This window comes from Bos taurus, chromosome Y (assembly GCF_002263795.3).
Source record: "Bos taurus isolate L1 Dominette 01449 registration number 42190680 breed Hereford chromosome Y, ARS-UCD2.0, whole genome shotgun sequence".
NCBI classification, from domain to species: Eukaryota; Metazoa; Chordata; class Mammalia; order Artiodactyla; family Bovidae; genus Bos; species Bos taurus.
Window position 1 is genome coordinate 54,727,905 of NC_082638.1, and position 144,179 is coordinate 54,872,083.

Genomic DNA, 144,179 nt, shown 5'->3' on the forward strand with positions numbered 1-144,179 from the left:
TGTTTCATGTGAAGAGCCATCAGAGGAGGACTTGGCTCAGAGGAGCGCCACCATCCAGGGCATCCCTGGCTTCTGGGACAAAGTGGTATCCTTTCTGCTGCTCCTTGGGGTCTACTTAGGAGGAGGAGAAGGAGGTGCAGAGGCAGGAGCAGGAGGAGGGGTGGGGGCGAGTGCTGGTGGACCCTGAAGGAAGTGTGGTACTGGGCAATTCGCAGGCTTCAAAGGCACAGCTGAATAGAGTCCTGGCAGGGCCACACCTGTGAGTGTCGAAGCCATGACATTGTGTGTCTACTTCAGGCCTGCATCTGAGGAGGAACAGCTCCGAGGCCTCTAAGTCAGGAATGACCAGAGACAGTACACCAGAGCAGTCTCAGCAGACAGTTATTGTTGTAAATGTGGATGATCCTGAAAATAACTGAGACATGGGAGTCACACATACACACACACAGACACACATACACATACGCAAACACACACCAACACCTTTGCTTTCAGACACGATGTGTTACAACGACTGCTTGTCTAACCATGTAAGCAGTGACATACCACTACCCAGCATACACAGGTCTAGAGAAGAGTAACAATCAGAAACAGTCTCTGCTTGGGGAATGCAGACCACCTCAGATGCAGTACACCAAAAGGAACCCAGAGCCATGAGCGTGTCTGATGGTATGGCAGGGCCTGAGGACATCAGTAGTGGCTGGGCAAGCAGAAGTGCCCAGCATCCTTGACGATGCCTGTTCCAGTGTCCTTCTTCCACCCCAGACTAGGACTGTTGTTCCTGGATCTTCTTGGCCTAGTATGTGGCCTAAATGGCTCCTTGACCTAAAGCAGATTATGAACCACCCTCAAGTTTCTGTCATCATCAGCGACCAAGATAAAGACTTTCTCAGCTACATGATCGACTTGAAGGTCAATGAGGGAGACTGAGGACAGGTGGGTATGGGACTTGGTGGAGAGTGGGAGGATCATGTTTTCCATGTTCCTACACTGGGAGAGTTTGGAGAGGCTTCATGGAAGCTGTTAATGGGAGGCAAGCTGAGGCCCCTAGAAGCTTGCACCTTTTCCCTTCTCCCTATCCTAGCAGGTACAGGTGCGAGCCATCTCTGGTCCCACAGCAAGCTGATATTTCCTTTTTGGGACCACCCTTACTTCTTGAACAACAGTGATCATTAAAGAGTATTATCTTGACATCACTGGTAAAACGTGGCTCCTTGGGTGATGACTGTCAGTATGAAAGGGTGTGGATGATTCACCTGCGGGATTCGCACCCTTCTCCCCTATCTTTCTGCAGGGTAAAGGGCACATTGTTCCACACCAGTCCATTGGTTCTGGGACTTTGAACAGGGAGGAGCCAGCCACAGGCTGGTCACCAGGAGCCTAAACTTTCTCAACTGGTTGTCAGGCCACAACTGCCCAGAATCAACAGGATTGCTCAGGTGGAGTTGTTTTGGTCCTGCATACAGTTGATGATTGATGTTGGAGTTCTTGGCTGCTCATGGGAAGGTTCGGGTCCTGGTCAGCCCAGAGGTGACATTCCTCGTGTTGCCACCAGATCATCAGCTAAGACGAGTGGGACGATCCCCTGAAGTGCTACCCCAGGAGGGAAGATTCTTCCATGAGTGGTAACTGACAGAAACACATGTGGTAAAGGGTCTGGAGGTGGGCTGTGAAGGGACAACTGTGTTGGAGCCGTGACACTGTCCTTTCGCAAATGGGGATGATCAGGCTCATGCAAGCTGGCTGAGGAGCATGGATTTGAGCTATGCATGTAGCAGGTGGCCTGCTGAGACTTGGGTCTGGGCATTCAATGTGTCCGTGAGTGAAACAAGTCTCCCTCAAATCAGCTGTGGTTGCAGCATGAGACTCCTAGGTGGTACTACTAGAGGCAGGGTGAATTAAGTATCTTTTTCAGAATAATCCTGCTGTGGGTCCTGCCATCACCCGGCCTCCTGTTGCTCACTGAGTTTGACATTGCCTGGGGCCTTCATTCCCGCCCCTTAACTTGGGAAGGTCTATCATTGAAAGGGCATCCTCTCTGGGATCCCAGTGCACCTGTGTGCTGACTTTGGGATCTTCTGTGAATTTCCACATGCACCACTTGGTGGCTCACAAGCATCACACATGCTGCGCTGGAAGTAGCTTCAGGCTACCTTGGGAAAATATGGAAGAGCTCGTGGAGGAGGTGAACAGGGAAGAGCTCGTGGAGGAGGTAAACAGGGAAGAGCTCGTGGAGGAGGTGAACAGGGAGCCACAAGGGCAGGGCATGGTGCATACCGACTACATCTCTGACATTGCAGAGACCACCCACCCTTAGACTGGGGACACCTCATGCCTCCACTTATGGTAACTAGGCTCCTCCTCTCCTGTCACCTTCATCTCTGTGTCTTCCCTGGGCTACACACACAAACACACACACTCACAAACACAGCCGACATAGGCACATGCGTGTATACACACACATGCTCGGCACGGAGACACAAACACAATCAGGGAACACGGGCTTCTGAAACACATGAGTTTCCTGTTTGCATTTGTGTTCCTGTGCCGAGCATTTGTGTGTATACATGTGTGTGCTTGTGTCGGCTGTGTTTATGTGTGTGTGTGTGTGTGTGTGTGTGTGTGTGTCTGGCCCAGGGCAGACACAGAGATGAAGGAGACAGGAGAGGAGGTGCCAAGCAACCAAAAGAGGAGGCACGAGGCGTCCCCAGTCTAAGGGTGGTTGGTCGCCGTATCTCTGCAGTACCCTGTACAGGATGGGAACGGGGAAAGGATGGCCAGTGATAACGCCAGACCATGGCTCCAGAAATCTGCAATTAAACGAAACACAAAAACAAGCTCATCATTTCTACCATGTTGCTGTGTGTGTTTGGACCGGGAAGAGGGGGTGCATGGTCTGAGGATTCACCCAGGACAAATCAGGTGGGGTAGGGCTTTGAGACCACTGGCTTTGGAGCCCTCAGCCTGTGGTCACATGGGCCGGCCTTTGGAAATGGTGGATGTGGCTATGGCAGGACTGGGATGGTGAGGAGGCTAAGGTCCTGCAGAAAAGGGCGGAGACCTGAAGGAGAAAGAGCCACAGATTGTCTGCTGCACTGGAGACTTGTTCCACACACGTAAGGAGAACTGGAAAGGTCCTGGGCTGTACTGCCCAGGATCAGCCCAAAAGCCAGCATGCTATGTCCATGAGAGTGGCACACACTGACACAATGTGACACAAAATGGAAGATAAGGTAAGGCAGGCTGTCTGTGCAAAATGACAGGCCTCCTAGGAGAGACAGGATGTGAGCGTGGCATGCCTCCAGGCACTTCCAGCCTCCCTGGCAGTGCAGGTAGGCAAAGAAAGTGCAGGGCCTAGTGTACGTGTGTGGCCCTCCGCTGGGTTGTGCCTGTGAGGGAGGGAACAGGGAGGAAGCAAGGGTGGTGGGCTTATTGCATGTCCCAAGGGAACTCGGGGGAGGGGAGATGGGGAAGCCCCTGGGGGTAATTTGAAGCCTGCTGGTTTTCAGGGTCCAGGGTCTAGGCAATAGCGGTCCTGCCAAAGATACCCCATGGTGTGTGCTGAAAGTCCTGACGTGAATTCCTTCTTTCCTCTGGGGTCATGCCCCTGGCCCTGGGGTCTAGAGGGGTAAAGGTGTGCATCTGCATCTGAGAGAAGATTGTGGCTCTCTCTCTCTGGAGCAGATTCTCTGATTTTGTCATAGGGGATTTGCACCAGGTGACACTCAGTGGGACCCTGCCTTCCAGGTGACTGTCTTGGATGTCTTTGGGCCCAACCAGGGACAGGCTTCTTTGGCACTTTGGCTGTTAGGAAAGCAGATATACCTGATTGTATGAAGACCTACCTGGGCCTAATGAGAGCAACTGAAAGGGAGTCTTGGCATTTAGTCAATCAGTGATGTCTGGGTGGTTCTAACACAGTTGGTGCTAAGTTACAGAGTCAGAAGTGCAACCTGAGATGAGCAAGTGAAAGAAAATAACCAGGACAAAGAAAGTTGGGTGCTTACCAAAGTTCATGTTCCTGGAGAAGAAAGCATGTACTTCTGCATATGTGCAAGTTTCCTCTCAGGGATGTTACTGTGTACATGCACATGCACACAAAGAACCACCTGCCAGTACGCTTATGAGTATGAGCTGTCGGAAGTGACCTAACCAGGTAATGGGAGTTGAATAGCAAAGCATGAACGTCATAGGGAAAGACTCCACCTAGACTCCAGCCAGCAGAAGCACTGATAACAGTTCCTGTTATCTCACCAAGATAGCAAGTTCTAAGTGGAGTCAGAATGGTGCACCAAGGATGCCCGTCAGAAAGGAGAGGCAGGAGGAAAGTGCCTGTGGGCGACCAGTGAGAGTTCAGAGGTTCCAAGACACAGAACAGGCAGCAACCCCAGACACAGAAACCAAAGTGGGTGACCACACAACCCCTTGACCACCCGGCTACAAGGGTCTTTCTGTCCTTCTGAAGTGCCAGGCATACTTTCCCTGACCTTGCCAAGAGCATGGGCAAGGTTTGCCTTTTTCCTGTGTTTTCAGTGATGGACCAGAACTGTAGCATAAGGACCTGCTACCTGCAGAGTCTTCCAGTTTGAAATATTACTAATTGTACTCTTTGCAGAACACATATATTGGGTATCAGGACTATAGGATGGATGGCTTAGCTTGATCCTCTTATTGCTTCCCTCCCCACAGCCTTGGGCGACAAGGCAGGCTTGGGTGTGTTCTCACATGGAGAACAGAATCGCATTTGCTGGGAGCCACCACGGGAGACCCCATGCATGACAAAAGTCATGCAGAGAATATCTGACAGGCAAAGGCGGATCAGGACTCGAGGGATTCCCTGGACCTGCTCAAGCATCTGCCCCCAAACCAAAATCTGTCTGTCTACTGTTTACTATAGTATGCCTTTCATCAGTTCTTCTGACATTAACAGGGTGCTCTCCCTGACAATCATTCTCTGAAGAAATTCAACTTAAGGCTCTAGTTAATAAGTCTCCTGGGCTTGAAAGGAGCATTTTAATTCTAACCCCTCTGTTACTATTTTAGCTTGCTTGGCAGGTCTATTCATACTCTTGTATTTAACGCACATGATTGTTCACAACAAAACCCAAGTATAACCTTTGAGTGATAAAACAGCATTATTAGAATAATACTGCATTGTTGAGCCAATGTTTCCTTCTGAGTTTCCTTGTCCTTTACCCAATTTGCACCTGGGAGTGCATTAGCTAGTATATTGGAATGCAAGAAAAACAAGCGGTAGCCTTGGTATTAGCAACATAAGACTCTTGAGTTAATAAGTTTGTTCTTTCTTGTAACCCACTGCACCTTTGCTCCATAAGAATGTAACTCTGTTTCCTGACGGGGAAAGAATGTAACTCTGTTTCCTGAGGGGGACTGCAGACTGGAAAGATAAAGGGAAAGCAGGTTTTGAGGTTGACCAACATTTATCAAGAAAGAGTTGCAAAATGTTAACAGGCCACAGAGCCAGAAGATAGTGTACATAACATAAGACCCTTGTTTGTGAAAAGCTTTGCAAAAAATGTCCTGGTTTCGATAAAGGTAAAACTGATGGAATGTTGAGCTTATTCTGCATGACTTTGTATCTTTCACTTCTGGAAATGTGTAACTCAGGGTATAAAAGCCCCTTTTGAAAATAAAGCTGCAGACCCATTTCACCTAAGCTGGGTCTCCCCGTGTCATTCTCTCTCTCTCTCTCTCTCTCTCTCTCTCTTTCTCTCTATCAGCCAGATTCCCTAGAGCACAACGGCTCTCTGTGTTAACTTTTTTGCCCGGGCTTCTAAGACCCAATCTAGAAGGTGCTCTGCGTCTTCGCTCCATCGGGAGTGCGCCTGTGGCCTCCATGAACAGAGCGAGTGCTGTGTTAGGGGCTTTATTGGCTTTCTGTGTAAACTAAGGAATATCAGCCTCTTTTGCTCTCCTTTACTTTCCCTCTTGCCAATGCCGTTCATCCTGAGAGTATCCCTAAATCCTGCTGGGGCTGGACCCTGGCAAATGGCACCCAGAACAGGAACCTGAAGGTAAGTCTCCCCATTGTCCAGTTTTTGGAACGGCCAGGGTCCCACTTAGGGTGCTGCAAACCCCCTTGCATACGATAGGTAGTGTGAGGAAGAGTGGGTAGTGTTGAATCTTTCCTTGAAGACAGAAATCACTGACACGGGGAACAACGAATCAAAAGAACGACAGCTCTTTATAGGAGTAATCTTGCAATTGTTAAATAAAAGAGGAATTAAAGTTAAGGTTAGTATTCAATCATTTTTTACGTTTGTACAAGAGCAATGTGTTTGGTTTCCAGAAGAGGGCACTGGTAACCTAGATACTTGGGAAAATGTAGGGAAACAGGTAAAATCTTATTACACTTTTGCATTACCCAGAAAAAGTAACCACTGACACCCTTTCTCTTTGGAATATGATTAAGGATGCTTTAGATCCTGCTCATAAATCTGAAGGGTAAATAATTTGAGACCGTAATGTGGGGCGGTTAGGATTGTACCTGCCTAACTGCCAGCAGGGTGAAGAGGGTACAGAATGAATAAGAATATTCTCTAGAAAAATAGGTTTCTCTGCATCTAAGAATAGACAAATGTTTATTGAAGTACTACTTCACATGTTAGCCCATAGAGACATTAAAAAAAGCACAGGAAAACTGTCTAAATTTCTACATTGTTTTATACTTTTCATGGGCCAGAAAATGTTCCTGTAGATGCTTTGCTCTGTGAAATATGATTAGAAATGTCCTGAACCCTTGTCATGAAGCTGTTAGACAGCCTATGGGCGAGGCTATAGTGGTCGGTGGTGGGTCTCCACTTTTGTGCAGATCATATTTTCTGCCGTTGAAGAACAAAAAGGAGACAGACTGTGCTCTACCTCCCGAGGAAGGAGGGGGCTTACAGGATCCTATGGTCAGGCGCCCTGGTGAGCCCCCTCCCCCTCTGCACAAACCTTTAAAAACTTATCCACCACTTTCTGATTTAAGGTGACTGCCGCCACTTCCATTTGTGCCTCCCAAAGCCTCCGAAGGTGTTGCCTAAGGCTGAAGAAGATAAAAAGTTTTTTGCACAACAGAACTTTTAAAGCAGACACATACACAATATGCAGAGCATGCTCCTTGGAGAAAACCCTCAGGGGGGCCTCACGCAGGCTAGGAGAGAAGTGGAATGGTAAGGGGATTTAACAACAATATTAACTCCGGACATGCCTGTTACTCCAATTCCAATGGGAGTGGCTGTCCCCCTACCTGAGGGTATTATAGGATTAGTGTTTGGGCGTAGCTTGCTTTCTTTTCGAGGAATTTCACTGGTGCCTGTTGTAGTAGATTCTGATTATATTGGGGAAATTTAAGTTTTGATCTTGCCACTTGCCAAAACTGTGCAAATTAATAAAGGTCAAAGAATAGCACAGCTTTTGCTTTTAAGTTATTATCAGAAAGGAAAAAAAAAAAAAAAAAAACTTGACTTCTCAAGCTAGGGGCCACAGAGTATTTGGATCTAGTAATCTAGCTTTTTGGGTTCAGGAAATTACAGCTTCTCGGCCTTCAAAAGACCTTTTAATTCAAGGAAATGAAATAGGGCTGTTAGATACTGGAGCAGACGTCTCTTGCATTGCTGGACTTCCACCTTTAGAAGGGACAATTTTAGTTTTCACAGATGATTCCTCTAATGTTAAAGCAGTCACAATTATTGATAAAATATCCCATGTTCAGGTAACTGAAGTGACATCTGCCCAGAGAGCTGAGTTATGAACAGTTATTTGGGCTCTTCAACATTTAAGAGACCACACCTTCAATTTTTTGACTGACTCCCGATATACTGTAGGGTTGATTCCTCATATAGAGACCGCTAATATCCCCCCAAAATAAAACTACTATATTCTCCTTGTTATCTGGTTTACAGAAAGAGATTAAACACAGAGATAAGAAATACTTTGTGGGACATATTAGAGCCCATTCTGGCTTGTCTGGCCCTTTACATGAAGGAAATGCTTTGGCAGATGCATTGACTAAAGTAACTGCTTTAAACTTACAGAAAAAGATGGACAAAGCCAAAACTTCTCACAAAAGTCACCATCAAAATGCAACTGGTTTAAGGTATGAATTTCATATCCCTAAAAGAAACAGCTAGACAAATGGTAAAGTTATGTCCAAATTTCCCAATATTTAATCCATCTCCACTGTTAGGAGTAAATCTCCAAGGCCTTAAGCCTAATGCTCTCTGGCAAATTGACGTAACCCTATCCCGACCAAAAAATGAGTCTACTTATTTTATTTTAGCTTGCCTACCCTCTCCCTATGTTTTTCTCTTCACTAATGACTCCAAAGGACTTAATATACAAATAAATTATTCAGGTGGACCTAACATAGTATCTTGTGAACAATGTACTCTCTCATCTTGTGTGAACCCTCAATATAACGTTTGTTCCTTTGCAGTGTTGCGAAGTCCACCCTATCTTATGGTGCCTGTGACTGCACTCACTTATTGGTATGATAACTGTGGTCTTGCTGTGCTGCAACAATTACAAGATTTGATGTGATCATGACTGTTTGTGAGCTTGCCTTTCTTGAGAATATCAGCTTTAATAACTGCAATTACCTCTGTCACTGTGGCGGCAATATCATTGACTCAAAAAGTGCATACTGCTCAATATGTTAATACTATGTCTAAAATTGCCTGGAAAATCCCATGGACAGAGGAGCCCGGTAGGCTACAGTCCATGGGGTCGCAAAGAGTCGGACACGACTGTGTGACTTCACGTTCACGTTCTCGTTCACGTTCATGTCTAAAAATGGCTCTTTAGCTTTGGCAGGAAGTTATAGATAGGAAACTAGAAATGGAGGTAGATGCCCTGGAGGAAGCAGTAATGCATATTGGGACTGAATTACAGGCATTAAAAGTAAACCTGTCACTGTCCTGTCATGCCGACTACTGGTGGATTTGTGTAACACCCATGAAAGTAAACGAGACAGATTATAACTGGGAGAAAATTAGAAATCATATTTCGGGGGTATGGAATAGCTCCAGCATTAGTTTAGATTTAGGCAAACTTCACACTCAGATAAAGACCATGGAACATTCCCATTGGATTTTTCCACCTCAGGAGCAGCAAATGACCTTTTTTCTTATATTTTTGAACCTTATTTCAGGAAAAAAACATTCTGTCTACTATTTTTAGCTATGCTGCCGTGGCCACTCTAATTCTGCTTCTCATAATTATTCTTCCTTGTATTGTCAGAACTCTTGGACAGAGCACTCAGAAGCTCGTGACTGAATTACATCTGGCTGTTTTAAAAAAATAAAAAAAGGAAAGATGCCAGGATCCAGGAGAAGATCTGACAGGCAAAGGCGGATCAGAAGTCAAGGGATTCCCTGGACCTGCTCGAGCATCTGCTCCAAAACCAAAATCTGTCTCTCTACTGTTTACTATATTATGCCTTTCACCAATTCTTCTGACATTAACAGGGGGTTCTCTCCAACCACCTTTCTCTGAAGAAAACCAACTTAGGGCTCTAGTTAATAAGTCTCCTGGGATTGAAAGGAACATTTTAAATCTAACCCCTCTGTTACTATTTTAGCTTGCTTGGCAGTTTTATCCACACTCTTGTAACTAATGCACATGATTGTTCACAACACCCCAAGCATAACCATCGAGTGATAAAAAAGAAAAGCTTTATTAGAATAACACTGCATTGTTGAGGCAATGTTTGCTATCGAGTTTCCTTGTCCTTTACCCAATGTGCACCTGTAAGTGCATTAGCTAGTATAGTTGGTATGCAAGAAAAACAAGCAGTAGACTTGGTATTAGCAACATAAGCCTCTTGAGTTAATAAGTACTTTCTTTGTTGTAATCCACTGCACCTTTGCTCCATGAGAATGTAACTCTGTTTCCTGAGGGGGACTGCAGACTGGAAAGATAAAGGGAAAGCAGGTTTTCAGGTTGACCAACCTTTATCAAGAAAGAGTCACAAAATGTTAACAGGTCACAGGGCCAGAAGATAATGTACATAACATAAGACCCTCTTTGGGGGAAAGTTATGCAGAAAATGTCCTGGTTTCGATAAAGGTAAAACTGATGGAGTGTTGAGCTGATTCTGCATGACTTTGTATCTTTCACTCCTGGAAATGTGTAACTCAGGGTATAAAAGCCCCTTTTCAAAATAAAGCTGCAGACCCGTTTCACCTAAGCTGGGTCTCCCGGTGACATTGTTTCTTTCTATTTCTCTCTTTTTCTCAGGCAGATTCACTTGAGCCCAGAGGCTCTCTGAGTTCACTTTTTTTGCCAGGGCTTCTAAAACCCAATCGAGAAGGCACTTTGCATCTTCGCTCCATTCAGAGGGCGCCTGTGGCCTCTGTGAACAGAGCAAGTCCCGTGTCAGGGGCTTCATTGGCTTTCTGCGTAAACCAGGGAATATCAGCCTCTTTTTCTCTCCTTTACTTTTCTCTTGCTGGCACCGTTTTTCCTGAGGGTATCCCTGGATGGTGCTGGGGCTGGACCCTGGCACACGTTGAAAGGGCCTCAATAGCGTACATGGGCAGACGTGCATGTCTCTGGCACCGGTGGGTCGTGGAAGTCATAGGGGAGCTGTCCTTACTGTCTCCCTGGCAGGTATTCGAGTAATGTTCAGGGAGTTCCCTTATGCCAGGAGGGCATGCCTCATTTCTCCATCTGTGCAAAGTGTGGCCAAGCCACTTCAGGCCTGTGCAGCATTCATATCTGTCCAGCAATGGAAGGAGGGTCGCCAGGCCCCTTCTGCAGTTCAGCAGTGACCACCCACTGTTAGCTTTCAAGTTTGAGAAAGAACTATCTGAACGCGTGGACTAAAAAAATCGGATCTCCCATTGGTGCAACTCACTAAGGAGGAGAAGGGCTTGCCTTCACGCCATGGATAAGCTTCTCATATGAGCACTGGTATCCAGAGTGTGCCAGACAGCAACAGCGCCACGTGGAGAGATGCAGACACACAGACACCAGCCCTTGGTACACACATAGAAGGATTGCCCAAAATAGTGCTATGCCAGAAGCAGAGATAAAGAGACACAGATTAAGCTCTGTACCCTAAGGCTCTGGTGTCCCTGAACAGTGGAGATCAACTGTAGCAAACAGTGGGGTTTTTCCCTACTTCCCTAGCATCCAGACAGGAACAGGTTCTCTATCCCATGGATTAAAGTATCCAGGCACGTGGTGCCCCTGCTTATCCTTTGATACTCAGGGAGAGTTCCCAGTTATTGATGGGCCCGAGGGACACAGGAGTTTGGTGTTTGGACTGTGAAGCAGGAACCTGTGGTTGGAATTTCCAGAGCCTGGTCAATGACTGTGCCTGGGCTAGCAGCAGATGCAAAACCCACTACCTCCCTGGAGCAGAATATGCCTCGTGGGTGGGCTGCAGACCAGGAACCGTCAAAGATGCCATCTGGTCTAGGGATGTGTCCGTAAGGGTGCCACCCACCACGCTCTCAGGCTTTGCACTAATTTTTGGCCAGCAGCTCGAGAGTGGCTCACCACCTAGGGCCCCGCCTATTTGGCTGATATCCCCAGAGCCTGTCCACCATGTCCTGTGCTGTCTTCCAACCCATTCTTCAGCCTAAGGCCACCCCACACACACGAGCTCCCATCTCCCTACCATCCCCCTCACTCCCTGCCCCCAAAGAGCTAGTGGGTCCCACAGGATTACTGCAGCCTGAGCCACATTTGTGCACCACTTGTTGTGCTATTATGACCCATCCCTTCGTATCTGCCCCAGCCTGGGCTTGCGACCAGGGCCAAGAGGAGTGTGGGAGGCGGTCAGAAGAATGCAGGAGTGTCCTGGGACCCCAGACCATCTTAGTTGTAAGCCCTGGTGTTCGGGTTGCTGGGGCCTGTGGCCTGCCATCCTGATGCTTTGCGCGGCTGGGACCTTGGAGCCACTAGTTGTAATGCCAGGCAAAGAGACCACCCTCTTCAGGTTGGAGGCAGTGGACGACAGTGAGCCCCTGGTGGACGGAGATGCGGCAGGGATCGGGCGGGGGTTCCAGCTGCCTGCAGAAGACATCATGGAGGAGGTGGAGGTTGTGGCAGATGAAGAGCAGCAATAGGGGTCCTCCCAGGAGCTGAAGAGAAGATGATGGAGGAGCAGGGCCAGGAAAGGCCCAGGAGATCAACTGAGCTTCTGGGGCAAGATGCACTGCAGGAACTGGCCGCCATGAAGGTGGAACTGAGGTCTGAGCATGAGAAAAACTGCAGGGCCTACTTTCAGTTCATGCGCAAGAACCATCAGAGGAGGAAGCCTGACTTGGCTCGGAGGAGTGCCATCATCCAGGGCATCCCTTGCTTGTGGGCCATAGCTTTATCCTTTCTGCTGCCCTTGGAGTCCGCTGCTCAGGAGGAGGAGGAGGTGCAGAAAACTTTTCCCTCCTCCCTACCCTGGCAGGTGCAGTTGCAGAGCCATCCATGTTCCCCCTGCAAGGTGATCTTCTCCATTCAGGACCAACCCTACTTCTTGAGCACAGTGATCACTAAGTATAGTTACCTTGACATCGTTGGTAAAACATGGCTCCCAGGGTGAAGAGTGTGGGTATGCAAGGGTGTGAGATCCGCACCCATCTCCCCTGTCTTCTGCAGGGTATAGGGCACATCATTCCACTCCTGTCGACTGATTCTGGGGCTTCGAATGGGGAGCACCCAGCCACAGGCTGGACACCAGGAGCCTTAATTTTCTGAGCTGGTTGTCAGGCCAAAACTGCTTAGAATCGAACAGGATTGCTGAGGTGTGGTGGTTTGAGACCTGCACAGTTAACGATTGATTATGGAATTCTTGGTTGCTGGCTCACCTTACTCATTTTGCCAGCAGATCATCAGCAAAGATGTGTGGGATGATCCCCTGAAGTAGTACCCTGGGGAGGAAGGTTCTTCCATGAGCGTAAGTGACAGAAACATATGTGGAGAGGAAGTGTGGAGGTGGGCCCTGAAGGGACAGTCGTGTAGTATCTAGGACACTGTCCTTTCCCAAATGGGGATGCTCAGACTCATGCAAGCTGGCTTTGGAGCCTGAATTTGAGTCGTGCATGTGCAAGTGACCCCCTGAGACTGTGGATTTGGGGATTCGGTGTGTCCATGAGTGAAGCAAGTGTACCTCAAATCAGCTGTGGTTGCAGTGCCAAAGTCCAGGTGATACTATTAGAGGGAGGGTGAATTAAGGGTTTTGTTTTGTTTTTTTTTTTCAGAATCATTCTTCCATGGGTCCTGCCATCCCCTGGCTCCTGTTACTGTTACTCCTGTTACTCCAGGGTCCCAGTGCACCTGTGTGCTGACTTTGGGATCTTCTGTGAATTTCCACATTCACCACTCGGCATCTCACCACCACCACACATGCTGCGCTGGAAGCAGCTTCAAGCTGCCTTGGGAAAATACAGAAGAGTTCGGGGAAGGTGGACAGGGAGCTCCAAGGGCAGGACATGGTGCCTACTGTCACCATCTTCGACATTGCAGGACTCAGTTGTGTTAACCTTCTGAAACACCTGTGTACCTTGTTTGTGTTTGTGTCCCATGCTGAGCATGTGTGTGTACACATGCATGTGCTTGTGTCGGCTGTGTTTATATGTGTGTGTATGTGTGTGTGTGTGTGTGTGTGTGTGTGTGTGTGTGTGTGTGTGGCCCAGAGCAGATGCAGAGATGAAGGCTACAGGAGACAAGGTGCTGAACAACCATAAGAGGAGGCAGGAGCGTCCCCAGTCTGAAGGTGGTTTGTCACTGGATCTCTGCAGTGACCCTGTCCAGGGTGGGAACAAGAAAAGGATGGCTAGTGATAACTCCAGACCGTGGCTCCAGATATCTGCAATTAGGCCAATTACAAAACACACTCACCATTACTACTATGTTGTTGGGTGTGTTTGGACTAGGAAGAGGGGGTGCATGGTCTGAGGATTCACAAAGGGCCAATCAGGTGGGGTGGGGCTTTGAAACCCCTGCCTGTGGGGCCTTCAGTCTAGGGGGCCATGGCCGGCCTATTGAAATGGTGGACGTGGTTATGGCAAGACCCAGGATGGCGAGGAGGCTAAGGTCCTGCCGAGTTGAGCAGATACCTGAAGAAGAAGGGCATAGATTGCCTGCTGCACTGGAGACTTGTTCCACACATGTGAGAAGGAGAACTGGGAAGGTCCTGGGCCAGTGCTGCCCAGGAGCAGCCCATCAGCCAGCACACTCCCTCCCTGAGAGTGGCACAAACTGCGACACAAAACGCGAGACATGCTAAAGTAAGCTGTACCTGCAAAACCACAGGCATCCTAGGAGAGACAGGGTGTGTGTGTGGCATGCCTACAGGCACTTCTAGCCTGCCTCCCTGGCAGTGCAGAAAGGCAAGGAAAGCGAAAGGGGGTGTAAGTGTCTGACCCTCTGCCCGGATGAGCCTGTGAGGGAGGAAACGGGGAGGGAGCAAGGAAGGTGAGCTAATTGCATGTCCCAAGGGACCTCAGGAGAGTGGGATACAGGGAAGCCCCTGGGGGCAGTTAGAGGCCTGCTGCCCTCCAGGGTCCAGGGTCTAGGCAATAGCTGTCCTACCAAAGATACACCATGGTGTGTACTATAAGTCCTGACGTGAACTCCTTCTTTCCTCTGGGGTCTTGCCTCTGACTCTGGGGGCCTGAGAGGCAATAGTGTGTGTCTGCATCTGAGAGAGGATTCTGGAAGTCTTGCTGGAGCAAAAGCTCTGATTTTGTCGTAGGGGATCTGCACCCGGTGACACTCAGAAGGAAGCTGCCTTCCAGGTGACCATCTTGGATGCCCCCGGGCCTAACTGGGGACTGGCTTCTTTGGCACGTGGGCTGTGTAGGCAATCAGAGATGCATGCCTGTAGGGAGTCCTACCTGGGCCTGAGAGCAACTGAGAGTTTTGGCATTTAGCAAATCACTGTGGCTTGGGTGTTTCAAGCCCTCTTGGTGCATTTGAGATAGAAAGCTTCTTTCTTCCCAAGGGAGGCATTAGCTGTGGTCCCAGAAAGGGAAGGTTTTCCAGGGCATCATCTGTTCGGGGACTCCGTGTGCATGGGAAGTGTTAAACAGAAGGGAAGACGTGTAGCGAGACCACCTTACCTTTATGGCCTCAGGTTCCATTCTTTGTATTGGAAGAGACCCTGTATCCATGAGCATCTTCACAACATTGGCTCAGACCCAGGCCTATCACAGTCTCTTGGGGCTCTTGGAGGCTCAGGCGTCTCTTTGGCCTTTTTCTGCTATATGGACATAGCACTTGGTGGCACAGGTATATAGGTGCACATAGAAAGTTACACTGATAGGAAGAACAGAGAGCCTCACTCACAATGTTGTGGGCCATAGCGGGTGGTAAGCTAGCAAGAGGGCCACAACATTGACAAGGAATGACCTAGATAGGTGCACACCGAGAAAGCGATTCTCCAAGTCAGCTGAGCCCAGAGGTCCTTGTTTTCTGGTCCCCTGAAGGAATGCACAGGCAATGGATCAGGCCAACGTAGAGACTGGTACTGTGAAGCTGTTCAAGGTGATGGGAGAATGCAGAACACACACTCATGTCATACAGCTGTTCATGGCGAGCGCTGCAGGTCGATCCCTGTCATAAGCAAATGTCAAGATTTTGAAACCTTTGAGGATAAGTCACAGAGTTAGATGGAGAAGGCAATGGCACCCTACTCCAGTACTCTTGGCTGGGAATTCCCATGGACGCAGGAGCCTGTTAGGCTGAAGTCCTTGGGGTCGAGAAGAGTCGGACATGACTGAGCAACTTCTCTTTCAATTTTCATTTTCATGCATTGGAGAAGGAAATGGCAACCCACTCTAGTGTTCTTGCCTGGAGAATCCCAGGAACTGGGGAGCCTGGTGGGCTGCCATCTATGGGGTCACACAGAGTTGGACATGACTGAAGTGACTTACCAGCAGTAGCAGCACATAGTTAGAAGTGCAAAGTGACATGATTAATGAGCAAGTGAAAGAAAACAACGAGGACAAAGAAAGTTGGGTGCTTACCAAAATTCATGTTCCTGGAGAAGAAAGCTTGTATTTCTGCATATGTGCAAGTTTCCTCTCAGGGTTGTTACTGTGTACACACACATGTGTGCACATAGAGTTCCCTGCCAGTACATTTGTGAGTATGAGCTGTCGGAATTGATCTAGCCAGGTGATGGAAGTTGGATAGCGAAAACATGAAGGTCTTAGGGGAAGGTACATAGACTCTGGCCAGCAGAAGGACTGAAGCCAGGGAATCAATCCCCGTTATCTCACTGAGCAAACAAGTTCTAAGTGGAATCACAGTGGTGCACCCTGGATGCCTGGCAGAAAAGAGAGGCAGGGGAAAGAGCCTGGAGAGTGGGCAGAGGAAAGGCCACTACACCTGCAGTTTATGAAAAGTAGAAAATGTACCTAATGACCTGGAAGGAGAAACTGTATCTTATTTATTGAGATATCTAGCCAAGGAGAATTCCAGCCAAACAGCCAAAAGTGCTTCCTGGTTTCTTCTTGCTGCCTATAGTAAAATATGAAGGGAAATTAAATGAATAAATAAATAAATATGAGAAAGACTATTTAAAAATAAGACAGAACTTGCTGATTTGGAAATTTTCCAGTCTTTTAAGATGTCAGAAGATGCGAAAATTAATGGCTCTGAAGCAAGGTCATATACAAGGCATTGATATAAGATGGTCTAAATATAACATTTACATCACGTATAGGTCATTCTTCTTATTATTTTTTTTAAATAAAGGTTGTCTAAAGATGAGTGTGACTGTAAAATTCTTTGTTAAGCCTCAGAAAGCTGGAAGGGGATGCTTCATGGCATTATTTAGGCAGGCCAATGCCCTCCAAAGAGTTTAGGGGTGTCACTCAGAGATCATTTCAGTCAAACAATAAGATTTCTACCAAGTTTCAGGGTGTTATCCCTCAGCTATCTCAGCAGAAAACCAAGACAGAGAAGGACTTTTTATGAAAACATGTGTGATTGTGGCTTTCGGGTGGAGTGCTTTACCATGAAAACCAGTAAGATTATCAGGAGACATACCAAGATTTTAAGATAACATATTTAAGTTCAGCTTGGACTGAAAGGACCAGCAATAGTACAAAATAAGAGAGCTCTGGACTTCTACCTTTGACAAGCAGGAAGCAGGCTAGGGAGACTGTTTCACTGTAACCATATACTACCCACCTTTCCTGCAATGGAATCATGTCAGAGGGCAGAATTAAAAATTCAGAAACTGAAGCCTAGGAAGTTTCCAGGCCTTAAATGCTCATCAAAGGACTGCCAAAAAGAACCCGTGGGATTTCAGAACTGCTACTATTGACTCCCACTCCCCTCCCCTTTCTGGAACAGGAGTGTCTATAAAGGTTATCTATGCCTGACCCAGCACTGTATGTTGGCTGTGAAAGTGAGCAGAATAATTCATCTCTTTTGTTTACAGATCATCAGGTCTAGAGGAACTACACTTGTATAATTTGATCTGATGTGTTGGAGAAGACTTGAGAGTCTAGTGGACTACAAGGAGATGAAACCAGGCAATCCTAAAGTAAATCAGTCGTGCATATTCATTGGAAGGACTGATGCTGAAGCTGCAGTTCCAATACTTTGGCTACCTGATGTGAAGAACTGACCCATTGGAAAAGAGCCTAATGGGGGAAATATTGAAGGCAGGAGAAGGGGACGGCAGAGGATGAGATGGTTGGATGGCATCACCAACTCAATGGACTTGAGTTTGAGCAAGCTCCTGGAGTTAATGGTGGACAGGGAAGCCTGGCATGCTGCAGTCCATCGGGTCGCAAAGATTAGAAAACAACTGAACGACTGAACACTTGAGATATTGCACAAGTAGACCCTGATCCATATCTGAAACTGACTTAGATGACAAGGCCCTGAACTACAAGTTAATGCTATAATGGATAAATTATTTGAAAGCATTGGCAGGAAAATGCATTTTGGACATACAAGTATGTAAACAATTTTGTGGCCATGTGTGTACCACGTGGTTTTAAAGGATGTCCGCAAGTCCTTTCTTTCAAGGGTGGATGTTTATACTCCCCTTCACATGTGGGCTGGACTTAGTGGCTCACTTCTAATGTTAGAATATTGTAGAAATGAAAATGAAGTGTCTGAGACTAGGTCATAAAAGACACTGCAGCCTCCTTGCTCATCCTCTTGGATCACTCTAGAAGCCAGCTTAGTAGTATCTTGACAACACTCATGTAACCCAGTAGAGGGGCCCATGGGAAAGAACTGAGGCTTCCTCCCAACAGCCAGCAAAGAAACTGGTTTCAACAGCTATGTGAGTAAGCCATCTTGGAAGGAAATCCACCAGCCCGTGTCAAGGCTTCAGATGACGACAATCTCATGAAACCCTGAACCAGAACACTCAACTGAATTACTCCTGGATTCCTTTCAGCAGCAGTATGAGATAATATTGTTTTAAGCTGTTAGTTTGGGTAATTTGTCATGTACCAGTAGTTCATTAATGCACTGCCAACTTTGTGCCATGTCTTTATCCCGGGGCGCCTGCCCATTTAGTCCAATCTAAGCTGTTAGTTTGGGGTAATTTGTTATGCAGCAGTAGTTCATTAATGCACTGCCAACTTTGGGCCATGTATTTATCCCGGGGCACCTGCCCATTTAGTCCAATCTAAGCCAGAATCTGCTAGTTCAGTTTAGAAAACATACCTCACCCTTGATCTGACCACCCTCAGTATCAGATCAAATTCCTTATCACTTGCCTCAATATCTTATCAGCCTTGCCTAGCCTCAGCAATGATCCTCTCAGTTGAGCCAGAATCCACCCTCACCCTTATGGCCCTCTTAATAAGTTTCCATTCACTGACACCCACTCTGTTGTTGTTGTTCATTGCAGTCTCCTAGTCTCTATTTGCAATCCCATGGACCCATCCTGTTCCATAGCTATAAATCCTAGTTGTGTCCCTACTGGAGTCAGACTTAAAGCTCAATCTCTCCCGTATTATAAGACCCAGCTCTAGTACTCTTACTTTGAATAAAGTTTTTCTTACCACTTTTAGTAAGTGTTATGCATAATTTTTTAACATTTCCAAGTTCTGTTAGTAGGGATTATTCTCAAAGGAATAGTTTTGTACCTTTACTTTTTATACTGTATTCATTTGGGGAAACAAATTTTTAGAATTAAAACATTTCATGTTTTTACCATACAAACAGAAAATAGCTTTAAAATACATTTATATATACTAAAAAAAATGTAGTAATCTGAAAAGGATGTGTATATAGACATGTCAGTGTATATAAACACATACCCTCAGAGCTCCAAGGAAAACTTAATTCTCAGTAAACTATAAATTAAAACATTCAGCCTGCAAAGAGTGAAATCTTTGGAATTAACTTGCCAAAAAATTGTAGAGAATGAAATATTAGTTAAAAAATGTATACATAAAAATATTTGGGATTTAGACAAAATTTGCTATTTAAATAAAGTTAGGTCAAGCCCTAAACAATCTATTTAAAAAAAGAAAGAAAGAAAGACTCTGCATCACGTAATAACCTATATTGGAAAAGAACCTAAAAAAGAATAGATATGTATCTGTATAATTAAATCACGGTGGTATACATCTGAAACACAACATTGTAAATCAAATATATTTCCATTAAAATTTGTAAAGAAAGCCTTTAAAAGACAAGGTTATAAGGAAAAAGTCGTAAGGAAAGTAGAAGGTATATATGAATTGAAACAAAAATAGAAAACAACAAAAATAAAACTTGTTGGGATAAGAAAACAAGAGCTGCTTCTTGGAAAAACAAAATTAGAAACACTGATACAACTGTGGCAATCTAATAAGGGGAAGAGGAGGTTAATTCCAGTACTAGAAATGAGAAATGGAATGTGGTTCTGAAACTATAATGTTCAAATCTGAGTGGAACTACTTTTGTTTCAGGAAAGATCCAGTCAAGCAAAACCCTGGGGAAAGAAAGGGAAGGAAAGAAAGAGGAAGAGAGTCAGGGAAAGAAAGGAAAAAAAGGAAAGGAAGGGAGAAAGATAGAAAAGGAAATGTCTCAACAGATATTGTAAACTTTCCAATAAAACAATTCTCTTTAAAATCTAAAAACAGAAATAGAAATTCATTAAGCCATATCCTCATTGCCTTTGATGGTACTAAGAACAAGAAAACCCATTTACACATCAGTGTTTAGAATTTGTGGCAAACACAATAAGATTATGAAAAAAAATAGAAATATGCCGTTATTTGTAAAAATATGGACAGCAGAAATATTTTTGTAAAAAACATTTTATTTCTATAAATAGTAATTTTACTTAGAATGTTTTGGCAACATTAATAAAACAATAAATTTTACCTGAAAGAACAAGCAAAGTAGACAAGGAATTCACAAAGAGCAATAACAAAATAGTGATCTTGACAGATATTCAATACATTTGTAAACAAAACAAAGTGTCATTGCCTGAAAAAAATACAGAGGTATCAACAGAAAAACAGAGGAAGCTCCTGAAATAACTCAACTATTAACTATATTTTATTTGCAGGCACAGAAACTGACTCAAGCTAATTCTAAGACGCAAAGCCCTGATGTTATTATCTCTTCTCAGTTTGTGTGTGTGTGTGTGTGTGTGTGTGTGTGTGTGTGTGTAAAGTAGGAAATTTAGGCTGGAGAGGTAAGAAGAGGGTAGAGACTTAAAGTGCCTTTAAGGAGGAGGAGGAAATGGAGGGGGTTGAGGATTTCATTGTGTGATTTGAACAGCACTGGTGAAGCTCAAACAAGGGAGGTAGCAAGCCATGCAGGCCTAGGGGAAGAGCATTTCCAGAAGAACAGCAGTTGCAAAGTTTTTGGATTGGGAAGAAATGTATTTGCTTAAGGAAAAGCAAGGCCAGTGTTGTCAAAAAACAGGGCACCAGTGGGGAAAATAGTAGAGTAGAATGACAGAGAATGGAAGAGAGGAAGTAGTCAAGGACCATATCCCTGGGACCTTTTTATTTGGCAATAAATACAACTTGTACTCCTGATGAGCATACTTCAGAGCAAACAACAGTAACTGTGTTCAAAATACTAAGCAACAATAAAAACATATAAATAAAACATTTCGTATTTTTACTACAGAAATAGAATAAAGGAGATAAGAATGCAATAGTCTGTACATTTATTTATACATAGATTTCTCACATAAGATCAGAACACACACACACACACATTTTATACAACTAAAAGTGGTTTAAGCTGACACTTTGCAAAGTGCTTTGGCCCAAGAAAATTAACTGGAAAGGCCTAGTAATATATTCAAAGTGCAAACCAATCAATCAAGCATTGAATAAATAAATACAACCTACTTGTATTTGAATTTACACTCAAGAAATTATCTAAAATGGAGATAATAGGCTTACTATAGCTTAGTCATCTGTACTCCTTCCTCTTCCGTTCTGAGATGGATGCTAATACCTTGGTGATTACCACTTCCCAGGGTTTTGTGAAAGCTTAGAGCATTTAAATAAATTGTGGAAGGGGAAAAAATAGTGGGGAGAGACAAAGAGGAGGAGAAAGGAAGAGGAAATGGAGAGATTTCTCCTGGCATAGGTATACAGCCAGGATCCCAGGTTCCTTGAATGGTGCACAGAGATTGCTAGGTAACTGTGCCAGAAGTGGAGAAAGTATGGCATTCAACTCCAGGAGGAGACTCAACTCCAGGAACACACAGAGGAAGCCAAGTGTGCTGATGTTCAGGAACCAATATTTAGAGGGTACCCTGCAGGTCTGTGAAAGAGCTCTTGGAGACCGCAAGAAAAAAGGTTTCCACAAGTATAATCACAGACTAGATAGCTGGATAGAGTAGAGGAAGGATAATTATTCTATGACCTGATAATTACTGAAATAAATGAGACAATTCCTGCACATTAGACGGTGTCAAGTAAGACTGAAAATCAGTATTAGTTTGATAAAATGGGAAATTACCCACACAAAGAATTAGCTGTTAACTGCAATACATTCATATTCAAGGCAAGATAAGATACAAAACTGAAATCTTCACATGTTCAACTAGGGTAAGATACATGTAACTGGAAAAGGTAAGGAAAAGTTCTATAGAGGGTTTAATCACCCTGGACCCTTCGTATCCACTACATTTACTATTCTCAGACAACTCCATTGTAGCTTAAGGGTAAGAGAACTAAATTTAGCCCAATTCATAAACTGAACAGATTCCCTGTGTTTGATCCTTTTCAGTTAAAACTATGGGTCCAGTACAAATCAAACTGGATGTCAAGGCTTTTTTACTTGGGAATCTTAACTTGCTTTACTTTTGTACTTTTACTTTTGTGACTGAGACAGATATGGCTACTTCACTGTGACTAAAGGCTACCCAAATGGGAAAGGGGATGGAATGAATCAAAATTCCCCTTTTGATCACTCAACAGGAGGTCCACAGGAACCATGCCTCATTCTATTAACTATTTCTGCTTCCCCAGCTGCAGTCAATGATAACACAGGGCCTGCTTGATGCTTGCAGGGGCCTCTCACCAAACACAGGCATTTAAATGGTTGGCTTCCTTGAGATGTCCCTGGGCTAGGTAAAGATACTCTGAGACAGTGTTCCTTCTGCCTTGGCTCCATGCCTGGAGGGAATGCATACCTCTTCCTCCAATGGGACAAGAAGCCACAGCTCTCCACTGACTAAATCCCATGTCTGGTCCCAACTCACATCATAGCTTCTCCATCAACTTCTCCACACCAGGCTTTTGGAGCCAGGTTATCGTAGATCAGCACAACAGAGGCACTTCGGAGAGTTCAGCAGCACAAGGGAACATACAATAACAAAGCCATTCCAATCTGGCTATATAGTTAATATTGAGATAGTCAAGGCATGAAAACAGTTGAAAATTATGTTGCTAAAACACTCTACAGATTATATGTATAGCAGAGCTTTCGAACTTACAAATAACATGAAATACCAAAATAGGCTGTTACTTTTCCTTTCGCCACCTCTCTCGTTCTCTCTCTCTCACACACACACGCACACATACTTTTTAGTGCTAAGACAACTGTATGAAAAACAGGTAATATATTTTTAAATAACATCTCAATATTCAAACGAAACTATGTTTCATGTATTTAAAACAAAAACACATAAATTACACATTGGTTTCTCTGTATTTATTATTGAATCATGCTATAGTTGATTTTTTTGTTTTTAATGGAGTTTATAACTTTGAAATACTTGCTTCAGACTTACTTAAAGTAGAATTAACTGGGTTTTTTTGACCTCCTACTTTTAGATTTGGGGGGTGATGGTTCAGAATCAGATGCGTTCACAGTAATGGATGCTACTTCCACCAATCCTGGTTGAAGGGGTTCCAGTGATACCTGAATAACAACTTTTCTTTCAGGAGGTAATCCTTCTAGCTGCTTAGGCTTCTTAAACATTTGATGACACTGGGTCTTGTGCTCCCTTTTCTCTTTACAAGTTAAAAATTGTAGCCGACATTTGGAACACTGGTGAAAACGCTTTGCCCAGTGCTGTCTATAATGACATATGTATAGTGCTTCAGTTTTAAAAATTTGGAGACAAAAGGGGCAAAGTAAATTCTTAGTGTTACCATGGTATGCTCTGAAATGTGCATCCACATCTGCAAAGAATGATGATCTGTAACTGCAAACCTGGCATACATAGGGCATTTCACCAGGCTTATGATTATCTTTCATGTGCTGTAAGAGAATCTGATCTGCCTCAAAGGACAATTCACAGATTTTACAGACTGTGCAGGGCTCCTGGGAAGTGTGGACACTTTCAATGTGACACTGCAGCTGGAAGGGCGTAGGAAACTGGCGGTGGCAGTGCTGGCAGGTGGTGTGGTATTTCCAGCTGTCACATCTCAGCCTCTCAAGTTCCAAATGGTGCTTCATGTGATTCATAAACTCAACATTTTTTAGAACCTTCAAGCAGCTGTGGCATTTAAAGACTGTGTGAGTTTTCGGTTCTGGCTGCCCATCTCCTATATGCTGTCCATAGTAGAAGTCACGAAGTAACACAATCAGATTGCCTTCTGTGGGATCAGCAAACTTATTTTGACTTGATACACTTGGAAAGTCAGTTTTTGTCAATACATTTCCCCCTACAGGACTTACAGGCTTGCAATGAACATTGTCCTTTGGAAAAGCTGTTGGACAAGGTTCTCCACTCTGAACATGGCTTAATGAGTTATGAACACTGTCTGGTGTGCTTTGCTGAGTAGTCACTGTATGAAAAGTACCTGAAAGGGACAAAGCTAAAGAATGTTCTCCTATAATTCCATCACTGAGTGTAGGCCTTTTGGGACTTGTGCTATTTGTTTCAGAAGTGGAAAGTCGCTTTGATACACGAGGACTTTTATCCATATCTCCTGCAGAAACTGCTGTTTCTACTGGATGCTGCAATGAACTTGTGAAGGTAATCAAAGGAGAACATAACTCTGAAAAGCTATTAGGCACTATTTGTGGTGAAATATTTTTAGAATCCGCTTTGGACAAAGGCTCAATAATAATAGGACTATCTGTTGATCTTGATTCAGAGACAGAAAGTGGCAAGACAGTCTTTGCTTCTGATGTAGGAGTCACATGACTAACAGGCTGTAATTTCTGAGCATTATCTTTCCTGAAGTGACCATACCTATTTCTCCTTGAACAAGAACCTGGGGTAACTCTGTTCAGTACGTTTGAAATGACTGGTTTTGAATTTGAGGTCATCCCAACAAAGATCACATCATCATCCTCATGTACATGTTCCACTCCCACCAAGATGAGTTCAGCATCTTCATCACTTACTAGTTTGGTTTCTCCCTCACTTTTCTGTGGTTCTGGCTCTTGTTCTTCTTCACATGACATCCATGGTGGTTCCATATTTTAAATACTTTTTTGTTCTTGGAGGGTGTGACCACAAGTCCCAGTGCTTCCTTTAAATAAACTGCCACCTAGGTATAAATATACTACATATTAGTTAAGTACAGAAAAATGTGCTATTTGGTTATCTCCAAAACTCTATGGTAGTTATAAACACCCTTATCTTACAAATAAAGATACAGAGCATCAAAGAGACTAAATGAAAGATGAATAACCTATGACTACAAGTCTACATGACTCAAGAATAATAGCTTTGTTCCATGTTGATTTTAATCTCTTCTAAGTAAAAAAAAAAGAAAGAAAAAGAAAAAACAGAATACCACCACTGATCATTAGGAGAAATCACATGTAAAGCACGAGTATTTTTACAACTGCACTATTGTACAGTGTTTAGAAACATGGACTTTGGAGTCAAAGAAGATTAAGCTGGAATTCTAAGTTAATCACACACCAGCTGCATCTTTTTGGGCAAATTTATAACTTTTAAATGTGTTTCCGCACCTTAAAGACAAACATGCTTATTTCTTAGACTTAAGGTTAAGCTCTTTTTAAAAAGCGTCAGCTATTTAATGGCATCTTGTTTTGTAGTAAAATTGGAAAAAAAGTTATCTTAAATGCACATTACAACTGATTCACACATACTAATTTCATAAATGTTAATACAGAAAATAGGTAGCAAATTCAAATATAAAGTATCTATACACAGTTAACAAACAGCATAATTCAATGTCAAGCACTTAACACAGGCCTAGAAAATTGAGAATGAACTCTCTTGATAATCTCACCCCCAAAGCCACACTTATACATCCTAAATTTCTCCCTCTAATCCTGACTAAACTTAAATCCAACAATGCTTCATCCTTCATTCCACATTTCTCTTCCCCACATATCAGGCAAAGTCATGACAGTATTTCTCTAATACCAATATCAGACAGAGACATCAAACACACACACACACACACACACACACACACACACACACACACACAACGGATATTCTGTATGAATACAGATGCAAGAGTCCTCAACAAAATACTTGCAAACAAAACCTAACAACATATAAAAAAGATTATATACCATGATCATGTGGGATTTATGGAGGTATGCAAAGTTGGTTCATTATATGAAAGTCAATCGACATTATGCCATTTTAACACAATAAAGGACAAAAAACACATCTGCCTGCAGAAAAAGCATTTCCCTGAATCTAGCACCTTTTCATAATAGGGGTTAAAGTAAACCACTTAATAACTAAGAACAGAAGAGAACTTTCTCAAAGGGTACCTATAAACGACCCACAGCTAAATCATACTTAATAATGAAACACTGAAAGCTTTCCCTATAAGATTGGGAACAACATAAGGAAGCCTATTCCACACTTTGGTTCAATATTATACTGGCAGTTCTATAACCAGAGCAATCAGGTAAGAAAAAGGAATTGTTGTTGTTGCTTAAAACAAACAAAAAAACAGCCTTCAGAATGGAAAGGAAAAAGTCAAAGTATATTGGAGATACCATACTTTTATATATAGAAAATCCCAAAGAAACCACAGGTATTAGAATTAATAAAAAGCTTGAAGAATATAAGATAAATATTTTAAAAGTCAATCACATTTCTATACAGTAGCAACAAATGTTCTGAAAATGAAGTCAAGTAAACACTTGACTCTACATTAGCATTAAAAATAATACTTAGGATGTCAGAAAGAGAAAGACAAATATCATATGGTATCACTTACATGTGGACTATAAACTATAACACAAATGAACTTATCTGTGAAACAGAAACAGACTCACAGACATAGTGAGCAGACTATGTGATTACCAAGAGAGGAAGGGTGGGGGAGGCATAGATTGGGAGCTGGTGACTAGCAGATGCAAACTATAATGTTAATATATAGAATAGATAAAAAAAGATCCTACTGTGTAGCACAAGGAACTATATTCATAATTTGTGATAAACAGTAATGGGAAAGGATATGAAAAAAATTGTTCGTGCATGTGTGTGTGTTTACATATGAAGGAAAGGAAAGGTAAAAGGAAGGAAAGGAAAGGAAAACTCTTGGCAAGTATGTACAGAAACTGGACCTTGTGTGTTATGGATAGATTTTAAAATGGTGCAACTGCTACAGAAAACAGTCTAAAGCCTCCTCAAAAAATTAAAAATAGAACTACCACATGATTCATCAATTCCACTTCTGAATATAAATTCAAAAGAAGTTAACATGGGGTCTTGAGATATTTGCATAGCCATGCTCAAAGCAGCACTAATCACAACAACTAAGAGGTGGAAGCATCTAAACATCTATCAAATGTGATCATACATATAATGGAACATTATTAAGCCATATAAAGGAAATTCTGCCCCAAGCTACAACTTCATGATCACTTAAGACATCAAGCCAAAGGAAATAAGCCAGTCATTAAAAAAGACAAAATGTATGTTTCCACTTATACGAAATATCTAATATAGTCAAGCAATAGAAAGGAACAAAGTGGAATGATGGAGTCCAGGGTCCATGGAAACAGGGAAGAAAAGAGGAGTTGTTGTTTAATGGGACAGGTGATGGGTACAGAGTTTCAATTTTGCAAGATGAAAAGGTGTAGAGATCTATTTCATAGCAATGTGATAAGGAATTCCATGATATTTCAGAGGTTAGGACTCCAAACTTTCCTATCAGGGGCCTGGGTATGATTCTCAACCAGGAAACTGTCATTTAAGCTGCATAGAACAGCTAAAAAAATGACAGCAACAAAAACAAAACAACACTGTGACTCTGTGTGTGTGTGTGTGTGTGTGTGTGTGTACTTGTGTGAGTTGCTCAGTCGTGTATGACTCATTGTGTCCCCATGGACTGTAGCCCACCAGGCTCCTTTGTCGATGGGATTCTCCAGGCAAGAATACTGGAGTGGGCTGCCATTTCTTTCTCCAAAAAGGCTGATGAAATTGTGTGAAATACTTAGCACGTAAAAATGGTTAAACTGGTAAAAATTTAAGTTAGATGTTTGGTTTTTTTACAACAATTAAAAAAAAGAATCTAACAACCAGGAAAATAATTTGAATGGACTTTTCACCAAATATGATATGCAAATGGCCAACAATCACAAAAAATACTGCTTAACATGATTGAAAGTGAAAGAAAGTGAAGTCACTCAGTCATGTCCGACTCTTTGCGACCCCATGGATGGTAGCCTATAACGCTCCTCCATCCATGGGATTTTCCAGGCAAGAATGCTGGAGTGGATTGTCATTTCCTTCTCCAGAGGATCTTCCCAACCCAGGAATCGAACCCAGGTCTCCTGCATTGCAGGCAGACATCTTACCTTCTGAGCCACCAAGGAAGCCCGTAACAAAATGTAAATCAGTCTCAGTGAGATACTACTTCACACCTATTAGGTTGCTGCTGCTGCTAAGTCGCTTCAGTCCTGTCTGACTCTGTGCGACCCCATAGACGGCAGCCCACCAGGCTCCCCTGTCCCTGGGATTCTCCAGGTAAGAACACTTGAGTGGGTTGTCATTTCCTTCTCCGATGCATGAAAGTGAAAAGTGAAAGTGAAGTCGCTCAGCCGTGTCTGACTCTTAGTGACCCCATGGACTGTAGCCCACCAGGCTACTCCATCCATGGGATTTTCCAGGCAAGAGTACTGGAGTGGGGTGCCATTGCCTTCTCCTACCATTAGGTTGGCTGTAATAAAAAAGAGGAATAATAACAAGTGCTGCAGAGGATGTGGAGAAAAGGAATCTTCATATATTGTTGATGTAATTGCTGTAAAATAGTACAATCACTTTGGAAAAGTGGTTTGTCAGTACCTCAAAAATTAATATAGAGTAGCCATATGATCCAGAAATTTCACTCTTTTGTATATATCCATAAAAAATGAAAATGTTGAGTCCATGCAAAAACAGTGTTCACAGCAACATTATTCACAATAGCCACAAAGAATACACCATCCAAATATTATCTATTAGTTGATGAATGGATAAATAAATGGTGGTATATGCTCACAATGGACTACAGGTAAGCCACATACCATATTGATATACCATATTCAGCCATAAAAAAAAATGTGCTGCTATACAGCCAAGATATGGATGAATCTTGAAAATACACAAACTAGGGGACTTTCCTGGAGATACAGTGTTTAAGACTCTGCACAGGTTCCATCCCTGGGCTAGGAACTAAGATCCCACATGCCACATAGCTAGATAAATAAATATTTGAAAAGAAAACATGGCATCTGAATAAAGCCAGACACAAAGGTCACACATTGTATCTGGAAGAACTGTACATAGAAGAGAAGCAGGAAAGACAAGCATTCTATAATCCAAATGAAACATTTTTTTTTTCAGGGAGGAGGAAATGAACTGCTCTAATAAAGGCTGCCAATAAATTAAATAAAATAACAACCTCAGGCTCTACTACAAAGCCACAATCATCAAGACAATATGGTACTGGCACAGAGACAGAAATATAGATCAATGGAAAAAAAACCAGAAAGCCCAGAGGTAAACCCACACACCTATGGACACCTTATCTTTGACAAAGGAGGCAAGAATATACAATGGAGAAAAGACGATCTCTTTAACAAGTGGTGCTGGAAAACTTGTCAATCACTTGTAAAAGAATGAAAGCAGAACACTTTTTGGAGAAGGCAATGGCACCTGACTCCAGTACTCTTGCCTGGAAAATACCATGGACAGAGGAGCCTGGAAGGCTGCAGTTCATGGGGTCGCTAAGGGTCAGCCATGACTGAGTGATTTCACTTTCACTTTTCACTTTCATGCACTGGAGAAGAAAATGGCAACCAACTCCAGTGTTCTTGCCTGGAGAATCCCAGGGCCTGTGGAGCTTGGTGGGCTGCCGTCTATGGGGTTGCACAGAGTCGGACACGACTGAAGTGACTTAGCAGCAGTAGCAGAACACTTTTTAACACCATACACAAAAATAAACTCAAAATGGATTAAAGATCTAAACATAAGACCAGAAATGATAAAACTCCTAGAGGAGAACATAGGCAAAACACTCTCCGACATACATCATAGCAGGATCCTCTATGACCCACCTCCCAGAGTATTGGAAATAACAGCAAAAATAAACAAATGGGACCTAATTAAACGTAAAAGCTTCTGCACCACAAAGGAACTATTAGGAAGGTGAAAAGACAGGCTTCAGAATGGGAGAAAATAATAGCAAATGTAGCAACTGAAAAACAGCTAATCTCAAAAATATACAAGCAACTCCTGCAGCTCAATTCCAGAAAAATAAATAACCCAATCAAAAAATGGGCCAAAGAACTAAATATACATTTCTCCAAAGAAGACATACAGATGGCTAACAAACACATGAAAAAATGCTCAACAATCACTCATTATCAGACAAATGCAAATCAAAATCCACAATGAGGTACCATGTTACGCCAGTCAGAATGACTGCAATTCAAAAGTCTACAAGCAATACATGCTGGAGAGGGTGTGGAGAAAAGGGAACCCTCCTACACTATTGATGGGAATGCAAATTAATACAGCCACTATGGAGAACAGTGTGGAGATTCCTTAAAAAAAATAAGAAAAAAAAAAAAAAAACCTGGAAATAGAACTGCCATACAACCCAGTGATCCCACTGCTGGGCACACACACTGAGGAAACCAGAATTGAAAGAGACATGTGTATCCCAATGTTCATCAAAGCACTGTTTATAATAGCCAGGACATGGAAGCAACCTAGATGACCATCAGCAGATGAATGGATCAGAAAGCTATGGTATGTATAAACAATGGAGTATTACTCAGCCATTTAAAAGAATATATTTGAATCAGTTCTAATGAGGTGAATTAAACTGGAGCCTATTATAAAGACTGAAGTAAGCCAAAAAGAAAAACACCAATACAGTATACTAACACATATATATGGAATTTAGAATGATGGTAACAACAACACTGTATGCAAGACAGCAAAAGAGACACAGATGTATAGAGTAGTGTTTTGGATTCTGTGGGAGAGGGAGGGGAGAATGATTTGGGAGAATGGCATTAAAGCATGTATAATATCATATTCGAAATGAATCGCCAGTCCAGGTTGAATGCAGGATACAGGAGGCTTGGGGCTGCTGCACTGGGATGACCCAGAGGAATGGTATGGGGTGGGAGGTGGGAGGAGGGTTCAGGATGGGGAATACGTGTACACCCATGATGGGTTCATGTTGATATGGCAAAACCAATACAATATTGTAAATTTAAAATAATAATAATAATAATAAAATTTTTTAAAAATAAAAAAAAAATAAAAATTGACCACTGAGTTAAACATTTGGAATTCACTGGTGACCTTGACAAGAGTGGATTTAAAGGAAAATGAGAGAAATGGAGATAAAAAATTCTACAAACAACTCTGCAGAAGTCCATAATAAAAAACATAAAATAAAAACAAGCAGAAGCAGGATGTGTCACAAAAGACAAATTTTTAACGAGAGGTGACATTATAGTCAGTCTGTTTGCTGATGGGAACCGTCCAGAGAAACAGAAAACTTAATCCAGGACAAAGAAGAGACTTGCTAGAATATCACTGAATAAACAAGAATTGAGTAGAAAATGGCAACCCACACCAGTACTCTTGCCTGGAAAATCCCATGGACGGAGGAGCCTGGTAGGCCACAGTCCTGGGGTTTTCGAAGAGTCAGACAGGGCTAAGAGACTTCACTTTCACTTTTCACTCTCAGGAATTGGAGAAGGAAATGCCAACCCACTCCAGTGTTCTTGCCTGGAGAATCCCAGGGCTGGGGGACCCTGGTGGGCTGCTGTCTATGGGATTGCACAGAGTCAGACATGACTGAAGTGACTTAGCAGCAGAAGCAGCAGCACACAAGAAGTGAACACAAGCCAAATAATTTGCTCACAGTAACAAGACTGAGATCATATGCAGAAAGGCTGTCATGGTGGATTACTGGGTATGGTCGCCAGCCTTCAAGATGACCCTGTGAATCACATCTCCTGATATTCCCACCCCTATGTAGTTCTCTCTCAAACTATCACAGGGTTGACCTGTGAGACTAAGCAAATACAGAAGTGAAGATGTGTAACGTCTGAAAAAGACCGCACTTTATCCTGGGTGCAAGTTCTTTCCTGAGTCACTCATTCTGGGAAAAGACAGCAGCCTCCACACGAGCAGCCCCTTGGAGAGGCCCACAGAAGGAGGAACTGAGGCCTCATGAGTACAGCCAAGTGAGAGAACTTACATTCAATAAGCCAAGTTTTCAGAGGTTGCCAAACCAGATAAAAGCTTGACTACCACCTCAGGAGGGACCCTGAGGCTAAACTACCCAACTGGATTCTAGACCAATAGATATCAAGTGTAAGTTTTTTCAAACTATTCAATTTTGAGATAATATGTACAACACAAACAGTTCGAGGTATAATATCATTCACATCATACTTACACACAGAAGAGTTCTCCTATAAATATGGTAAAACTTAAAAAACACAAAAAAAACCAAAACACCTAAAAACAGGAGTTGCCTGGCAGTCCAGTGGTTTGATTAGGACTCAGCTCTCTCACTGCCAGGATCCTGTGTTCGATCCCTGGTTGGGGAACTAATATCCTATGAAGCCACATGTTGTGACCAAAACCAAACATGCTGTCAAGTTCAAAGCTGTACCAGCAATAGATAACTATGCAACAGAGCTGTAGGCACAAGTTGATGGGCATAAAGCTACCTATCATCTTGTTTACTGGCATGAAATGAACTCAGATGCTCCCCCACCCCCATCCAGTGGAGTTCAATTACTTAATGAAATAAAGCTCTTACAGGTGCAAAAATGAGCAAGTAATCCCATGTAAACATGTTAAATCACAACACATTTTCTCTGAATGAACCACTTTATTCATTTGGCCACGCTGCTTGGCTTGTGGGGTCCCAGTTCCCTGACCAGAAATTAAATCCAGACCACTGCAGTGAAAGCCAAGAATCCTAATCTCCAGGCCACAAGGGAATTCCCATACCTTCATTACTTTGCTTTTGTAGCTAAAACCTTAGGATATGTGCATTGCCCCATTTTAGCCTCACCAAGTGGTAGGAGTCAGCTCTACACAGCTTAAAACCCATGGTGCTCTTACTTTTTTTTTCTTTCAAGAATGCAGGAGAAAGCAAGCCAGTAGCCTCCCTGCCTGCTTTTAATGTTTCAACTCAGAGAGCTTCAGAGTGACCTGAAACCATGATTGCCCTGAAGTCACCACCCGCAATCAGGGTCAGCTAATCCCCAGGAGAACTCTCTCTCCACAGCAACATGTCAGCCCATGAATGAAAGGAGAAAAACGGAAGGCAAGAAAGACACAACTTTGTTCCTTATTGTAAAAATGTCTGTCACCTTACCTCAGGGGCACACTGAAAACCTGAGTGCCCTTCCCAGGCAAGAGAAGGTCACATCCTGGGGTTGGGCAGAGGGAAAGGTCAGGGTGAGTCACGTCTTCCTGAAACATTCTATCCCCCAGGCCCTACCTGGTCCTATCCTACAGATGCTGACCAGGTGTCTCACACTCAACCAGAGCAAGTGATTGAACTCCTCTTCCCTGAGCTTCTTCCTCCCACCTCCCTTCTCTCAGTAACAAACAAACAGACAAACAAATACCTCATCTGCCACCTTTTCAAACCAAAGGCCTGAATCTCGGGGCCCCCAGGGACAGGGGCAGCCCTGGAGTCCGAGGAGAGGCAGAGCAAACAGGAAAACGACCAAAGCGCCGCGGCAGTGGAGAGGCCACTAGATTGATTTTTTTTTTTTTTTTTTTTTTGCTGTGCCCGCCTGACTGTGTCTGGTTGCAGAACCGGGTTGGGCCCGAGTCATAAACCCGCGTGAAGATTTGTGTATGTGTGTGTGTTTAAATATATTAAGTTCCACAGGAGACCTGGGAGGGGCGGGGGGCTGGGGGCATGACAGGCCCTTTCCGCGAGCTGGCTCGTCCCACCCCTAGGACAGGAAGGCTGCTGGAGAGCTGCTCACACCCAGACTAGAGAGGGGAGAGGGCGAAAGGGGCCTGGGGCCTGTAGGCCCGGCCTCAAACTCCCTCCTGGGCCCTCAGAGGCCGTCCCGCCGAGCAAGGCCCCGCCAGATTGGGGATCTGAGAAACCTTTCCCTGGGCACTCCGGCACTGCTTTGGCCGCACCAGGCCCCAGTCCTTACCGGTCCCCGTGGGCGGCGATGCCAGAACTGCCGGCAGCTCACCTGCACCTAAACAGTCCCTGGGTTAAGTCTGAGGAGGCAGGCCCGAGGGAACAACGCCTCCTCAGGCCTGGGACTCCGCTTCAACTGCCGGCGTGTCCACTGCCAAGGACGATTGGTTGCCAGGTGTTGACGCCTGCAATCGGATTGGCCGCTAGGCCGAGTTACGCGCATGCGCGCGCGGTGGCCCCCTCTGGAGGCAACTGCTGGGGGTGTAGTCAGGCTGAACCTGAATCTGAAGTGTCTTGGGTCTGTCAAGATTGCGCAGCTCACCAAAGGGGAAAAAAGAAAAACAATAGATTGCACAGTCGCCAGGGCACAGGGCTGAGAACGACCTCCGAGTCTACCAGGGGACTTCAATGATGGTGTCTAGCACTCACAGCCCTCAGGGGTGACTTGCCCCTTGCTTAAGAAACTTGACCGTACACCTGGATCTTGAAGCCCCTTCTCTTGGAATTCCATTTTGCTCAATGCAGGGCAGCCTGCCCCCGATTTTGCACAGCTAGAGTGAGCTGAGCCGAGAAGACAACGGCAACCCACTCCAGTACTCTTGCCTGGAAAATCCCATGGACGGAGGAGCCTGGTAGGCTGCAGCGCATGCGGTCGCTACGAGTCGGGCACGACTGAGCGATTTCACTTTCACTTTTCATTTTCATGCATTGGAGAAGGGAAGGGCAACCCACTCCAGTATTCCTGCCTAGAGAATCCCAGGGACAGAGGAGCCTAGTGGGCTGCTGTCTATGGGGTCGCACAGAGTCAGACGGGACTGAAGCGACTTAGCAGCAGCCTAGTGAGCTGAGAATGAGCTTTAATTCTTTTTCTTTTTTTTTTAATTTTAGAGCCTACACTTTTTAATGGCTGAGGAAAACCGAAAAGCATATTATTTTCTGACGTGAAAATTGTGTGAAGTTCAATTTTTGGTGTCCTTAAAGTTGAAACAGGGACTTGCCAGTTCCTTTGGTTATTGTCTATGACTGAAAACTTGATCAATCGTCAAAAATCGTATTCGCAAAGCCTAAAATAGTTCTTTTTGGGCCCTTTACAGAGTCTTTTTAAAATGCTCTGTTCTGCTGGAAGTCTCCTAGCAGTCATATGGGGGAATAAAGTCTTGGTTTTGTTACAGTATTTTCTTCTCTATTATATTCATATTTCATTCTTTATTAATTGCATTCCTTCTTATCGCTATAAGTTTGTTCTGTTGCGCATCTTTACAACTTTTTGAGATAGTTATTTGTAACTCTCATTTCTCTTATATGTAATACTATAAGTTTACTTTAATTTGTTGTCGTTGTTGTTCAGTCCGTCAATCATGTAGGACTCTTTGCAACCCCATGCACTGCACGCAGCACACCAGGCTTCGCTGTCCTTCACTATCTCCTGGAGTTTGCTCAGACTCATGTCCATTTAGTTGGTGATACTATCCAACCATCTCATCCTTTGCTGCCCACTTCTTCCTGCCCTCAGTCTTTCCCAGCATCAAGGTCTTTTCCAATGAGTTGGCTTTTCACATCAGGTGGCCAAACTATTGGATCTTCAGCTTCAGCATCAGTCCTTCCAGTGAATATTCAGAGTTGATTTCCTTTACGATTGACTGCTGAATCTTGCTGTCCAAGGGACTCTCAAGAGTCTTCGCCAACACCACAGATCAAGAGCATCAATTCTTTGGCACTCAGCCTTCTTTATGATCCAACTGTCACATCCATACATGACTGCTGGAAAAACCATAGCTGTGACCAGATGGACTTTGTCAGCAAAGTAATGTCTCTGTGTTTTAATATGCTGTCCAGGTTTGTCATAGCTTTTCTTCCAAGGGGCAAATATCTTTTAATTCCGTGGCTGCAGTCACCACCCACAATCATTTTGGACCCCAGGAAAATAAAGTCTGTCACTGTTTCCATCGTTTCTCCATACAACTTTAACTGTGTCTCACAATTTTTGCTGCATAGTTTGTTCATTATCATTCACTTCAAGTATATCCTAATATTCTCTTCTTAAGACAAAGATTATATATTGTATGGGCTTCCCTGGTACCTCAACTGATAAAGAACTTTCCAGCCAATGCTGGAGACACAAGAGGCCTGGGTTTGATCCTGGGTCAGGAAGATTCCCCTGGAGAAAATAATGGCAATCTGCTCCAGTAGTCTTGCCTGAAAATTCCATGGAGATATATATTATGGATTAATGTAGTTAGTGATATTTTCCAAATGAATGGCATTTTAAAAGATGTTTCTTTGTCAATTTCTCATGATTGCATATGGTCAGATCACACAATATAAATATTATTGATCCTTTGTATTTGAAGATTTCAATTCAGTTAAGTGTACCATACTTTAGATTTCCATTCCAGTGAAGTCAAAATGAAGAGGGTGTGATGTAGACAAAATACTTGCAATGTCTAAAATATATATCTGTGAAATGACCTCCATTAAGCCTCACAATTATTCCAGCATCTTTCAGTAGGGTACCTTTAACTAAGTTCCAGGTTTTATGCAAATTTTACCAGCTTTTCCAAAAATGTTCTTTTCCAGTTTCATATTCCCATACAGGATACTGAACTGCATGAGGATATATAGCCAAAAGCTACAGATACCTCCCTTAGTTTACTCTGGTCTATAGCAGTTTCCTAAACTTTCCTTGCTTTACATGACTTTTGACAATTCTCAGGAGTCCTTCAGGGACAGGCATTTTGCACAATGACTCTCAATATGGGTTTGATATGTTTCTCCTGGTTGCACTGGGGTTTATATATTTTTAGAACTATACCTCCAAGGCAAAATATCTTTCTTATCACTTCCCATCAAGGATTCATACTATCAATATGACTTACCACTAGTTCCTCTGCTATAAAGTTATCTCCTTCCCTCTGACATATTCTGTTCTTTAGAAACAAGTCACTAAACCCAGCCTACACTTGGGGAGGGGCATGGACTCTCATCTTGAGGAAAATATCTAAGAGAAACACAAGTTACTGAGTATACAAATTAATTGAAACTCATTTATAAGGAAGATCTGGTTCTTCTAGCCATATCTTTTCATTTTAAATTAATTTAATTAAAGTAAAGTAAAGATTTAAGAGGTTTCCCAGGTGGTGCTAGTGGTAAAGAACTTGCCTCCCAATGCAGGAGATGTAAAAGACACCCAGGTTCAGGAAGATCCCCTGGAAAGGGAAATGGCGACCCCTGCCCATATTATTGCCTCGATAATCCCATGGAGAGAGGAGCCTGGCAGGCTGCACTGATGAGGTCACAAAGAGTCAGACAGGACTGAAGCTGCTGAACACACACAAAGATTTAATACCTCAGTCACACTAGCTACATTTTAACATCTCCAAAGTGGCATATTAGACAAGGACATAGAAAACATATTCATTGAGAATTCCCTAGTGATCTGGTTGTTAGGGCTTTGTGCTTCCACTGCAGGGGGCAGAGATTCCATCCCTGGTTGAAGATCTAAATCCCTTAATCCTCACAGCAAAGCCAAAAAAAAAAAAAATCCTACCAGATGAACACTCCATCTGAAAATTCAGATAAAGGATATAAACAGGTAACCTCAGAGAAGAGAAACATACACATTTATATATGTGAAAAGCTGGTTGTCCTTATTAGGGCATACATGTAAGAATTATTTAAAAGTTTTCTATTGCTGCAGAAACTTCTGGGAATAGCACTGACTTAGATCATTGTTTTGCCAACCTTTCTTCTTTTCAAATGTAATGCACATTAACACATGAAACTGCTTTATCTCCATCTCACAATTTTTCTGTTTTCAATATCATTCAGCTTAAATATTTTATTTTTCCCATAACAATTTCTCTCAGGACCAGTAAGTTATTCAGGTTCAGAAGCAGGAGTAGGAGGAGCCTAAACCACAATATTAAAGAAGCTTGTGAGTTACAGATGGAGATGGTAATGGCACCCCACTCCAGTACTCTTGCCTGGAAAACCCCATGGACAGAGGAGCCTGGTAGGCTGCAGTCCATGGGATCCCTAAGAATCTGACATGACTGAGCGACTTCACTTTCACTTTTCTCTTTCATGCATTGGAGAAGGAAATGGCAACCCACTCCAGTGTTCCCAGGGATGGGGGAACCTGGTGGGCTGTGCGACCTATGGGGTTGCACAGAGTCAAACACGACTGAAGTGACTTAGAAGCAGTAGTGAATTACAGAGGTGCCACTTTCACACTTTGGGTTCCTGGCAATCCTTAATCTATCCTCAGCCTGGGTGAAGTTATATTGCTTCATTTTCAAACTTTGGGAGTTATTTCCTCCGTATTTATCTTTCTAGGTTTTTGTTTGGCCATGCCACGGAACCTGTGGGATCTTAGTTCCATAACCAGGGTGTTGAACCCTGGCCATTGGCAGTGAAAGCATCAAGTCCTAACCACTGAACCACCAGGGAATTCTCATATCTTTTTCTTTCTTTCTTTCAAATATTTATTCATTTACTTGGCTGTGCTTGGTTTTAGTTCCAGCACAAGGACTCTTCAGTCTTCACTGTAGCATGTGGGAGGCAGGATTTTTAACTCTCACATGCAGTATTTTTAGTAGCAGTATGTGGGATCTAATGCCCTGACCAGGGAATGAATTTGGACTCCCTAATTGGGGAGCACTGAGTCTTACTACTGGACTACAGAGATGTCCTTCCCATGGTCAAACCCAGGTCTCCCACATTACAAGTGAATTCCTTACTGTCTGAGCCACTGTGGCTTTGACTATAACAACTTTGGTCAGCAGAGTGATGCCTTTGCTTTTTTTTTAATGCTATCTATGTTTGTCATAGCTTTTCTTCCAAGAAGCTAGCTACTTTTAATTTTGTGGTTACATTCACCATCCACAGTGATTTTGGAGTTCAAGAAAATAAGATCTGCTGTTATTTTCACTTTTTCTCCATTTGTTTGCCATGAAGTGATGGGACCAGATGTCACAATGTTCATTTTTTGAATATTGAGTTTTAAGCCTGCCTTTTCACTCTCCTCTTTCCCTGTCATCAAGAGGATCTTCATTTTCTGTTATTAGTGTGGCAGCATCTGCATGTCTGAGATTGTCGCTATTTCTCCTAGAAATCTTGATTCCAGATTGTGCTTCATCCAGCCCAGCATTTTTAATGATGTACTCTGCATATAAGTTAAATAAGTAGGGCAACAGTACACAATCTTGACATACTCCTTTCCCTATTCAGAACCAGTCTCTTGTTCCATGTCCAGTTCTAACTGTTGCTTCTTGACCTGCATACAGATTTCTCAAAAGGCATGTCAGATGGTCTGGTATTCCCATCTCTTTAAGAATTTTCCAGAGTTTGTTGTGGTCCACACAGTCAAAGGTCTCATCACTTCATGGCAAATAGACGAGGAAACAAAGAATCAGTGACAGACTTTATTTTCTTGAGCTCCAAAATCACTGCAGACGTTGACTGCAGCCACGAATTTAAAAGATGCTTGCTCCTTGGAATAAAAGCTGTGACAAACCTAGATGGCATATTAAAAAGCAGAGACATTACTTTGCCAACAAAGGTCAGTGGAGTCAAGGCTATGGTTCTTCCAGTAGTCATGTATGGATGTGAGAGTTGGACCATAAAGAAGCCTGAGCACAAAAGACTGGACACTTTTGAACTGTGATGTTGGACAAGACTCTTGAGAGTCCCTTGGACTGCAAGGAGATCCAACCAGTCAATCCTAAGGGAAATCAACCCTGAATATTCAGTGGAAGAACTGATGCTGAAAGTCCAATACTTTGGCCTCCTGATGGGAAGAGTCAACTCATTGGGAAAAAAAACAAACAAACAAACCTGATACTGGGAACTATTGAAGGCAGGAGCAGAAGGTGTGACAGAGGACACGATGGTTGGATGGCATCAGCAACCCAACGGAACGAGTTTGAGCAAGCTTCGGGGAAATGGTGATGGACAGGGAAGCCTGGCATACTGAAGTTCATAGGGTCACAGGGAGTCAGACACGACTGAGAAACTGAACAACAAAAGCCAGGCAGGGTCTCTATGTACAGCTGGCTGAACCTCAATAGGGCTTTTTTGAATTTCTGGAGGTGGGTAGAACTTAATTTTTAGCCAGATCCCTTGCTGCAACACGTCTGGAATATTTTGTGTTTGTAGTCAATCTTCTTTGTAGTTTTTCTGGGTGACACTTGGGAGTCAGTGTTCCTCACAATGATGGATGCTGTCTCTCTCAGTCCCAGCTGAACTGAAGTTTGGATCATGACCTCTGTTTCAGGAGGCAACCCTCACAATTGCTCTGGCTTTTTGAAAGACTGATGATTCTTTGTTTGGTGCTCTGTCTTTTCCTTCATTTTCAAACACTGTAGCCAGCACTTGGAATATGGAAAGACCCTCTTATTTCAGTGCCTCCAAGTGTGATTTATGAAGGATGTCACCAGTTTGAAAATTTCGAAGCAAAACAGACAAAGCAAATTGTTCATGTTTCCATGCCATATTCTAAAACGTACCTCTACATTGGCCAAGGCTGACAGTCTGTAATTGCAAACACGGCACACATAGGGCATTTTGCCAGGTTTGTGACTGTCCTTCATGTGCTATAAGAGAACCTGATCTGTTTTGAAGGACAATTCACAGATATAACAGACCGTGGAGGGCTCCCGGGAAGCATGGACACTTTCAATGTGACACTGCAACTGGAACAGGGTGGGAAACTGGTGGTGGCAGTGCTGGCAGGTAGTGTGGATTTCCCAGCTGTCACCCTTCTGCCTCTCCAGGTCCAGATGGTTCCTCACATGGGTCATAAACTTGACATTTTTTAGAACTCTCAAGCAACTGAGGCATTTAAAGACTGTGTGAGTCTTCTGTTCTGACTGCCCATCTCTTGTATGCTGTCCATAGTAAAAGTCATCAAGTAACATGATCAGATTTCCTTTCATGGGATCAACAGTCTTGCTCTGACTTGCAAGAGTCAAAAAGTCCGTTTTCTCCAGCCCCTCCAACTACATGTTCTGTCTGGATCCATAAGACTGAAGCATGCCTGGTCATTTGTGTGAGTCTGTGAAAATGATGCCCCGCGGTGAACATGGCTCGGTGAGGTCAGGAGACCTTCCAAGGTCATAATCGTGTCCTTTGTAGGAGAAATACCTACAGGGGCCATGGTGGAGGCAGGTCCCCCTGGGATTCCATTGCTGAGTTTGGGTCTTTTGGGATTCCCACTGTTACATTTTACATCTGAAGTGGGACATTGCTTTGAATTAAGAGGACTTTCATCCTTGCCTGCTATTGAGAGACTAGCTCCAGATAGACAATGAGGCCGCAGAGAGAGCAATTCTGAATTGTGAAGCACAGCTTCCAGAGAGCTCGTTTTATAATCAGGTTTAGATGAAGGCTCGAAAATAACAGGACTGTTTTTTCCTCCCCATTCAGACTGAGAAGCTAATGATACAGCCACTGGTTCTGATGCTGGGGTCCTGAGATTTGCAGGTTGCAATGTGCAGGAGGGATCTGGACTCACGTGGCCCTTCTTTCTTCTTGAAGATGCATCCCTGGTCACTCTGTTCAAAATGTTAGAAATGACTGGCTTTGAACTTGAAATCACTCTGACAAAGAGAGTTTCAGCATCCTCATTGACATGCTGCACTCCAACAAAGATGACCTCAGCATCATCATTATCCTCATCTCTGGGTTTGGACCCTGCGGTCTTTGTCTCGGGTTGTGGTCGTGCTTGTGCTTCCTCACACAGGAAGAGTTGGGCCATTTTACAATCACTTTTGGCTTCAAGTGGCCCCTTCCAGTGTATTTTCCACCTAAAGGCAACCACAGAACAAGGTCATCCCGTCTGATCTCAGGTGTCACTTTCTGTGGTTTCAGTTAACCCTCAGTTGTTCACTGAAAATATTAAATGGAAAACTCCAGAAATACATAACTCATAAGTTTTAAATTGCATGTCATTCTGAGGAGTAGGATTGGAATCTCACACCATCCTGCTTCCTCCTGCCCAGAAATGTGAATCGAACTTAGTCCTGCACATCTCACCCATTTGTCACTCGGTTACCACAATGACTGTTGAGATGTCACAGAGCTTGTGACCAAGTCACCCTTATTTTACTCAATAATGGCCCCAAACCGTAAGTGGAGTGATGTTGGTTATTTAGATATGCCAGAGAGAATCCTTTAAGTGCTACCTTTAAGTGAAAAGATCAAAGTTCTCAATCTGATATAAAAAGAAAAAAAATGTATGTTGAGGTTGCTAATATCTGTGGTGAATGTGAAGCAGAGAAAAGAAATCTGGGTTAGTTTTGCTGTCAAACTGCAAACTGCAAAAGGTATGGCCACAGAGCATAGTGCATAGTTAGGGTGAAAAAAAAAATCACGAAATTAGTTCAGTAATATATTTTACATACAGACTACATTCACAAAACTGTTATAAAAATATGTTGTTATAATTGTTCTATGTTATTATTACACCTTCCCTGGTGGCTCAGATGGTAAAGTGTCTGCTACTATTCAGGAGACCTGGGTTCCATCCCTGGAGAAGGAAATGGAAACCCAATCCAGAATTCTTGCCTGGGAAATCCCATCACAGAGGAGCATAGTAAGCTGCAGTCCATCAGGTCGCAAAGAGTTGGACACGACTGAGCAACTTCACTTTCACTTTCCTGTTATTATTAGGAAGTTGCCAATCTCTTACTGTTCTTTTATAAAATAAACTGCATCACAGGTATGTTTGTATAGAAAAACCATTGTGTATATAGGGTTTGATACTATGTGTGGTTACAGATGTCCACTGGGGGTCTTGGAACTTATTCTCTGCAGATAAGTGGTGATGATTATATTTCTTCCAAAAGACAAAATTAGTACCTGATTTAATCATCAGCTGAAACATTGAGATAACTATTAACACCCTTAGACATAAGGAAACATCTCAAACTCAGTTAAGTGACATGATCATTTTAAACTTCCTTCTCCAGACCCTACTTTTGCCTTGTCTCCCCATAGTGGCCCCAGTGCTCCTGTTCAACTCTACAGGAGAGCTGGTAGGCACCACTTTGCTTATAGATCTCTAATCTCACTCAGAAATGCTGACCAACATAAAATGTCCAAAAGAGCCCCCAGCTGTCCCTTGGGGGTGCCCCTCACTCCCTCCACTCTCTGAGTCCAAAAGGCACCACACTCTATACATGGATCAAAAATGTAAAAAAAAAATTCCAGAAAGTTCTCATAGCAAAACTTGAACCTGCCTCATGCTGGCAACTATATATACATATACATACACACACACACATACATACATACAAAATACATACATATGCATATATACACATACATGTATATGCATATACATATATGTGTATATATATAGCATGTACATTGTACTTGAAACTATTTACACAGCATTGGCATTGTATTAGGTATTACAAGGAATGTGGAGATGATTTAAACTATGTGGGAGCATCCCCTTAAGTTACGTGCAAAGACTATACCATTTTATATAAGGAACTTGAGCATCCATGGATTTTGGTATCTGTGGGTGCAGGGTTCCCAGACCCAATCTCCCAAGGGTACCAAGGAGAGAGGACAGGGCCTTCTCAGGACTTCTGCTACTCCCCCTGCCTTGGACACTGTCTCAAGTACTGTCACCCAACTCCTGACCTGCTTCAGTCCACAGTTTCTCTGCCAGGCTTCCCTGACCCTGATGTCAGAAATCACAGCCTCCCCCAACTCACATGCCATATTCAACTCCAGAGCTATTGGGTTGCTGTATTGTTGTTTCTAGAACAAGTTCTGGTGTCTGTCAGTGCTACATGTCTGCTGCATAAATAAACAGTAGCTGTTATGAATACAATCTTTATCTGTACCACAGGCTTGACCCACTAATTCCTGGCTCCCCAGGTTCTTACACTTGATCTTAGCAAAGAAGCTGACAAGCAATTTCTCCAAGCATTTAATGAATTCCAAATCTTAATGAATTAAAAGTATCATGCAAGGGAGAAAGTCAGCCAGTATGTAGTTGGATGCTGACAGGGGCAGTAGTGGTCATTGAAATAAAAGGTTTGTAACACAATTTCTCTCCATATAATACATTTTTTGATAGCTTCCATGCTGTTAACACGTTTCATTGACATTAAGGGACATTCTACAGTTTACATTTGACCATTTCTGATACCAGATCACATTTCATCAGCAGCATATTGTAGTTTGTTTGGTTGTGTATAAACGATAGCCCTAGTGGTAAAGGTCTCTCCTGACAATGCAGAAGATGTAAGAGATGCAGGTTCCATCTCTGGGTCAGGACGACCCCCTGGAGGAGGGCATGGCAACCCACTGCAGTATTCCTGCCTGAAGAATCCTATTGACAGAGGAGCCGGGTGGACTACAGTCCATAGCGTTGCTGCTGCTGCTGCTGCTACTAAGTGGCTTCAGTCGTGTCCGACTCTGTGCGACCCCAGAGATGGCAGCCCACCAGGCTCCACTGTCCCTGGGATTCTCCAGGCAAGAACACGAGTGGGTTGCCATTTCCTTCTCCAATGCAGGAAAGTGAAAAGTGAAAGTGAAGTAGCTCAGTCGTGCCTGACTCCCAGCGACCCCATGGACTGCAGCCCACCAGGGTCCTCCATCCATGAGATTTTCCAGGCAAGAGTACTGGAGTGGGGTACCATTGCCTTCTCCAAGTCCATAGTGTTGAAAGGAGTCAAACGTTACTGAAGCAACTGAACACACACACATACATATGTATATACATGTATATTTTATAGTGGTATGAAAAATAATTCTGTGGGACTTCCCGGATGATCCAGTATTTAAGACTCCTCACTTCCAGGCCAGGGTCATGGCTTCAATCCCTGTCAGAGACCTATGATCCCACATGCCACTGGGTGTGGCAAAAAAAAAAAAAAAGAAAAGGAATAATGCTGCATTTTACAGCTGATGTCATCTTAGATTTAATGGAAATTTCTGTTTTTCATAAGCAGAATCCAGCCTACTAAATTCATGTCACAAGTCACTAATGGGATGCTAGCTGCATTATATAGGCAAATGGTTTAAACAGGAATTTACAAATTGGCTTCCTTCCTGTTTGCTTTTTCTCCCAACCAGCAAGCTAAGAATGATTTTTAGGTTTTAGGTTTTTGGTTTTTTTTTAATTTTTAAAAATCTATTTAATATTTTTACATTTTTTTAATTTGGGGGCAAACAAAGGAATATTTTGTAATATGTGAAAATTATATGATATCTAAATTTCAGTGTCACAAATAAAGTTTTATTGGAACACAGCCGTGATCATTTGCTGCTGCTGCTGCTGCTAAGTCACTTCAGTAGTGTCCGACTCTGTGTGGCCCCATAGACAGCAGCCCACCAGGTTCCCCTGTCCCTGGGATTCTCCCGGCAAGAACACTGGAGTGGGTACCCGAGGCTATTTCACTCTGCTAATGGCAGAGACTGCATTGGCGCTTAATGCCCGTTTACTCTCTAGGCCTTTACAGAGCGATTTTGCACACTCATGGCTGTAGAGAACAAAATGAAGCATTCCAAACCCCATGGCTCACCAGCTCCTGAAGTCCAGTTGACTCAGTGCAGCTAAACACTTCCTATTCTGAGTCCCACTGGAGGATGAAGCTGGAGTATCTCTGTCTCCACGCCCCAGAAAGATTTCTCTGGAAATATCAGCACCGTTTCCTGTGTCCAGTGTCCGTGAAACTCCTACCTGGCTCTCCAAAAGCCTTTTCTCAGTGAGGCTGGATCAGGAGATTCCAAGCCTTTGAAAGCCCATTCTAATCCAATCCATAGTATCCAAATGGTGCTCCAATCAGGTTTCTGAGCCAGTTTTTCCCCATGGGATCTTTCAACTAGAAACCTTTCTACCAAATTGTTAAAGAGAGGAAAGAATGTGGGTGCGGCTGCAGGGCCCCACCCAGGGGCTGTTTTCCAGGTCTCAGGGTGGTGAGAGTCCCCACTTCCCTCTCTGGCATCCAGAGGCCCACCATCTTATCTCCAGTTTATCTGCATCTTTAGTTATTTAGGATTCAATAGCTTAAGGGCAGGGGAAAGTGGTCCACACAGCTATTCCAACAGAGCTTGGGCTGATATCAGGAATGGAAAAAAGCAGGGGTTCTCCTCCAATACCAGAAAATTCTCCAGCTGCAAACAGCAAACCCCTGTCCTCTTCTGGGAGCAAGGGTGGTGGGTTGGGGGCAGGTGGGCATGGTGAGGAGAGCAGAAAGCAAGCTTACTCCCAAATGATCTGCACTTGAAGACTCAGCACCCGCTGGATTTCAGGGGTCCTCACTGTGGATCTTCATGCTGAACCCCAGGAGCTTTTTCTAGGCAGGGGCTCATGCTTTCTTAAACCAGGTCAGGGGTGTCAGGTCACACCCTGGTCCCCATCCTTCTGCCTTCCTCACTCACTCCCTGTCTTCTCTCTCCTTCCCCTTTGCACCACCAAGATTATATCTCAAGCTTTCCTTCCCACTGCCTTTACAGCCCTGTGCACACAGATACATAGAAGGAGGGAGGGTTTCAGAGTAGAAATATGTGTATTTCCATTCCTTATAAGGTAACAGAGTCACTGAATTAGAACAAAAATGAAGTTCACTGATGAACGTGATCTCAAGTGTTGTAACCAGATATAACATCAAAAACACTGTTCTTATCAAATCAACATGTGTTCACCTTAAATTTACACAATATGTGTCCATTACATCTCAATGAAGCAGGGGAAAAAATACAGAACTGACCATTAGAAAGAGCTCGTTTTAGACTCTTTTAAGACGGTTGATGGTGAGTGCTGTGCCTAGTTGCTCAGTTGTGTCTGACTTCTTGCGACCCCATAGACTGTAGCCAGCCAGGCTCCTCTATCCATGGACTTCTCCAGGCAAAAATGCTGGATTGCCTTGCCATGTCCTTCTGCAATGTTGGTGAGTATCAAAACCCAAGGCTAGGGACTTCCCTCATGGTCCATGGGTTGAGAATCTGCCTTCCAATGTAGGGAATGTGCGTTTAATACATGGTGGTTAAGATCCCACATGCCAGAGGGCAGTAGAAAGGACAAAGGATCCTGCATGCCATGACTAAGACTCGAGGCAGCCAAATAAATGAATAAAAATATATATATTTTTGAACTCTATGCTCTTTACATTCTTCTGGATGCATTTGTAAGCATGATATTAACAGTTTTATTTATTTATGGACACACCATGAGACTTCCTGCAGGATCTTAGTTTCCTGACCGGGGACTGAACCCAAATCACCAGAGTGATAGCACTGAGCAGTAAATGCTGGTTTGCCAGGGAATTCCTAGTTTGATTTACTTAAAGGGTTTATTTTTATTGTATGCCCAAAGGTACATCCTTTGCTGTGTTTACACTTACAATAAAAACATTTTGGATGTCAATTTTAAAATGTTTGCAAAAACTTAGGGGAAAGGAAGGAACATGTTGACTACATATTTATGCTTCTAGGCTTCCCTAATGGCTCAGACAGTAAAAAGTCTGCCTGCAGTAGAGGAGACCGGAGTTTGATCCCTGGTTCAGGAAGATCTCCTGGAGAAGGGAATGGCTATCCACTTCAGTATGCTTGCCTCGAGAATTCCATGGATAGAGGAGCCTGGGGAACTACTATCCATGGGTTTGCAAAGAGTCAAACACAACTGGGTGACTAACACTTTCATTTTCATATGCTTCTAAAGATTGTTCAAATCTCAGAATCACCTGGGACATTATTAAACATAGAGATTCCAGGGCTGCATATCATACCTAAGAAACTAAAATTGCCTGAGGAGGGGGCCTGGGCATCTGAAAGTTCAATGTTTGCCTCACTTGATTCTGATGTGACGTGAGTCCCAGGGTGTAAAATCATCCAATACTTTGGGAAAGATTGATCTCTGGTGGTTCAGCAGTTAAGAATCCACCTGTTAATGCAGGAGACCTGGTTTCAATGAAAGGGTTGGAAAGATCTCCTGGAGGAAGAAATGGCAACCCAGTCCAGTATTCTTGCCTGGGAAATACCATGGACAGAGGGGCCTGGCAGGCTACAGTCTATGGGGTCACAAAAGACTCAGACACAACTTAGCAACTAAACCACAACAGTGAAAGTGAAAGTCCCTCAGTCGTGTCTGACCCTTCCTGACCCCATGGACTATATACAGTCCATGGAATCGTCCAGGCTAGAATACTGGACTGGGTAGCCTTTCCTGTCTCCAGGGGATTTTCCCAACCCAGGGATCAAACCCAGGTCTCCCACATTGCAGGCAGATTCTTTACCAGCTGAGGCACAAGGGGAACCCAAACAACAGTAAAAACATGCTTAAAATATCCAAGAATCTACTCCTTCAGGAGACCCTGAGGGTTGAGGGTCAGGAATTAATTTTTTCCTCATGTGACACACTGAGCACCTGCCTTGGGAGAAGAGTGTTATTGGTAATTCAATAAACCAATCAGATGTTGTAGCTTGAGCAGGGAGCTTCATCCTCCCCACCACTCTTCAGAGATTCTAGGACCTCCACACTCTGTCCTGGGGGTTCTGGATGTCCTTCATACTAAAGGAAGTTAGGGTATAAGCAAAGCTCAGAGATCTGGATCCAAACTTCTCAGTTTGGGCCACACTTGCAAATCTCCTGGGCTGTGCTTTGTAACCCTCAGTGAATCTATGGATTTCCCTACGTGTCTTGTGTAAAAACATATTCTCGTCCAACAGTTGTGAGTGGGGCCTGAGAGTCTTGAGTTTCTCACAAACTCCAGGTGTTGCCCAGGCTGCTTAAGGTGTCCATATTAAACAGTGACTACTAGAGAGTTTTGAAAAGTACTGATTGATTTTGAAAAGTTCTGGTTGATTTTGCCGATCTTACTCCATACCCACAGAATAAGTATCTCCAGGAATGGGACCAGGGAGTCAACGTTACTAAGCGTCTCAGATATTTCTAAGGAGCAGGTAGGGTGCAACGTGAAGCTACACCACAATGTGTAGCCAGGCACATCACCCTACCATCAACCCTGTTTTGGGCTTCATTGTGTCCTACAAAATCCATATGTTGAGGGGACTTTCCCAATGATCCAGTGGCTAAAGCTCTCCACTCCCAGTGCAGGGGGCTGGGCTTCGGTCCCTGGTCAGGGAACTAGATCCCACGTGCTGCCAGGAAGTCCAAAGACCCCACATGCCACAACTAACAATTGGTGCCATCAAATAAATTAATTCATTTAAAAAATTATCTGTAGAAGTCCTAACCCCCTACACTTTGGAATGTGACTATATTTGTAGATTATATTCTTAACAAGGTAGTTAAACTCAATGAAGTCACTAGGGTAAGCCCTAGTCCAATCTGATGGTTCTCTACATAAAAAGAGAGAGAGAATTCCCTGCAAGGCCAGTGGTTAGGGCTCAGAATTTTCACTGCCAAGGGCCCCATTTCAATCCCTGGACTGGAAACTAAGACCCAGAAGTGAAGCAGCATGGCCAGAAAAAAAAAAAAAAAAAAAAAAGGAAATTAGGACACACAAGACATCAAGGATGCATGGACATAAAGGGACAGGAGAACACGAGAATGCAGCTGTTTGTGCATCAGGGAAAGAGATCTCCCGAGAAACCACACTGTCAACACCTTGATCCTGGATTTCTAGCCTCCAGAACTGGGAGAAAACAATTTCCTGTTGTTTAGTTCTCTCGTATATCTTGTGGCCACCTTAGTACATTAATGCGTTCTTTAGATCAGGAGTCCCTGGAGAGGGCTCACCTCAAGGACAGGTGGGGAGTATGCAGGTGATGACTCAGCTCCCAGGTGACTTCTAAACATCAACAAATAACCACCCACCCAGATTTTCCAGGACACAGCCTGCTCCTGTGGACCCCTTCTTGCAGACCACTGCTGCTAAAAGTCCCCACCCAACTCTCGTTCTGGCCCCAACTTTCTTTACTTCTCTCCTAGACTGTGAGGGACAGAACCTTGAGAACAGAGCAAAGCCTGTGCTCAAACCATCCTGGTTGTGAAGGGGAGTATGTGTTTTAACAAAAAAAAAAAAAAGGAAGAAAACCCATAGCTGTCTAGCAGAAGCTTAACACAGGATGTACAGAAAAGCCTTCACATGTTATGTTAGGAAGAAGCAGAGGACATGATTTCAACCTTTTCTTCAGGGAAGGTTTCCAGGAAGGAGGACAGCATGCTTTCTGTAGATGGGTTGAGAGCAGATGAATTTATTGGAAGGCCTTTGGGTCTGTAGCCAGGAAAGGAATATGAGTGGGGAGGGGGTATGTCATCCTTCAGTTCTCTCTACCTCCAGAAGTTTCTATGATATGGGCCATGGTCACAGGGCTCCCAGAGATCAGGGAGAGAGGGATGTTTTGTGACTTCACCCAAGCCTGACCCATAGAAGGCTGCCTCTCAGCAGCCAACGTCAGACTTCTGGGCCATCTGCCAGGCTCAAGAAATGACCTACTAGGAACTCTCTGGTAGTCCTGGAGTGGTTAGGACTCTGCACTTTCACTGCTGAGGGCATGGATTCTATACATAGTTGGGGAACTAAGATCCTGCAAGCTGCACTGCCTGGCCAACAATAGAAACAAACAAACAAACAAAAGAAAGACAGACATGACCTTTCCCACCTTTTCTTCCATAGACAACCCCACGGCTGAGTCCAGTTCATGTCCATTGCTGTGGTCAAGGAGGAAGCTCCCTTGGGCTTGTGGCTGTGGAGTGACATGTGGTCAGCCTGAGCGTCCACCAATAGGGCTGGGCATCTCACACCAACCGAGAACCTGGTACCCAGTAGGAGGTCAGGCCCTCAGGACACATGCTGGTGCCTGCTGACCTACAGATCAGGGCTGTGTGAGAAGTGGACTCTACAAGGTGGCCAGAAGGCACACCTTTCAGGAGAGCACTAATCCAGGTGGCCAGACTCTTCCCACTTCCTCCGTCTCTAGGGGAGAACTTGGCGCTTCCATTGTTCTCACAAATGTTTTCCTCTTCTACTCCCCCTGGAACAGCTTTATCTCAAGAAATGGTTGTTGTTCATTTGCCCAGTTGTATCTGCAACTCCATGGACCACAGTGTGCCAGACCTCCCTGTCCCTCACCATTTCCTGAAGTTTGCCCAAGTTCGTGTCCATTGCATTGGTGATGCAATCCAGCCATCTCATTCTCTGTCACCCTTTCTCCTTCAGGCCATCTCCACATAGCCAACAACAGTCCTCTCCCAGGATGGCACTCTAAATCCTGTGTCCAGCTTCCAGACCCCATGCACACTGGTTGAGCTGCATTGCAGTTTGGGCCATATAGAGCCACGACACACATTATCTGTGTAACTTTTGCTCTATATAAATAATATTTCATCAGCTGTCTTACCTTGCTTCCTTTCAGTCCAAAGCAATTTACCCTTTACTGAAGGGGCTTGCCTCATTCTGGAAATCTCTTCCCTGCTTCTCCATCTCCCACCACAAGGCTCAGGTTTTGTTTTGCTTCCTCTTATACTTCTTTTCCCATCTTAATTCCTTCCCACCCAGGTATGTCTGAAACCCACATGGAACACTCTGGGGACTAGGGTCTTCTGCTAGTATTTATCTGATGCTCTGGGAAAACTATTGACCATGTAGAAGTGTTACTTCTGATCTATACATTGAGAGAGGTGCATTTCATATCCTTCTACATTTCTGCCTTCTTTGAACTTCTCAGTGTTTCCTGGAAAGCTCTATTATTCTTTTTCCTTGACAGCAAAACATGAAACATTAGTGGACATGAATTACTCTGTTTGATGGGACGTTGCTTACGTACACACGTAACTGGTATTACTTTGACTTCCAACATGCAATCAAGCACATTTGTTGTTGTTGTTGTTTTCCCCCTAGAAAATTTCTCTTAATGATAAATTGTCATCAGCATGAAGAAATGCAGAACATTCCACATAAAATATAATAGCATAACTGGGCTCAAAAAGTCAGCACTTGAATATATCTAGCTATATTTTGAATGTTCCTGACATTTTCCCAGAGTACCGATGTCTGATTTCAAATCTCAAAGCTTAATTCCATTCAGCGAGTCTCAAGGGTCAGAGACTGCCATGGGCATAATTTAATTCCTGTAGAATAAGTTGGCAAGTTCATACTTGACTTGACTACTTGGTACTTGACTACTTGATAAAGAGAGAAAACAACAATAACAACAATGACCAAAAAATAAACAAACAAAAAAACACAGAAATGTGTAGTTAGTGATTCAGTCATAACAGGTACACATAAATTGATGTATAGACTATACAATCATCTATATCTGCTTAATTGTTTCTGCTAATGACTTGGACACTGTGAATCACACACAAACCATTGAAAAAGAAAAGTAATTTTGGAAAATTCTTAGAGAAAAGAACATCAGAATTCCTTACCTGTCTCCTGGGAAATGTGTACGCTATTAAATTTGCAACAGTTAGACCTGGACACGGGACAATGAAGTGATTCAAAATCGGGAAAGGAATAAGTCAAAGCTATCTAGTGTTGCCCTGGTTATTTGACTTCTGTGCAGAGGACCTCATGAAAAAATAAAATCCTAGATGAATCTCAAGCTAGACACAAAATTTATGTGGGCGATATGATAACTTAGTTATCCAGATGACAACACCCAAATGACAGAAGAATAATAGGAATTAAGGCGCCTCTTGATGAAGGTATTATCTGTTTCAAGTACAGACATCTGAAATGACATAGTCCTTCATAAAAGATGAAATTCTCAGTTTCACATTTGAAAATCTAGATGTATCTTCCAGAATGTGAAATATAAAATTCTCTATTAGTCACATATACAAATCTGGGGACAATTTTTCCAACTTGAAATGTGGAATTCTCTGTACATCTCACATGAAAGTATACATACAATATTTTCTTATTAAAATGTGGAATTTTTCACATTAGAGATATGAAAATCAGGATGCAGATTCTTTGACAGGAAATATGAAAATGTCTATTTCACATATCAAAATATGGTCACAGGATTTCTCACATGAGATATGGAATTTTTTCATATTTCTCATTTGAAAATCTTTGTGCTGTCTTTCCTTCATGAAATATTGAATACTGTCTACTTCACATTTGAAAAGAGTGCATTCATTCTCCTACAAGAAATGTAGAATTTTCCCACAGATTTTCATGCTTGAGCTCTGAAATTCTGTATATTTCCATCAAGAAAGCTTGAATGAAGGTCTTCTGATATGAGACTTGGAATTCTGTGTATTTCACATTTAACAATCTGGGGAGAAATGTTCTCATATGAAATATGAAATCTCGACTATTCACATATGAAACTTTTTCTAGATTTGTACACATGAAACCTATATGCAGGTTAGGAAAAAACAGTTAGAACTGGACATGGAACAACAGACTGGTTCCAATTAGGAAAAGGAGGATCGCAAGCCTATATATTGTCACCCTGCTTATTTAAATTACATGCAGAGTGCATCATGTGAAACAGTGGGCTGGAAGAAGTGCAAGCTGGAATCAAGATTTCTGGGAGAAATATCAATAACCTCAGATATACAGATGACACCACCCTTATGGCAGAGAAGAGGAACTAAAAAGCCTCTAGAAGAAAGTGAAAGAGGAGAGTGAAAAAGTTGGCTTAAAGCTCAACATTAAGACAACGAAGATCATCGCATCTGGTTCCATCACTTCATGGGAAATAGATGGTGAAACAGTGGAAACAGTGTCAGACTTTATTTTTGGGGGCTGCAAAATCACTGCAGATGATGACTGCAGCCATGAAATTAAAAGACGTTTACTCCTTGGAAGAAAAGTTATGACCAAGCTAGATAGCATATTCAAAAGCAGAGACATGACTTTGCCAAGAAAGGTTCGTCTAGTCAAGGCTATGGTTTTTCCAGTCTTCATATATGGATGTGAGAGTTGGACTGTGAAGATTGCTGAGCACTGAAGAATTGATGCTTTTGATCTGTGGTGTTGGAGAAGACTCTTGAGAGTCCCTTGGACTGCAAGGGGATCCAACCAGTGCATTTGGAAGGAGATCAGCCCTGGGATTTCTTTGGAAGGACTGATGCTACAGCTGAAACTCTAGTACTTTGGCCACCTCATGGGAAGAGTTGACTCATTGGAAAAGACTCTGATGATGGGAGAGATTGGGGACAGAAGGAAAAGGGGATGACAGAGTATGAGACGGTTGGACGGCATCACTGACTCGATGGAAGTGAGTTAGAATGAACTCCGGGAGATGGTGATGGATAGGGAAGCCTGGCATACTGCAATTCATGGGGTCGCAAAGAGTCAGACATGACTGAGTGACTGAACTAAACTGAACTGAGCTGTACACATGAAATAGGGAATTTTCAATGAATCAGAAATTGATATCTGAGCTAAAACATCAAATAGGTACAGCTATATTTCATGTATTTCCTGAATAACAGAAAGAGTTCTCTGTATTTCTTTGAAAAAAGTCTGGGTGACGATTTCTCTGCATGAAATAGGGGATTAGCATATTTTACAGGTGCAAAATCAAAACGCTTATGATTATACAGTGGAAGTGATAAATAGATTCAGGGGATTCTATCTGATAGACAGAGTGCCTGAAGACCTATGGGTGGAGGTGTGACATTGTACAGGAATCAGGGATAAAGACCATTCCCATATAAAAGAAATGCAAAATAACAAAGTGATAAGGCCTTACAAAGATCTGAAAAGACCAAAGACGCTAAACAAAAACGAGAAAATGAAAACAATACCCATTTGAATGCAGAGTCCCAAAGAATAGCAAGGAGAGATTAAACCTTCCTCAGTTATCAATACCAGTTCATAGAGGAAATAAATAGAATGGGAAATCCTACAGATCTCTTCGAGAAAATCAGAGATACCAAGGGCACATTTCATGCAAAGAGGGGCACAATAAAGGGCAGAAATGGTACGGATGTAACAGAAGCAGAAGCTATTAAGAAGAGGAGGGAAGAATACACAGATGAAATATGCACAAAAGATCTGCATAATCCAGTTAAGCACAATGGTGTGATCACTCACCTAGAGCCAGACGTCCTGGAATGCAAAGTCAAGTCGGACTTTAGAAGCATAACTACAAACAAAGCTCGTGGAGGTGGTGGAATTCAGTTGAGCTCTTTCAAATTCTAAAAGATGATGTTGTGAGTGTGCTGCCCTCTATATGCCAGCAGATTTGGAAGACACAGCTGTGGCCAGACCACTGGAAAAGTTCAGTTTTCATTCCAACCGCAATAAAAGGCAATCCATCGAGTGTGCAAACTACTACTTAACTTCACTCATCTCACACATTCGCAAAGTACTGCTCAAAATTCCCAAAGCCAGGCTTCAATAGAATGTGAACCATGAGCTTCCAGATGTTCAAGCTGGATTTAGAAAGGTCAGAAGAACCTGAGATCAAATTACCAACACCCATTGGGTTATCAAAAAAGCCAGAGGAGGAGGAGCCAATATGGCGGAGGAGTAGGACGGGAGAACACTTTCTCCCCCACAAATTCATTAAAAGAGCATTTAAACGTCGAGTAAATTCCACAAAACAATTTCTGAATGCCGGCAGAGGACATCAGGCACCCAGAAAAGCAATCCAACTCTTCGAAAGGAGGTAGGAAAAAATATAAAAGACAAAAAAAGAGACAAAAGAGGGAGGGACGGAGTTCCGTCCCGGGAAGGGAGTCTTAAAAAGAGAGAAGTTTCCAAACACCAGGAAACCTTCTCACTGCCGAATCTGTGCCGAGCTTTGGAAGCACAGAGGGCAACATAACAGGAAGAAAAAATAAATAAACAATTAAAACTCGAAGATTGCGAGTCCTACGGTAACTCCCCCAGCGGAGAAGCACGGTAGACGCCTGCACGCGCCATTAACAAGCGGGGCTGGACAGGGAGGTGCAGCACGGGCTGCATCGCTTAGAGTAAGAATCTGGCCTGAATACCCTGAGCACTATCTGAGCAAAATAATTTGGGCGAGCAAACCAGACTGTGGGATATCTACCACGCGAAAAGCCAGCCCCAACCTAAGACACCGCCAGGCCTGCGCACGGAACAAAGAATTGATCAGAGATAGCCGGCTGCAGACCTTCCCCCTCTGGTGACAGGCAGCCAGAGCCGGAAGGGGGCAATCGCAGCACCAGAGAGACATTATCTATAAAACTGTAAGCAGGCTTCTTTGCTAACTAAAACTTCTTGGGGGTCTGGACGGTTAACATCTGCCTGAGAAGGTGCGCCGGTTTTATACCCAGATAACCGAGTGGCGGGGAGGTGATAAGTCGCAGCATTGGCGCTCACCAAACACCTCATCACTTGAGCTGCTCATTCCAAACTCATTCTATGAGGCTACCATCACCCTAATACCAAAACCTGACAAAGATCCCACAAAAAAAAAGAAAACTACAGGCCAATATCACTGATGAACATAGATGCAAAAATCCTAAACAAAATTCTAGCAATCAGAATTCAACAACATATTAAAAAGATCATACACCATGACCAAGTGGGCTTTATCCCAGGGATGCAAGGATTCTTCAATATCCGCAAATCAATCAATGTAATACACCACATTAACAAATTGAAAAACAAAAACCATATGATTATCTCAAAAGATGCAGAGAAAGCCTTTGACAAAATTCAACACCCATTTATGATAAAAACTCTCCAGAAAGCAGGAATAGAAGGAACATACCTCAACATAATAAAAGCTATATATGACAAACCCACAGCGAACATTATCCTCAATGGTGAAAAATTGAAAGCATTTCCTCTAAAGTCAGGAACAAGACAAGGGTGCCCACTTTCACCATTACTATTCAACATAGTTTTGGAAGTTTTGGCCACAGCAATCAGAGCAGAAAAAGACATAAAAGGAATCCAAATTGGAAAAGAAGAAGTAAAACTCTCACTATTTGCAGATGACATGATCCTCTACATAGAAAACCCTAAAGACTCCACCAGAAAATTACTAGAACTAATCAATGATTATAGTAAAGTTGCAGGATATAAAATCAACACACAGAAATCCCTTGCATTCCTATACACTAATAATGAGAAAACAGAAAGAGAAATTAAGGTAACAATTCCATTCACCATTGCAACGGAAAGAATAAAATACTTAGGAATATATCTACCTAAAGAAACTAAAGACCTATACATAGAAAACTATAAAACACTGGTGAAAGAAATCAAAGAGGACACTAATAGATGGAGAAATATACCATGTTCATGGATTGGAAGAATCAATATAGTGAAAATGAGTATACTACCCAAAGCAATTTATAGATTCAATGCAATCCCTATCAAGCTGCCAACAGTATTCTTCACAGAGCTAGAACAAATAATTTCACAATTTATATGGAAATACAAAAAAACTCAAATAGCCAAAGTGATCTTGAGAAAGAAGAATGGAACTGGAGGAATCAACCTACCTGACTTCAGGCTCTACTACAAAGCCACAGTTATCAAGACAGTATGGTACTGGCACAAAGACAGAAATATAGATCAATGGAACAAAATAGAAAGCCCAGAGATAAATCCACGCACATATGGACACCTTATCTTTGACAAAGGAGGCAAGAATATACAATGGATTAAAGACAATCTCTTTAACAAGTGGTGCTGGGAAATCTGGTCAACCACTTGTAAAAGAATGAAACTAGAACACTTTCTAACACCATATACAAAAATAAACTCAAAATGGATTAAAGATCTCAACGTAAGACCAGAAACTATAAAACTCCTAGAGGAGAACATAGGCAAAACACTCTCTGACATACATCACAGCAGGATCCTCTATGACCCACCTCCCAGAATATTGGAAATCAAAGCAAAAATAAACAAATGGGACCTAATTAAACTTAAAAGCTTCTGCACATCAAAGGAAACTATTAGCAAGGTAAAAAGACAGCCTTCAGAATGGGAGAAAATAATAGCAAATGAAGCAACCGACAAACAACTAATCTCAAAAATATACAAGCAACTCCTCCAGCTCAACTCCAGAAAAATAAATGACCCAATCAAAAAATGGGCCAAAGAACTAAATAGACATTTCTCCAAAGAAGACATACAGATGGCTAACAAACACATGAAAAGATGCTCAACATCACTCATTATCAGAGAAATGCAAATCAAAACCACTATGAGATACCATTTCACACCAGTCAGAATGGCTGCGATCCAAAAGTCTACAAATAATAAATGCTGGAGAGGGTGTGGAGAAAAGGGAACCCTCTTACACTGTTGGTGGGAATGCAAACTAGTACAGCCACTATGGAGAACAGTGTGGAGATTCCTTAAACAACTGGAAATAGAACTGCCTTATGATCCAGCAATCCCACTGCTGGGCATACACACGGAGGAAACCAGAAGGGAAAGAGACACGTGTACCCCAATGTTCATCGCAGCACTGTTTCTAATAGCCAGGACATGGAAACAACCTAGATGTCCATCAGCAGATGAATGGATAAGAAAGCTGTGGTAAATATACACAATGGAGTATTACTCAGCCATTAAAAAGAATACATTTGAATCAGTTCTAATGAGGTGGATGAAACTGGAGCCTATTATACAGAGTGAAGTAAGCCAGAAGGACAAACACCAATACAGTATACTAACGCATATATACGGAATTTAGAAAGATGGTTACGATAACCCTGTATACGAGACAGCAAAAGAGACACTGATGTATAGAACAGGCTTATGGACTCCGTGGGAGAGGGAGAGGGTGGCAAGATTTGGGAGAATGGCATTGAAACATGTGAAATGTCATGTATGAAATGAGATGCCAGTCCAGGTTCAATGCGCGATGCTGGATGCTTGGGACTGGTGCACTGGGATGACCCAGAGGGATGGTATCGGGAGGGAGGAGGGAGGAGGGTTCAGGATGGATTTTCTTTTAAAAATAAATAAAAAAATAAATAAAATAAAATATTTGATACAAAAAAAAAAAAAAGAAAAAAAAAAGCCAGAGAGCACCAAAAAAACATCTACTCCTTTTTGACTATGCCAAAGACTTGTTTGTGTAGATCACAACAAAACATTTTAAATTCTTCTAAACATGGGACTACTAGAGTATGTTATATGCCTCCTGATAAATCTGTATGCAGCTCAAGAAGCAACAGTCAGAAAAGGAAATGGAACAACAGACAGGTTCTGAGTTGGGAAAGGAATATTTCAAGGCTGTACTGTCAACCTCTTTATTGAACTTACATGAAGAGTTCATCACACAAAATGCCAGACTGAATGCAACAGGGTTTGGAATCAACTTTGCTGGGAGAAATATCAATAACATCAGATATGCAGATGACATGATTCATGTGGCAGAACATGGAAAGAACTACGGAGTCTCTTGAGGAAAGTAAAAGAGGAGAGTGATTAAGGTGACTTAAAACTCAACATTCAAAATGAGATTCATGGCATCTGGTCCCATCACTTCGTGACATAAAGATGGGAAACCAATGGAAACAGTGAGAAACTATTTGGGGGGAGCAGGTTCCAAAATCACTGAAGATGGTGACTCTGTTCAGGAAATTAAAATATGCTTTCTCCTTAGAAGAAAAGTTACAACCAGGCTGGACAGCACATTATAAAGCAGACAAAGGTCAGTCTAGTCAAAGCTATGTAAAGAGATGAGAATTGGACCTAAAGAATCTTGACCTCCAAGGAATCGATGCTATTGATATGTGGTGTTAGAGAAAACACTTGAGAGTCCCTTGGACTGCAAGGAAATGAAAGGAGTCAATTCTAAAGGAAATCAGTTCAGAATATTGATTGGAAGGGCTGATGCTGGAACTGGATCCTGGATATTTTGGCCACCTGAAATGAAAGGCTGACTCATTGGGAAAGAACCTGATGCTGAGAAAGATTGAAGGCTGGAGGAGAGGGTGACGACAGAAGATGAAATGCATGGTGGCATCAGGGAATCAGTGGTTATGGGTTTGAGCAGGCTCTATGAGTTGGTGATTGACAGGGAAGCCTGTCATGCTGCAATCCATGGGATCAGGAAGAGTCGGACTTAATGATACTCACCAAACTTACTTAGGTTCTCAGCGAAATGAAAATGGTAAAGAACTCTCTTACCCATCAATTGATAATCCTCACAGATTCCTAATGCCCCCTAAGATTTTTAACTGTTTCTTCAGAGATTCAGCAAGGATGGCCATTCTTTCCATTATATGGGTAAATATCCCCTAGGAAATAATGGAAGGGGCATAATTTACAGAAAGTTGTAGAAGAAAGTACACACATCAGCAAGTCAGCATGACCTTGTCAAAAACTTATAGTATGATCCTTTAATCCTTCACACTGATTTCCTTCTGAAACCTGATGATAGGACCTCACCAATCCTGAGGAATGGTCATTGCAAAGGGATGTTATGTAGAACAATTTCTGCCTATTACTTTAGTGATGACACAAAGCAGGCACATTATGGTAATCATGCCTCCGTTAACCTCCCCTAACCAAGACAATAGGCTGCACTAGCCATTGGGGAGCTTACAGGATCACAAGGTCTCCTGTAAATGGTTGGAGCCACCTGGGCCTTTCCCACAGAGGGTTTGCAGATATGATGAGGTCACCTTTCCATGGCAAAAATTCTTATCTATGGCCACCAGTCTTACTGCCAGTCCTCTGGATTTGTGAGAACCCCACAAGACCAACTCTAGCTTGCAAAGTATACATCTGCTTAAAAAACAAACAAAAGGATAAAATCCAGTCCAAACTGAAGTGCCTAAGGATAATCAAATGGTCCTCAGTTCTATGAAGGGCCATTAGGGCCACAAAAGCACGGGTCCAGGCAAGTTCATTGTTAACACCTGCAGCCCTTCAAAGGACGTGTCCTGGTAATGGATAAAGATTGTAGATTGTAAGTCCTCTACCAATTTGAGAAATTGTGTCAACAAGACCTCTGAACCTCCCATCTTAGCTAAGCCTAAAAGACGGAATATGTGCATATCAGGCCCAAGGCACATTCAACTGGGAATATTTGGAGGTAACAGTACCAGATATAGGACACTATAGAGAAGGTGTACACAAAAATGAAATAAGAAAAAAAAAAAAGCCTTTTGTGCCAGTTTCAGACTGAAAATGTGCATTTCCCAGATGACCAAGTGAACAGGATTCAAGTCAGTAATAACACTCAACGTAGCCACATGTCAATGCAGATTCCCACTAGGTAACTTCAGAAGCTTCTGTGCAGGCCTGTCTTCAGCCTCTGCTTTCAATTCATAAATTGTGTTCATTCAATCAGCAGACAGTATGAAATATAGGCAATGGGTAGGCACTCAAGGAAGATGATGAAGACTGTAAGAACAAAGTATCTTTCCAGGGTAAGGGACAGACAACACCACAGGTTGGTGATAAGATGGAGGAAGTTGGAGAGGAGAATGGAGGGCAGATTTCAGATCTAGCTTCTGGACATTTAGGGTGATGGCAGCTGCCCCAGACCTGGCTGCAAGCCTTGAGGAGATATTTCCAAATGTAATAAATTAATGTGGTCTCTGTCCTCTATGAGCTTTTACAACCTTAAAGCCTCAGCCTATGATACTATACCAAGTAGAGAGTCATAGCTCAGAAATTCAAGATATTAATTTAGGAAGGGTGTGTGAGACTTGAAGGAGATGTGTTCTATCAGACATGTTCTAACATTTAGCATAATTAACTGGGCTTGAGCCAGGACTTACTTATATGCATGTAGACTGCTATCTTCGGAAAATTCCCATTATGAGATCATATAACCTGATATCTGGGATTTCACTTTCTTGGTGAGTACTTCTCCACTTATGAAAAAGGAAGATAGCACTAGTTTAGAAGGTACATCTTTGTATTAGGACTTTTCTATCAATTTCCCAACTCTACCAATTGTTCTAGGTAACTTCCTGACAGTAGGAAATATGGACAACTATATAGTATCTCCTCCTGCCATACTAGAGGCACTATAGTAAGTGTAAAGACAGATAACACACAAAAGTACATTTACAGCTCATGATTCTTTGCTAATTTTCTTTTCAGTTGATGTATCCATAGGTGTGAGTGGGGTATTAAAGTCCCCTATTATAATTGTGGTACTGTTAATTCCCCCTTTCCTACTTCCTTGCATTTGCCTTGCATCTTGAGGTGCTCCTAAATGGCACAATGGACTAGTTACACCTAATTGTTATATATAGGCATTACACTCATTAGGAATGGAATCATGTTTTTTTCCAGTGCAATCCTGAGCCCACATCTTGGTCCCTGCACAAAAGCAGGCTGTATCCTTCCCATGTTCAAGCCCTGAGAAACATTCCTGAGCCCACATCTCTGTCACTGCACTGAACTAGGCTGGGTCCAGCACTTGCTCAAACCCCTGGAAAATACTCATGAGTCCACATCTCGGTCACTGCACTGAACCAGTCTAGGTTCTGCCCTAGTTAGTCCCCTGACACATACCTCTGAACCAACATCTCGGGCTCTGCCCTGAAGCAGGCTGGTCCTTCCCATGTTCAAGCCCCGACAAATGCTCCTGAGCCAAACTCTTGGTCACTGCACTGAACTAGGCTCGGTCCTACACTTGTTCATGACCCCGGCAAACACTGCTGCGCCCAAATCTCATGCCCTGCACATGATCCAGTCTGTGTCTTGCCCTTGTTAGATTCCCCCAACCCATACACCTGAGCCCACATCTCAGTCCCCGCACTGAAGCAGGCTGAGTCCTGCCTTTGTTCAAGCCTCCGGCAAACAACCGTGAGCCCACAACTCGCTCCCTGCCCCTGAAATTAGGTCTGTCTTGCTCTTGTTCAATCCCCCAGAAAACACTCCTGATCCCACATCTCACTCCCTGCCCTGAACCCGCCAGGGTCCTGCCCTTGTTCAAGACCCCGACAAATACTCCTGAACCTACATCTTGGTTCATGCACTGAACCAGTCTAGGTCATGCCCTTGTTAGATCCACCAACACATACTGCTGAGCGCACATCTCAGTCCCTGCACTAAACTAGGCTGGGTCCTGCCCTTGTTTAAGACCCCAACAAACACTCCTGTATCCATATCACATCCCCGGCCCTGAACCAGTCTAGGTCATGCCCTTGTTAGATCCCCCAACACATACTCCTGAACCCACATCTCGGTCCCTGCACAAAAGCAGTCTGGGTCCTGCCCTTGTTGAAGACCCTGACAAACACTCCTGAGCCTGCATCTCAGTCCCTGCACTGAACTAGGCTGGGTCCTTCCCTTGTTCAAACCCCCGACAAACATTCCAGAGCCAACATCTCTGTCCATGCACTGAACCAGGATGGTTCCTGCTTTTGTTCAAGCCCCAGGCAAACAATCCTGAGCCAACACCTAGCTCCCTGACCCTGAACTAAGGTGTGTCCTCCCCTTGTTCAACTCCCTGCCCCCCAGGAAACACCCCTGATCCAACATCTCACTCCCTGCACTGAAGCCACCTGGGTCCTACCCTTGTTCAAAACCCTGACAAATACTCTGGAACCCACATGTCAGTCCCTGAACTGAAGCAGATGAGTCCTTGCCCATGTTCAAGCCACAACAAATACTCCTGAGCCCACATATCACTCACTACAATGAACTAGGCTGGGTCCTACACTTGTTGAAGACCCTGACAAACACTCCTGAGCCTGCATCTCAGTCCCTGCACTGAACTAGGCTGGGTCCTTCCCTTGTTCAAACCCCCGACAAACATTCCAGAGCCAACATCTCTGTCCATGCACTGAACCAGGATGGTTCCTGCTTTTGTTCAAGCCCCCGGCAAACAATCCTGAGCCGACACCTAGCTCCCTGACCCTGAACTAAGGTGTGTCCTCCCCTTGTTCAACTCCCTGCCCCCCAGGAAACACCCCTGATCCCACATCTCACTCCCTGCACTGAAGCCACCTGGGTCCTACCCTTGTTCAAAACCCTGACAAATACTCTGGAACCCACATGTCAGTCCCTGAACTGAAGCAGATGAGTCCTTGCCCATGTTCAAGCCACAACAAATACTCCTGAGCCCACATATCACTCACTACAATGAACTAGGCTGGGTCCTACACTTGTTCAAGACCCTGACAAACACTCCTGAGCCCACATCTCGGTCACTGCACTGAACGAATCTGCTGCTACCACTGCTAAGTCTCTTCAGTTGTGTCCGACCCTGTGCGACCCCATACATGGCAGCCCACCAGGCTCCCCCATCCCTGGGATTCTCAAGACAAGAACACTAGAGTGGGTTGCCATTTCCTTTTCCAATGCATGAGAGTGAAAAATGAAAGTGAAGTCCGTCAGTCGTGTCCAACTCTTAGTGACCCTGTGGACTGTAGCCCACCAGGCTCCTCCATCCATGGGATTTTCCAGGCAAGAGTACTGGAGTGGGGTGCCATTGACTTCTCCGACTGAACGAGTCTAGGTCCTGCCATTGTTCGATCCCCCAACACATACTCCTGAACCCACATCTCGGTTTCAGCACTGAACTAGGCTGGGTCCTGACCTTGTTCAAACCCCCAACAAACACTCCTGAGCGTGCATCGCGGTCCATGCACTGGGTCCTGCCCATGTTCAAATCCCCGACAAACACTCCTGAGCCAACATCTCCATCCCTGCACTGAATCAGGATGGTTTCTGCCTTTGTTCAAGCCCTGACAAACAATCCTGAGCCAACAACTCGCTCCCTGCCCCCGAACTAAGGTGAGTCCTCCCCTTGTTCAAACCCCCAGAAACACTACTGAGCCCTCATCTCACGCACAGCACTGAACCAGGCTGGGTCCAGACCTTGTCAAAACCCCCGGCAAAAACTCCTAAGCCCACATCTCAGTCCCTGCACTAAAATAGGCTGGGTCAAGCCCTTGTTCAAACCCCTGACAAACACTCTTGAGCCTGCATCACCGTCCCTGCACTGAACTAGGCTGTGTCCTGCACTTGTTCAAGACTCTGACAAACACTCCTGAGCCAACATCTTGGTTCCTGCACTGAACCAGGATAGTTCCAGCATTTGTTCAAGTCCCGGCAAACAATCCTGAGCTGACAACTCTCTCCCTGCCACTGAAGTAAGGTGTGTCCTCCCCTTGACCAATACCCCAGGCAACACTACGATCCCATATCTCACTCACTGCACTGAAGTTCGCTGGTCCCTGCCCTCATGCAAATCCCTGACAAACACTCCTGAGCCAACATCTCCATCCCTGCACTGAACTAGAATGGTTTCTACTTTGTTCAAGCCCCCAGAAAAACATCCTGAGCTGACAACTCGCTGCCTGCCCCTGAACTAAGGTGTGTCCTCCCCTTTTTCAATCCCTCTGGAAACACTCCTGTACCCGCATCTCACGCCCTGCCTTGAAGCCGCCCGGTTCCTGCCCTTATTCAAGACTTTGATAAATGCTCCTGAAACCACATTTTGGTCCCTGCACTGAAGCAGGTGGGTCCTGCCCACGTTGAAGGTCTAACAAACACTTCTGAGCCCATATCTCGCTCTCTACACTGAACTGGGCTGAGTCCTACACTTGTTCAGATTAGATCAGTCGCTCAGTCGTGTCCGGCTCTTTGCGAACCCATGAATCTCAGTATGCCAGGCCTCCCTGTCGAACACCAACACCCGGAGTTCACTGAGACTCACGTCCATCCAGTCAGTGATGCCATCCAGCCATCTCATCCTCTGTGGTCCCCTTCTCCTCCTGCTCCAATCCCTCCAAGCATCAGAGTCTTTTCCAATGAGTCAACTCTTCGCATGAGGTGGCCAAAGGACTGGAATTTCAGCTTTAGCATCATTCTTCCAAAGAAATTCCAGGGCTGATTTCCTTCAGAATGGACTGGTTGGATCTCCTTGCAGTCCAAGGGACTCTCAAGAGTCTTCTCCAACACCACAGTTCAAAAGCATCAATTCTTTGGCGCTCAGGCTTCTTCACAGTCCAACTCTCACATCCATACATGACTACAGGAAAAACCATAGCCTTGACTAGACGAAATTTTGTTGGCAATATAATGTCTCCGCTTTTGAATATGCTATTTAGGTTGGTCATAACTTTCCTTCCAAGGAGTAAGCGTCTTTTAATATCGTGGCTGCAGTCACCATCTGCAGTGATTTGGAGCCCAGAAAAATAATGTTTGCCTCTGTTTCCACTGTTTCTTCATCTATTTCCCATGAAGTGATGGGGCTGGAGGCCATGATCTTCGTTTTCTGAATGTTGAGCTTTAAGCCAACTTTTTCACTCTCCACTTTTACTTTCATCAAGAGTCTTTTCAGTTTCTCTTCACTTTCTGCCACAAGGCTGGTGCCATCTGCATATCTGAGGTTATTAATATTTCTCCTGGCAATCTTGATTCCAGCTTGTGTTTCTTCCAGTCCAGCGTTTCTCATGATGTACTCTGCATGTAAGTTAAATAAACAGTGTGACGATATACAGCCTTCGCATACTCCTTTTCCTATTTGGAACCAGTCTGTTGTTCCATGTGCAGTTCTAACTGTTGCTTCCTGACCTGCATACACATTTCTCAAGAGGCAGATCAGGTGGTCTGGTATTCCCATCTCTTTCAGAATTTTCCACAGTTTATTGTGATCCACACACTTGTTCAAGACCCTGACAAACACTCCTGTGCCAATATCTTGTTCCCTGCACTGAACTAGGCTGGGTTCAGCACTTTCTGAAGTCCCCTGCAAATACCTCTGAGCCAACATCCTGGTCCCTGCACTGAAGCAGACGGGGTCCTGCCCTTTTTGAAACCCCTGACAAACACTCCTGAGCCCACACATCAGAAACTGCACTGAACCAGGCCAGAAACTACACATGTTCAAGCCCCCAACCAACTGTTCTGGGCCTGCATCTGACTCAAAGGCTGGTTTCTGGTCTTATTTAAGCCCGCAGCAAGCAATCCTGAGCCCACAAATCGCTCCCTGTCCCTGATCTAAGGTGTGTGCTCCCCTTGTTCAATCCACCAGGAAACACTACTGAGCCTGCATCTCACTCACTGCCCTGAACAAGGGTGGGTCCCGCCAAAGTTCAAGCCATGACAAATACTGTTGTGCCAACATCCCAGTCTCTGCACCAAACCAGCTGTTTCCTGCCCATATCAACCATGGCAAACACTCCTAAGACCACATCTTGGTTCCTGCACTGATAGCGGCTGAGATCCTGGCCATATTCAAGCCTAGACAAACACTCCTGACCCCATTTCTCGCCCCTGAACTGAACTAGGCTGTGTCCTACACATGTTCAAGACCCTGACAAACACTTCTTGGCCTTCATCTGACTCTCAGGCTGATCTCCTTCACTACACTGAACTAGGCTGTGTCCAGCACTTGCTGAAACCCGTGGGAAACACTCCTGAGCCCATATCTGGGTCCCTTCTCTGAACCAGGCCAGGTCCTGCCCTTGTTCAAGCACTCAAAAAACACTCCTGAGCCCACATCTCGATCCCTGCACTGATCGCGGCTGGATCCACCCCTTGTTCATCCCAACAGACACTCCTGAGGCCACATCTCAGTCGCTCCAATGAACCAGGCTGGGTCCTACCTTTGTTCAAGCCCCCAACAAACACTCTTGAGCCCACATCTCAGTCCTTGCACTGAATCAGGTGGGTCCTGCCCATATTCAAGCTCTTTGTAGAATGCATATATCATATATCAGGACTATAGGATGGCTGGCTTAGCTTGGTCCTCTTGCTGCTTCAGGCCCCACAGGCTTGTGTGATAGGGCAGGCTGGGATGTGTTCTCACATGGAGAACAGTACCACTTTGAAAGGGCCTCAATAGGGTAAATGGCAGACGTGCATGTCTCCGACACCGGTGAGTCATGGAACTTAAGGGGAACTGTCTTTAGAGTCTCCCTGGCAGGCATTCGAACAAGGTTCAGGGAGTTCCCTCATGCCAGCAGAGCGGGCCCCATTTCTCCCTCTGTGCAAAGTGTGGCCAAGCCACCTCAGGCCTGTGCAGTGTTCACATCTGTCCAGCGAGGGAGGGAGGGTCGCACGTCCAATTCTGCAGTTCAGCAGTGACCGCCCACTGTTGGCTCTCAAGGTTGAGAAAGCACTCTCCGAACGTGTGGACTAAAACCGTCTAATCTCCCATTGCTGCAACTCACTCAGGACGCGAAGGGCTTGCAAAGGATAAGCGTCTTTTCTGAGAGCTGCTGTCCAGAGAGTGGCAGACGGCAACAGCACTACTTAGAGAGACAGAGACACACAGACATCAGTGCCTGGTACACACACAGAAGGATTGTCCAGAACAGTGCTATGCCGGAAGCAAAGATAGAGAGACAAAGAGCGAGCTCTGCACCCTAAACCTCTGGCCTCCCTGAACAGTGGAGATCAATGGTAGCAAATGTTGCGGTTTTTCCCTACTCCCCTAGTATCAGGACAGCAACAGGCTCTCTGTCCCATGAAGAAAAGTATCCAGCCACTTGGCACCCCTGCATATCCTTTGGATAGTCAGGGAGAGCTCCCAGCTATTGCCTGTCCCAGGGGACACAGGAGGGTATTGTTTGGATTGTGGAGCAGGAACCCGTGGTTGGAATTTCCAGGGCCAGGTCAATGACAGCACCTGGGGCTACCCCAGCCACATGCAAAACCCTCTACAATCCTGGTGCAGAATCTGGCCATGTGGGGGCACTGGAGCACAGGAACCGCAGAAGATGCCCTCCGGTCTAGGGGCATGTCCATAAGGGTGCCGCCCACTACCCTCTCCGCCCTTGGTCTAGATTTGGGCAAGGAGCCTGTGCTTGGCTCACAGCCTAGGCTCCTGCCTGTTTTCCGCTGATGTCCCAGGGCCCGTTCACCCTGGCCTGGGCTGTCCGGCACCCCTTTCCTTGGCCTCACGCCACCCCCAACACACCACTCCCCACCTCCCGACCATCCCCCTCACTCCCCGCCCCCAAAGAGCTAGTGGGTCCCACAGGTTCACTGCAGCCTGGGCCACCATTATGCACCATTCTCTGTGCTGTTATATCGTGTCCCTTCACATCTGCCCCAGCTTGGGCCAAGAGGAGCGTGAGAGGCGATCAAAGGAAGGTGGGAGCGTCCTGGGACCCTTAGCTGTGAGCCCCAGTACTCAGGGAGAAGCCCCCACCCCTCATCCCGCGACCTGCCATCCTGATGCTGTGCGCAGCTGGAACCTTGCAACCACCAGTTGTCACGCCAAGTGAAGAGGCCATCCTCTTTAGGGTGGAGGCAGTGCAAGACAGCCAGACCCTGGTGGACGGAGACGTGGCAGGGATCCGGCGGGAGTTCCAGCTGCTTGCAGAAGACATCATGGAAGAGGTGGAGGTTGTGGCAGATGAGGAGCAGAAACAGTGGTCCTCCCAGGAGCTGGAGGAGAAGACGGTGGAGGAGCAGGGCCAGGACAGGCCGGGAGGTCCGAGTGAGCACCAGGCGCTAGATGTCCTGAAGGCACTGGCCGCCCTGCAGGTGGAACTGAGCTCTGAGTGTGAGCAAAACCACAGGGCCTACCATCAGAGGAGGAAGCATCACTTGGCTTGGGGGAGTGCCATCATCCAGGGCATCCCTGGCTTCTGGGCCAAAACTGTATCCTTTCCGCTGCTCCTTTGGGTCCACTGCTCATGAGGAGGAGGAGAAGGGGCAGGAGCAGGAGGAGGGGGAGGGGGCGAGGGCACAGGAAGGGCGCTGGAAGCCCCTGAAGAAAATGTGGTCCTGGGCAATTGGCAAGCTCCAAAGGCCCAGCAGAGTACGGTCTGGGCAGGGCTACAGATGTACGTGTTGCAGCCATGCCTTTGAGTGTCTCCTTCAGGCCTGCATCTGAGGAGGAGCAGCACCTGAGGCCTCCAAGTCAGGAATGACCAGAGATGGTACACAAGAGCAGCATCTGCACAGCTATTGCTGTAAATGTGGGTGATCCTGGCATATAGCTGAGACATGTGAGTCATTCACATACACACACAACACACACACACGTACACACACACACACACACACAAACAACCCCTTTGCTTTCAAACACGGATTGTCACAGGACTGCAAATCTGACCATGTAAGCAGTGACATGCCACTACCAAGCATACACAGGTCTGGAGGAGAACAGTAGCTGTCAGAAACCAGTCCCTGCTCGGAGAATGCAGACCACCTCAGACGCACACCACCACAAGGGGCCCAGAGCCATGAGCGTGTCTGATGGTATGGCAAAGCCTGATGACATCAGGGGTGGCCAGGTAACAGGCAGTGCCCAGCTCCTTGCAGATGCCTTTTCCAATATCTTTGTTCCACCCCAGACTAGGACTGATGCTCCTGGCTCTTCTTGGCCTGGCATGTAGCTCCCTGAATGGCTCCTTGACCTAAAGCAGATTATGAGCCACCCTCAAGTTTCCGTCATGATCAGCGACCAAGATCAAGACTTTCTCGACTACATGATCGACTTGAAGATCAGTGAGGAAGACTGAGGAAGGATGGGTATGGGACCTGGCAGGGAGTGGGAAGATCCTGTTAGCCATGTTCCTGCACTGTGAGACTTTGGAGAGGAGTCATGGACGCTGTTAATGCCTGCCTGGGAGGCAAGCTGAGGCCCCTAGAAGTTTGCACCTTTTCCCTCCTCCCTATCCTGGCAGGTGCAGGTGCGGAGCCATCTGCAGTCCCACTGCAAGCTGATCTTTTCCTTTCAGGACAACCCCTACTTCTTGAACACCATGATCATTAAGGAGTATTACCTTGACATCACTGGTAACACGTGGCTCCCAGGGTGATGAGTGTGGGTGTGCAAGCATGTAGATGATCCACCTGTGGAGTCCACCCCAGTCTCCCCTGTCTTTCCGCAGGGAACAGGGCATGTCATTCCACTCCAGTCCACTGGTTCTGGGACTTTGAATGGGCATCCCCCAGCCACAGTCTGGACACCAGGAGCCTTAATTTTCTCAACTGGCTGTCAGGCCACAATGGCCCAGAATTGAACACGATTGCTGATGTGGGGTTGCTTTGGGCCTGCACACAGGTGATGATTAATGTTGGAGTTCTTGGCTGCTCATGGGAGGGTTCAGGGCCTGGTCAGCCCTGGGTTGACCTTGCTCGTGTTGCCAGCAGCTCATCAGCAATGACATGTGGGACAATCCCCTGAAGTACTACCTCGGGGAGGATGATTCTTCCATCAGAGATAACTGACAGAAACACATGTGGTGAGGCGGTCAGGAGATAGGCCCTGAGGGACAGCCTTATCGTAGCTGGGACACTATCCTTTCCCAAATGGGGATGCATTTGGGATGCATCTCTCCTAGGATGCAAAACCACAGGCATCCTAGGAGAGACAGGATTTGAGTGTGGCATGCCTCCAGGCACTTCCAGCCTGCCTCCCTGGCAGTGCAGAAAGGCGAGGAAAGCACAGGTGGTTGTACGTGTTTGACCCTGTGCCCGGATGAGCCTGTGAGGGAGGGAATGGAGTGAGCAAGGAGTAATTGCATGTCCCAAAGGACCTCAGGAGAGTGGGAGACAGGGAAGCCCCTGGGGGCAGTTCGGGGCCTGCTGGTTTTCAGGGTCCAGGGTCTAGGCAATAGCAGTCCTGCCAAAGATACGCCATGGTGGGTGCTGAAAGTCCTGACGTGAAGTTCTTCTTTCCTCTGGGGTCTTGCCACTGGCTTTGGGGGCCTGAGGGGCAAAAGTGTGCGTCTGCATCTGAGAGAATTCGAGCAGTCTCGCTGAAGCAAAATCTCCGATTATGTCATAGGGGACCTGAAACCAGGTGATGCTCAGAGGGAAGCTGCGTTCCAGGTGACCGTCTTGGATGCTCCTGGGCCCAAATGGAGGCTGGCTTCCTTGGCATGTGGGCTGTGTAGGCAAGCAGAGATGTGTGACTGTAGGGAGTCCTACCTGGGCCTAATGAGAGCAACTGGAAGAGAGTCTTGACATCTAGCAAATCACTGTGGCCTTGGTGGTTCAAGCCGTCTTGGTGCCTTTGAGATAGAAAAGCTGCTTTCCGCCCAAGGGAGGCATGAGCTGTGGGCCCACAAAGGGAAGGTTTTGCAGGGCATCATCTGTTTGGGGACTCCATGTGCATGGGTAGTGTTAAACAGAAGGGAGGACGTGTAGGAATGCCACCTTACCTTTATGGCCTCAGGTTCCAATCTTTGTATCTGAAGAGACCCTGTATCCATGTGCACCTTTCTCACAACATTGGATAAGACCCAGGCCTATCACAGTCTCTTGGGGCTCTTGGAGGCTCAGGCGTCTCTTTGGCCTTTTCCTGCTACATGGAGATAGCCCTTGGGGGCACATGTAGACAGGTGCACACATAAAGCTACACAGATAGGAAGAACAGAAGGCCTCACTCAGAATGTTGTTGTCCATAAAGGGTGGTAGGCTAGCAAGAGGGGCACAACATTGACAAGGAATGACCTAGATAGGTGCACACCGAGAGAGAGGTTCTCCAAGTCAGCTGAGCCCAAAGGTCCTTGTTTTCTGTCCCCACATGGATCAGGCCAATGTGACTGGTACTGTGAAGCTGTCCAAGGTGATGGGAGAATGCAGAACGCAGGCGCATGTCATACAGCTGTTCATGGCAAGTGCTTCCAACCCTGCTTGCTGCTCTGCAGGTCGGTCCGTGTCACTGGCAAATGCCAAGATTTTGTAACCTTTGAGGATAAGTCACAAAGTTAGATGGAGAAGGCAATGGCACCCTACTCCAGTACTCTTGCCTGGCAATTCCCATGGACAGAGGAGCCTGGTATGCTGCAGTCCATGGGGTCACAAAGAGTCGGACATGACTAAGCGACTTCCCTCTCACTTTTCACTTTCATGCGTTGGAGAAGGAAATGGCAACCCACTCCAGTGTTCTTGCCTGGAGAATCCCAGGACGGGGGAGCCTGGTGGGCTGCTGTCTATGGGGTCACACAGACTCAGACTTGACTGAAGTGACTTAGCAGCAGTAGCAGCACAGAGTTAGAAGTGCAAGGTGACATGATTAATTAACAAGTGAAAGGAAACAACCAGGAAAAGAAAGTTACTTTTTGTTTGTGAGCACAAAGGTACTTACCAAAATTCATATTCCTAGAGAAGAAAGCTTGTAGTTTTGCACGTGTGCGTTTCCTCTCAGGGATGTTACTGTGTACACGCACATGTGTGTGCACACATGGGCATAGAAGTCCCTGCCAGTGTGCTTGTGAGTATGAGCTTCCGGAATTGACCTAGCCAGGTGATGGAAGTTGGATAGCAAAAACATGAAGGTGTTAGAGAAAGGTACATATGCTCTGGCCAGCAGAAGCACTGAAGCCAGGGATTCGATCCCCGTTATCTCACTGAGCAAACACGTTCTAAGTGGGATCACAGGGGTGCACCCAGGATGTCTGGCAGAAAGTAGAGGCAGGAAAAAAGAGCCTGGGGAATGTGCAGAGAAAAGTCCACTATATCTGCAGTTTATGAAAAGTAGAAATGTACCAGGAAGGAGAAACCGTACTTAATTAATTGAGATATCTAGCTAAGGAGATTTCCAGCCAAACAGCCAAAAGTGCTTCCTGGTTTCTTCTTGCTGCCTATAGTAAAATATAAAGGGAAATTAAAAAAAATATATTTAAGAGAAAATATTAAAAAATAAGACAGAACTTGCTGAATTGGAAATTTTCCAGTCTTTTAACATGACAGAGGATGCTAAAATTAATGGCTCTCAAACAAGGTTCTATCCAGGGCATTGAGATAAGGTGGTCTAAATATAACATTTTATAACACCTATACATCAATTCTTATTTATTTATTTATTTTTAATAAACGTGGTCTAAAGATGAGTGAGTGTAAAATTCTTTGTTAAGCCTCAGAAAGCTGGAAGGGGATGCTTCATGGCATTATTTAGGCAGGCCAATGCCTTCCAAAGAGTTCAGGGGTGTCACTCAGAGACATTTCAGTCACACAATAAGACTTGTACCAAGTTTCAGGGTGTTATCCCTCAGCTATCTCAGCAGAAAACCGAGACAGAGTAGGCCTTATTATGAAGACATGTGTGATGGTGGCTTTGGAGTGGAGTGCTTTACCATGAAAACCAGTAAGATTATCAGGAGACACACCAAGTTTTTAAGATAACATATTTAAGTTCAGCTTGGACTGAAAGGACCAGCAATAGTACAAAATAAGAGACCTCTGAACTTCTACCTTTGACAAGCAGGAAGCAGGCTAGGGAGACTGTTTCAGTGTAACCATATACTACCCACCTTTCCTGCAATGGAATCATGTCAGAGGGCAGAATTAAAAATTCAGAGACTGAAGCCTAGGAAGTTTCCAGGCCTTAAATCCTAATCAAAGGACTGCCAACAAGAACCCGTGGGATTTCAGAACTGCTACTGTTGACTCCCATCTCCCCTCCTCTTTCTGGAACAGGAGTGCCGATGAAGGTTATCTATGCCTGACCCAGCACTGTATGTTGGCTGTGAAAGTGAGCAGATTAACTCATCTCTTTTGTTCACAAATCATCAGGTCTAGAGGAACTACACGTGTATAATTTGAACTGATGTGTTGGAGATGACTTGAGAGTCTCCTGGACAGCAAGGAGATCAAAATAGTCAATCCTAAAGTAAAGCAGTCCTGAATATTCATTGGAAGGACTGATGCTGAAGCTGCAGCTCCAATACTTTGGCAACCTGATTCTAAGAACTGACGCATTAGAAAAGACCCTGATGCGGGAAAGATTGAAGGCCGGGGAAGGGGACAGCAGAGGATGAGATGGTTGGATGGCATCACCAGCTCAATGGACTTGAGTTTGAGCATGCCTCTGGAGTTGATGGTGGACAGGAAACCCTGGTGTGCGGCAGTCCATCAGGTCGCGGTCCATATCTGGACTTGACTTCGATGACAAGGTCCTGAACTTCAAGTTAATGCTATAATGGATAAATTATTTGAAAGCATTTGCAGGAAAATGCATTTTGGACATACAAGTATGTAAACAATTTGTGGCCATGGGTGTACCATGTGGTTTTAAAGTATGTCCACAAATCCTTTCCTTCAAGGGTGGTCCTTATACTCCCCTTTACATGTAGGCTGGACTTAGTGGCTCACTTCTAATGTTAGAATATTGTAGAAATGAAAATGAAGTGTCTGACTATGACTCTTTAAGTCACAAAAGGCACTGCAGCCTCCTTGCTCATCCTCTTGGATCACTCATTCTGGAAGCCAGCTTAGTCGTATCTTGAGAACACTCAGGTAGCCCAGTAGAGAGGCCCATGGGAAAGAACTGAGGCTTTCTCCCAACAGCCAGCAAGGAAACTGGTTTCAACAGCTATGTGAGTAAGCCATCTTGGAAGGAAATCCACCAGCCCATGTCAAGGCTTCAGATGACGACAATCTCATGAAACCCTGAGCCAGAACCCTCAACTGAATTACTCCTGGATTCCCAACTTTCAGCAGCAGTATGAGATAATATTGTTTTAAGCTGTTGCTTTGGGATAATTTGTTATGCAGCAGTAGTTCGTTAATGCACTGCCAACTTTGTCTCATGTCTTTATACCGGGGCGCCTGTCCATTTAGTCCAATCTAAGCTAGATTCTGCTACTTCAGTTTAGAAAACATACTTCACCCTTGATCTGACCACCCTCAGATCAGATCAAATTCTTTATCACTCACCTCAATATCTTATCAGTCTTGCCTAGCCTCAGCAATGATCGTCTCAGTTGAGCCAGAATCCACCAGCACCCTTATGGTCATCTTAATAAGTTTCCATCCACTGACACCCACTCTGTTGTTGTTCATTGCTTTTCAGTCTCCCAGTCTCTCTTTGCTATCACATGGACCCACCCTGTTCCTTAGCTATAAATCCCAGCTGTGTCCCTGCTGGAGTCAGGCTTAAGCTCACTCTCTCTCCCGTATTATAAGACCCCCGCTGTAGTACTCTTACCTTGAATAACATTTTTCTTACCACCTTTAGGAAGTGTTATGAATCATTTGTTTAACATTTCCAGGTTCTGTTAGTAGGGATTATTCTCAAAGGAATAGTTCTATACCTTTACTTTTTATACTATATTCCTTAGGGGAACAAATTTCTAGAATTAAAACATTTCATGTTTTTACCATACAAACAGAAAATATCTTTTAAAATATATTTATATATCTTTAAAAAATGTAGTAATCTGAAAAAGATGTGTATATAGACATGCCAGTGTATATACACACATACCCTCAGACCTCCAAGGAAAACTTAATTCTCAGTAAACTATAAATTAAAACATTCACCTGCAAGTAGTGAAATCTTTGGAATTAATGTGCCAAAAAATCATAGAGAATGAGATTTTAATTTAAAAAATGTATACATAAAACCATTTGGGATTCAGACAAAATAGGTTATTTAAGTAAAGATAGGTCAAGCCCTAAACCATCTAGTAAAAAAAAAAGAAAAAAGAAAGAAAGAAAGGAAATAATCTCATGTAATAACCTATAATGAAAAATAACCTAAAAAATAGGCATGTATATGCATAACTAAATCACTCTGATATACATCTGAAACACAACATTGTAAATCAAATATATTTCCATAAAATTTGTAAAGAAAGCTTTTACAATGTATGATTATAAAGAAAAAATCCTAAAGAAAGTAGAAGGTATATATGAATTGAAACAAAAATAGAAAACAACAAAAATAAAACTTGTTGGGATAATAAAACAAGAGCTGCTTCTTCGAAAAAAAAAAATCAGAAACATTGATACAACTGTAGCCAATCTAATAAGGGGAAGAGGAGGTTAATTCCAATACTAGAAATGAATGACACATGGAATGGGATTTTGAGATGGTAATATTCAACACTGAGTGGAATTACTTTTGTTTCAGGAAAGGTCAAGTCAAGCCAAAACTGGGAAAAGAAAGGGAAGGAAAGAAAGAGGAAGACAGGCATGGGAAGAAAGGAAGAAAAGGAAAGTAAGGGAGAAAGAAAGAAAAGTAAATGTCTCAACAGATGTTGTAAATATCCAATGAAATAATTCTCTTTAAAATCTAAAAACAGAAACAGAAATTTATTAAGCCATATCCTCATTGCCTTTGATGGTACTAAGAACCAGAAAACCCATTTACACATCACTGTTTAGAATTTCTGGAATAAGATTGTTTAAAGAAAAGAAACAAACAAAAAAAATGCTATATTATTTGTAAAAAGATGGACAACAGAAATATTTTTTTAAAAAACATTTTATTTTTATAAATAGTAATTTTACTGACAATGTTTTGGCAACATTAATAAAACAATAAATTTTACCTGAAAGAACAAGCAAAGTAGACAAGGAAATTCACCAAAAGCAATAACAAAATAGTCATCTTGACAGATATTCAATACATTTGTAAAAAAAAAAACAAAGTGCCGTTGCCTGAAAAAAATATAGAGATATCAAAAGAAAAAGAGAGGAAGCTCCTGAAAGAACTCAACTCAGTATTAACTGTCTTTGTTCTGCAGGCACAGAAACTTACTCAAGTTAATTTTACGAAGCAAAGCCCTGATGTTATTATCTCTTTTCAGGTTTTGTGTGTGTGTGTGTGTGAAAATCTAGGAACTTTAGGCTGGACAGGGAAGACGAGTGTAGAGACTTAAAGTGTCTTTAAGGAGGAGAAGGAAAAGGAGAGGTGTGAGGATTTCATTGTGTGGTTTGAACAGCATTGGGGAAGCTCAAACAAGGGATGTAGCAATGTTCTTCTTCTGGGAAGAGCATTCCCAGAAGAAGAGCATTTGCAAAGTCTTTGGATTGGGAAGAAATTGAATTTGCTTAGGGAAAGCAAGGCCAGTGTTGTCAAAAACAGGGCAGCAGTGGGGAAAATAGTAGAGTAGAATGACAGAGAATGGAAGAGAGGAAGTAGTCAGGGACCATATCACTGGAAACTTTTCATTTGGCAATAAATACAACTTGTACTCTTTAGGAGCATACTACAGAGCAAACAACAGTAACAGTATTGATAATCCTAAGCAACAATAAAAACATATAAATAAAACATTTCATATTTACTATAGAAATAGAATAAAGGAGATAAGAATGCAATAGTCTGCACATTTATACATAGAGTTTTCACCTGAGACCAGAAGACAAACACACACACACACACACACACACACTCGTTATACAACTAAAAGAAGTTTAAGCTGACACTTAGCAAAGTGCTTTGGCCCAAGCGAACTAACTGGAAAGGCCTGGTAAAATATTCAAAGTGCAAACCAATCAATCAAGCATTGAGTAAATAAATACAATTTACTTGTATTTGAATTTACACTCAGGAAATTACCTAAAATGGAGACAAGAGACTCACTACAGCTTAGTCATCTGTAGTCCTTTCTCTTTTGTTCTGAGAGGGATGGTAACCCCTTGGTGATTATCACTTTCTAGCATTTTGTGAAAGCTTAGAGGATTTAAATGAATTGTGGGGAGGGGCAGAAAGAGTGGGGAGAGACAAAGAGGAGGAGAAAGGAAGAGGAAATGGAGAGATTTCTCTTGACATAGGTCTACAGCCAAGATTCCAGGTTCCTTGAATGGTGCACAGAGATTCTAGATATCTGTGCCAGAAGTGGAGAAGGTATGGCATTCAACTCCAGGAGGAGACTCAACTCCAGGAACCCACAGAGGAAGCCAAGTGTGCTGATGTTCAGGAACCAGTACTTAGAGGGTACACCACAGGTCTGTGAAAGAGCCCTTGGAGATCACACAAAAAAAGGTTTCCACAAGTATAATCACAGACTAGGTAGTTGGATAGAGTAGAGGAAGGATGATAACTCTATGACCTGATAATTACTGAAATAAATGAGAAAATTCCTGCACATCAGACTGTGTCAAGTAAGATGGAAACCCAGTATTAGTTTGATAAAATGGGAAATTACACAAAGAATTAGCTGTTAACTTTAATACATTCCTGCCCAAGGCAAGATAAGATACAAAAGTGAAATTGTCACGTTAAACTAGGGTAAGACACATGTAACTGGAAAAGGTAAGGAAAAGTTCTATAGAGGGTTTAATCACCCTGGACCCTTTGTATCCACTACATTTACTCTTCTCGGACAACTCCTTTGTAGCTTAAGGGAAAGAGAACTAAACTTAGCTCAATTCATAAACTGAAAAGATTCCCTGTGTTTGATCCTTTTCAGTTAAACCTATGGGTCCAGTACAAATCAAACTGGATGTCAAGGCTTTTTTCTTTGGGAATCTTAACTTGCTTTACTATTGTGATGGAGACGGATAGGGCTACTTCACTTTGACTAAAGGCCAGCCAAATGGGAAAGGAGATGGAATGAATCAAATTCTGATCACTCAACAGGAGGTCCACAGGCACCAGGCCTCATTCTATTAACTATCTCTGCTTCTCCAACTGCAGTCAATGATATACAGGGCCTGCTTGATCCTTGCAAGTGCCTCTCACCTAACAGGCATTTTAGTGGTTGGCTTCCTTGACATGTCCCTGGGCTAGGTTAAGACACTCTGAGACAGTGTTCCTTCTGCCTTGGCTCCATGCCTGGAGTGCATGCATGCCTCTTCCTCAACTGGGACAAGAAGCCACAGCTCTCCACTAACTAAATCCCGTGTCTGGTCCAAACTCACATCATAGTTTCTCCATCAACTTCTCCACATCAGGCTTTCGGAACCATTTTATCTTAGAACAGCACAACAGAGGCACTTCGGAGAGTTCAGCAGCACACAGGACCATACCATAACAAAGCCATTCCAGTCTGGCTATATAGTTAATACTGAGATCTTCAAAGCATGAAAACAGTTGAAAATTTCATTGCTAAACACTCTACAGATTATATGTATAGTGGAGAAGGCAATGGCACCCCACTCCAGTACTCTTGTGGGAAAAATCCTACAGATGGAGGAGCCTGGTGGGCTGAAATCCATGGGGTTGCTAAGAGTCGGGCACGATGGAGTGACTTCACATTCACTTTTCATTTTCATACATTCGAGAAGGAAATGGCAACCCACTCCAGTGTTCTTGCCTGGAGAATCCCAGGGACAGGGTATCCTGGTGGGCTGCTGTCTATGGGGTCGCACAGAGTCGAACATGACTGAAGCAACTTAGCAGCAGCAGTAGCAGCAGCAGCAGAGCTTTCGAACTTGCAAATAACATGAAATACCAAAATACGTTGTTACTTTTCCTTTCTCCACCTCTCTCTCTCTCTCTCTCTCACACACACACACATAATTTTTACATGTTAAAACACTTATATGAAAAACAGGTACTATATTTTTAAATAACATCTCAATATTTAAACAAAGCTGTACTTCATGTATTTAAAACAAAAACACATAAATTACACATTGGTTGCCCTATATTTGATATTATTGAATAATTCTAAAATTTGAATTTTTTGTTTTTAATGGGGTTTTTAACTTTGACTGAAATACTTGCTTCAGACTTACTGAAAGTAGAATTAACGGGGTTTTTTTTTTTTTTTTTTTTGGCCTCCTACTTTTAGATTTGGGAGATGATGGTTCAGAATCAGATGTGTTCACAGTATTGGATGCTACTTCCACCAATCCTGTTGAAGGGGTTCCGGTGATACCTGAAAAAAAACTCTTGTTTCAGGAGGTAATCCTTCTAGATGCTTAGGCTTCTTAAACATTTGATGACACTGGGTCTTGTGCTGTCTTTTCTCTTTAAAAGTTAAAAAGTGTAGCCTACATTTGGAACACTGATGAAAACTTTTCCCAGTGCTGTCTATAATGACATATGTATGGTGTTGCAGTTTTAAAAATTTGGAGACAAAACGGGCAAAGTAAACTCTTAATGTTACCATGGTATGCTCTGAAATGTGCATCCACATCTGCAAAGAATGATGATCTGTAACTGCAAACCTGGCATACATAGGGCATTTCACCAGGCTTATGATTATCTTTCATGTGCTGTTAGAGAACCTGATCTGTCTCAAAGGACAATTCACAGATTTTACAGACTGTGCAGGGCTCCTGGGAAGTGTGGACACTTTCAATGTGACACTGCAGCTGGAAGGGAGTAGCAAACTGGCAGTTGCAGTGCTGGCAGGTGGTGTGGTATTTCCAGCTGTCACCTCTCTGCCTCTCAAGCTCCAAATGGTGCTTCATGTGATTCATAAACTTGACATTTTTTAGAACTTTCAAGCAGCTGAGGCATTTAAAGGCTGTGTGAGTTTTTGGTTCTGGCTGCCCATCTCCTATATGCTGTCCATAGTAGAAGTCACAGAGTAACACAATCAGATTGCCTTCTGTGGGATCAACAATCTTGTTTTGACTTGCTACACTTGGAAAGTCAATTTTTGTCAGTCCATTTGACCCTAAAGGGCTTATAGGTTTGCAATGGACATTGTCCTTTAGAAAATGTGTTGGATAAGATTCTCCATTCTGAACACGGCTTAATGAGGTATGAACACTGTCTGGTGTGCTTTGCTGAGTAGTCACTCTTTGAAAAATATCTGGAGGGCACAAAGCTAAAGAATGTTCTCCTATAATTCCATCACTGAGTTTAGGCCTTTTGGGACTTGTGCTATTTGTTTCAGAAGTGGAAAGTCACTTTGATACATGAGGACTTTTATCCATAGCTCCTGCATAACTGCTGTTTCTACTGGATGCTGCAATGAACTTGTGAAGGTAATCAAAGGAGAACATAACTCTGAAAAGCTATTAGGCACTATTTGTGGTGAAATATTTTTAGAATCTGCTTTGGACAAAGGCTCAATAATAATAGGACTATCTGTTGATCTTGATTCAGAGACAGAAAGTGGCAAGACAGTCTTTGCTTCTGATGCAGGAGTCACATGATTAACAGGCTGTAATTTCTGAGCATTATCTTTCCTGAAGTGACCATACTTTTTTCTCCTTGAACAAGAATCTGGGGTAACTCTGTTCAGTATGTTTGAAATGACTGGTTTTGGATTTGAGGTCATCCCCACAAAGATCACATCAGCATCTTCATTTACATGTTCCACTCCAAAAAGATCAGTTCAGCGTGTTCATCATCTACTTATTTGGCTTCTCCCTTGCTTTTCTGTGGTTCTGGCTCTTGTTCTTTTTCACGTAACATACATGGTCGTTCCATAATTTAAGTACTTTTTTTTTTATTCTTGGAGGATGTGGCCACAACTCCCAGTGCTTCCTTGAAATAAACTGCCACCTAAGTATAAATATACTACATATTATTTAAGTACAGAAAAATGTGCTATTTGTTTGTCTCCAAAACTCTAATGTAGTTATAAACACCCTTATCTTACAGATAAAGACATTTAGCATCAAAGAGACTAAACGACAGCTGAAAAACCTATGGCTACAAGTCTACATGACTCGAGAATCGTAGCTTTGTCCCATGTTGATTTTAATATTTTCTATTTAAAGAAAGAAAGAAAGAAAAAAAAAACCACCACTGATCATTAGGTGAAATCACATGTAAAGGACAATTTTTTTACAAAAGCACTATTTTACAGTGTTTAGAAATATGGACTTTGGAGTCAAAGAAGATTAAACTGGAATTCTAAGTTAACCACACACCAGCTGCATCTTTTTCAGCAAATGTATAATTTTTAAATGCGTTTCCGTATCTTAAAGACAAACAAGCTTATTTCCTAGACTTAAGGTTAACAACTCCTTTTTTTAAAGCATCAGCTATTCAATGGCATCTTGTTTTGTAGGAAAACTGAAAAAAAAAAAAAAAAAACCCTTATCTTAAATGCACATGACAACTGATTCACAAATACTAATTTCATAAATATTAATACAGAAAATAAGGCACAAATTCAAAGTATATAGTATCTCTACATAGTTAACAAACAGCATAATTGGATGTCAAGCACTTAACACAGGCCTATGAAATTGAGAATGAACTCTCTTGATAATCTCACCCCAAATCCACACTGATACATCCTAAATTTCTCCCTCTAATCCTGACTAAACTTAAATCCAACAATGCTTTATCCTTCACTCCACATGTCTCTTCCCCATATAGCAGGCAAAATGAGGTCAGTATTTCTCTAATACCAAGATCAGACAGAGACATCACACACAGACACACAACCAATGTCCCTTATGAATACAGATGCAAGAGTCCTCAACAAAACACTGGCAAAAAAACCCTAACAACATATAAAAAAGGTTATATGCCATGATCACGTGGGATTTATGCAGGTATGCAAAGTTGGTTCATTATATGAAAGTCAATCGACATTATGCCATTTTAATACAATAAAGAACAAAAAACATATCTGCCTGCAGAAAAAGCATTTCCCTGAGTGTAGCACCTATCCATAATAGGGGTTAAAAACACTTAATAACTAAGAACAGAAGAGTACTTTCTCAATCAAAGGGTACCTGTAAAAGACCCACAGCTAACATCATATTTAATAATGAAAAACTGAGAGCTTTCCCCCTAAGATTGGGAACAACACGAGGAAGTCTATCCCACACTTTGGCTCAATATTATACTGGCAGTTCTATAACCAGAGCAATCAGGTAAGAAAAGGAATTATTGTTTTTGTTGTTTAAAAAAAAAAAAAAAGCCTTCAGAATGGAAAGGAAAAAGTCAAAGTATATTGGAGATAACATACTTTTATATATAGAAAATCCTGAAGAAACCACAAGTATTAGAAGTAATAAAAAGCTTGCAGAATACAAGATAAATATTTAAAAAATCAAGCAGATTTCTATACAATAGAAATAGCAACAAACATTTTGAAAATGAAATTAAGTAAACACTTGACTGTACACTAGCATTAAAAAGAATACTTAGGATGTCAGAAAGAGAAGGACAAATATCATATGGTATCACTTACATGTGGACTCCATAATATGATACAAACGAACTTATCTATGAAACAGAAACAGACTGAGAGACATAGAGAGGAGACTATGTGATTACCAAGAGGGGAAGGGTGGGGGAGGCATAGATTGGGAGCTGGTGATGAGCAGATGCAAACTATAATGTTAATATATAGAATAGATAAACAAGATCCTACTGTATAGCACAAGGAAATATATTCATAGTTTGTGATAAATAATGATGGAAAAGGATATGGAAAATATTGTGTGGGCATGTGTGCATATTTACATATGAAGGAAAGGAAAGGTAAAAGGAAAGAAAGGAAAGGACAACTCTTGGCAAGCACGTACAGAAAGTGGATCCTTGTGTGTTATGGGTAGATTTTAAAATGGTGCAACTGCTACAGAAACCAGTATAAAGGCTCCTCAGTAAATTAAAAATAGAACTACCATATGATTCAGCAATTCCACTTCTGGATATAAATTAAAAAGAAGTTAACATGGGGTCTTGAGATATTTGCACAGCCATGCTCAAAGCAGCGCTAATCACAACATCTAAGAGTTGGGAGCATCTAAACGTCCATCAAATGTGATATATACATACAATGGAATATTATTTAGCCATATAAAGGAAATTTTGCCACATGCCACAACATGCATGATTCTTCAAGACATCACCTAGAGGAGAACATAGGCCAAACACTCGCTGACATACATCACAGCAGGATCCTCTATGACCCACATCCCAGAATATTGGAAGTCAAAGCAAAAATAAACAAATGGGACCTAATTAAACTTAAAAGCTTCAGCACAACAAAGGAAACTATAAGCAAGGTGAAAAGGCAGCCTTCAGAATGGGAGAAAATAATAGCACATGAAGAAACTGACAAACAACTAATCTCAAAAATATACAAGCAACTCCTACAGCTCAATTCCAGAAAAATAAATGACCCAATCAAAAAATGGGCCAAAGAACTAAATAGACATTTCTCCAAAGAAGACATACAAATGGCTAACAAACACATGAAAAGATACTCAACATCACTCATTATCAAAGAAATGCAAATCAAAACCACTATAAGGGACATTTTCACTCCAGTCAGAATGGCTGTCATCCAAGTCTACAAGCAATAAATGCTGGAGAGGGTGTGGAGAAAAGGGAACCCTCTTACACTGTTGCTGGGAATGCACACTAGTACATCCACTATGGAGAACAGTGTGGAGATTCCTTAAAAAACTCGAAACAGAACTGCCATATGACCAGCAATTGCACTGCTGGGCATACACACTGAGGAAAACAAAATTGAAAGAGGCATGTACCCCAATGCTCATTGCAACACTATTTCTAATAGCCAGGTCATGGAAGCAACCTAGATGTCCATCAGCAGATGAATGGATAAGAAAGCTGTGGTATATATACCCAATGGAGTATTACTCAGCCATTAAAAAGAATACACTTGCACCAGTTCTAATGAGGTGGATGCAACTGGAGCCTATTATACAGAGTGAAGTAAGCCAGAAAGTAAAAGCACCAATACAGTATACTAACACATATATATGGGATTTCAAAAGATGTAACCATAACCCTGTATACGAGACAGCAAAAGAGACAAAGATGTATAGAACAGTCTTTTGGACTCTGTGGGAGGGGAAGAGGGTGGAATGATTTGGGAGAATGGCATTGAAACATGTATAATATCGTATATGAAACGAGTCGCCAGTCAGGTTTGATGCATGATACTGGATACTTGGGGCTGGTGCACTGGGACAACCCAGAGGGATGGTATGGGGAGGGAGGAGGGAGGAGAGTTCAGGATTGGGAACATATGTATACCTGTGGTGGATTCATTTTGATATATGGCAAAACCAATACATTATTGTTGTTAAAAAATAAATAAAAAATAAATTCACTTAAAAAATAAAACATCCAGCCAAAGGAATTAAGCCAGTCATAAAAAAAGACAAATACTGTAAGTTTCCACTTATATGAAATATCTAACATAGTCAAGCAATAGAAAGGAACAAAGTAGAATGATGGAGTCCAGGATCTAGGGAAACAGGGAAGAAAAGAGGAGTTGTTGTTTAATGGGACATGTGATGGGTATAGTTTCAATTTTGCAAGATGAAAAGGTGTAAAGATATGTTTCTTAACAATATGATAAGGAATTCCATGATAGTTCAGAGGTTAGGACTCCACGCTTTCCTATCAGGGGCCTGGGTAGGGTTCTCAGCCAGGAAACTGTCATTCAAGCTGCATAGCACAGCGAAAACTATGACAACAACAATAAAACAACACTGTAACTGTATGTGTGTGTGTGTGTGTGTGTGTGTGTGTGTGTGTGTGTGTGTATTAGTTGCTCAGTCATGTATGAGTCTTTGCTTTCACATGGACTGTTGCCCATCAGGCTCCTTTGTCCATGGGGTTCTCCAGGCAAAAATACTGGAGTGGGTTGCCATTTCTTTCTCCAAAAAGGCTGATGAAAGTATGTGAAATACTTAGCATGTAAAAATGGTTAAAATGGTGAAAATTTAAGTTAGATTTTTTTTTTACAACAATTAAAAACTTTTAACAACCAGGAAAAGAATTTGAATAGACATTTCACCAAAAATACTGCTTAACATGATTGAAAGTGAAAGAAATTAAGTCGCTCAGTCCTGTCCGACTCTTTGCGACCCCATGGACTGTCGCCTATCAGGCTCCTCCATCCATGGGATTTTCCAGGCAAGAGTGCTGGGGTGGATTGTCATTTCCTTCTCCAGGGGATTTTCCTGACCCAGGTCTCCTGCATTGCAGGCAGACACTTTACCTTCTGAGCCACCAGGGAAGCCCTTAGCAAAATGTAAATCAGTTTCATTGAAATACTACTTCACACACATTAGCTTGGCTATAATCAAAACCAGGAAAAATAACAAGTGCTGCAGAGGATGTGGAGAAAACGAATCTTCATATATTGTTGAAAAATGTTGAAAATATACTGCTGAAATATATTGTTGAAAATATATTGCTCTAAAATGGTACAACCACTTTGGTTTGTCAGTACCTCAAAAATTAAATATATAGTAGCCATATGATCCAGAAATCTCACTCTTTTGTATATATATATATATAAAAAAAATCCCTGAAACTATTAAGTCCATTCAAAAACAGTGTTCCCAACAGCATTACTCACAAGAGCCACAAAGGATACACGATCCAAATATTATCTATTAATTGATGAATGGATAAAAAATCGTGGTAATTGTTCACAATGGAGTTCATGTAAGCCATATACCATATTGATGTACCATATACAGCCATTAAAAAAATGCATTGCTATACAGCCAAGAAGTGGATGAATCTTGAAAATACACAAACTAGGGGACTTCCCTGGAAATGTTTAAGTGTTTAAGACTATGCACAGTTTCCATCCCTGGGCAGGGAACTAAGATCCCACATGCCACATAGCTAAATAAATAAATATTTTAAAAGAAAATGTGACATCTGAATAAAGCCAGACACAGAGGTCACACATTGCATGTGGGAGAACTGTAGGTAGAAAAGAAGCAGGAAAGAGAAGCATTCTGTAACGCAAATGAAACATTTTTTTCCAGGGAGGAGGAAATGCACTGCTCTGATAAAGGCTGTCAATAAATTAAATAAAATAACAACTAAAAATTGACCACTGAGTTAAACATTTGGAATTCACTGTTGTCTTTGACAAGAGTGAATTTAAAGGAAAATGAGAGACCTGGAGATAACAGATTCTACAAACAACTCTGCAGAAGTCTAGCATAAGCAAATATGAAATAAAAAAAGCATAGGCGATGTGTCACCAAAGGACAGATTTTTAATGAGAGGTAAGATTATAGTCATTCTGTTTGCTGATGGGAACCATCCAGAGAAACAGAAAACTTAATCCAGGACAAAGAAGAGACTTGCTAGAATATCACTGAATAAACAAGAATTGAGGTGGCAAGAATACACAGAAGAACTGTACAAAAACAGATCTTCATGACCCAGATAATTAGGGTGGTGTGATCACTGACCAAGAGCCAGATATCCTGGAATGTGAAATGAAGTGGGCCGTAGAAAGCATCACTATGAGAACAGCTAATGGAGGTGATGGAATTCCATTTGAGCTATTTCAAATCCTGAAAGATGATGCTGTGAAAGGTTTCACTCAATATGCCAGCAAGTTTGGAAAACTCAGCAGTGGCCAAAGGACTGAAAAGGGTCAGTTTTCATTCCAATTTCAAAGAAAGGCAATGCTAAAGAATGCTCAAACTACTGCACAATTACACTCATCTCACATGCTAGTAAAGTAATACTCAAAATTCTCCAAGTCAGGGTTCAGTAATATGTGAACCGTGAACTTCCTGATGTTCAAGCTGGTTTTAGAAAAGGCAGAGGACCCAGAGATCTAGTTGGCAACATCCGCTAGATCATGAAAAAAACAAGAGTTCCAGAAAAATACATTTATTTCTACTTGATTGACTATGCCAAAGTCTTTGACTGTGTGGATCACAATAAACTGTGGAAAATTCTGAAAGAGATGGGAATACCAGACCACCCGACCTGCCTCTTGAGAAATCTGTATGCAGGTCAGGAAGCAACAGTTAGAACTCATCATGGAACAACAGACTGGTTCCAAATAGCAAAAGAGTAAGTCAAGGCTGCATATTGTCACCCTGCTTATTTAACTTCTATGCAGTGTGATATCATGAGAAACTCTGGAGTGGAAGAAGCAAAAGCTGGAATCAAGATTGCAGGGAAAATTATCAATAACCTCAGATATGCAGATGATACCACCCTTATGGCAGAAAGTGAAGAGGAGCTAAAAAGCCTCTTGATGCAAGTGAAAGTGGAGAGAGAAAAAGTTGACTTAAAGCTCAACATTCAGAAAATGAAGATCATGCCATCCGGTCCCATGTACTTCATGGCAAATAAATGGGGAAACAGTGGAAGCAGTGTCAGATTTATTTTTGGGGGATGCAAAAGCACTGCAGATGGTGACTGCAGCCATGAAATTAAAAGACACTTACTCCTTGGAAGGAAAGTTATGTCCAACCTAGATAGCATATTCAAAAGCAGAGACATTACTTTGCCAAGAAAGGTCCATCTAGTCAAGGCTATGGTTTTTCCTGTGGTCCTGTATGGATGTGAGAGTGGGACTGTGAAGAAGGCTGACCACTGAAGAATTGATGCTTTTGATCTGTGGTGTTGGAGAAGACTCTTGAGAGTCCCTTGGAAATAGATCCAACAAGTCCATTCTGTAGGAGATGAGTCCTGGGAATTCTTTGGAAGGAATGATGCTGAAGCTGAAACTCTAGTACTTTGGCCACCTCATCCAGAGTTGACTCATTGGAAAAGACTCTGATGCTGGGAGGGATTGGGGGCAGGAGGAAAAGGGGACGACAGAGGATGAGATTGCTGGATGGCGTTACTGACTCGATGAACCTGTCCGAGTAAACTCCGGGAGTTGGTGATGGACAGGGAGGCCTGGCGTACTGCTATTCATGGGGTCACATAGAGTTGGACATGATTGAGCGACCGAGCTGAATTGACCCTTAGAAAATGGCCAGGTATGGCATGCCAACAAACAAACAAACAAACAAACAACAACAACAACAAAAACGGGCGCAAACCACATGTCAGGAAGGAAACATCAACAGGTAAATACTTAGTCAATGCTTAGAAAAAAGCCTCTGGAAATGTGCCTCATTTGCTCTATTATCAGTGAATTGAAAACTTAAACTGCAAGGTAGTATCACTAATGGGAAACCAAAAAGGCCATTATCCAAAAGTCTACAGACAAGACAGAGTAGAGCAATGTTAGTAAAGGGGAACCCTGTATGCCATTGGTGGGAGGTAAGGTAAGTGCTCAGAGACTTTATAAGCATGGCTGCCAAAGTACCTAGGAATCACAAAATGATGTAGATGATGTCATATGTCAGCTCCACTTCCAGAGTATTTGAGCAATCAACAGATCGTGAAAAACACACACAACACCACCACTTCCACAAACAAACCCTGGATCAGCTGTCACAATGCCCAAGAGATGAAAGGAAAGAGAATCGCTGGCTGCAAATTAAAAGAGAAACATATGGGACATAGAGACACAATAAATATGAGTCTGACATTATGAAAATCCAAAAAAAAAAAAAAAAAGCCATTTGCAGGAATATGCAGAAACCTAGAGCGAATCACAGTAAGTAAAGAAAGGCAGATTAAAGAGATATTACAACATATGCCTTCCAGAAGGGATTAAAAAACATATTGATGGGATGAGTACCCAAGGAAAAGTGAAATGGACTTACACTCCTGGTAAGAAAATTACAGTTGGCAAAGGGTTTTGGTGGGTGAGAGGCCAACAGGTCAAGGCTGGAATAGACTTATACCCACAAATACCTATGCAGTTCATAATCCACATGGACCTCCTGTATCAAGAGATATGTACTCAATAGATTCCAAAAGATACCTCTGACAATAACCAGAGCTAAATTCCTCCAAGTGTCTATGGAAAGGAAGGTGGAACTGTTTCTATGCAACAACTACAACGGTTTTAATAGTCTTAAAAAATATATAGCTTCGCTTAAAAAAAAAAAAAAGATCAAAGAGTAAACAACCAAAACTTTTGGTGACTACCTGTGTCTCATTTTACTCTCATTTACAACCAGACTTGGGAATAACACAGAGGCTGCTGTTACCATGGGTACAAGAGGAGGGAATGAAGAAATGCTGTCACCTTGTGGACATTTTCTCTAACAGCAACCTTAAAATGCTTGCTGATGGCCACAATATTCACAAGGGTGCTGAGCTCTAACTGATATCCACCCTTAACAAATTTTCAGGGTTCACAGAGGGGAAAATAAGTAAAGTAAACTTGGGAGAAGCTAACAGGAAGAGGATATGAACAGCTAAACATAATTCCGTGTTTCTTTAAAAAAGCACATGACACATAGGGTGAATTCTAAGAGATACAGACATCTAAACTCTGAGGACATTATCACCTCCGCCTGAGCATGGAAAAGGGCCACTGTCAAATCCTGGACATGGCATCAATGGCAGAGTAGGATTAGTACAGTGGATGCTTTAAGGTAATGCTTTAATGGACCTGGTAAGAGCCACTATGGACATGACTAGAAAGGTGCACTCCCATGAAAGAAAAATAAATAAATAAAGAGGTCATGACAGCATGGTAAATCAGATCCTCTCCTGCAGTATTTCAGACATGAACAGATTTCAAACACCACACACCCCAAACTAGATCCTGCTGCATCATTCAGAACATCAAAGCAATGAAAGGTAAGACAGTGTACTTGGATAGAGGAATGGATAAAGAAGTGTGATATAGGTCTGGAATGAAGCTTTAATCAGGACTGAAATTTGAAAGTAGGCCCTCTTCACCGATAGAGAGAAATCCAGAGATCATCACACTAAATGAAGGAACATTTCAAGAAATATCATGGGATACATTGGAGTGGTGGGATACAGAAATCCACTGCAGTGTGTGCCCACACAAATGTGATGTGGACACCCAAACTGGCAAGAAACTTATGGTAGCCAAGGACCTTGGTGGATGGAAGGGATAAATCTGGAACTTGGTATTAATTTCTTCCCACAGATACATATTAAATACAAAATCCGTATAAACCTATTGCAGCAAGAGTGGTAGACAAAACAATTTCTAATAATATGTAGGGAAAAGCAAGCACCGCTGAATACATAATGTCATCTCAGTGTTTCAGAACAAGAATCTGTACATGTAAAACCAACTCATCCTTGTCTTCAACTTAAAGAAAATATGAGCACTTACTTCAAAGATCCAAAAGTGAGGATACATCAGGTTTCATGGCATCCTTTGGCTCATTCTGCTCTAATGTACTCCCAGGCCTGACAAAAACTCTCAGACATCACAGGCCATCCTAAAAAGGAGCAAATAATAAAGCCTTGCAGCATAGAGTTTTCTCTGTAACAGCAGCCTTAAAACTATCACTGATGGACATCTGATATACAAAAGGTCCTATTGCTGGACTTGATACGACACCTACCCTTGAACATGACAGTAGTCACTCATCAAAAAAAAAAAAATAAGTGAAACAGAAATACAGGACACTCCTAAGAAGAAAATATCAACATTTAAATACAGCTCAAACTGCTTGGAAAAAAAAAAAAACAACAGACACTTCATATTCCAAAGGCTTCTGAGCTTTAAATATATGTCTTTAGAGGAGAACGTAGACAAAATTCTCTCTGACATACATCACAGCAGGATCCTCCATGACCCACCTTCCAGAATATTGGAAATAAAAGCAAAAATAAACAAATGGGACCTAATTAAACTTAAAAGATTCTGTACAACAAAAGAACTATAAGCCAGGTGAAAACGCAGCCTTCAGAATGGGAAAAAAAATAATAGCAAATGAAGCAACTGACAAACTAAACTCAAAAATATACAAGCAACTCCTACAGCTCAATTCCAAAAAATAAATGACCCAATAAAAAAATGGGCCAAAGAACTAAATAGACATATCTCCAAAGACATACAGATGGCTATGAAACACATGAAAAGATGCTCAGCATCACTCATTATTGGATAAATGCAAATCAAAACCACAATGAGGTACCACTTCACACCAGTCAGAATGGCTGCGATCCAAACGTCTACAAGCAGTAAATGCTTGAGAGGATGTGGAGAAAAGGGAACCCTTTTACACTGTTGGTGGGAATGTAAACTAGTACGGCCACTATGGAAAACACTGTGGAGATTCCTTAAAAAAAAAAAAAACTAGAAATAGGACTGCCATATGACCTAGCAATCCCGCTGCTGGGCATACACACTGAGGAAACCAGAAGGGAAAGAGACACGTGTACTCCAATGTTCATTGCAGCACAGTTTCTCATATCCAGGACATGGAAGCAACATAGATGTCCACCAACAGATGAATGGATAAGAAAGCTGTGGCATATATACACAATGGAGTATTACTCAGCCATTAAAAAGAATACATCTGAAGCAGTTCTAATGAGGTGAATGAAAGTGGAGCCTATTATGCAGAATGAAGTAAGCCAGAAAGAAAAACACCAATACAGTATACTAACACATATATATGGAATTTAGAAAGATGGTAATGACAACCCTGTATGCGAGATAGGTAAAGAGACACAGATGTATGGAACAATATTTTGGACCCTGTGGGAGAGGGAGTGGGGGATGATTTGCGAGAATGGCATTAAAACATGTATAATATCATATTAGAAATGAATCGCCAGTCCAGGTTCCATGCAGGATAAGAGAAGCTTGGGGCTGGTGCACTGAGATGACCCAGAAGGATGGTATGGCTAAGGAGGTAGGAGGGGGTTCAGGATGGGGAAAATGTGTACACCTGTGGTGGATGCATGTTGATGTATGGCGAACAACTACAATAGTGTAAAGTAAAAAATAATAAGAATAAAATAAATAAATACATAAATACAGAAATGAAAACAAAAAACCAAAATTGCTAACTCTTTTGTGTGGATGAAAAATGTCAAACAGCACACCATATCTGGAAGAAAATACCAACAGGTAAATACAGTTCTCAGTATTTATTTAAAAGCACATAAAATACACTCATTATAGTGAATTACTAAGAACTCTTTTAGCTTCACCTTTTTGTGATCCCGGAGACCATAGCCCAACAAGTTCCTCTGTCCTTGCAATTTTCCAGGCAAGAATTCTGGAGTGAGTTGCCATTTCCTCCTCCAGGGGATCTTCCCAAATCACATCTCCTTTGACTCCTGCCTTTGCTGAAAGATTCTTAACAACAGTGCCACCTGAGAAGCCCAGTGTATTACATAGATAATCCAACTATGCTAATGAGTTATCACCTCTGAGTAGTGAAAAAGTACCAAATACTATACAGAGAAGACATGGTAGAGAAACATTGTTAAAGGGGAATCTTTATGGTACTAGTGAGATATATTTGGTAGGAGTCATTATAAATGTCACTACTAAGTGCCCTTTATTTTTTTTTAATTTAATTTTATTTTTCAATTTTACAATATTGTACTGGTTTTGCCAAATATTGAAATGAATTTGCCACAGGTATATATATGTGTTCCCCATCCTGAACCCTCCTCCCTCCTCCCTCCCCATACCACCCCTCTGGGTCGTCCCAGTGCACTATCCCCAAGCATCCAGTATTGTGCATCGAACCTGGACTGGTAACTCGTTTCATACATTATATTTTACATGTTTCAATGCCAGTCTCCCAAATCTTCCCACCCTCACCCTCTCCCACAGAATCCAGAAGACTGTTCTATACATCTGTGTCTCTTTTGCTGTCTCCTATACAGGGTTACTGTTAACATCTTTCTAAATTCCTTATATATGCATTAGTAAACTGTATTGGTGTTTTTCTTTCTGACATACTTCACTCTGTATAATAGGCTCCAGTTTCAACCACCTCATTAGAACTGAATCAAATGTATGATTTTTAATGGCTGAGTAATACTCCATTTTGTATATGTGCCACAGCTTTCTTATCCATTCATCTGCTGATGGACATGTAGGTTGTTTCCATGTCCTGGCTATTATAAACACTCCTGCTATGAACATTGAGGTACACGTCCCTCTTTCCCTTCTGGTTTCCTCAGTGTGTATGGTGAGCAGTGGGATTGCTGGATCATAAGACAGTTCTATTTCCAGTTTTTTAAGGAATCTCCACACTGTTCTCCATAGTGGCTGTACTAGTTTGCCTTCCCACCAACAGTGTAAGAGGGTTCCCTTTTCTCCACACCCTCTCCAGCATTTATTTCTTGTAGGTGTTTGGATCGCAGCCATTCTGACTGGTGTGAAATGGAACCTCATAGTGGTTTTGATTTGCATTTCTCTGATAATGAGTGATGTTGAGCAACTTTTCATGTGTTTGTTAGCCATCTGTATGTCTTCTTTGGAGAAATGTCTATTTAGTTCTTTGGCCCATTTTTTTATTGGGTCATTTATTTTTCTGGAATTGAGCTGTAGGAATTGCTTGTATATTTTTGAGATTAGTTGTTTGTCAGTTGCTTCATTTGCTATTATTTTCTCCCATTCTGAAGGCTGTCTTTTCACTTTGCTTATAGTTTCCTTTGTTGTGCAGAAGCTTTAGAATTTAATTAGGTCACATTTGTTTATTTTTGCTTTTATTTCCAATATTCAGGGAGCTGGGTCATAGAGGATCCTGCTGTGATGTATGTCGGAGAGTGTTTTGCCTATGTTCGCCTCTAGGAATTTTATAGTTTCTGGTGTTACATTTAGATCTTTAATCCATTTTGAGTTTATTTTTGTGTATGGTGTTAGAAAGTGTTCTAGTTTCATAGTTTTACAAGTGGTTTACCAGTTTTCCGAGCAGCACTTGTTAAAGAGATTCTCCTTAATCCATTGTATATTCTTGCCTCCTTTGTCAAAGATAAGGTGTCCATATGTGCGTGGATTTATCTCTGGGCTTTCTATTTTGTTCCACTGATCTATAATTCTGTCTTTGTGCCAGTACCATACTGTCTTGATGAGTGTGGCTTTGTAATAGAGACTGAAGTCAGGTAGGTTGATTCCTCCAGTTCCATTCTCTTTCTCAAGATAGCTTTGGCTATTCGAGGTTTGTTTTTTTTTTTTGCATTTCCATACAAATTGTGAAATTATTTGTTCTAGCTCTGTGCAGAATACGGTTGGTAGCTTGATAGGGATTGCATTGAATCTATAAATTGCTTTGGGTAGTATAGTCATTTTCACTATATTGATTCTTCCAATCCATGAACATGGTATATTCCCCCATCTATTAGTGTCCCCTTTGATTTCCTTCACCAATGTTTTATAGTTTTCTATATATAGGTCTTTAGTTTATTTAGGTAGATATATTCCTAAGTATTTTATTCTTTCCGTTGCAATGGTAAATGGAATTTTTTCCTTAATTTCTCTTTCTGTTTTCTCATTATTAGTGTATAGGAATGCAAGGGATTTCTGTGTGTTGATTTTATATACTGCAACTTTACTGTAATCATTGATTAGTTCTAGTAATTTTCTGGTGGAGTCTGTAGAGTTTTCTATGTAGAAGATCATGTCATCTGCAAATAGTGAAGAGTTTTACCTCTTCTTTTCCATTTGGATTCCTTTTATTTCTTTTTCTCCTCTGATTGCTGTGGCCAAAACTTCCAAAACTCTGTTGATTATTAATGGTGAAAGTGGGCCCCCTTGTCTTGTTCCTGACTTTAGAGGAAATGCTTTCACTTTTTCACCATTGAGGATAATGTTTACTGAAGGGTTTGTCTTATATAGCTTTTATTATGTTGAGGTATGTTCCTTCTATTCTTGCTTTCTGGAGAGTTTTTATCATAAATGGATGTTGAATTTTGTCAAAGGCTTTCTCTGCATCTTTTGAGATAATCATATGGTTTTTGTTTTTCAATTTGTTAATGTGGTGTATTATATTGATTGATTTGAGGATATTGAAGAATCCTTGCATCCCTGGGATAAAGCCCACTTGGTCATGATGTATGATCTTTTTAACGTGTTGTTGGATTCTGATTGCTGGAATTTGTCTTTTCAAGAATACGAGAGACTGAGCATATGACCTGGCAGCTCCACTCCTAAGAGTATGTATTAAAACAAAACAAAACAGATTTTGAAAAAAAACAAGTAACTCAACCATGTACTGCAGGGAGATCAACAACATCCTATAATGGCACCACACTCCGGTACTCTTGCCTGGAAAATCCCATGGACGGAGGAGCCTGTTAGGCTGCAGGGCATGGAGTCGCGAAGAGTCAGACAGGACTGAGCGACTTCCTTTTCACTTTCTACTTTCATGCATTGGAGAGGAAATGGGAACCCACTCCAGCGTTCTTGCCTGGAGAATCCCAGGGATGGGGGAGCCTGGTGGGCTGCCGTCTTGGGGTCTCACAGAGTAGGACACAATGAAGCTGCTTAGCAGCAGCATGAGCATACATGAAAAATCAGGCTTCCCTTGTGGCTCAGCTGGTAAAGAATCCACCTACAAAGCAGGAGACATGGTTTCGACCCCTGGGTGGGAAGATCCCCTGGAGAAGGAAAAGGCTACCTACTCCAGTATTCTGGCCATGGGCTGTATAATCCATGTGGTCGCAAAGAGTCGGACATGACTGAGTGACTTTCACTACCACTACTATACCTGAAAATCAAGAAACTGATGCAGCCACTATTGAAAACAGTAAGCAGGTCTTTTATAATAATTATAATTATTTTTCCTTAAGGGTAATTGCTTTTCAGAGTTTTGTTGCTTTCTTTCAAACCTCAACATGAATCAGCCATATGTATACATATATTCCTTCCTTTTGAACTACCTGCCCATTATCTCCTTCCTTGGTATAGAGTTTTTTAATACTCTAAAAATACAGTTACTATATGATCCAACAATAACACTTCTGGGCATATATCCATTAAGATGAAAACTCCTATCAGAAAAGTGATATGCACAACAGTGTTTATAGTAGCACAATGTACAGTAGCAAAGACATGCAAACGACCTTAAGGCATTTAAATATGTGAGTGGATAAAGACAGATATATTATGCATACAATGGAATATTATCCATAAGAAAGAACGAAATAATGCTATTTTTTCCAACATGGATGGACCTAGAGATGATCATACTAAATAAGTCAGAGAAAGACAAGAGGAGCTTAGGTGGGTTCAGCTCACCTTGACACATCCTTTGGACCTCAGTTGATGAGAGATCTTCATCTTTTCGTCCTGTGTATCTAGACTCAGCTGTTCCAAGAATGATGCTAAAACTGAAACTCCAGTGCTCTAGATCCTTCCCAGTCACCTTAGTAATTTTGAAGACTTGCAGTGGTCGACTTCAGAGCCCCTGAGTACCCCTATATATACCCTTCCCCAGGTGGCCACACCCTTACACTTTATGAGGTCAGCAAGCCACTTGCACAGCCAATGGAGGCCCTGGTGAGCCTTGACCTCACAAAGCCTCATCCTGACACCTCTAGGGGAGTATGGGGAGCAAGTCAGAAAGCGTTGACCTCTCCCGATTCTTTTAACCACACCCTCTAGCTTCCTAGAGTTTTGGGCCACCTTTAAAATTTCTTATTTTACATGTTCTTTGTCCAGAAGCTTAAAAGGGAAAATTTACATAATTTTTTTTGTAGTAAAACTCCTGCATGACTGAATAGAAAATAAACACGGAATTATAAAATGACAATTGAGAAATATTTGGAAGACAGCTGACAAATGACTCATTTACCTCATTTATGCAGAGTCCAAACTTAAAATAAGAAAAGATGAAAAACCCAATAGAAGAGAATTGTGAAATAAACAATAATTAAAAAAAAAAACATACAAATTACCCTCCCCCGAAAAAAGGAAAATTACCAAAAATCAGGAAGAAATGTCATACCTACCTGGTAATAAAATAAATGCAAACGAAAACAATAATGGATTATGATTTCTCACCATGAAAACTGCCAAAGTTCAATGACAAAGTTGAAATATACCAAATTTTTCCTCCAAATGGAGGATGACAAATTGGAAAAGGAGTGTTTCAGCAGTGTTGTGAGCGCATAGTGTGACGCAACTTTCTGAAGGACAATATGACATTATCTAGTAAATTTATAAATACATAGAGCCACTTGGCAAGACCCTGTTTGGAATGTCCATTTCAGAAATATTTCTGCAATTTCACCTAGATTATATATCTAATGCTCATTGAAAAAATAATTTTTTCCCCCATCATCCTAGATAATTTCTTTGGTATACTTCCCCACACTGTCTTTCCCCATGCAACCCCTGTTCTCAGTTCTGTTATTGTAGATTACATCTGCTTCTTTTAGAACATCCTTTAAATGGAGCCTAGAGTATGTACACATATACACATGTAGTTGCTTAACAATGTTGTGTTACATTCTGCCGTACACAAATCACACTAGGTGTACAAGTGTATAAACATAACCTCTTTCATTTAATTTTCTTCTAAATTTAGGTCATCACAGAGCATGGAGGGCAGTTCCCTGTGCTACACAGATAGTTCCCATTAGTTATCAAGGCATTATTTTTAAAAATATGCAAATGGCTACGTAGCCCAGTATCAAAAACAAACAAACAAACAAAAAACACCTTCGTAACAAAACAGGCAGATCTAAATAGTCATTTCCCAAAAGAAATCATACAGATGATGAAAAAACACTTGAAAAGAGGCTACGTTCAGGTTAGACACTCAGTCGGGTCTGACTCTTTGCGACCCTATGGACTTCAGTACTCCAGGCCTCGCTGTCCATCACCAACTCCCGGAGTCTTCCAAACTTAGGTCCATTGAGGCAGTGAAGCCATCCAACTATCTCATCCACTGTCGTCCCCTTCTCTGTCTGCCCTCCATCTTTCCCAGCATCAGGGTCTTTTCAAATGAGTCAGCTCTTCACATCAGGTGGCCAAAATATTGGAGTTTCAGCTTAAACATCAATCCTTCCAATGAACACCAGGACTGATCTCCTTTATAATGGACTGATTGGAACTCTCTGTAGCCCATGGGACTCTCAAGAGTCTTCTCCAACACCACAGTTCAAAATTATCACTTCTTCAGTGCTCAGCTTTCTTTACAGTTAAACTCTCACATCCATACAGGACTACTAGAAAAAAACATAGCCTTGACTAGATGGACCATCGTTGGCATAGTAATGTCTCTGCTTTTTAATAAGTTGTCTAGGTTGATCATAACTTTCCTTTCAAGGAGTAAGTGTCTTTTAATTTCATGGTTTCAGTCATCACCTGCAGTGATTTTCAAGCCCCCCAAAATAAAGTCAGCCACTGTTTCTGCCATTTCCCCATCTATTTGCCATAAAGTGATGAGACCATGATCTTCATTTTCTGAATGTTGAGCTTTAAGCCAACTTTTTCTCTCTTCTTCCACTTTCATCCAGAAGCTCTTTAATTCTTCTTCACTTTCTGCCTGCAGAAAGGGTGGTGTCGCCTGCATATGTGAGGTTATTGATATTTCTCCCAGCAAACTTGATTCCAGCTTGTGCTTCCTCCAGCACAGGGTTTCTCATGATGTACTCCACATATGAGTTAAATAAACACGACAACAATATACAGCCTTGATGTGCTCCTTTCCCACTTTGGAACCAGTTTGCTGTTTCATGTCCAGTTTTCACTCTTGCTTCTTGACCTGCATACAGATTTGTCAAGAGGCAGGTTAGGTAGTCTGGTATTTCCATCTCTTTGAGAATTTCCTACAGTTTATTGTTATTCACACACTCAAAGGCTGTGGCATAGTCAATAAAGAATAAATAGATGTTTTTCTGGAATTCTCTTGCTTTTTCATGATCTGACAGATGTTGGCAATTTGATCTCTTGTTCCTCTGCCTTTGTTGAAACCTCCTTGAACATCTGGAAGTTCATGGTTCACGTATAGCTGAAGCCTGGCTTGGAGAATTTTGAGCACTACTTTACTAGTGTGTGAGATGAGTGTAATTGTTCTGTAATTTGAGCGTTCTTTGACATTGCCTTTCTTTAGGTTTGGAAGGAAAACTAATGTTTTCCAGTCCTGTGGCCACTGATGAGTTTTCCAGATTTACTGGCATATTGAGTGCAGAACTTTCCAGCAGCATCTTTGAGAATTTGAAATAGCTCAACTGGAATTCCATCACCTCCACTAGCTTTGTTTGTAGTGTGGCTTCCAAAGGCCCACTGGACTTCATATTCCTGGATGTCTGTCTCTAGGTGAGTGATCAGACCATTGTGATTAAATGGGTCTTGAAGATATTTTTGGTACAGTTCTCCTCTTAGTGTTTTCTGCTTCTGTTAGGTCCATATCATTTCTGTCGTTTATTGAGCCCATCTTTGCATGAAATGTTCCCTTGGTATCTCTAATTTTCTTGAAGAGATCTCTAGTCTTTTCCATTCTTTATTTCCTTCTATTTCTTTGCACTGATCACTGAGGAAGGCTTTCTTATCTCTACTTGCTATTCTTTGGAACTCTGCATTCAAATGGATATAGCTTTTCCTTCTTCCTTTGCTTTTGGCTTCTCTTCTTTTCACAGCTATTTGTAAGGCCTTCTCAGACAGCCATTTTACTTCTTTGCATTTCTTTTTCTTGTCTTGGGGATGGTCTTGGTTCCTGTCTCCTGTACAGTGTCATGAACCTCCATCCATAGTTCATCATCACTATTCATTAGAGAAATACAAATCAAAACTACAATGTGGTATTCCTTCACACCAGGCTGAATAGATAGCAACTAAAATTCTACAAGCAATAATTCCTGGAGAGAATGTGGGAAAAAAGGGAACAATCTTGCACTGTTAGTGGGCATGTAAATTGGTACTGCTACTATGGTGAAGAGTATTGCTGCTCCTTTAAAAACTAAAACATATAATCACCTTATGACCTACTCCTGGGCATTTTTTCTGGAAAAAACCTTAAAACCAAAAGATTGATGCACCCTAATGTTCATTACAGTATTATTTCCTGGAGGCACGACATGCAACATTTTTTAATTATAGAAAAAACGGAAAAAAGGAAAAAAAAGAATAAAAAAAGTATAAAGCAAGCAGTCTCTAAAGATGTGGTCAAATTACTCAGTATTTGTAAAAGGAAAATCTTCAGTATAAGTAAACAAAGCAAGAACCACATATCAGAACCAAGTTATATGTTAAAATTCAAATAACAGAAAGTATTTTATAGTGAAAGAACTAACACACCCTGATATTTTATCTCTCCAGCTCAGGAACTCAGAATTACTTTTTTTTGTTTTTAAATAAATTTTATTTTATTTTACAATATTGTATTAGTTTTGCCAAATATCAAAATGAATCCACCAGAAGTATACCTGTGTTCCCCATCCTGAACCCTCCTCCCTCCTCCCTCCCCATACCCTCCCTCTGGGTTGTCCCAGTGCACCAGACCCAAGCATCCAGTATCATGCACTGAACCTGGACTAGCAACTCATTTCATACATGATATTATACATGTTTCAATGCCATTCTCCCAAATCTTCCCACCCTCTCCCTCTCCCACAGAGTCCATAAGACTGATCTATACATCAGTGTCTCTTTTGCTGTCTCGTACACAGGGTTATTGTTACCATGTTTCTAAATTCCATATATGTGTGTTAGTATACTGTATTGGTGTTTTTCTTTCTGGCTTACTTCACTCTGTATAATAGGTTCCAGTTTCATCCATCTCATTAGAACTGATTCAAATGTATTCTTTTTAATGGCTCAGTAATACTCCATTGTGTACATGTACCACAGCTTTCTTATCCATTCATCTGCTGATGGGCATCTAGGTTGCTTCCATGTCCTGGCTATTATAAACAGTGCTGCGATGAACATTGGGGTACATGTGTCTCTTTCCCTCTGGTTTCCTCAGTGTGTATGCTGAGCAGTGGGATTGCTGGATCATAAGGCAGTTCTATTTCCAGTTGTTTAAGGAATATCCACACTGTTTTCCATAGTGGCTGTACTAGTTTGCATTCCAACCAACAGTGTAAGAGGGTTCCCTTTTCTCCACACCGTCTCCAGCATTTATTGCTTGTAGACTTTTGGATCACAGCCATTCTGAGTGGTGTGAAATGGTACCTCAGAGTGGTTTTGATTTGCATTTGTCTGATAATGAGTGATGTTGAGCATCTTTTCATGTGTTTGTTAGCCATCTGTATGTATTCTTTGGAGAAATGTCTATTTAAGGAACTCAGAATTCTGAGCGAGTAGTAAATGAGATCATGGGCGATTTCTTTCTTTCTTTCTTTTTTTTCTAGGAAATTAACATTTTCTGTTATGATCATGTATGAATTTTTTAATAAAGTTATAAAGTATATTTTTTAATATGTGAATAATGCATCTGGATTTTATAAATTTCATTCATAAGCATTCTTCTATTTCTCCATGAGATGGCAGTATAACCACAGTAAATATTTCTTCATACACATTTATATATATGAGTGAATACATTCGGATTTTATAAATTACATTCATTATCATTTTTCTATTTCTGCTTGAGAGGGCATCATATGCATCCGTTCAGTTCAGTTCAGTCGTTCAGTGGTGTCCGACTCTTTGGAACCCATGAATCGCAGCACGCCAGTCCTCCCTGTCCATCACCAACTCCCAGAGTTCGCTCAGACCCACGTCCATTGAGTCAGTGATGCCATTCAACCATCTCATCCTCTGTCGTCCCCTTCTCCTCCTGCCTCCCATCCCTCCCAGCATCAGAGTCTTTTCCAATGAGTCAATTCTTTGCATGAGGTGGCCAAAGTACTGGAGTTTCAGTTTTCGCATCATTTCTTCCAAAGTAATCCCAGGGCTGGTCTCTTTCAGAATGGACTGTTTGGATCTCCTTGCAGTTCAAGGGACTCTCAAGAGTCTTCTCCAACACCAGAGTTCAAAAGCATCAATTCTTCGGCGCTCAGCTTTCTTCACAGTCCAACTCTCACATCCATACTTGACCACTGGAAAAACCATAGTCTTGACTAGATGGATTTTTGGTGGCAAAGTAATGTTTCTGCTTTTCAATATGCTATCTAGATTTGGTCATAACTTTTCTTCCAAGGAGTAAGCGTCTTTTAATTTCTTGGCTGCAGTCATCATTTGCAGTGATTTTGGAGCCACCAAAAATAAAGTCTGACACTGTTTCCACTGTTTCCCCATCTATTTCCCATGAAGTGATGGGACCGAATGACATGATCTTCATTTTCTGAATGTTGAGTTTTAAGCCAACTTTTTCCCTCTCCTCTGTCACCTTCATCAAGAGCATAGTAAACATTTATTCATACGCACATATACATATAAGAGTATACATCAACATTTTATGAATTACATTCATAAGTATTCTATGTCGAAACATAAGCACAATGAATATTTTTTCATACCCACATATACTCTGGAGAGTCTCTTGGATTGCAAGGAAATCAATTCAGTCAATCCTTAAGGGTATTACTGTTGGATATACACTGGAAGGACTGATGCTGAAACGTCAATACTTTGGCTACCTTATCTGAAGAACTGACTCATTGGAAAGGCCCCTGATGCTGAGAAAGATTGAAAGCAAGAGGAGAAGCAGACAACAGAGGATGAGATCATTGGTTCACATCACCCACTCGGTGCATCTGAGTTTAAGCAGGCTTGGGTAGTAGGTAATTGGACAGGGAAGCATGGCATGCCACAGTTCATGGAGTCGAAAAGAGTTGGACTCGACTGGGCAAATTAAGTGAAGTGACAGATACATATAAAATCCTTATACAGACTCAAAATGGACATACTATACCAAGAGTGATTTATAAGCACTTTTTAATAATATATTTTAGAAAATAAACATAGATGAATAGCTCTATGTATGGTTAAAATGATACAGGAATATGTACAGTTACAACAATAAGGCCATTTGAGTCAACATGCAAGGTCTGAGAGCTGATCATACTAAATGAAGTGAGGCACACAGGGAAACATATATACCAAATAATATCATAATATCCAAATGTGGAATCTAAGATATGACACAAATGAACATATGTATGAATCAGAAAGACACTCATAGACATAGAGAATAGACTTACAGCTTCAGGGCAGAGAGAATTGGGGGAGAAATGGAGTAAGAGACTCGGGTTAAGAGATAGAAAACAAATTATATGGAATGGATTGACAAATTCCTACTCTAGAGCACAGAGGACTACATTCAGTATCCAATTATAAATCATAATGAAATGTGATTTAAAAAGGCATATATATATATATGTATATAAATCATATATATATAAATTATATATATATGTCTTCCCTGGCAGTCCAGAGGTTAAGACTGCAGATTTCCACTGCAAGGGATGCAGGTTCAAACCCTGGTCAGGGAACTAATTCCACTTGCTGCACAGTTAAGCCAAAAAAAAAAAAAAAAAACAAGAGAGAGAGATTAAATAAAAGAATGCGTGTGTGTGTATATATATATATGTATCTCCACACTCAACGTATACATATGTAAATATATGTCTATAACTGAATCACATTGCTGTAAAGCAGAAATTAACACAAAATTATAAATGGACTATACTTCAGTTCAAAAGTAGCATGACTGAGGAAAGAAAAGATTGCTATATTTCATTGTGTGTAAAGTTAGTATCCAAAGAAAATTGCTGTATACAAACACGGCTGACTACTTAATGGCAGGCTTGCTGAGATACTTAAGGAGACACATATTGAAATGCACCAAGGAAAAAGATTGATTGTTGATTGGAAAGAGGGATGGACAAATGGATAGATAGGTGACAAAGAAAGTATGATAAATCGGTTACAAAACCAGGCTTCTATGTATGCTGTGTAAAAGAGACACACCTGAAACCAAGGGGCATATACAGAGTGAAAGTGAAGGGCTGAGAAAAGGTATTTCATGCAAAATGTGAGCAACAGGAATCAGGAGTAGCAATACTCATATCAGACAAAATAGACTTTGAAATAAAGGGTGTGGAAAGAGACAAAAAAAGGCCACTACATAATGGTCAAAGGATCAATCCAAGAAGAAGATATAACAATTATAAATATATATGCACCCAACATAGGAGCACTCAATACGTAAGGCAAATGCTAACAAGTATGAAAGGGGAAATTAAAAACAACACAATAATAGTGGGAGACCTTAAGACCCTACACACACCTATGGATAGATCAACCAAACAGAAAATTAGCAAGGAAACACAAACTTTAAGTGATACAATGGATCAGTTAGACCTAATTGATTTCAAAAGAACGTTTCACGCCAAAGCAATGAATTTCACCTTTTTCTCAAGTGCACATGGAACATTCTCCAGGATAGATCACATACTGGGCCACAAATCTAGCGTTGGTAAACTGAAAACAAAAATCAAAATCATTTCAAGCATCTCTTCTGATCACAAAGCAGTAAGATTGCATGTCAACTACAGGGGGAAAGAAACCATGACAAATAGAAACATATGGAGGGTAAACAACGTGCTTCTGAATGACCGACATATAACAGAAGAAATCAGAAATGAAATGCAAATATGCATAGAAACAAATGAAAATGAAAACACAACACATACAAATAGCTGTGAAAAGAAGAGAAGAGAAAAGCAAAGGAGAAAAGGAAAGATATAAACATCTGAATGCAGAGTTCCAAAGAAAAGCAAGAAGAGAAAAGAAAGCCTTTTTTCAGCGATCAATGCAAAGAAATAGAGGAAAATAACAGAATGGGAAAGACTAGGGATTTCTTCAAGAAAATAAGAGATACCAAAGGAACATTTCATGCAAACATTGGCTCGATAAAGGACACAAATGGTATGGACCTAACAGAAGCACAAGATATTAAGAAGAGATAGCAAGAATACACAGAAGAACTGTACAAAAAAGATCTTCATGACCCAGATAATCACGATGGTATGATCACTGACCTAGAGCCAGACACCCTGGAATGTGAAGTCAAGTGGGATTTAGAAAGCATCACTACGAACAAAGAGAGTGGAGGTGATGGAATTCCAGTTGAGCTATTCCAAATCCTGAAAGATGATGCTGTGAAAGTGCTGCACTCAATATGCCAGCAAATTTGGAAAACTCAGCAGTGGCCACAGGACTGGAAAAGGTGAGTTTTCATTCCAATCTGAAAGAAAGGCAATGCCAAGGAATGCTCAAACTACAGCAAAATTGCTTTCATCTCACACGCTAGTAAAATAATGCTCAAAATTCTCCAAGCCAGGCTTCAGTAATATGGGAACCATGAACATCCTGATGTTCCAGCTGGTTTTAGAAAAGGCAGAGGAACCAGAGACCAAATTGCCAACATCTGCTGGATCATGGAAAAAGCAAGAGAGTTCCAGAAAAACCTCTATTTCTGCTTTATTGACTATGCCAAAGCCTTTGACTGTGTGGATCACAATAAACTGTGGAAAATTCTGAGAGAGATGGGAATCCCAGACCACCTGATCTGCCTGTTGAGAAATTTGTATGCAGGTCAGGAAGCAACAGCTGGATCTGGACATGGAACAACTGACTGATTTTAAATAGAAAAAGGAAAAAAATAAATAGAAAAAGGAGAACGTCAAGGCTTTATATTGTCACCCTGTTTATTTAACTTCTATGCAGAGTAAATCATGAGAAACGATGGACTGGAAGAAACACAAGCTGGAATCAAGATTGCCGGGAGAAATATCAATAACCTCAGATATGCAGATGACACCACCCTTACGGCAGAAAGTGAAGAGGAACTCAAAAGCCTCTTGATGAAAGTGAAAGTGGAGAGTGAAAAGGTTGGCTTAAAGCTCAACATTCAGAAAACGAAGATCATGGCATCCGGTCCCATCACGTCATGGGAAATAGATGGGGAAACAGTGGAAACAATGTCAGACTTTATTTTTTGGGCTCCAAAATCACTGCAGATGGTTACTGCAGCCATCAAATTAAAAGACACTTACTCCTTGAAAGGAAAGTTATGACTAACCTAGAGAGCATATTCAAAAGCAGAGACATTCCTTTACCAAAAACATTCGTCTAGTCTAGGCTATGGTTTTTCCTGTGGTCATGTATGGATGTGAGAGTTGGACTGTGAAGAAGCATGAGTGCCGAAGAATTGATGCTTTTGAACTGTGGTGTTGGAGAAGACTCTTGAGAGTCCCTTGGACTGCAAGGAAATCCAACCAGTGCATTCTGAAAGAGATCAGCCCTTGGATTTCTTTGGAAGGAATGATGCTAAAGCTGAAGCTCAAGTACTTTGGCCACCTCATGCGAAGACTTGACTCATTGGAAAAGTCTCTGATACTGGGAGGGATTGGGGACAGGAGGAGAAGGGGAAGACATAGGATGAGATGGCTGGATGGCATCACTGACTCCTTGGGCGTGAGTCTCAGTGAAATCCGGGAGTTGGTGATGGACAGGAAGACCTGGCATGCTGCGATTCATAGGGTCGCAAAGAGTTGGACATGTCTCAGCGACTGATCTGATCTGATCTGATCTGAAGGGAAAGGTTCATAGAAATACAAACTTACCCTAAGAAATAAGAGAAACCTCAAATAAATGACCTAACTTTACACCCAAATCAACTAGAAAAAGAAGAAGTGAAGAATCCCAGGGTTAGAAGAAGGAAAATGTAATAATAACAATTAGGTGGTATACTCGTTTTCACTATATTGATTCTTCCAATCCATGAACATGTTATATTTCTCCATCTATTAGTGTCCACTTTGATATGTTTCACCAGTGTTTTATAGTTTTCTATGTATAGGTCTTTAGTTTCTCTAGGTAGATACATTCCTAAGTATTTTATTCTTTCCATTGCAATGGTGAATGGAATTGTTTCCTTAATTTCTCTTTCTGTTTTCTCATTATTAGTGTATAGGAATGCAAGGGATTTCTGTGTGTTGATTTTATATCCTGCAACTTTACTGTAATCATTCTAGTAGTTTTCTGGTGGAGTCTTTAGAGTTTTCTATGTAGAGGATCATGTCATCTGCAAATAGTGAGAGTGTTACTTCTTCTTTTTAATTTGGATTCCTTTTATTTCTTTTTCTGCTGTGATTGCTGTGGCCAAAACTTGAAAAACTATGTTGAATAGTAATGGTGAAAGGGGGCACCCTTGTCTTGTTCCTGACTTTAGAGGAAATGCTTTCAATTTTTCACCATTGAGGATAATGTTTGCTGTGGTTTTGTCATATATAGCTTTTATTATGTTGAGGTATATTCCTTCTATTCCTTCTTTCTGGAGAGTTTTTATCATAAATGGATGTTGAATTTTGTCAAAGGCTTTCTCTGCATCTTTTGAGATAATCATATGGTTTTTATTTTTCAATTTGTTAATGTGGTGTATTATATTGATTGATTTGAGGATATTGAAGAATCCTTGCATCCCTGGGATAAAGCCCACTTGGTCATGGTGTATGATCTTTTTAATGTGTTGTTGGATTCTGATTGCTAGAATTTTGTTAAGGATTTTTGCATCTATGTTCATCAGTGATATTGGCCTGTAGTTTTCTTTTTTTGTGGGATCTTTGTCAGGTTTTGGTATTAGGGTGATGGTGGCCTCATAGAATGAGTTTGGAAGTTTACCTCCCTCTACAACTACCCAAAGCAACTTATAGATTCAATGCAATCCCTATCAAGCTACCAACGGTATTCTTCACAGAGCTAGATAAATAATTAAACAATTTGTATGGAAATACAAAAAAAAAAAAAACCTCAAGTACCCAAAGCTATCTTGAGAAAGAAGAATGGAACTGGAGGAATCAACCTACCTGACTTCAGGCTCTACTACAAAGCCACAGTTATCAAGACAGTATGGTTCTGGCACAAAGACAGAAATATAGATCAATGGAACAAAATAGAAAGCCCAGAGATAAATCCATGCATATATGGACACCGTATCTTTGACAAAGGAGTCTATAATATATAACGGATTAAAGACAATCTCTTTAACAAGTGGTGCTGGGAAATCTGGTCAACCACTTGTAAAAGAATGAAACTAGAACACTTCTAACACCATACACAAAAATAAACTCAAAATGGATTATAGATCTAAACACAAGACCAGAAACTATAAAACTCCTAGAGGAGAACGTAGGCAAAACACTCTCTGACATACATCACAGCAGGATCCTCTATGACCCACCTTCCAGAATATTGGAAATAAAAGCAAAAATAAACAAATGGGACCTAACTAAACTTAAAAGCTTCTGCACATCAAAGAAAACTATTAGCAAGGTGAAAAGGCAGCCTTCAGAATGGCAGAAAATAATAGCAAATGAAGCAACTGACAAACAACTAATCTCAAAAATATACAGCAACTCTTACAGCTCAACTCCAGAAAAATAAATGACCCAATCAAAAAATGGGCCAAAGAACTAAATAGACATTTCTCCAAAGAAGACATACAGATGGCTAACAAACACATGAAAAGATGCTCAACATCACTCATTATTAGAGAAATGCAAATCAAAACAACTATGACGTACCATTTCACACGACTCACAATGGCTGTGATCCAAAAGTTTACAAGCAATAAATGCTGGAGAGGGTGTGGAGAAAAGGGAACCCTCTTACACTGTTGCTGGGAATGCAAACTAGTACAGCCACTATGGAGAACAGTGTGGAGATTCCTTAAACAACTGGAAATAGAACTGTCTTATGATCCAGCAATCCCACTGCTAGGCATACACACCGAGGAAACCAGAATTGAAAGAGACACATGTACCCCAATGTTCATAGCAACACTGTTTATAATAACCAGGACATGGAAGCAACCTAGATGCCCATCAGCAGATGAATGGATAAGAAAGCTGTGGTACATATACACAATGGAGCATTACTCAGCCATTAAAAAGAATAAATTTGAATCAGTTTTAATGAGGTGGATGAAACTGGAGCCTATTATACAGAGTGAAGTAAGCCAGAAAGAAAAACACCAATACAGTGTACTAAAGCATATATATGAAATTTAGAAAGATGCTAACAATAACCCTGTGTATGAGACAGCAAAAGAGACACTAATATATAGAATAGTCTCATGGACTCTGTTTCAGAGAGAGAGGGTGGGAAGATTTGGGAGAATGGCATTGAAACATGTATAATATCATGTATGAAATGAGTTGCCAGTCCAGGTTCGATGCACGATACTGGATGCTTTGGGCTAGTGCACTGGGATGACCCAGAGGGATGGTATCGGGAGGGAGGAGCGAGGAGGGTTCAGGATGGGAAACACAGGTATACCTGTGGCGGATTCATTTTGATATTTGGCAAAACTAATACAATTTGTAAAGTTTAAAATAAAATAAAATTAAAAAAAAAAACAATTAGGGCAGAAATACATGAAAAAAAGCAAAGGAAACTATAGCAAAACTCAGCAAAATAAACGCTGGTTCTTTGAGAAGATAAATAAAATAGACAATCCATTAGCAAAACTCATCAAGAAAGAAAGGGGAGATAATCAAATCAACAAAATTTGAAAGGAAAATGGATTAATCACAGCAGACAACACAGAAGTACAAAGGATCATAAAAGACTACTATCAGCAGCTATAGGACAATAAAATGGACAACTTGGAAGAAATGAACAAATTCCTAGAAAAGTATAACAATCCAAAACTGAACCAGGAAGAAATAGATAATCCCAACATACCCATCACAAGCATGGAAAGCAAAACTGTAATCAAAAATCTTCCATCGAACAAAAACGAAGCTCAGGACCAGATGACTTATTCACCCTCATGGTTACCCTGGACAGCTGGAGAGAACAAGAGAGGGAGCACAGAAAGCCACTTGTTTGGGGAAGAGCGTGAAGATGGATAGGAACGATAGTTTCAGGAAAAGTGTGACCAGAGAAGGGCTATGTGCCAGGCCAGTAGAGGGCAGGGGGTCTTATGGGGCGGTGTCAATGGGCAAGAGGAGCTTGGATGGGTGCAACTCACTTTGACACTTTTGTGGACCTCAGTTGACAGGAGGTCTTCATCTTTTCCTCCTGGTTGCCTGAAGTCGGCTGTTCCATAAGTGCTCTAGAGCCTTGTGGCTTCTGAGTCTCTTTAGTCATTTTGAAGACTCCCAGTGGTCTGCTCCAGAGCCCCTGAGCACACCTCTATATACCCCTCCCTAGGGTCCACAGCATTATGCTTTATGAGATCAGCAACTCACTTCCCCAGCCAATGGTGGCCCTGGCTGAGAATTGACATCACAAAGCGCAATCCTGATACCTCTAGGTTAGAATAGGGGGCAACTCAGATGATTTGATGGGGGGGGGGGCGGGGAATGCATCATTTTTAATGGCCCTTAGGAGCCCTCCAAACTCACCTGTCATCCTCATCTCTCTAAGTCAACTCTGTTGTGTCACAAGGCAGGGAGCATGTGTCTCCTCCAAACCTTGACCCACAGCCACAGTACCGAGGCTTTGATTCTGTTCTCTCCCACATTTCACCATCATCTAGATTGTAATATCTTGCCTAAAGTACCTCCATGATAATTAGGCTGTATTGAAGTGTCTGTGGAAATGAGAATCATCCCACTTTCTTCCTACAGTTCAGTTCAGTCTCTCAGTCGTGTCTGACTCTTTGAGAGGTGGTCTTAAAGCACTTTCAAGACCATTTAATTCTGGGCCACCTCCCAGAAGCTTCTTCCATCCCACCTCCTTTGCTCTAGATTCCATTCAGACACTGCTGTCTTCAGACTGTGAGACTGCACTGAATACACTTGCCCTTTCTCCACATGGAGCAGTCTTGCTTCAAGTCTTGGACTCATGGTCACCTCACTATGTGTAAAAACAATGGTTCCCCAAAGACGTGCACATGAATGTTCATAGTCAAAAAGTTGAGATGAACAATATGGCAGAGTGGTAGTTGCAGGAGGAATACACCTCTCTCCTTGGACACATCAGGAATACATCTTCAGACACAGAAGTGCTTGCAGAACACCAGCTGAGAGCTGACAGGAGTACCTGACCAGTGGAAAAGAATGTATAGAACCACAAAACTTGGTAGGATGAAGGAACTAGGGGGAAAAACAGGAGTGTTAATAGGTCTGAACCTGCCCTTGGTGGGTGGGAGAATTGAAGTAGGTTTCCACTCCCCACATTGGAGTAATTGTTTGGATCAGAGGAGAAACAGTTAAGGCTGAGAATGAATCAGCTGATCTGTGGCAGCCTACACCAATACATACAATGTATGACATAGCAGAATCCATTGGTTTTTGTCCCCTTAAGAGTGTAGCATTCGTTAAACATTTGAAAATCCATCAGGATAAAGCAACTTACTAAAGAACTGAAAATGATGACACAGTAGGGTCATCTCGATAAATGCTGAAAAATAATTTGATAAAATCTAATATCCCTGGGTTGGGAAGATTCCCTGAAGTAGGGATTGGCTACCCACTTCAGTATTCTTAGGCTTTTCTGGCAGGTCAGCTCTTAAAGAAAGTGCCTGGCATCTCAGAGATCTGGGTCCATCCTTGGGTTGGGAAGATCCCCTGGAGGAGAGCATGGCAACCCATTCCAGTATTCTGGCCTGGAGAATCCCCAAGGCCAGAGGAGCCTGTTCGGCCTACACTTCATGGGGTTGCAAAAAGCTGGACACAACTCTGTGACTGAGCACATTCTGTATAAAATATTTTAGCGAACTAGAAATAGAAGAAGAAATAGAAATAGAATTGGAGAAGGCAATGGCACCCCACTCCAGTACTTTTGCCTAGAAAATCCCATGGATGGAGGAGCCTGGTAGGCTGCAGTCCATGGGGTCGCTAAGAGTCAGACACGACTGAGTGACTTCACTTTCACTTTTCACTTTCATGCATTGGAGAAGGAAATGGCAACCCACTCCAGTGTTCTTGCCTGGAAAATCCCAGGGACTGGAAGCCTGGTGGGCTGCCGTCTATGGGGTCACACAGAGTTGGACAGGACTGAAGCGACTTAGCAGCAGCAGAAATAGAAGACTTCCTCAACCTTATGAAAGTACTACACTATCACTAACATCACACTTTATGGTAGAACACTGAGTGTTTTACTTCTAAAATCACAATCAACAGAAAGATGTCCACTCTCATTATATTGAATTTCTGTCCGTGAAGTCATATTAGGAAATGATTGAAAAGCTATCCAGTTTGGAAAAGAAGAATAAAGCTGTTTTTATCTGTTGGTGACATCTATGTAGAATATCCAATGAAATCTACAGGAACAGAATACCTAAAACTAAGAATTAATTTAAGCAATGTCACAAGATATACAGATGATATATAAAATTTAATTAATTGCTTTTCTATATAGTAGGCCAATTTAAAATTAAAATAAAAAATAATAACAGTCACATTGAAGTCAGAAAAACTTAAGAATCAGACAGAATATATGAAACACACCAATGCAAAAATGGACAAAAGATTTGAACAGGAAATTCACTAGATAATGATATACAGATGGCAAGTAAGCATGCAGGGCACACCGAAAGTATGGCTCTCATGAGAGACAGAGAAGAACAAGTGTGATGAGGAAGTGAAAATATTTGAACATTCATGCACTGCTTATGGGAATACAAAATAGTACACCATGGTGGAAAACAGTTTGGAAGTTCCTTCAAAAGTTAAACATTGGGTTACCATATGTCCCAGCAATCCCTTTCTTAGGTTTATACCAGCAAGTATGAAAAAAAAAAAAAAAACCCAAAGAAGTGCACATGAATGTTCATAACAGTCTTATTTCTAGTAGTCCAAACGTTGAGATGAACAAAATGGCAGAACAGTAGCTGGAATTGTAGTACATTTCACTCCACGGATACATCAAGGACACACCTTCAGACACAGAAGTGTGTGCAGAACATCAACTGAGAGCTGACAGGAGTACCTGACCAGAGGAAAATAATAAATAGAACCACAAAACTCGGTAGGGTGAAGGAACTAGGGGTGGGGGGAACAGGAATATTAACAGGCCTGGACCTGCCCTCGGTGGGTGGGAGAACTCTAAGTCGGTGTCCGACCCCCACCTGGGGTCAACTGTCTGGATCAGAGGAGAACTATTTTAGGCTGAGAGTGAAACAGTTGATCTGTGGTAGCCTAAATGGAATGAGAATCAGACAGTCCTTGCCACAGTCATACACACCCCAGACAGGGACACAGGTCCCATAGAAGGGACAGCAGTTGGGATCTGGATTTTGCAGATTGTGGAGCAATCCCAGGGGAAGGGCTGCTATTGACTGCAGAGAGACGGACTGATGGGATGTGAGGAAGGAGATCGGGTTGGAAATGCTTGTGGAGGAACACCAGGCCCCATGGAAGCAAGGGGATCCTACTGGGTCAATCATAGTGGGTGGAGCCCTCACCATAGTCTCTTTCTCCCCATACACCAGCATAGGCAGCTGAACAATAGAGAGGCTGGCCAATCAAGTGCCTGACTTACTGATCTGCAGACTAGGACCCCACCCAGGGGCCCCATCTATGTGCCTGATGCTCCAAACAACAGAGAAGTACCCCAGGCAAGGGAGCCCTCTAAGTGCCTGAAAGAGTGGAGCTATGGAGGAAGAGTGGCAAAAGAGGCCTCCTTATCACCAGCTACAAGAGGCTGGTGAAAAGACTCTGATAGGGTCAAAACTTCTGCGGCAGAGGAGGTCATTGTCCCTGCACAGTTATCGCTACCACGGTCCCCAGAAATCAAGAAGCTATGCCAAGTTCATGCTCAATGCTCGCTGGGGCGGAGCTGCTACAGGCCAAAAAAGTCTTGTGTCTATGGATACCTGGTCACTTCGGTTCAGTTCAGTTCAGATCAGTTCAGTTCAGTCGCTCATTCCTGTCCCACTCTTCGCGACCCCATGAATCACAGCATGCCAGGACTCCCTGCCCATCACCACCTCCCGGAGTTCACCCAGATCCACGTCCATAGAGTCAGTGACGGCATCCAGCCATCTCATGCTCTGCTGTCCCCTTCTCCTTCTGCCCCCAATTCCTTCCAGCATCAGAGTCTTTTCCAATGAGTCAACTCTTCTCAAGAGGTGGCCAAAGTACTGGAGTTACAGCTTCAGCATCATTCCCCCAAAGAAATCCCAGGGCTCAATTGCTTCAGAATGGACTGGTTGGATCTCCTTGCAGTCCAAGGGACTCTCAAGAGTCTTCTCCAACACCACAGTTCAAAAGCATCAATCCTTAGGCGCTCAGCCTTCTTCACAGTCCAACTCTCACATCCATACATGACCGCAGGAAAACCCATAGCCTTGACTAGACGGACCTTTGTTGGCAAAGTAATGTCTTTGCTTTTGAATATGCTATCTATATTGGTCATAACTTTCCTTCCAAGGAGTAAGTGTCTTTTAATTTCATGGCTGCAGTCACCATCTGCAGTGATTTTGGAGCCCCCCAAAATAAAGCCTACACTGTATCCATTGTTTCCCCATCTATTTCCCATGAGGTGATGGGACCGGATGCCATGAACTTCGTTTTCTGAATGTTGAGCTTGAAGCCAACTTTTTCACTCTCCACTTTCACCTTCCTCAGGAGGCTTTTTAGTTCCTCTTCACTTTGTGCCATAGGGCGGTGTCATCTGCGTATCTGAGGTTACTGATATTTCTCCCAGCAATCTTGATTCCCCCTTGTGTGTCTTCCAGTCCAGGGTTTCTCATGATGTACTCTGCATAGAAGTTACATAAGCAGGGTGATAATATACAGCTTTGACGTACTGCTTTTCCTAATTGGAACCAGTCTGTTGTTCCACGTCCAGTTCTAACTGTTGCTTACTGACCTTCATAGAGGTTTCTCAAGAGGCAGGTCAGGTGGCCTGGTATTCCCATCTCTTTCAGAATTTTCCACAGTTTATTGTGATCCACACAGTCAAATGCTTTGGCATAGTCAATAAAGCAGGAATGGAGGTTTTTCAGGAACTCTCTTGCTTTTTCCATGATCCAGCAGATGTTGGCAATTTGATCTCTGGTTCCTCTGCCTTTTCTAAAACCAGCTGGAACATCAGGAAGTTCACAGTTCACGTATTGCTGAAGCCTGGCCTGGAGAATTTTGAGCATTACTTTACTAGCATGTGAGGTGAGTGTAACTGTGCAGTACTTTGAGTATTCTTTGGCATTGCCTTTCTTTGGGATTTGAATGAAAACTGACCGTTCCAGTCCTGTGGACACAGGCTGAGTTTTCCAAATTTGCTGGCATATTGAGTGCAATACTTTCACAGCATCATCTTTCAGGATCTGACATAGCTCAACTGGAATTCCATCACTTCCTCTAGCTTTGTTCGTAGTGCTGCTTTCTAAGGCCCACTTGATTTCACATTCCAGGATGTCTGGCTCTAGGTCGGTGATCACATCATCGTGATTATCTGGATCATGAAGATGTTGATTGTTTAGGTCTTCTGTGTATTCTTGTCATCTCTTCTTAGTATCTTCTGCTTCTGTTAGGTCCATGATATTTCTGTCCTTTATCGAGCCCATCTTTGCATGAAATGTCCCTTTGGTATCTCTAATTTTCTTGAAGAGATCTCTAGTCTTTCCCATTCTGTTGTTTTCCTCTATTTCTTTGCATTGATCACTGAGGAAGGCTTTCTTATCTCTTCCTGCTATTCTTTGGAACTCTGCATTCAGATGCGTATATCTTTCCTTTTCTCCTTTGCTTTTCCCTTCTCTTCTTTTCACAGCGATTTCTAAGGGGTCCCCAGACAGCCATTTTGCTTTTTTGCATTTCTTGTCCATGGAGATTGTCTTGATCCCTGTCTCCTGTACAATGGCATGAGCCTCATTCCATAGTTCATCAGGCACTCTATCTAACAGGTCTAGGCTCATAAATCTGTTTCTCACGTTCACTGTATAATCATAAGGGATTTGATTTAGGTCATACCTGAATGGTCTAGTGGTTTGCCCTACTTTCTTCAATTTCAGTCTGAATTTGGTAATAAGGAGTTCATGATCTGAGTCACAGTCAGCTCCTGGTCTTGTTCTTGTTGACTGTATAGAGCTTCTCCATCTTTGGCTGCAAAGAATATAATCAATCTGATTTCGGTGTTGACCATATGGTGATGTCCATGTGTAAAGTCTTCTCTTGTGTTGTTGGAAAAGGGTCTTTGCTATGACCAGTGCATTTTCTTGGCAAAACTCTATTAGTCTTTGCCCTGCTGCATTCCATATTCCAAGGCCAAATTTGCCTGTTACTGCAGGTGTTTCTTGACTTCCTATTTTTGCATTCCAGTCCCCTACAATGAAAAGGACACCTTTTTTGGGTATAGTTCCATAAGGACTTGTAGGTCTTCATAGAACCGTTCATCTTCAGCTTCTTCAGCATTACTGGTTGGGGTCTAGACTTGGATTACTGTAATATTGAATGGTTTGCCTTGGAAACGAACGGAGATCATTCTGTCGTTTTTGAGATTGCATCCAAGTACTGCATTTCGGAATCTTTTGTTGACCATGATGGCTACTCCATTTCTTCTGGGGGATTCCTGCCTGCAGTAGTAGATATAATGCTCATCTGAATTAAATTCACCCATTCCAGTCCATTTTAGTTCGCTGATTCCTAGAATGTCTACATTCACTCTTGCCATCTCTTGTTTGACCACTTCCAATTTGCCTTGATTCATGGACCTGACATTCCAGGTTCCTATGCAATATTGCTCTTTACAGCATCAGACCTTGCTTCTGTCACCAGTCACAACTGCAACTGGGTATTGTTTTTGCTTTGGCTCCATCCCTTCATTCTTTCTGGAGTTATTTCTCCACTGATATCCAGTAGCATATTGGGTCCCTACTGACCTGGGGAGTTCCCCTTTCAGTATCCTATCATTTTGCCTTTTGATACTGTTCATGGGGTTTTCAAGGCAAGAATACTGAAGTGGATTGCCATTCCCTTCTCCAGCGGACCACCTTCTGTCAGATCTCTCCACCATGACCCGCCCGTCTTGGGTTGCCCCAGGGGCATGGCTTAGTTTCTTTGAGTTAGACAAGGCTGTGGTCCTAGTGTGATTAGATGGACTAGTTTTTTTGTGAGTATGGTTTCAGTGTGTCTGCCTTCTGATGCCCTCTTACAACACATACCAACTTACTTGGATTTCTCTTACCTTGGATGTGGGGTATCACTTCACGGCTGCTCCATTAAAGCACAGCCACTGCTCCTTAACTTGGAAGAGGGGTATTTCCTCACTGCCGCCCTTAGTGTCCAACTGCTTGTGACATTGTAGACTGTGGCTTGCCAGGCTTCTTTCTCAGGGAAGGGGCTTCTACATGCAAAAATTCTGGTACATATGGGCCAGTACTGGTTGACATACCCTTCTAGAGCACTATATGTCCTGCTGCCCTAGCCACCAACTCCTCTGAGTCCCTGATGCAGCCAGAACCACTATGACCCAAGCAGTTGCATCTCCACATCTGGCCCCCTCACAGGGGCAAACCCAAGTCCTCCAGGACAGTCTCAAGAGCAAACCCCAGTGGATGATTCACATTCAGAAGTGGGAATAAAACCACAATTGCAACCCAGGGGCAGTGTTGTTAAGGAAGAAGACCCAAAACCTTCCTACCACCTGTACAAGCTGCAGATTAAATCCACATAGCTGTGAAAAGAAGAGAAGAGAAAAGCAAAGGAGAAAAGGAAAGATATAAGCATCTGAATGCAGAGTTCCAAGGAAGAGCAAGAAGAGATAAGAAAGCCTTCCTCAGGGAGCAATGCATAGAAAAGGAGGAAAACAACAGAATGGGAAAGACTAGAGATCACTTCAAGAAAATTAGAGATATCAAGGGGGGATTTCATGCAAAGATGGGCTCGATAAAGGACGGAAATGATATCGACCTAACAGAAGCAGAAAACATTAAGAAGAGATGGCAAGAATACACAGAAGAACTGTACAAAAAAGATATTCACGACCCAGATAATCACGATGGTGTGGTCACTGAACTAGAGCCACACCTTGTGGAATATAAAGTCAAGTGGGGCTTAGAAAGCAGCATTACGAACAAAGCTAGTGGAGGTGATGGAATTCCAGTTGAGCTATTTCAAATCTCAAAGGATGATGCTGTGAAAGTGCTGCACTCAATATGCCAGAAAATTTGGAAAACTCAGCAGTGGCCACAGGACTGGAAAAAAGTGAGTTTTCATTCCAATCCCAAAGAAAGGCAATGCCAAAGAATGCTCAAACTACCTCAGAATTGCACACACCTCACACACTAGTAAGGTAATGCTCAAAATTCTCCAAGCCAGGCTTCAGCAATACACGAACTATGAACTTCCTGATGTTCAAGCTGGTTTTAGAAAAGGCAGAGGAACCAGAGACCAAATTGCCAACATCTGCTGGATCATGGAAAAGCAAGAGAGTTCCCGAAAAACCTCTATTTCTGCTTTATTGCCTATGCCACAGCCTTTGCCTGTGTGGATCACAATAAACTGTGGAAAATTCTGAAAGAGATGGGAATACCAGACCACCTGACCTGCCTCTTGAGAAATCTGTATGCAGGTCAGGAAGCCAAAGTTAAAACTGGATATGGAACAACAGACTGGTTCCAATTAGGAAAAGGAGTACGTCAAGGCTGTATGTTCTCACCCTGCTGATTTAACTTCTATGCAGAGTACATCATGAGAAACCCTGGACTGGAAGAAACACAAGATGGAAAGAAGATTGCCGGGAGAAATGTCAATAGCCTCATATAGGCAGATGACACCACCCTTATGGCAGAAAGTGAAGAGGAACTGAAAAGTCTCTTGATGAAATGAAAGTGGAGAGTGAAAATTAAGATCATGGCATCCGGTCCCATGTACTTCATGGGAAATAGATGGGGAAACAGTGGAAAGAGTGTCAGATTTCCCCCCCCCTCTGGGGGGGGGGCGGGGCGGTGTTGGTGGGGCAGGGCTCCAAAATCACTGCAGATGATGACTGCAGGTATGAAATTAAAAGACACTTACTTCTTGGAAGGAAAATTATGACCAACCTAGATAGCATATTCAAAAGCAGAGACATTACTTTGCCAACAAAGGTCCGTCTAGTCAAAGCTATGGTTTTTCCTGTGGTCATGTATAGATGTGAGAGTTGGACGGTGAGGAAGGCTGAACACTGAAGAATTCATGCTTTTGAACTGTGGTGTTGGAGAAGACTCTTGAGAGTCCCATGGACTCCAAGGAGATCCAACCAGTCCATTCTGAAGGAGATCAGCCCTGGGATTTCTTTGGAAGGAATGATGCTAAAGCTGAAACTCCAGTACTTTGGCCCCCTTATGCGAAAAGTTGACTCATTGGAAAAGACCCTGATGCTGGGAGGGATTCGGGGCAGGAGAAGGGGACGACAGAGGATGAGATGGCTGGATGGCATCACTGACTCGATGGACATGAGTCTGAGTGAACTCCGGGAGTTGGTGATGGACTGGAGGCCTGGCGTGCTGCAATTCATGGGGTCGCGAAGAGTCGGACACGACTGAGCGACTGAACTGAACTGAATAATATATAAAAAGACACTGATAACTGCCACAAAAGGAAACGTCCTAGTTCCGATAGTTGTGAACATTGGAGACAAAAAAACGTATAGGAGTAGGACCGGATTAGAATGAGCTCCCCCCAAATCAGGTTCAGAGTTCAGCACAGTTTTGGAGGGCATCCTAGGGAGGTGAGGTGGACTGCAATTTTAGCGGGTGAAAGGACTCTGAGAGCAATGACTAAAGAAAAACCTGTATTATTCTCATGTTTTGACTTGCTCTGTAGATTCTTTAGGATTTTTGTTTGTGTGGTTGGTTTCAATTCCTTCCCCTCGCCCACGGTGTAGTTGCCAATTTCATTGGCACTATGAAATCTAATGAAGCTTTTGAGCCTTATTTTTCTTCGGTCACATTTGTATTGCTGTTATAAATCTCTGTCTCTATATACAGCTTTTGAAATTCTGTGGAGTTTCCTTTTCTCTCTCTCTCTCTCTTTTTCGTTTTTTACCTATTATTATTTTTTCTACATTTATTATTTGTTTACTTTTCCTACTGTTCTTTTCCCCTTGCAGTTAATCTTTAATGTATATAAATCTTTTCAGTTCAGTTCAGTTCAGTGGCTCAGTTGTGCCCGACTCCTTGTGACCCCATGAACCACAGCACGCCAGGCCTCCCTGTCCATCACGAGCCCCCGGAGTCCAACCAAACCCATGTCCATCGAGCTGATGATGCCATCCAACCATCTCATCCTCTGTTGTTCGCTTCTCCTCCTGCTCTCAATCTTTCCCAGCATCAGGGCCTTTTCCAAAGAGTCAGCTCTTCGCATCAGGTGGCCAAAGTATAGGAATTTCAGCTTCAAAATCAGTCCTTCCAATGAACACCCAGGACTGAACTCCCTTAGAATGGACTGGTTGGATTTACTTGCAGTCCAAGGGACTCTCAAGAGTCATCTGTATCTCTATTTAACTCTGCATATGTATTTTTTCCTTTCTTTCCTTTTCTCTCAATATATTTGTTAGTTTTATTTTCATTTTTTTATTCTCCAATTGGCACCTTGCTCTAGTTTTGTTTCCCAGTTTGTGCTTCAGGTGGTTCTATTCTGGTATGTATGTGTATATATATATAATTTTTTTTTCCTTTGTTCACCAGGTCAATCAATCTATTGTACTTAATTTTGCTGGAATGTTTTGATTTTGCTGGTGGGTGTATATGTACATGTGTCTATTCAGTCATACTTTTTACTCTTGTGATAAACCTCTGCTTCTACATTGGATTTTTACAGTTCTTTGGAGGATTCCTTGTTTTCCCATTTATTTTTGATTTTTTAATTATTTTCTATTTTTATTGTTTTAAATTTTAGTTTTTTAAACCTATTATATTTATTCCATTGTTTGCCTTTCCTCTGTTCTTGTCCCCTTGCAGTTAAACTTTAAACAAACCTTGTTCATCTACCTCTATTGAAACTTCCATATCTATTCTTTCTTTCTTTTCTTTCCTTCCTTTCCTCTCAACATTTTGTTAGTTTTATTTTCAGTGCTTTCATTCCCACTTGGGACTTTGCTTTAGATTTCTTTTCCAGCTTGTGCACTCGTTAGTTTTGTGCTTAACTGGTAGATACCATTTTTGGTTTCCGTTGTTTGCTAGGTCAGTCTATTGTAGTTTATTTTTGTTGAACTGTTTGGATTTTGCTGATGGTTGTATATGTGTATATTCCCATATATTGGAATATATGTGTATATTCCTTTATTTTAATTATTATTTGTGTGACAGTGTAACTGCCATTTGTCAGGGGTTCCCCTTTGGTTTCTCTTTTTTTTTTTGGATATTTATTTTAATCTAAATTAATGCCATAACAAACCACCTGTTGTAACGGTGTTCCTGGTCAATGATCCAGCCCCGAGCATTTGGAGTGGGAGCACTGACTCCAAGACCCTATACAACCGGAGAACTCCTAACCTTAGGGAGTATCAATTATGAGAACTCACTCACGCAAACTAAACCACTTGAATACAAGACCTAGAATCACCTAACCACCAATCAGGACAACCTAACCACCAATCAGGACAACCCAACCCAGTGTAGGACACCTCATCCAAACAGCAAATAGGACAAAAATAGAAACCCAGTCGTCAGCAGACAGGATTACCCTTCTCAATCAGCCCTGCACATCAGAAGGAAAAGAAAAAAAAAAAAAACTCAGCACCAATCTCACCCAATGCAAAGCTTACACAAACCATTGGACCAAACTTAGGAGTGCAGAAACTAAAAGGAAGAAAGAATGCAAATTTGAAGGCTGGCAAAAGGAGACCTCAAACACAATAAGACCTTTTTAAAAATGAAGAAATGACAAAGAAATGCTGCAGAAACAAAGGAACAAACTGGACACACAGAAATTTAAACAAATGAAGAGGAAATAGGCAAACTGCCTGAAAAACTATTCAGAATAATGATAGTAAAGATGATCAAAAACTTTGAAAATGACATGGAGACAATGCAAGAATCAATGAGCAAACCCGTAGTTGAATTGAAGAATAAGCAAAAAATAAATTGAAAAATAGAGAGACAAACAACAATTACTGAAATTAAAAATACTCTAGAAAGAATCAGGAGCAGGGTATCTGAACCAGAAAATGGATCAGTGTGTTGAAAGACAAAATGGTGGAAACAACTGCGGAAGGGCAGAATAAAGTCAAAAGAATGAAAAGAACTGAGGATAGTCTCAGAGACCTCTTGGACAATGTTAAATGCACCAAGATTCAAATTATAGGGGTCCCAGAAGAAGAGAGAAAAATAAAGGGTATGAGAAAAGTTTAGAGGAGATTATACTTGAAAAACCCCCAACATGGAAAAGGAAATAGTCAATCAAGTCCAAGAGGTGCCAAGAGTCCCATTTGTGATAAACCCAAGGAGAAACAGCCCTAGACATATACTACGCAAACTAAGGAAGATGAAACACAAAGAAAGAATATTAAAAGTAGCAAGTTAAAAGTAACAAGTAACATCCAATGGAAACCCCATATGTTTCACAGCTGATCTTTCAACAGAAACTCTGCAGGCCAGAAGAGAATGGCATGGCATATTTAAAGCACTGAAAGAGAAAAATCTACAGCCAAGATTACTGTACTTGGCAAGGATCTCCTTCAAAATTGATGGAGAAATCAAAGCTTTTCAGATGAGCCAAAGGTAAGAGAATACTTTATCACAAAACCAGCTTTAAAACAAATGGTAAAGGGACTTATATAGTCAAGAAATACAAGAGAAGAAAAAAGAAATACAAGAGAACAAAACCGACCCCAAACATTTAAGAAAATGGCAATAAGAGCACTGCTGCTGCTGCTGCTAAGTCGCTTCAGTCCTGTCTGACTCTGTGCGACCCCATAGACGGCAGACCACCAGGCTCCCCCGTCCCTGGGATTCTCCAGGCAAGAACACTGGAGGGGGTTGCCATTTCCTTCTCCAATGCATGCAAGTGAAAAGTGAAAGGGAAGTCGCTCTGTCCTGTCGAACTCTGTGTGACCCCATGGACTGCAGCCTACCAGGCTCCTCCGTCCATGGGATTTTCCAGGCAAGAGTACTGGAGTGGGGTGCCATTGCCTTCTCCGAATAGGAGCACATATGTCAATAATTATTCTAAATATAAATGGATTAAATGTTCCAACCAAAAAGCCCAGACTGGCTAAATGGATACATAAACAAGACCTCGGGGTGGGGGCGTGGTCCTAAGATGGCAGAGGAATAAGATGGGGAGACCCCATTCTCCCCAACACATTCATCAAATGATCATTTGAACGCTGAGCAACTTCCACAAAACAATTTCTGAATGCTGGCAGAGGACACCAGGTACCCAGATAGGCTGCTCATTGTCTTTGAAAGGAGACCAAAGATTGAGCAAATACCAAAGCAGAACTAGCCGGCTGTCTCCAGGCCCCTCCCCCAACAAGAGGCAGACAGCCATGTGTGTGGCAGCCAGAACCAGAAGGCAAGGGGCGACCTCAGCCTCAGAAACCGGCATTCTCCACCAAACTGTGAGCAGGCTGCCAGTTTCTAACCATGTCTTCCTGGAGTCCTGGATGGTTGACATCTGCCAGGAGAGTTGCAGCTTGAGATCAGCACCCCAGAGGAGATACATGATACACCTGAGGCAGTGTTCTCATGGCACACCCAGGAAACTGAGCGGCCTGGACCCAGTAGGTAATTAAGATGCATGGCCCACTTGGGACAGTGCGTTGGCCAAGCACCTGGTCGCCTGAGCTGCTGGGACCTGGGAAGGGCACAAAACGCACGTGCATCTGAGTCTGTGACTTTGCGGTGTACCTAAAACCCTGAACCTGAGCAGCTTAGACCTGGGAATTGCAGGAAATGCAGGGCCCACATTGGGCAGTACCCCTGAAGAGCAATCTGGAACCTGAGCAGTGTACACGTGGAAAACACACACCACCATGATCTTGGGAAAGCCCAGTGTGTTCCATACACTGCAAGCACTTTCCCAAAATACACACCAACATTATTTGTTTGCAGTGTTCCTCCCTCCCTACAACTCAACTGAACAAGTGAGCCGAAATAAGTGACCACCTTTGCCCCCTTGTGCCAGGGCAGAAATTAGACACTAAAGAGACTTGCAAAGAGAGAAAGCGAAAATAAATAAAGAAAAGGGAACCCCTCTGGGAGTGAGAGGTGCAACGGATTAAAACCCTGTAGTTAATATTGACTAAGCATAGGAAGGGGCTTATAGATCTTGTAAAGAAATGCAAGCTGGAACAAGGAATTATCTGAAACTCAACTGAACCCACACTGCCCACAATGGCCCAGAGAAATTCCTAGATACAGTTTTTCTATTATCAACCTTCTAATTTTTAAAAATTATTTATTATTTTTTCCTTCTTACTTTTTTTTTTTTTTAAATTTTACAATACTGTATTGGTTTTGCCATACATCCACATGAATCTGTCATGGGTGTACACGTGTTCCCCATTCTGAACCCCCCTCCCACTCCCTCCCTGTACCATCCATCTGGGTCATCCCAGTACACCAACCCCAAGCATCCTGTAACCTGCATCAAACCTGGGCTGGCGATTCGTTTCTTATATGATATTATACATGTTTCAATGCCATTCTCCCAACCTCCTCCTCTCCCACAGAGTCCAAAAGACTGTTCTATACATCTGTGTCTCTTTTGCTGTCTCACATCCAGGGTTATCATTACCATCTTTCTAAATTCCATAGACATGTGTTAGTATACTGTATTGGTGTGGGTTTTTTTTTTTTTTTTTCCTTTCTTTCTTTCTGGCTTACTTCACTCGAGATAATAGGCTCCAGTTTCATCCACCTCATTAGAACTGATTCAAATGTATTCTTTTTAATGGCTGAGTAATACTCCACTGTGTATACGTACCACAGCTTTCTTATCCATTCGTCTGCTGATGGACATCTAGGTTGCTTCCATGTCCTGGCTATTAGAAACAGTGCTGTGATGAACATTGTGGTATACGTGTCTCTTTCAATTCTGGTTTCCTTGGTGTGTATGCCCAGCAGTGGGATTGCTGGGTCATAATTAATCCTTTAATTTTCAATTTTACAACCTATTACCTTGCAAAATATGACCCTATTTTTAAAGCATATTTCATATTTTTAAATATATTTTGTGATTGATTGTGTTTTGTATTTTTAATATTGTATTTCAGAGAGTCTACCCTCTCCTCTAGATTTTTTTTTTTACTTAAATTAATTTACTTGTTTTAACTGGAGGCTAATTACTTTACAAAATTGTAGTGGTTGTTGCCATACATTGACATGAATCAGCCATGGGTGTATCAGTTCAGTTCAGTTCAGTTGCTCAGTTGTGCCTGACTATTTGCGACCCCACGCGCTGCAGCATGCCAGGCCTCCCTGTACATCAACAACTGCTGGAGTCTACCCAAACCCATGTCCATGGAGTCGGTGATTCCATCCAAACATCTCCTCTGCTGTCCTCTTCTGCCCTCAGTCTTTCCCTGAATCAGGGTCTTTTCAAATGAATCAGGTGGCCAAAATATTGAAGATTCAGCTTCAAAATCAGTCCTTCAAATGAACACCCAGGACTGATCTCCTTTGGGATGGACTGGTTGGGTCTCCTTGCAGTCCAAGGGACTCTCAAGAGTCTTCTCCAACGCCACAGTTTAAAATCATTTATTCTCGGGAGCTCTGCTTTCTTTATAGTTGAACTCTCATATCCATACATGACCATGGGAAAAACCATAAGCTTGACTAGATGGACCTTTGTTGACGAAGTAATGTCTCTGCGTTTCAATATACTGTCTAGGTTGGTCATAACTTTCTTTCCAAGGTGTAAGTGTCTTATAATTTCATGGCTGCAATCACCATCTGCAATGATTTTGGACCCCTCCCTCCTCTCAAAGTATGACGTCAGCCACTGTTTCCCCATCTATTTGCCATGAAGTGATGGGACTGAATGCCATTATCTTAGCTTTGTGAATGTTGAGCTTTAAGCCAATCTTTTCAATCTGCTCATTCTCTTTCATCAAGAGGCTCTTTAGTTCTTCTTCACTTTCTGTCAAAAGGTGGTGTCATCTGCATATCTGAGTTATTGATATTTCTTCCGGCAAACTTGATTCCAGATTGTACTTCCTCCAGCCCAGCGTCTCACATGATGTACTCTGCATATAAGTTAAGTAAGCAGGGTGACAATATACAGCCTTGACCTACTCCTTTTCCTATTTGGAACCAGTCTGTTATTCCATGTTCAGTTGTAACTGTTCCTTCCTGACCTGCATACAGGTTTCTCAAGCGGCAGGTTACGTGGTCTGCTAATATATACCATGGGTGTATACCCATGGATGTATGTGCGTGCCTAATCCTGAACCCCCTCCAATCTCCCTCTCCATCTCATTCCTCAGGATTGTCCCAGTGCACTGGCCCTTGGCACCCTGTCTCATGCACCAAACCTGGACTGGCCTTCTATTTCACATATGGTAATATGCATGCTCCGCTTCTATTCTCCCAAATCATCCCACCCCTAGCTTCTTCCATAGAGTCCAAAAGTCTGCTATTTATATCCGTGCCTCTTTTGCTCTCTCACATGTAGGGTCCTCATTACTATCTTTCTAAATTTTATACATATATATATATATAATATATATATTGTGTATGGATACCATATAATATATATATATATATATATATATAATATATAATATAATTTATAATATAATATATAATGTATAATATAGTGTATGGATGTTTTTCTTTCTGACTTGCATCACTCTGTATCATAGGATCCAGTTTCATTCACCTCATTAGAACTGATTCAAATGCACTCTTTTAAATAGCTGAGTAATATTCCATTCTGTATATGTACCAAAGCTTTACTATCCATTCATCTGCTCATGGATATCTAGGTAGCTTCCATGTCCTAAACATGAAAACACTGCTATGATGATGAACATTGGGGTAGACGTGTCTCTTTCAATTCTGGTTTCCTCAGTGTGTATGCCCAGCAGTGGGTTTCCTGGGTCACATGACAGTACTAGTTCCAGCTTTTTAAGGAATCTACACAGCGTCCCCCATACTGGCTGTACTAGTTTGCATTGCCTCCAACACTGTAAGAGGATTCCCTTTCTTCTGCAGTCTGTTCAGTATGTATTGTTTGTCGACGTTTTGATACAGCCATTCTGACAGGTGTGAGATGGTATAACATTGTGGCTTGATGTCCATTTCTGTGATAATGAGTGATGTTGAGCATCTTTTCATGTGTTTCTTAACCATCTGTATGTCTTCTTTGGAGAACTGTCTGTTGAGTTCTTCAGCCTAATTTTTGATTGGGCCATTAATTTTTTCTGGTATTGAGTTGCATGAGCTTCTTGTATATTTTTGAGTTTCACTTAGTCAATTGCTTCATTTACTATCATTTTCTCCCGTTCTGATGACTGTCTTTTCACCTTCCTTGTTTCCTTCATTGTTCAGGAGCTTTTAAATTTGATTCGTTCCGTTGGTTTATTTTTGCTTTTATTTACATTACTCTGGGAGGTGAGTCATAGAAGGTCCTGCTGTGATTTATGTCAGAGACTGTTCTGTCTATATTTTCCTCTAGAAGTTTTACAGTTTCTGGTCTTTCATTTAGATCTTTAATCCATAATTAGTTTATTTTTGTGTATCATTAGAAAGTATTCTGGAGTCATTATTTTACAGGTGGTTGGCCAGCTTTTCCAGTGCCACTTGTTAAAGAGATCGGTCTTTTCTCCATTGTATATTCCTGAGTCCTTTGTCAAAGATAAAGTGACCATAGGTGTGTGGATTTATCTCTGGGCTTTCTATTTTGTTCCATTGGTCTATATTTCTGTCTTGGTGTCAGTAACATATTGTCTTGATAACTGTAGCTTTGTACTATAGTCTGCAGTCATGCAGGTTGATTCCTTCAGTTCCATTCTTCTTTCTCAAGATTGCTTTGGCTATTCGAGGTTTCCCCCCCCCCCCTTCATACAAACTGTGCAATGATTTGTCCTAGTTCTCTGAAAAACACTTTTGGTAGGTTGATAATTACTTTAAATGTAAACAGATTAAATGTTCCAACCAAAAGACACAGACTGATTGAATGGATACAAAAACATGACCCATATATATATGCTGTCAACCAGAAACCACCTTCAGATGCAAAGACACATATAGACTGAAATTGAGAGGATGGAAAAATACATTCTATGCAAATGGAAAGCAAAAGAAAGCTGGAATATTAATCCTGATATCAGACAGGCCTTAAAATAAGAATACTATAAAAAATAAGGAAAGACACTACACTACGATAAAAGGATCAATCCAAGAGGGAGACATAACAGTTGTAAACATCTATGCACTGAACACTTTATTGCCGAATTTTACCTTAAATTGAAGAAACTAGCGAAAATGACTAGATGATTCAGGTATGAACTAAATCAAATCCCTTATGTTTATACAGTGGAAGTGACAAATAGATTCAAGACAGAATATTGAAGATTCAAGACAGAATCAAGATAGACAGAATGCCTGAAGAACTATCGATGGAGTTTTGTGACAGTGTACAGGAGGCAGTGATCAAGACCATACCCAAGAAACACAAATGCCAAAAGTCAAAATGGTTCTCTGAGGAGGCCTTCCAAATAGCTGAGAAACGAAAAGAAGCAAAAGACAAAGGAGAGAGGGAAATATATACCCATTTGAATGAAGAGTTCCAAAGAATTGCAAGTAGAGATAAGAAAGCCTTCCTCAGCAATCAACAAAAAGAACAGAGGAAAACAATAGAATGGGAAAGACTAGAGATCACGTCAAGGAAATTAGAGATACTAAGGGAGCATTTCATGGAAAGATGGGCACAATAATGGACAGAAGTGGTACGGACATAAGAGAAGCAAAAGATATTAAGAATTGATGGCAACAATGCACAGAAGAATTATACAAAAAAGATCTTCATGATGCAGATAACCAGGATAGTGTGATCACTCACCTAGAGCCAGACATCCTGGAATGTGAAGCCAAGTGGATCTTAGGAAGCAAAGCTAGTGGAAGTTATGGAATTCCAGTTGAGCTATTTGAAATCCTAAAAGACGATGTTGTGAAAGTACTATGCAATACGCCGGCAAAGTTTCAAAGCTTGGCAGTGGCCACCGGACTGGAAAACGTCAGTTTTCATCCCAGTCTCAAAGGAAGGTAATGCCAAAGAATGCTCAAACAACCACACAGTTGCACTCATCTCACGTGCTAGTAGAGTAATGCTCAAAATTCTCCAAGCCAGGCTTCAACAGTATGTGAACTGTGAACTTCCAGATGTTGAAAGTGGACTTAGAATAGGCAGAGGAACCAGAGATCAAATTGCCAACATCCACTGGATCATGCAAAAAGCAAGAGTTCCAGGAAAAACATATATTTCTGCTTTATTCATTATGCCAAAACCTCTGAGTGTGTGGGTCAAAATAAACTGTGGAAAATTCTAAAAGAGATGGGAGTACCAGGCCACCTGACTTGCCTCCTGAGAAATCTGTGTGCAGGTCAAGAAGCATGAGTTAGAACTGGACATGAAACAGCAGACTGGTTGCAAGTCGGGAAAGGATTATAGCAAGGCTGTATTTCATCACCCTGCTGTTTAACTTACAAGCAAAGGACATCATGCTAAATGCCAGGCTGGATGAAGCACAAACTGGAATCAAGATTGTCAAGAGAAATATCAGTAATCCCATATATGCAGATAACACCACCCTTATGGCAGAAAGTGAGGACCTAAAGAGCCTCTTGATGAACGTGAAAGAGGAGAGTGAAAAAGTTGGCTTAAAACTCAACATTCAGAAAACTAATATCATGGCATCCAGGCACATCCCTTCATGGCAAGTAGATCAGGAAACAATGGAAATAGTGCCAGACTGTTTTTCGCAGTTGGGGAGGCAAATCACTACAGATGTTGATTGCAGCCATGAAATTCAAAGGTGCTTGCTCCTTGGAAGTCACGCTATGACTTACTTAGAAAGCATTAAAAAGCAGAGACATTATTTTACCAAGAATCAACCAATGTGTCAAAGCAATCCTTTTTGCAATAGTCATGTACTGATGTGAGAGTTGGAGGAGAAGGAAAGCTGAGTGCCTAAGAATTGATCCTTTGGAACTGTGGTGTTGGAGAAAACTCTTGAGGATATCAAAGCAGTCAATCCCAAGAAAATCAGTCCTGAACATACATTGAGATGACTGAAGCTCCAATACTTTGGCAACCTGATGCAAAGAAGTAACTCATTTGAAAAGACCCTGATGCTGGAAAAGATCGAAGGCCAGAAGAGAAGGGGACGATAGAAGACGAGATAGTTGGATGGCATCCTCAATGCACATGAGTTTTAGCAAGCTCTGGAAGTTGGTGATGGACAGGGACAGGGAAGCCTGGTGTGATGTTTTACCATAAAGTATGATGTTAGTTATACAGTGTATTACCATCATCAGGTTGAGGAAGTTTTCTATTTCTAGTTTGCTAAGAGCTTTTATACAGAATGTGTTCAGTCACTCAGATCTGCCCAGCTCTTTGCGACCCCATGGAGTTTAAACCCAAATGGTTCCTCTGGTTGAGGATTCTCCAGGCAAGAATATTGAAGTTGGTTGCCGTGCCCTCTGCCAGGGCATCGTCCCAACCCTGGAATAGATATCAGACTTTATCAAATTATTTTTCAGCGTTTTTCGAGATGACCCTACTGTGTTTTATTTTTTGTCCTTTAGTACTTTGAATTACACTGATTGATTTTCAAATGTTTAACCAATCCTGCATTCTTAGGGGACAAAAAGTAATAGATTATGCTGCGTTGTCTTTGTACATATTGGCATGGTCTGCGCTTCACTCTGAACACTTTCTGTTGCTACGTCTTCAAGTGCACAATTTTCTCCTGCTGTCCTGTCTAATCTGTCATTTATTCTATCGACTGTGTTTGCCATCTGACGTTACAGTTTTCCTATCTACAAGATGGAATTGGTCTACTTTATTATTTGCATGTCTCTACTTAATTTTACAAAATGCAAAAAACACAGTCATTCCAATATTCTAATGTCTCTGTCGGCAATGTCTTAAATCTATGCCGCTTCTGGGTCAGTTTGATTTCTCAAGGGAAATTTAATATGATTTTTTCTTACCTTAGTGAGATTAAATATCTTTTTAATGTGGTTAGTGTATAGTCCCATATCTTTCTTGTCAAATGGCTGCTCATGTCTTTTAAACATCTCTGAATAAAGTGAATGTCCAGTAGTACATCTTTCTTAGAAACTGTGGGCTCGTGTGTTTTTCACATTTTTCTATCATTCTTTAGGTTCTTTGTTATAAAATTTTAACAGCCATCTTTTGGGTTTGTTTATGGTGCTTTTTTTTTTTTTTTTCCTACCTCTTAAAATTTTAAGCAGTGTCATGCATCCAGGGTGAATAAGGAACCAGTGTACACCAGGAAGTGAGCACTTCACAGGAAACCCAGGAAGTCCCACTAAGACAAAAAACTGTGTACCCCAGGGCACACCTCACGCTGGCTGACCCTGCTTGTCAATTAGGAACACAAGGACTGAGATGAAGCCGACACCTTATTCCCCTTTCCTCCAGAGGCAAGCACCTCAGTGAGAGACCTTGGGAACCAGACGGGGATACATGATTACACAGTGTTCCTTCCAGGAAGCTGGAATCTTGTCGTAGCTCTTCATGGAAATGAATTCCAGCATGGTCTCAATGGTGACGTAAGCAGCAATGGAGGTACCAGCTGGCAAACAAGATGAGAAAAGAGATTTGTAAGGGCACATGTTGAGATAGCCCTTTCCAGACGAGGCTCAAACAATCTGAGCAAGCACCGCCCCTTCGGGGGAATACTAATCACTCAAAGGTCGTCATTTCTTTCTTGGGATGCCTCATCCCCATCACCCTGTAGAAACCCAAACTTGGGTATTACACCTAACGAGGTGAGCATGAGTCCTAGATTTGAAACTAGACAGCTCCAAGTGGACCAATAGCAAAAATATTCAGTGCATTCTCACAGCCTGAAGACAGGGGTTTCAGACTGGAAACTAGAAAAGTGAGGACACCTATGTGCAAACTGAGCAAAGGAAGTGGGATGGAAAAGATTCCTGGTAGGTGGTCCAGAATTAAATGGTGCTCAAAGTGCTTTAAGAACACCTTATAGGAGGAAAGTAGAATGATTCTCTTTTCCACAGATACTTCGATAGAACCTAATTATCATGGAGGAATTTTAGGCAGGATATGAAAAACTAGATAATGGTGAAATGTGAGAGAGAAAAGAATGAAAGCCTGAATACTGTGGCTGTGGGCCAAGGTTTGGAGGAGATCCAGTCTCCCCGCCATGTGGCCCTTCATGTAGACTTAGAGAGATGAGGATGGCAGGTGAGTTTGGAGGGTTCCTAAGGCCATTAAAAATGCTACCTTTCCCCCACCAAATCATCTGAGTTGCTCTCCATCCTCCCCTAGAATTGACAGGATCGGGCTTTGTGATGTGAAGGCCCACTCAGGGCCACCATTGGCTGGGGAAATGAGTTGCTGACATCATAAAGCATAAGGCTGTGGCCCCCTGGGAGGGGTATGCATAGGGCTGCTCAGGGGCTCTGGAGCAGACCACTGTGAGTCTTCAAAATGACTAAGGTGACTGGGAAGCCACAAGGCTCTAGAGAAGTTGTGGAACAGCAGACTCTAGATACCCAGGAGGAAAAGATGAAAAGCTCCTGTCAACAGATGTCCAAAGAAGTGTCCAGGTGAGCTGAACCCATGCAAGGTCCCTTTGCCCATTGAGACCGCCCCATAAGACCCCTCCCCTTGTCCTTGCCAGGCCCTTACCCCTTCTCCTCCCACACCCCTTCTCCTGAAGCCATTGTTCCCATCCATCTTCGCCCTCTTCCCCAAACAAACCGCCACTCTGTACTCCCTTTTTTTGTTTTCTCCAGGTGGCCAGGGTAACCATGAGGGTGAATAAGCCATCTGGTCCTGAGCTTATTTTTTCTTGTGGTTGGAAGCTTTTTGATTGCAGTTTTGCCTTCTGTTTTCGTGATGGGTCTGTTGAGATTATCTATTTCTTCCTGGTTCAGTTTTGGAAGGTTATACTTTTCTGAGTATTTGTCCATTTCTTCTAAGTTGTCCATTTTATTGTCATATAGCTGCTGATAGTAGTCTCAGGATCTTTTCTATTTCTGTGTTGTCTGTTGTGATTTTTCCCTTTTCATTTTAATTTGTTGAATTGATTCTTCTCCCTTTCTTTCTTGATGAATCTGGCTAATGGCTTGTCTTTTTTTTTTTTTTCTTTTTTAATCTTCTTAAAGAACTGTCTTCCTTTCGCTGATGTTTGTAACAGTTTCCTTTCTTTTTCACTTATTTCTTCCCTAATTTTTATGATTTCTTTCCTTCTGCTAACCCCGGGGTTCTTCATTTCTTCTTTTTCTCATTGCTTTAGCTGGGACGTTAGGTCATTTATTTGAGGTTTCTCTTGTTTCTTCAGATAAGCTTGTATTTTTATGAATCTTCCCCTTAGCACTGCTTTCTGAATCCCATTGGTTTTCATTTCATTTTCATTCATATCGTGTTTTCATTTTTGTTTGTATCTATGCATATTTTCATTTCTTTTCTGATTTCTTCTGTTATATGTTGGTTATTCAGAAGTGTGTTGTTCAGCCTCCATATGCTTGTATTTTTAATAGTTTTATTTTTCCTGCTGTTGTAGGTTGTTTAGTCGCTCAGTCGTTTCCGACTCTTGTGGCCCCATGGACTGTAGCCTGCCAAACTCCTCTGTCCGTGGAACTCTCCAGGCCAGAATACTGGAGTTGGTTGCCATTTCCTTCTCCAGAGAATCTTCCCAACTCAGGAATCGAACCTGGGTCTCCTGCATTGCAGGCAGATTCTTTGCTGACTGAGCTACAACATCTAATCTTACTGCATTGTGATCAGAAATGATGCTTGAAATGATTTCATTTTTGTTTTCTTTTTCTAATTTACCAGGGCTAGATTTATGCAATCTATCCTGGAAATGTGCCATGTGCACTTGAGAAAAAGGTGAGATTCATTGTTTTGGGGTGAAGTGTCCTATAGATATCAATTAGGTATAACCGGTCCATTGTATCATTTGAAGTTTGTGTTTCCTTGCTGATTTTCTGCTCGGTTGATCTATACATACATGTAACTGGGATATGAAAGTCTCCGACTATTACTACATTACTTTTAATTTCCCCTTTCAAATTTGTTAGCATTTGCCTTACGTACTGCGGTACTCCTATGTTGTGTACATAGGTATTTATAGAAGAAAAGGAGAGAGATAAACATCTGAATGCAGAGTTCCAAAGAATAGCAAGAAGAGATAAGAAAGCCTTCTTCAGCGGTCAATGCAAAGAAATAGAGGAAAACAACAGAATAGGAAAGACTAGGGAATCTCTTCAAGAAAATCAGAGATACCAAAGGAACCTTTCATGCAAACCTTGGCTCGATAAAGGACAGAAATGGTATGGACCTAACAGAAGCAGAAGATATTAAGAAGAGATGGCAAGAATACACAGAAGAACTGTACAAAAAAGATATTCATGACCCAGTTAATCATTATGGTGTGTTCACTGACCTAGAGCCAGACATCCTGGAACGTGAAGTCAAGTGGGCCTTAGAAAGCAGCACTACGAACAAAAATAGTGGAGGTAATGGAATTCCAGTTGAGCTATTCCAAATCCTGAAAGACGATGCTGTGAAAGTGCTGCACTCAATATGCCAGCAAATTTGGAAAACTCAGCAGTGGCCACAGGACTGGAAAAGGTGAGTTTTCATTCCAATCCCAAAGAAAGGCAATGCCAAAGAATGCTCAAACTACCACACATTTGCACTCATCTCACACACTAGTAAAGTAATGCTCAAAATTCTCCAAGCCAGGCTTCAGTAATATGGGAACCATGAACTTCCTGCTGTTCAAGCTGGTTTTAGAAAAGGCAGAGGAACCAGAGATCAGATTGCCAACATCCGCTGGATCATGGAAAAAGCAAGAGTGTTCCAGAAAAGCATCTATTTCTGCTTCATTGACTATGCCAAAGCCTTTGCCTGTGTGGATCCCAATAAACTGTGGAAACTTCTGAAAGAGATGGGAATACCAGACCACCTGATCTGCCTCTTGAGAAATTTGTATGCAGGTCAGGAAGCAACAGTTAGAACTGGACATGGAACAACAGACTGGTTCCATATAGGAAAAGGAGTCCGTCAAGGCTGTATATTGTCAACCTGTTTATTTAACTTACATGCAGAGTACATCATGAGAAACGCTAGGCTGGAAGAAATACAAGCTGGAATCAAGATTGCCGGGAGAAATATCAATAACCTCAGATATGCAGATGACACCACCCTTATCGCAGAAAGTGAAGAGGAGCTAAAAAGCCTCTTGATGAAGGTGAAAGTGGAGAGTGAAAAAGTTGGCTTAAAGCTCAACATTCAGAAATCGAAGATCATGGCATCTGGTCCCATCACTTCATGGGAAATAGATGGGGTGACAGTGGAAACAGTGTCAGACTTTGTTTTTCTGGGCTCCAAAATCACTGCAGATGGTGACTGCAGTCATGCAATTAAAAGACGCTTACTCCTTGGAAGGAAAGTTATAACTAACCTAGATAGCATATTCAAAAACAGAGACATTCCTTTACCAACAAAGGTCCATCTAGTCAAGGCTATGGTTTTTCCTATGGTCATATATGGATGTGAGAGTTGGACTGTGAAGAATGCTGAGCGCCTAAGGATTGATGCTTTTGAACTGTGGTGTTGGAGAAGACTCTTGAGAGTCCCTTGGACTGCAAGGAGATCCAAGCTGTCCATTCTGAAGGAGATGAGCCCTGGGATTTCTTTGGAAGAATGATGTTAAAGCTGAAACTCCAGTACTTTGGCCACCTCTTGAGAAGGATTGACTCATTGAAAAAGTCTCTGATGCTGGAAGGGATTGGGCGCAAGAGGAGAAGGGGACGACACAGGATGAGATGGCTGGATGGCTTCACTGACTCGATGAACGTGAGTCTCAGTGACTTCCGGGAGTTGGTGATCTACAGGGAGGCCTGGCGTGCTGCGATTCCTGGGGTTGCGAAGAGTCAGAAACAACTGAGCGACTGATCTGATCTGATCTGATATCTTCTTCTTGTATTGATGCTTTGATCATTATGTAGTGGCCTTCACTTTCTCATTTCACAGGCTTTATTTCAGTCTATTTTATCTGATATGAATATAGCTACTCCTGCATTCTTTCGGTCTCCACTTGCATGAAATACCTTTTCCCAGCACTCCACATTCAAGCTATATGTGTACCTTGGCTTCAGGTGGTTCTCTTGTAGAGAGCATATAAAGGAGTCTGGTTTGGTAACCATTTTACAATACTTCCTTTGTCACCTATCTATCCATTTGTCCATCCCTCTTTCCAACGCACAGTCGATCTTTTTCCTTGTTGCTTTTGTTTTAAATTGCAGACATCAGTATGTGTCTCCTTAGATATTTCAGCAAGCCTGCCATTAAGTAGTGAGCCGAATTTGTTTACAGCAATTTTCTTTGGATACTAATTTTAGATACAATGATATATAGCAATATTTTCTTTTCACAGTCACGTTACTTTTTAACTGAAGTATAGTTGATTTACAACATTGTGTGAATGTCTGTTTTACAGAAAAGTGATTCAGTTATGCAAATATATACATGTAAATGCATTGTGTGTACACACACACACACACACACATATACACATTCTTTTATTTAATCTTTATGTATGTATGCATTTATTTATTTATTTAATTTTTTTTACTACACTGTAGTGTGTGTGATTAGTTCTATAACCAGGATTTGAACATGTATCCACTGCAGTGCAAGTGTGGAATCTTTACTGCTGGACTGCCAGGGTTCCCCCATATATATTTGTTTTCATTATAAGTTATCATGGGGTACTGAATATATTTCTCTGTGTTCTACAGTAGAAACTTGTCAATCCATTCCATGTACTCTAGTTTATATCTCCTCCCCCCAATCTCTTAGTCCATTGCTCCCCCAATTCTCTCTGCCTTGGAAGCCTCAAGTCTGTTATATATGTCCATGAGCTTGCATCTGTTGCATACACATGTTCATTTGTGTCATATCTTAGATTCTACATTTGAATGATATAATTTGGTATTTGTCTTTCTCTGTGTGCCTTATTTCATTTAGTATGATTATCTCTCGGGCCATGCATGTTGACTCAAATGGCCTTATTTTTGTAGCTGTACATTTTCTTGTATCCTTCTAACTATACATAGAATTATTCATCTGTGATTAATTTCCTGTATATATTTTTTAAATGAGTGTAGTACACCACTCTTGGTATAGTACATCCATTTTGAGTTTGTATTAGGATTTTATATGGATATGTCAGTCACTTCAATTCAATTGCTCAGTTGTGTCCGATGGTTTGGAACCCCATGGATTGTAGCATGCCCCGCTTTCCCTGTCAATCACTAACTCCGTGAGCTTGTGTCTCCTTCCTTCTCAGCTTTATTATAGTTCGTATTTCTTGTTTGACGAATCTGTACAGAGTTTCCTTTGTTGTGGCTGTACTGATTCTCGCTCCCTTACATCGATACACAGAGGCAGTCAGCAGTGTTTATTTTCTCTGACCTGCTCTCAGAAGTGTGTACGACATCACTCTTGCTAAGTCGGTCCCTGTAGATTATGTATGTGACAGGTATTTGTGGGAATCCATGAATTTCAGCCTACCAATATAAGCCTTCCAGGGAGTTCCATTTTACCTCGGTTGGGGTACTCACTACCAGCAATATTGTCTATCCTATGTGAAACGTAAATTCTGTAACACAACTCTCATCTGCCCTTCTTCAGTGACTCTGATTATCACAATTGTCTGTACCTCTGACAAGGTCATTCTTTCCTTGTTTCAATGCTTGAGTCATATTCCGTCATGAACCCCTACCCCATTCCTTTATCTGTTCATCTCTCGTCCCTGTGTACTTCCTTTAATTTCATCTCTGGGCATTGGGAATCCTGCTGCAGTGCATCCTCTTGGGCATGTGGTTTTCAAAGTCTGTGTATTTCTGAAGTATCATAGGAGTGGAGAAGCCCTGTCATATTTTCTTTTTTTTTTTTTTATAAAGCCACGTGGACAGTGATTCTTATACTGGCTCCTCCCGCTGATATACCCTCACTACTATAAAAGGATCCCGCTGACTAATGTTAATCTACCATTTCTGGCCTGGTCTGTTTTCCACGGTGGCCTTTTTCACTGGTCAGAGTTGATATCTTGTGGCAGTTTGTATCTCTGATAAGAAACCTTGTGGAGTACTATTCATGGGCTTTTTGCTTTTAGAAAGCACTTTGAGTTGTATTTTCCTGTTGATACTTTCTTCCTGAGAGTGTTCCAGTTGTGTGTGTGTGTGTGTTTATTTATTTAATTTTGGGTGTGTGACCTTGACATGTTCAAGGGTGGGTGTCCTGTCGAGTCCAGAGGCCTTGTGAATATCAGATGTCCATCAGCGATAGTTTTGATGCTGCAGTTGCAGAGAAAATCTTCCATGCTGAAGGGTTTCTTTATTCTGTCCTATTTTAGGATGGTCTGTGCCGCCTGAGAGTTTTACTCAGGCCTGGTTGTATATTAAAGTAGAAAGAGCCAGAGGATGCCGGCAAACCTGGTGACTGCTCACACTTGGTGACTGCTCACACTTGGATTTTATTTTAAGTAAAAGTCAATCCTTGATTGACAAGGACACGTTTGTTTTACTTGTACAGATTCTTGTTCCATGGGACTGAGAATACTAGATATTCAGCTGTGCTTGTTTTCACCTACATGTTATTAGAACGAGTCTCATCTACCACTCTTGCTGAACTAGGTTTGCATGGATTCTGTATGTTATATGTATCTCTGGGAAGAAATTAGTACCAATTTCCAGATGTATCCCTTCCATGCAACCAGGGTCCTCTGCTACCCATAAATTTCATGCCAGGTTGGATGCTCACATCACCTTTGTGCGGGTGCTAACTGCTCTGGATTTTTGTATAGCAATTGTCCGTTGCATCCCATAATGTTTCTTGAGTCGACTCTCCTTCACTCAGTGTGATGATCTCTGGGTTGATCTCTCTCTCTGAAGACGGCCTATGTTCATATTTCAATGCTTGATTCAAAAGTCATTCTAGACCTGTATCATGTTTGTTTATCCATTGCTCTCTCCAGGTATGCTAACTTTGCTTTCATCTCTTCAATGTTCTGAATGGTGCCACAGGAGGTTTGGGGTGTGTTGTGTGCAAAATCTCTTCATTTCTGAAATATTCCAGGAGAGGATCTGATTAATCAAACTGTCTCTACCTCTTTTTTTATTTATTTATTTCTCTCTCATGGGAGTGCACTTTTCTAGTCATGCTCATATGACTCTTACCAAGTCTATCCCACCAGTACTCTAAACTGTCCACTGTAGTAATGTTACTCTACCATTGATACCATGTCCAGCTTTTGACACATGGTCTTGTTCCATGCTCATGCAGAGGTGATAATGTCCTCACAACTTCGATGTTTATGTCTCTTAGAATTCAACCCAATGTGCAAATTGCCATGTGCTTTCTTAGATAAACATGGAATTGTGTTTACCTGTTCACATGCTCTTCCTGTTAGCTTCTCCTGTGTTTACGTTATTTTTCCCCTTAGGTGAGCTCTGGTAATTTGTCATGGGTGGGTATCAGTTGGAGCTCAGCACCCTTGTGAATAGTGTGTCCATCAGCAAGCATTTTAAGGTTACTGTTAGAAAAAAATGTCCACAAGACGCCAGCATTTCTTCATGCCCTGCTCTTGTTGCTCTGGTAACAGAAGCCTCTGTGGTTATCCCAGACCTGCTTGTAAATGAGAGTAAAATAAGAAAGAGGAAGCCACCCAAAGCTTTTGTCTCTTGAGCCTTTAAGATTTTTTACTATAAGTAAAGTTTTATTTCTTACTTAAGACTATTTACTCCATTGTAATTATTGCAGGTACACAGTTTCTCCTTCCCTTCCACAGACAACTGGAGGTATTCTGCTGCAGTTATTGTCACCTATTTTTTTCAGAATCTGAAAAAATCAACAGAATCTGTTGAGGACATGTCTCTTGATACAGGAGGTCTGTGTGGATTATGAATTGCATAGGTATTCAGGGGAATAAGTCTATTGCAGCCTTCACCTTTCAGCTTCTTACGCATTGACACCATTTGCTAACTGTAAGTTTCTTACCAGGAGTGTAAGTACATTTCACTTTTGTTTGGATACTAATGTTAACCTACATTTGTCAGGGGCTTGAACAAGAGAAGGACCCAGCCTGGTTCATGGCAGGGACAGAGATGCTGACTCAGGAGTATTTGTTGGGGGTTTGAACAAGGTCAGGACTCATCCTGGTTCAGTGCAGGGACTGAATTGCAGGATCAGGAGTGTTTCTCGGGGCTTAAACATTGGGAGCACCCAGCCTGCTTTTGTGCAGGGATCCTTATGTGCGTTCAGGATTATGTGTTGGGAGACTAACGAGGGCAGAACCTAGATTCGTTCAGTGCAGTGACAGAGAGGTGTGATCAGGAGTATTTTCATCAGCCCTGCTAAAAGGCAGAAACCAGAGACTTTAATATCCCACTTACATGTATGTATAGATCAACCGAGCAGAATATCAGCAAGGAAACACAAACTTCAAGTGATACAATGGACCGGTTAGACCTAATGGATATCTATAGGACACTTCACCCCAAAACAATGAATCTCACCTTTTTCTCAAGTGCACATGGAACATTTCCAGGATAGATTGCATAAATCTAGCCTTGATAAATTAGAAAAAGAAAACAAAAATGAAATCATTTCAAGCATCGTTTCTGATCACAATGCAGTAAGATTAGATGTTGTAGCTCAGTCAGCAAAGAATCTGCCTGCAATGCAGGAGACCCAGGTTCGATTCCTGAGTTGGGAAGATTCTCTGGAGAAGGAAATGGCAACCAACTCCAGTATTCTGGCCTGGAGAGTTCCACAGACAGAGGAGTTTGGCAGGCTACAGTCCATGGGGCCACAAGAGTCGGAAACAACTGAGCGACTAAACAACCTACAACAGCAGGAAAAATAAAACTATTAAAAATACAAACATATGGAGGCTGAACAACACACTTCTGAATAACCAACATATAACAGAAGAAATCAGAAAAGAAATGAAAATATGCATAGATACAAACAAAAATGAAAACACGATATGAATGAAAATGAAATGAAAACCAATGGGATTCAGAAAGCAGTGCTAAGGGGAAGATTCATAAAAATACAAGCTTATCTGAAGAAACAAGAGAAACCTCAAATAAATGACCTAACGTCCCAGCTAAAGCAATGAGAAAAGAAGAAATGAAGAACCCCGGGGTTAGCAGAAGGAAAGAAATCATAAAAATTAGGGAAGAAATAAGTGAAAAAGAAAGGAAACTGTTACAAAAATCAGTGAAAGGAAAAGACAGTTCTTTAAGAAGAATAAAAAAAAAAAAAAGACAAGCCATTAGCCAGATTCATCAAGAAAGAAAGGGAGAAGAATCAATTCAACAAGTTAGAAATGAAAATGGAAAAATCACAACAGACGACACAGAAATAGAAAGGATCCTGAGACTACTATCAGCAGCTATATGACAATAAAATGGACAACTTAGAAGAAATGGACAAATACTCAGAAAAGTATAACCTTCCAAAACTGAACCAGGAAGAAATAGATAATCTCAACAGACCCATCACGAAAACAGAAGGCAAAACTGCAATCAAAAAGCTTCCAACCACAAGAAAAACTAAGCTCAGGACCAGATGGCTTATTCACCCTCCTGGTTACCCTGGCCACCTGGAGAAAACAAAAAAAGGGAGTACAGAGTGGCGGTTTGTTTGGGGAAGAGGGTGAAGATGGATGGGAACAATGGCTTCAGGAGAAGGGGTGTGGGAGGAGAAGGGGTAAGGGCCTGGCAAGGACAAGGGGAGGTGTCTTATGGGGCGGTCTCAATGGACAAGAGGACCTTGCATGGGTTCAGCTCACCTTGACACTTCTTTGGACATCTGTTGACAGGAGCTTTTCATCTTTTCCTCCTGGGTATCTAGAGTCTGCTGTTCCACAACTTCTCTAGAGCCTTGTGGCTTCCCAGTCACCTTAGTCATTTTGAAGACTCACAGTGGTCTGCTCCAGAGCCCCTGAGCAGCCCTATGTATACCCCTCCCAGGGGGCCACAGCCTTATGCTTTCTGAGGTCAGCAACTCATAAAGTTGCTGCCACCAGCCAATGGTGGCCCTGGGTGGGCCTTCACATCACAAAGCCCGATCCTGTCAACTCTAGGGGAGGATGGAGAGCAGCTCAGATGATTTGGTGGGGGAAAGGTAGCATTTTTAATGGCCTTAGGAGCCCTCCAAACTCACCTGCCATCCTCATCTCTCTAAGTCTACATGAAGGGCCACATGGCGGGGAGACTGGGTCTCCTCCAAACCTTGGCCCACAGCCACAGTATTCAGGCTTTCATTCTTTTCTCTCTCACATTTCACCATTATCTAGTTTTTCATATCCTGCCTAAAATTCCTCCATGATAATTAGGTTCTATCGAAGTATCTGTGGAAAAGAGAATCATTCTACTTTCCTCCTATAAGGTGTTCTTAAAGCACTTTGAGCACCATTTAATTCTGGACCACCTACCAGGAATCTTTTCCATCCCACTTCCTTTGCTCAGTTTGCACATAGGTGTCCTCACTTTTCTAGTTTCCAGTCTGAAACCCCTGTCTTCAGGCTGTGAGAATGCACTGAATATTTTTGCTATTGGTCCACTTGGAGCTGTCTAGTTTCAAATCTAGGACTCATGCTCACCACATTAGGTGTAATACCCAAGTTTGGGTTTCTACAGGGTGATGGGGATGAGGCATCCCAAGAAAGAAATGACGACCTTTGAGTGATTAGTATTCCCCCGAAGGGGCGGTGCTTGCTCAGAGTTGTGTGAGCCTCGTCTGGAAAGGGCTTTCTCAACATGTGCCCTTACAAATCTCTTTTCTCATCTTGTTTGCCAGCTGGTACCTCCATTGCTGCTTACGTCACCATTGAGATCATGCTGGAATTCATTTCCATGAAGAGCTACGACAAGATTCCAGCTTCCTGAAAGAAACACTGTGTAATCATGTATCCCCACCTAGTTCCCAAGGTCTCTCATTGAGGTGGTTGCCTCTGGAGGAAAGGGGAATGAGGTGTCGGCTTCATCTCAGTCCTTGTGTTCCTAATTGACAAGCAGGGTCAGCCAGCGTGAGGTGTGCCCTGGGGTACACAGTTTTTTGTCTTAGTGGGACTTCCTGGATTTCCTGTGAAGCGCTCACTTCCTGGTGTTCACTGGT

The 144,179-nt window shown here is 42.2% G+C and overlaps 1 protein-coding gene across 1 annotated transcript; it reads left to right on the forward strand.

Annotated features, from left to right (window-relative positions):
• The first annotated feature begins 11,721 nt into the window (after positions 1–11,721).
• On the forward strand, positions 11,722–70,993 carry LOC132344710 (testis-specific Y-encoded protein 1-like). The gene is made up of 6 exons (XM_059884354.1): positions 11,722–11,845; positions 69,018–69,412; positions 70,186–70,261; positions 70,445–70,558; positions 70,654–70,799; positions 70,916–70,993. Exons 1-6 carry the CDS (start codon positions 11,722–11,724, stop codon positions 70,991–70,993), a joined length of 933 nt encoding a protein of 310 aa, XP_059740337.1.
• The last annotated feature ends 73,186 nt before the right edge of the window (positions 70,994–144,179 follow it).

What these genes read in the sequence shown, in the direction of transcription:
- LOC132344710 (XM_059884354.1), top strand. Translation starts at nt 11,722, where the DNA reads ATGACCCATCCCTTCGTATCTGCCCCAGCCTGGGCTTGCGACCAGGGC. An exon ending in CTGGCTTCTGGGCCAAAACT is followed by an intron (nt 69,413 to 70,185) that starts GTATCCTTTCCG and finishes GACCTAAAGCAG; the next exon opens with ATTATGAGCCACCCTCAAGT. An exon ending in AATTGAACACGATTGCTGAT is followed by an intron (nt 70,800 to 70,915) that starts GTGGGGTTGCTT and finishes TGTTGCCAGCAG; the next exon opens with CTCATCAGCAATGACATGTG.